At 31.5% G+C, this 118744-nt stretch overlaps 2 protein-coding genes across 4 annotated transcripts; both read left to right on the forward strand.

Annotated features, from left to right (window-relative positions):
- The first annotated feature begins 10250 nt into the window (after window positions 1-10250).
- On the forward strand, window positions 10251-46123 carry LOC131841033 (myosin-IIIb-like). 3 transcript variants are annotated; one of them, XM_059189294.1, is made up of 22 exons: window positions 10251-10293; window positions 30049-30248; window positions 31740-31895; window positions 32345-32626; window positions 33217-33519; window positions 33927-34208; window positions 34783-34971; window positions 35877-36079; window positions 36329-36509; window positions 37271-37421; window positions 38023-38233; window positions 38503-38798; window positions 38968-39257; window positions 39701-39975; window positions 40136-40301; window positions 40392-40602; window positions 40928-41068; window positions 42540-42706; window positions 43359-43537; window positions 44045-44131; window positions 45048-45149; window positions 45591-46123. In XM_059189294.1, exons 2-22 carry the CDS (start codon window positions 30084-30086, stop codon window positions 45946-45948), a joined length of 4395 nt encoding a protein of 1464 aa, XP_059045277.1. In that variant the 5' UTR covers window positions 10251-10293; window positions 30049-30083; the 3' UTR covers window positions 45949-46123. The 3 variants fall into 3 exon arrangements, with proteins under 3 accessions (XP_059045277.1, XP_059045349.1, XP_059045425.1); XM_059189366.1 differs by having other exon boundaries at window positions 42558-42706; XM_059189442.1 differs by lacking the exon at window positions 44045-44131.
- A 3145-nt stretch (window positions 46124-49268) lies between these two features.
- On the forward strand, window positions 49269-110330 carry LOC131841240 (alpha-catulin). Its single transcript, XM_059189555.1, is given in 16 exon segments — window positions 49269-49418; window positions 49420-49473; window positions 51758-51938; window positions 94674-94816; window positions 96375-96584; window positions 98898-99035; window positions 104879-104908; window positions 106107-106364; window positions 106683-106878; window positions 107045-107127; window positions 107435-107713; window positions 107849-108018; window positions 108092-108245; window positions 108322-108528; window positions 109059-109118; window positions 110178-110330. Coding segments are annotated over 16 exon segments (2466 nt in total).
- Window positions 110331-118744: the final 8414 nt, after the last annotated feature.

Consider the following 118744-nt stretch of genomic DNA (forward strand, 5'->3'; position numbering starts at 1 on the left):
TAGGTTGAAGGATGAGATACCTACAGCAATGAAATTACAGAGGCATAAAATTTTGTCCTCATGACTGGTCAACGCATGAGGGTATCCCAGAGTCACAAAGTGACATGATGTCTGTAGTGCTATTGATGTATAATGCCACTTACTATCAAGAAGATTGTTACGCGTGGATTCGCAATTTGAATGAATCCATCTACCATTAAAATATATAATACCAGTTGTTTCTGATAGTCCGATTTGGACGTAAATGTACCTTTTTATGTATCTATAAATAAGTCATTACTTTACTTTGTAAGCATATATAACCTACGCTAAATACTCTTCTTCTTCCCTTCTTCCCAAACCCAAGCCTCAATTGTGGTCCCTCTTATTGTTAAACATGAAAGCAAACATGTAAAGTGGATTCATTCACCGTAAAATCAAATATGTCTAAGAATGATTAATTGTAAAGTATTGCTAATTGAATTGTCTTGGTCCAGTGATTAGATGAATCAATGGTTCAGTGACAGGTTGTGTTCAACATTGAAATTATAGCTTGATTTTCTCTCATGCCTCATTAACCATAGTAAAGTGGTCCAGGGATCACACTGAGGTGTTGCTTAAGGCTTAGCATATAAAAAAATATTACAAGAACATGCAGAATGTTACCTATATATGTGTATATTAAATAAAATATAAATATAGCAAGTAAATTAATATGAGAGTAGTTACAAAATAGACTTAATACAAATATTACATAATATTAAAACCCATAAAATTATGTATCCTACTACTTTATAGGAAATCCCATTTTATAGTAATGTACTGTGGAACGAAAGAAAATGACCGGTTGTAACTATTTTGTAACTATCACAATGGTGTTTAAATTGTGTGTAAGTTAAAAACAGGTAAGTAATGCAAGGCCAAATTATTATGATACTTTAACTCAATTAGTATTTGGAGTTTATAAAATAAAATTACTGAATCAGTAATGACTGAAGTTTATTAGTGCAAAGTAACTAATATATTTCAGACAACATAGACGGAATTCAAGCATAAGGACCGTTTATTATGATCAATGCATACAATTAATGCTTATACCACCAGAAAAAATTATATTGAAGTAGTTGGGCAGCAAAATGAATATGTACGTAACAGTTTTTTTTATAGTTAGAGATGATGCTGTCTTCTGAGATGCTGAGCTGTGTGCCATTAACCTACCTGATAGAAAATTGTAACCTTGCCTGGTGATAAATTGCAGCGAGCAATATTATTGATGCGTGGTGCATTTTGGAGAACAAAGGTATTATGTCTGCGTAACCTGATTAGTGTATAACATGCACTGTAGTGTAAAAATAATTAAATGAAATGAAATGAAATGAAATGAAATGAAATGAAATATTTATTGCTTAAAATGTGGTACATGTGTGGTTTTTAAGATCTTTAGAACTAGTTTCACACATTTTGTCATTTCTGACATGCAACAGACAAAACAGATGTCAATTTTGGTTATTATTCGTTTAAGTACGTACATTATTTATAATATGAGTATGTCAACTTCGTATTAATGAAATATTTATAAATTATACATGTCAATGTTTTTAATTAAGTAAATACTCCTGAACACTGTAGTAAGATTTGCTGATTAGCCATCTATGTAGTTCTTTCTTGAATTTATTTCGACATAAATTTACAATTTCACTTGGCAATTTATTATATATTTTAATCGCCATGGCGTGACAGTTTGAACTGCATAATGACGTCTTTATAGATGGTAACATCAATTTGTCTAAGTGTCTTATAGTGTATTTACTAGGAATATCTTGTCTCCGTTTGAACAGTTCAGGATGCAGTCTTACAAATTGGCATATTTCATAGATATACATACAAGGCAAAGTCAATATGTTGAGTCTTTGAAACAATGGCTTACAACTTGTTCTAGGCGAAACGTCAAAAATAGCTCGTAGGCATTTTTTTTGACAGACAAAGGCTCTGTTTATTTCTACAGAGTTGCCCCACAAAATCAATCCATATCTTAGCCTGGAAGCAACATAGCCGTGATAAGCAAGTATAGCCGTTTTGCTACCAGCAACCTTTGTTAACCGCCATAAAGCGTAACTGAATCTGTTTATTTTATTACAGACTGTTTCGACATGTTCTTTCCACGTACAATTTTTGTCTAAAACAATTCCCAGGAAGGTTATTGATTTTGTTTCATTAATAATTTGACCATTATGAGTAATGACGAGATCATGAGTATTATTTGCATATTGATTATGAAATTGTATCATATGTGTTTTATTTACATTTACTTTTAAATTATTGTTTGTCAGCCAACTTATAATATCATTTATTGTATTATTTATGTCATTGTTATATAATGTCAGATTTTTCGCAGAGTCAGGAATTATTAAAGCAATGTCATCAGCATAGAGATTACACATATGTTTAGTTACATTTGGCAGATCATTTATATAAATCAGGAAAAGAAGTGGTCCCAATATACTACCTTGTGGTACTCCTACACTGTTTACTTTTATATTAGATTTATATGTCTTTTCCTCCTTATTTTGATTAATTGTCGTTATTTCTACATATTGGGTTCTGTTATTTAGGTAGTTTTGTAGCCATTTCTGGGCTAGACCTCTTAATCCATATTTTTCACATTTTTCTAGTAATATTTTATGCGATACGAAATCAAATGCACGGCTCATGTCAAAGAAAATGGCAGTAAGTGGCACTTTGCTGTCAATGTAATTCATCATTGTAGTAATTAATTTGTATGCAGCAAGCGTAGTGGATTTACCCTTCTGAAATCCATTTTGCTCATCTTTTAATATTTCATATTTTCCAAAAAATGACATTATTCTAGAGTACATTGCTTTTTCAAATACTTTTGAAAGTGTTGTTAATAGTGAAATAGGTCTGTAATTTTCCGCATGTAACTTATCACCCTTTTTGTGAATTGGTTTGACCACAGAGATTTTTAATGCTTGTGGAAATGCGCCCTGTATAAACGATTTATTTACTAAGTAGCACAGAATAGGTGCTAGTATTGATGATGTCAATTTTAATAATTTTATAGGAAAATTGTCATATCCCACTGATTTTGTATTCTTTAGCGAGTTGATGACTTTAATAGTTTCGTAACGGTCAATAGGTAGTAAGAAAATACTGTTATCATTAGATATAATGTTATACTTATTACTGGTCATATTTGAGATGTCATTAGTTAAATTTATAAAATAATCATTAAATGTATTCGCAATTTCACTAGGATTAGTTATTGTTTTATTATTATTTAAGATTTTATTGACACTGGATTTAAATGAAAGGAAGCGTTACTTTTGTGATGCATAGTATTTACAACATATATATATGTTTATTTTTTGTTATTCACCTACCATTTTCTATGTATGAATATCATTACATTGGCAGGGAAAACATTATTGATGACGGTTTCATGCAACACGCGTATTATCTACATGTATGAAGGCAACAACTCTTCATCTGCATGGCTATAATGTTCAGTTTCCTAGATCTACGTATACTTTGTATAGGAGTCGTGTGTCCTGTTCATATTATAAATAAATGTACGTCTTTATTTCTGAAATATCTATCTCAGTATCTATAATTTCTCACTTGTTACATCCTGTAATTATTTTATAAAAATCCCCTTATAAATCTACCAAAAATAATTTAATCCAAAGAACATATTGTTTGATGCAAACAAGCTGACGACCTTCCTGTTGGGTGGCATCGCACTAGAAGTAGGTAGTAATTAAGTAGTGTAGAAACATACGTTGGCATTCCGGAGTAAGAAATTATGACTAAGAAATTATATCAATATATCCGTAATTGCACCGTCATAGGTATCTCAATCTGCAATTTAGACACAGCACACATAGAAGTCACAAATTAGATCCTAACTTCAAACCTTAATTAATTTGTAAAAGCAAATTGTACAAATTAAAGAAGTTTGAAGTTATGATCTAATTTTAATTTAAAACCGACCGATATATTGTAATATGTAACAAATAAAAAAAAACTCTATTACGCAATACCACCTCGTCCGAAATCTAATAAAACTAGTATTTTTAGTTCTGGATGTTCACGAACTAATCTACCATTTGTTATCATTCGGTATTGTATGTAGTATTGGTATCAAACCATCATAACTCTTTGATCATTTACAATGTATACAATCAGATATATCGCTATTACATTCGTGCAGGCGCATAGTACAATCGTAGAGAAATTCGCTCACATCTTTTGTTCAACGCATTTGAAGTCGTGTATGATTAATGTTGGCGATTTGTTTAGTTACCGTAAATGGCTGTATAATACATAATGTGATGTGCTAATGATGCTTTACGGTCGAACAAGCTACATCAAGTGTACATAGGAAAATAAAAAGAAATGTGTCAATTTCTCTAGCGATATATTTGCGAAATTCGTTCTGGCAATGTGTAGTCGGTTATTATGCACTTTTTTGTTTTTAACAAACAAATTTGTAAACTTGTAGATAAGAATAGCACCATGTATTCTATAGTATGGCACATAATTTATTACTTATGTATTAATACTCTAAAGAAGCAAAGCAAGTCAAAGTCATAATCATTTATTTATACAAAACCTTCAACAACTTTTATGCTTTATATTTGGTCATACAATAGAAATTTTGTTACTAGTCATACAAGCCTCTCACTCCAACTTAACTCATACAGTTAGTGAACCCAGCATGGACTGTTGGGTTGTGGTTGGTGGTTAACCACATCACCAGTGTAATTAGGTAGTTTGAAAGCCTACATATAAAGTTATTTGTGTAATAGAAACGCTCTATTAGCGTACCATTAACTCTAGATTATTAAAAAAATATCAAGACAAAACATATGAACCCAGTTAATTTATTTTAGATTACAAATAAGATTTAATTAAAGTCTAAAATTATAAATGGTTACATAAAAATCTAATTCATTGTACGTTATTGAATTCTAATTACATATATAGGAAGGATTGATTCTATCCTGTAATAAGTAATTCACTCCGTTAAAGTATCTTTTAGCGAGTACAGTTTTCTTAGCAGTCTACCAAATAAATATTTATGTTATAATTGAGGTTTTTAACTACTCTGGTATAGTGTCTTATTTAATTTTGTCCCAATGTTTTGTATATTATTAAAGTCGAATTAATACAGTAAATGTATTCTTTCTTGATCTATTGATTTACAAGAAAATATTAATCCTTTTTTTTGTAAATACATACTTAATATACATAGAAAACACCTAGACTAATCGCTAGACCACTGAGGTCGTGATATGAGTACCAATTTATAGTGTAAATTATCTTTTTCATTTAAATATTCTGTTTCCTTTGATTTTATTCTTATTAGAGGGTCAACTCATTCAAGACACATTTATTCAAAGTACAATATATTCATCTATGTAATAAAACCAAATGGAATCCTATTTGCTGCTTGGAAGAATTTTATTTAGCACAAATATCCAAATAAATTCCAAACTTATACTTTTTGCGTCGGAGGTTAAAAAAAATGCAAAAAGAAATTTCATAAAACGTTTTTAATCAATACCTTCTGATATTGAACGGGAACTGAAATAATCCCAATAATGGCAAATAAGTCGAAAAAAGTATTGTAAGGAATCGGGTCGTTATTTGCGGATAAGGAGTTATTTGTGGCGGCTGAGTACCGATTTTATAAACGAGAAATTTCTATACCACGATTTCTAGCAAATTATAGCCTTATGGCTTCGTTTTACCTTAGCAGACATAGATTTTCTATAAAATATAGACAATAAACCGTAGGTTTAGCTTTCTAAACTATAGCACCTGTTTCGCGTTTGAATTATATTTATTATTAGTAGCTTGGTAGTAGTAATTTGTATGATTCTTTGATCTAGGTGCCTATCAATATCATATTATTATCTGTATCAACTAACAACTATATATGCAATGAGCAAATTGATATATTTCAGTATAGACAAATTAAATCATATTAATAATTTAGTTATGAAGCGGATTGCTTCATATTTAGTAAGTAATAAAAAATGAAATTACACACAAAATAAACATAAATAATATTTAAAAATATCTCCTTTTTGTGTTATAAATAAACGTTTAGACTAAGAACTAAAATGACTTGCTCTTTGCTAAAAAATAATATAATATCATATATACGTTGGACATACAGTCTAAGTAAACAGTGTGGACAGATCCAACAGATTTATTTGTATAGTTAGACGATAAGTAATATTTAATACGAAATCAAGTGTACAAATAATGAATTATATGTGGAAATTATTTTCAACCTACTTTGAATAGAAGTTTGTTGACAAAGAAATTGTATTATAGTATTTTTTGTGTCGACATTCGTCAATATCTGCTAATTCTAAATTGAAGTTATATACGTATTAGTTATTAATTGAAAAATATATATTAGTATTAATCCAATATTTATATTTCGTTATAATTAAAATGTTAACTAAACTGTTTGGACGTAACTTGAATGGAGTATTAAATAATTATGATATCGATTTGTGTTAGGTACCTATTGAGAATATTGAGAGTTTTAAATTTATTCACACCTACTGCTTAATTCTAATATGAACTTTGCGTTTAAAAACTATGAAACCGGCTGTTATGTTTAAAATCAATGTGAAGTTGCATTAGATTATAAAACTTAAAAAAGTGCTGGTGAAAGTTCTAACAATTTTGGACATACTTATCTAACACGCACGAAACACGCAAATAGCAAAACTTGTTTGTGAGAAAATCAACCAAGATCATCTTCTAAACAAGTAGGTAAATATATTTAGTTCTGCTGAATATTGCCCCACTCACATAGCTGTAATTACTACGTAGAAATATTTCCGTAAGAACCTTACGGGTCTTTCGTAGATTTAACGAAAATATTTAGTACCTACTTACACCATTACACGTAAACATGTTTTGTATGATTAAATACACAGACTTATGTATGTATATAAAACTATTCCAATTCAGATTAATTGAATATTGAAGCCTTGTAATCTTACCTATCATTTATTTATAGATACTATTGTATAATTATAATATTACCTTGACTGCTTATGCTACTATTGTATATTGACGTTGCAGTATTTCGTGAATGTTAGCCCTAGAGGTCAAATGGTATCTGTCCGCAATTTCAAGCTAAGATCAAGGTTACTGACCAGCGATATAATACAATTTGAAGTGGTCTATGTTTATACAAACTTGAAAGCAATTTATACGTTTTCAACTGATTACCTAGCCATGTTACTTAATAAAGTGTATCAAAATTTACTCACCTCAGTTCAATGGGAAATTATGTTATATTACAGATACCTATCTAAATGCTCCCTATACTTAACAATTTATATTTCTTTATGCCAAGTCTAAGTTAGGCAAGCTGGCATAGCTAAGTATAGATAAAATTAAATGTATAGACATGAGAATCTTACACGAAACTTTTGCCAGTTCCTAGTTTGGTAGACTTCATTCCAGATATCGTCATATTTCGTTGGTAAACACTTATATGCATATTATTGAAATCTTTCTCATACGGTACATCAAAGATGAGAGTCAAGACGATAGTTGCAATTATTAGAGCATGCGGCTGCGTGTATGCCAAATAAGTAATCGGTGTCATTTGAATCAGGGCGACAGTATTTTTAAGTATTTGTAGGAAAGTGATTCGTGACTTTCGTTTGTATGGTATGGCCACAGAATAATGAGTGGCGAAAATCTTTTATGCAATTTATAAACTTCCATCGTCTTCTAGATACTTCGTCCGCCTTTAACGTTTTTTATTATTACTGTTCCACTTCACTATGTTAATTGCCTTCAACAATATGCCTACATTTTTTTTATTTTTATAAAATTTTTTTGAAATCATTATAATTTAAGTATTTAGTTCATTTACGAATTTTCCGTAAGCCATGTATGAATAGTAGTAGCCTATTTAAGTTTTTTTCCATTGCTAATAAAATTAATAGCGTAAATATAATTCCAGGTATATAGACTCAAAAATCTACGACGAAATATTTATTATTTTCATTATTGTAGTGCTTTACCTTACTCTTAAATACCTTTTTATGCACACATATAATTTAGATTGCAGTTTACTCTAAGTAATCTCGTTGAATCAACAAAAAATGCTAATTCTGTGTATTGTGAATAAGCAACTCGAACCGATATGAAACACGTTTTTAAAATACTAATTGGCGTATCAAGTAGGAACATACATGTATATTTCTGTATAAGTATTTTTTTTAAATATACTTGTGTAGTAGTAATAGTATTTTATTTATCATTACAATGCCTTTTACATTGTTTTATAATCAAAACTTGTATACTCGAAAATGAAATAAGAAGAAAAGTGTTGTAGTGGCATACTCGTATCGTTGAATTACCTTCCACCAATGATACTCCGAACCGATACGATATTAAAATCTTCAAGTTAAGAGCTTAAACATTTTTAAATGGCTAGTAACGCACTTGCAATCACCTGGTATTGCTCATGGGCGGAGGTAATCCCTTAAAATCAAGTGAGCAGCAAGCTCGTTTGTCCTCTGTGCTATAAATAAAGAACGCTATGTAGGATGACTCTGTTCATTGTACAGAATAAGTAGATATAGTTATGGATATTTGCAGAAAGCTATACTAACTTAAAATAAGTCAGCACATTTATTTAATATTATAACAAACTATATAGATAGAGTATTTAAAAAATGTAATTTACAAACAATTTCATACAATAAACTCTCGCATTAGCAAATCAAATTCGCAGAAACTGCAATACGAATGATGTGCAATAAAAAACAAATATTACTAAATAACGAATATTTTATCGTTTCATTTAATTGCTTCAATGTTTGATAGTAGGTAGGTACTATTAAAACTATATATAATATACTAGTATACATTATATACTTGCATAATATTATGAGAACCATAACATTTTATTTTATAGTTACTGCGATTAAAATTAGTAACAGTTCCCCAGAAACGAATGATTACAAATATTGTAATAATATTATAGAAATCAAAAGTATCCATATTGGTAGAACAGACAGGCAAGTTTAAATTTTTATGTTATGTAAATTGTTATGTACCAATTCTCCCCTTGACACTATGAACTTCAAAACAGGTCATTTTGACTATTTGGTATAATTTTATTTCTCATAGAAATTACTCTCTAATGACTATTTGCTATAATTTTATTTCTCATAGAAATTACTCTCTAAGTACACTATTTTTTACTAATTACTTAAACAAACAAAGAGTAAAACGCAGCATGCTATTAGACTATTTCAGTACTGAAATAGAATGGATGTAGTCAAGCCTATATTTAACGTCTATATTTCATAAGCCTTCGTATATGAAATACGAAGGCATATTGTAATTGTTGATTTATTAGTTTTTAATAATGTGCAAGAATATGCAAAAGAAAGACATCCTAAAAAAATAATTATGTGGTCTAAATGTGTCTATATGTTTTAGTCCCGTCGAATGTTTTAAAACCCTTTTACACAAATAATACCTGAGTTTTCTATAGGGCGCCAAATATTTAAAATCTAAGAGTAATAACTAGTTTCTTCTTTATGAAGTCTATTCTAAATATGTATGTTTTATATTTAAGTATACCTTCAAAGTAGTAGCTTAAAGCTAGCTTAGCTATTACAGCATGATTTCTCTATGAACATTAAGAAAAATAAGAATGTATACATATAGAACCTACCTACGTGTACCTCTCTATCGGTACAGATTGCGTGATTCCAATTATATTCGCTTACTTTATTAGATATGTTATCGACGTGAATGAACCTTTCTTTTTTCGTACCTACCGAAATGTAATACAGTTTCTCAATAGAGTCACGCACTCGACATATCGATTATTAAAATGTTACAAATACCATTCTAATCACTGATGTGGTGATTACATATCGAGTCATCATATTGGTAAATTAATCTTATTTTTCTCATGTTTTAGCAATTGACTCATAATCCGTAAATAAACAAGGTGCGGAGTTTGGTTATCTTATCTAAGTTAGAGTACGACAGGTCTGGACTTGGTGGGTGGGGGCATGTCCCGTTAGCTGCGCAGCTCGCAGCCACAGCTGATTTCACATGTGTCTTGTTCACGACTCCGCGCGCTCGCTCCGAGCTATGTTGACGCGAAAATGCCGGTAACTTAACTCGAAAAAGTGCATGTGGTTTCTAAACTTCATTACGTACGTACTAATTTGTTAAAGAAGCTAAGTATTGGATACAGTTACATCCGACATCTAATATTAGTGGGTAAGTTTACAATATTTTTAATATTTAGCAATTGTATATCTTAGGATCTGCGCAGACGATGGATAATTTATGGCGTTAATTTTTCGATAAAATATACAGTACAATAAAGTACAATAATATGATTTCACACGACGTCGAAAGGTGAACCAAGTAAATACGACATACAATAATTTATCTTTCCTCATCTGTGCAGTTTCCAAATCTTGATATACGTAGTGACATAAAGTTTCTTAATACATAACAGAGAAAATGTAAATTATGTATAGATAACTTTATTTATTTCGTATTTACGTATTTGTTAATCTTACTAAACAATTTAAGGTGATTACTTACTTAAATAGAATTGTCCTGTACCTTTTAATAATTATCTTGTAACCGTTTATACTATAAAACGTACTTACTATGTAATGTTCTTGTATATATGTTATCTAAAAATCGGCTCTATAGATTTAGATGTAAATTTGTACTTTGATACCGTTTTGCTTTTTATAGATTGCATTTTGTGTATAGAACACATACCTGAATACTTTATTACCGTTTATTACGGCGCAGGCTTTAAAAGAATAATTTTGACATACCGTATGTAGTGAATATGTTAAATACTATTGAGCAGTGATCTAATTCTTAACCTTGACTTGTGCAATTAGACAGTAATAACATGTAACTTGTATGTACATGAAGCAAAGAGCACGTACGGGTAGGTATTCGTTGCATAAAGAGATAATTGCCGTTATTGGATCTGCATCGATGTGCATCCAGTCTGTACGAGCGGCACATTTGAAATACTATTGTAACTCATACCCATCGTTTATAATATTTAAAAAGTATTCCTACCGTTTTATAGAATTATGACACTTTTTACATTTAATAAAAATGTATAGTTTATGAATCATCTGTTATGAAACTTTCGCTAAAAGCACTTTAAAATCTTAATTCAGTGCATTTCAAAGATATTATGACAACGCTCGAAATACCTTTCACCCTGTCTTTTATTGCTGGTTTTCTTCTATTCCGAAACGAAACTTAGTGTATTATAGCAATGGTCTGTAATTCATGTGAGTAAATATTTATCATTGTAATTTGTGACTAGCCAATAAATAAAATTGTGTAAGCCTTTTCAGTAGGTCTAGGTTTCTGCCGTCTGCACTAAACTATAATTGTACCTCAACGGGTTTAGATATGTACATTAATGTACAATTACATTTTTGATCCCAACACTGTATCTTGCTGATAGAAATATTAGTTTTATTATCACTAACAATATTACTCTTAATCAAATTTGTATTTCTGTATAACATAATATAATATCTACCATTACATAAATAGAGCTTATTTATAGCTTAAATTACATTGCGATTAAATCATAGAACCTATTTATGACGATGTTTTAAATAACTAAATTCTAAATTTGGCATCAAAATTTGCTACTAACATTATTCGTATCTATAGATGCCTATATTATAAAACTGAAGAGTTAGTTTCGTTGTGTGGTTGAACGCGTTAACCTCAGGAATTTGGAGTAGTAGTAATCCGAATGGAACAATTCTTTTAGTGCTTGATAGCCCATTTATTAACGAAGGTTACATGCTACGACTAATAAGAGCGGAGCGTCAATAAAAATGTTACAAAAATGCGAAATTGTGATGCAGACGAAATTGTCAACTAGTTAAGGATATATCAATATGATTTAAACGCACAAATACCCGCACAATGTTGCGGTTTACAGAAATGTTAACAACAACATCCTGTAGCAAGATGTGTGTTCGTGCTCCAAGTACGGATCACTAAACTCGATCGTATCGATACAATCGAGTGCTCATCTCGTTTTTACGGTCACAACACGCACGTTACTATGTGGGAGCTTGTGTTTTATGCGATTGTTGTTCGATTTTCACATTATTTCCACACCCACGGTTTTGCTCGATTAATTGTCATATTTCACCCGGATGTGCCTACTTTGTTTGTGAATTGACTGTAATTATCTGCAACAATAGAAATGTTTTATTTATTAATACTATCTTAAATAATTAGGTGTGTTTTGAATCTAATATTTAAGTGTAATAAATAGCAGACCGAATCTTAATATCCGATTTAATAATAATCAGTACACATTTCATATGATTATTAATATTATCAACGTAAATATATTTTCAAGGTCTTTGACTCCAGTATGCCCTCTGGAAAATGGTTTAAAATATTGCAAGTCTACAATTATTTATAATTTGAATACTCCATGCATTCTATAAGATTTGTTATTGATATAACACAAACAATAATATTTAGAATAAAGTTAACAATGGACAACCCCGATGAAATTATTCCGATTGTATTTTTTTAATTTTATACATAGGTATCAGTATTACAAATTCTGGGTGAAGATAATATTAACCGAGCTAAGAGGACTATATTGAGTGGGTAACAATTGACGGACAAAATATTTTTTTACCCTAAGATACTTACGTTATTAAAAACCAATATGGCACTATTTATTCATTGAATAAACAGCTCAATGAGAACAAAAAAGATAATATGTTTGTATAGAGAGTGCGTGTAAAAATGACAACGCGACTTCGTCTAATTGAAATACCTAAATGTAACCGGAAGATTGTACGTACGTTGTCAAATTGCATCAATTACTTACAAAATACCAATTAAATGACTGTTTACTTTCATCAATAATTTATTTAAAATTCAAGTACACACAAGTATTGTATTTTTTTTCATTACAGTCTTAGCAAAGAGCATTAGAGACGGTACGTGAATGCAACTCTTCCGCATCTAATTGTCCAATGGCAACGTCAAACTGTTAGCAAATACATACTCATATTAATGTAACAAGGATGCCAATCGTACGAGAATAATAATTATACTAATAATATTTATAATTGTCTTGGTAGACAATTAACACAACGCCACCTAGTCCCAAAGGAAACAGAGCTTATATTCTGGGTACTAAATAACTGATATAAATATGTACTTAGATGTTTTTTGTAAATATATACATAGAAAACCCCTAGACTGACATAAATAATCATCTCATGAATACAAATGTTTGTATCGTGCGAGGAATAAACCCCGCGACCTTCGGAAGTAAAGAGGTGTGCTAAACCGCTAGACCACCGAGGCTTAAGTATTTGGCACGACGATATTTTAATTCTCGTACAAGTATGTACGAGATACTGACCTACGGAAATCGGTTAAAATGTAATGATGTACGACAACTTTACATTTTAACCGATTTCTGTAGGTTAGACAGACAATATACGAAATTTTTTACTTACCTATACGACTATAAATGTTTTGTATTTGGCAACCCTGTAAAAGTATATTTTCAATTGTTTCATATCTCGTCTAGCGTTGGTTTGAATTCATTCGGACATTGGTCGCGGGCGGAAAGTGTTCCGCCATCGATACTTCACGGCAGTTGTCAATCAGAGCGGATGACTATTACAGATGCGCTTACAAATGCACGATGTCGACCCCGTTTCTATCGAATCAATTTCACTGGCCCTACTGAATACTGGACCAATGCACCAATTGAAGAAACTTAGAAAGTCAGCATTTGTCTCTCTCCTATTCTTCTATTGGACTTATATTTATGAGCATTTCATTTACTTCCCTAATTGAAAAGTTTGCTCATACTTTGAAATTAGTAATTGTAACTAACTCCTTATTTTGATTTTCTGTTTTTTTATTTATGTATGTATATGTTGTATGCTTATTTAGGTTTCCTGATAGTTGAAAGTACCTAATAAGTTTAGAAAATTTTACACCGCTTAAATGTATCAAGAAATTACTTATTTATGTAAATTAACAATTATTTGATAGGTTTTTATTCCTAAAAATGAAGTAAACCTGAATTATATCCATATAAGTATATTTTACATAAAACCGATTAAAATTCTAGATCATTATAATCTCGTCAATTTCTAACTTATAAAATTGGTTAGTAATAAAACAAAATATTGAATAATAATGTATAATATTGTTTAAATAAGGTTAATTATTATATTCCTATCGTGACTGTGATACAAACGTAATGGTCTCGGCTTTCTTTTTATTTTTTCAACTAGTGCTCGTCATTACCTTACATACATCTGAGCACGTTTTAAGAGATTTGGCATACAACAATTAAAAACCGATTACTCTTTATAAGAATTTCTTTGCTGAAATACTAAGTGCTTTTAAAGAATTAATTATATCTCTATAAAGCTGCTTTCAACGTATGTAATATATACATATATAGTATACATCCAGTATTAATACGTAAGTGTATTTTTTACACCTTGTGATGGTTCTATTTCAAATATGATATTTATCTCATAAATTGCATGGAATTTTTTTATCTGCTTTCAATAATAAATATGGTGAAAATGCCTCAAGTGTAATTCAGTGTTTCTTGGATAACATCACAGAAACAATTGAACATACCAAGAACTCTTCCATAGATAAGTTACTTTGTATATATTGAATTAATTTAGTTAATCGATATAGATGGACACGGATTGCATAAGTTTTTCACGCTTCATGCTTTATATGCTAATTAACAGTAATTTAAAGATAATTTCTACTGCGCTGATCAATATCGATTGGATTATTAGCTTGTAACAATTTGTAAGACTTAGAATTATGGCGCTATTATAATACACTTATTACAGTATTATGCGAAATTTCCTTACTAATAAATAATATTCAATAGCTGTAGGTACTGCTGTATAATATTCAATCAAAATTAAATTTTAGGTAATATGTGGATATGTATTGAAATTTACCTTATGCTTTTAAATTAAATATAAGTATTAATATACTTATTGTCAATTTAAATCTATGGATTGTGACGAATTTATTGAAGTAACAAATTTAGAAGTAGAAAATAATATAAATTAGGTTGTTTTAGATAGGTAATATAATACAAGAGAGATACAAGAGAGTCAAGTTAAAAATATGAGAAAAATAAAAATGTAAACACCATGAAATAAGCGTATGGATTGATAGTCCACAGTGCTTCTATCTTGTTTGTGATTAGGCGACAGTTACCACTTTCCGTTCTTACCATTTGACCATCCGTTGAATATAGTATATTGTAGCGCTATAATTTTTATATCAACATTATTCTATAAAACAACTATTAATATAGATATCTATGATGAAATCTATATGACTAATATCATAGGTGCATATTTCCTTTCTAAAGTTATAAATAATATTATGTATTACTCATTTATCTTTGTCTATAGAAATATTAGTGTTTGTTGCAAGTTTGAGTTACCTATTTGAAACATTATGTAAAGCGTGTAGATAAATGATTAATTTTCATTGTATTTGTTTAAATATTTTGTGAAAGTAGAATGTTACTGTAGCTAATATATTATTTGATATTTCGGCATTAATATTTATGAGTATATTCAATATATAACTTTTTGTCAACGAGAGGCGTAGAAGGTGACGGCGGGGTAGGCACTCCCGTACGTATTGAGCCTACTCGATGAACTTATAAAAATACATTTCATAACCATAGGAGAATATACTAGATTTTTGGCCTTCCGTAGGTACAAGGGTATTTTTAGTATTCTTAAAAGCCTGTACGAGATTTTGATGGTCAAAGTTTAAGCTAAGTTTTTTTTTTTGGGTTGACAACCCTGCACAAATCCGAACTCGATATTTATCATAATTTCACTCAAGCGTCCCTTCAATTGATTATTCGATATGTCGATAGTCGATACTGAAGCAATAATATCAATGTACAAATTTCACGCTAAACTTATTAATTTAATACGGATAAATAAACTCCCAAGTGGACGAAGAAGGAGACTGTAATACAAGTCTCAGGAATTCTTTAAATATATAAGGTAAATAAATAATACATATTATTATTGCGGTAAAACAAGCCTAAATGCTGCAAAATAACAATGCAAGTGGTTTACAAAGCCTTTAGCAAATCTAAATGGTACTCTTATTATCACAATGTTCATGTAGGTTTCGCAACACTGAACGGTTGAGTGGTATACATGCACTGAATACATCGGTTAGAGAACAATAAGTATACCACAATCGGCTGCTGTGAATTGTCATTTGCGTCATTTTCCCCGTGAGATAGTATTGATGTGACCCATAAAGTTATAGAAAGTATTTGTCACCTAATATATTTTATTTTAGCAGTAAAATAATTAAATAAGGCAATTACTATTTTTGAAGAATTTATTTCATATATCCGCTTGTCCGTAAACATCTTATAAACTAAGTTAGTAAATTAAATTAAATTAAATAACTAATCTCTTAATTTAGGTATCTATGTTCACGTCCAATGCACTGCGTATTAGATAATAGATTCAATGCCTCTGGTTGAATTTAACTAAGTACCTATCGTACCTCGTCTTCAAGTTTTATTTTCGCTACAGAAGTATGTCCTCTTCAAAACGATTTTAAAGTACTAAAATTCACCTAAATATTTAAAATCATAATAGTAGAAAAAAAATAAACCTTACTCTGCTTACCTGTTCTTACTAATGAAATCATTTTGCGAAATTCAAGTACCTTTAAAGCTTATATGATTTAGTGAATACGTTGGTACTAACTACCCACTACCTTACCTATTTTTGTAAACATAAACTTACAATACACGCTAATGTCCTATATTTATAGCAGTAAAGTAGCAAAGATTGGACACTTTGTTACGTTTCCATGTCAAGGGTTTTTTTTTGATGATTATGGAATGATGCACCCTCCTGCGCTAACGGTTTACGCAGGCGTGGCACCAGTAGAGGATCATAAGATGGCCATGAGGTCAGATCAGTTGGTCCTGTTTGTGACTAATTCGCCAGGAATTCACCACGATTCTTACCAGGGACAACCGTACCGTGTGGTCACCCTGACTTGGTACATTGCTAGCGATGGAGTAATTATTTTACACTACTAGCAATCCTTTTTCCCGTCATGTCAAGGGTAAGAGAGCTGGTGCAGCCTTCAAAGTATTTTTGTGGACAAAATGAAGTTAGTTCTTATAATATATGCTGGCAGAGTACCAACGAAATCAGATTACTTATTATATTATAACGAAGTCTCGTGAAGGTCGACCTGATAAGGCCGATAGTCGTACTATTAACTATCACCGCACCCCTTTTCCAAGCTGTTGTCAATTTAATACATGTGGGTACCACGTGCAAGGTCTTGTTTATTTATATATATACTACTTTCCACCATTATATTTATTTATATGCCGTACTATTACTATAAATGTGAAAGTTTGTCTGTCTGTGTTTTTGGTTTGACGCGAACTTATATCACAAGGACTGATATATGACTTATAGGCTAAATGTATTAATATTTGTTTGAAATTATTTATATGAATAAGGACTGCGTTTGTATTGCAGTGAAGAGAAATACTGTCGTTGTATCTAGCACGCGCGCTGACTTAAAAAACCGGTCTGTAGATGTCACACTTTTAATCAATCAGTAATCGGACAAATGCGTTTGTGCACTAAATACAAATGTGAACAAACCTCTTCGTACATGATTATATTTATCGGCGATCACGGCCAGGGATTAGCCTTGCTCGTGACATTGGTGGCCAAGCTCAACTAGCAAGGTCCACGTGACAGATATAATTAGGAAACCATTTCAATGCAAAAAGTAATAAGTAATCTCTATACCTATGCATATTAGTTAATGTTCCTATTTCTGATATACAACCAGCTTCTTATTGGTACTAACATTAAGATATGTTGTCTCATGACCCGTCAAAAGTCACATAAACAGTGTTTGATAAAGCAGACAGGAAAAATTCTAGTATATTCTTCTATCTACCTGTTATTTTTAGGGACGATAATGGAATGGGACACTCACGTGTAGTAACGTTATATGCTGGCGGGACACCAGTGTAGGATGATAAGATGAGTATGAAGTCAGGTCAATGATGATCACGTTGGCTAAAAAATGGCAAATTCACCAGGAATTTAACATATTGGTTTCCAGGGGGAATCGCGTGGAGATCAACCTAACATGATACAATGCTAGCTAGCAATGCGGATATTAATCTATAGTACTAACAATTCCGCCACTATCTACCTGTTCGAATACTCATTTTGTTGCAACAGTATATAAAATGATTAAGTCATTTTATAATACTTAACAAATAACATGAAATATGACTGCTATTAACATATCACATACACAGATAACGGATTTACTTCTAATGCATAACAATAAAAACTGGACATAAAAAAACAAGAATAACAAATTTTGAAGGAGCAATAAAACTGAAAAGTTATTGACCATTATTTATCGTATATAGATCAGTTTATATCTACCCACTTCTGATCGTAGGCTTGCTTCTTGACGTGATTTCCTTAGGATCTCACGCAAATCGTATTCAATGGTATCCCAATGTCCGTCCGTCTGTCATAATCTGTCGATCAAGAGGTTAATAATAAATTGACTACATTGTCACTCAATATATGTATTATAAAGTCGTATATACTGCGCAAATTTTAGTACATGAAATACACATACACAATATACATACAAATATGTATAGTCAATAGGTACTACATAAATATCGTTTAATTATCTCTTAGATCACTAAATTTTGTTATAAACATAAGCATCAACCGCAGTAAGAGTAAATTAAAGTTAAACTTGCGCTTTTAAAATTAAACATATATCTATAGTTCGTAATTATAAATTATATTTTAATATTCAAATTGACATATAAAGAATTAATCCATAAATTTTAATTATGACAACGTAGGTATTGCCTGTACATACCAACCGATAGTTCTAAATATATATGCACTGATGCGTAAAGATGAAGGTATGATTTGTCAATCAGAACCGCTACTGTATATACTCTATAACTTTCTAAATGAGTTTAATGTCGTATATAAATATTTAATTATTTATTAACTAATTAACTATTTTTACTATCCAGGTGCTTAGATAGTCCGTTAAGTGAGATCACTATAATTATTGACATTACCTATGATATTGCATATTAAAACGTGCAAAACACTTAATTAATATTATACATAATAAATGTTTATGTTGTTGGTACTAAACAACTCTCAATGGCATCAAAACACACAATTGTATAGAAAATGACAGGGACGTCTAACAACTTTCACGACGTAGCTCGCGGGCATTGTGTCTTTTGTGTCTTATTAATTCAAAGAAATATTTATTTTACTAATAACATAATTAATACTGAGTGGTTTTGTAAAATTATCACTATTACAAATAAACTTGTCTTTGTACATTCCACGCAATGCACTTTTTATTTGTTACTTAGTGAAGTGCCACCTACCTGTTTAGATATACGTATATTGTGTTTTGATATTTTATTATTTTAATGGATGTTAATGAAAATTGCACCCGCCTCTAACGGATAAATATCTAATGAAGAAGAATGATGAAGATGAAGGATGAAGTCAAATCATTTAGTCCGTCGTACTTTTAAATAACCACGATGGTTACATAGCAATAGGCCACTAGTCCCTATTACTAACAATCTCTTTAAACCCCCCTTTAAATGAATCTTGCATTGTCAGAATATTTCTAGATCAGTTATATTCCTATAGTATTTCTAATAACAATACATACATATATCATATTATAATAGGGGAGTTCAAAATAAGTTCTACACGTGCGTCTGGAGGGGAATGCAATGTATTACGTCTCACATCCACGTCTTGGGAAGCCATATTACCCCTCGTGTTATTAGTTGGGGTAACCTGGTGGTCAATTCATACAACAGATAGTGAGACATCTTTTATAAATATTCCACTAACTTTACAATACATACTTTACATACATTTAATGTATTCTTTTTTTTATTTTTTAAGTTGAATACTTAATTCATTCATTAGCTTAAATTACGTACACGGTAAATAAGAGATTGTTGTTTGTGATGATAATATTATGACGACAATTTCACTTGTAATGTTTTTTATTTAATTTCCATCATGCTAAATGCAAACACAATGATTTCCAATTTTAAAAAACAACACAGTTCTGGCGTCTTTATTTTTAGAATACTCTTACACACACATTTATAATATAAAATTTGGTATAATTGTATTTTATTTTATTTGTAAATTTACATAATTTACAAAGTTGTTGCTGCATTTTTGTACTGCTAATTATATTAATGAAGCTTTGTCTCCTTTTTGAACTTCTTTAGTAATAATATTATATAGTTAAATTTGCCTGTCTTCATTTTCAATACAATTTATGTACTCCCAAGGGTATTGCCTCACTAGCGAAATTGCCAATGTTTAAGACGCAAATCGATTTGAAATGCTGTAGCTGAAATAGGCAAAATAAATCCTAAGTTGCGTAGCTGAGAGTAAATAATCAAGTGAACAAACATTGAGGTATACGCAATCGTGAATTGCATTGTACAATATTTGGTCCAAAATTATTTGAATATTCCACTTGTTTAAATTACCATGTAATAGGCGTAATTATAGGCAAACATACCCGCTCTATTCAAATGTATTGGAAATGAATAAATTAAAACTGTAATGTAACGCTGGAATTACGCGTCATTGAACAGGCATTGTGTGGCTAACATCTCTTTTAGATGGACAATTGCCTGATTAACAATTCACCAAACATTCTTTTTAAAAATAATATCTAATTTTGTTACTAAGAATAGTGATGCCTTTCAATTACTTTATATTAATGTTTTATAAGGACTAAGGTAAATAAACAAATTTAGCAAAAATTACATTATAATAAAATTTAAATAATTTTTTATTGTTGAAAACTATTATATTTTGTACTTGCCTACGCACTATACGTGATTAGTGTATAGGCAAGTACAAAATATATTATAAAAAATATATTACAAAAAAATATTTTATATATAAACAAATATAAAATATTCATAATACTATGTACTGTACTGTGTTACAATTATAACCATGTTGCTACTGCTGTGTAAATCATTATATGATATTTACAGATTTCTTTGATTATGGAGGGTTATAATGAGAAATTTCATGATCCTCTCTAACAAGATGTGTTAGTGAGATCGAATTGTGAAAACTAGGAATTCTTTAATGTCCCAAACGTACGAGTACGTACGTGCGTACGTACGCGTTAATGTTTCCTATTTTTTCTTTTCGTATAAATATTTGTCAGCAATGTTTCTGAATATTTATAACGGATTGTAATTTTGCTATATGAAGATATTCCTTAAAAGTAAGATAAATGTAAATAATTTCAAATATTTATCTACTCATGCTCACACATAGATTAATCAATAAATGGTATCAATTAATACTTTGGTATACAAATGTGGAATAATATCTGTACATAACCTAGATGTTAGTAGGTTAATACCCGTACACATTTCATCAAGTGAAATGTAAATAGAGCCACAAATGTGCATATTTACCATAGCTTGGAGGGAAAGTAGTAATATGATACCAAAATTAAGGACATTTGTTATAGAGTATTAATATTTTTGAAAGTATAAAAAGAAACAAAATACAGCTAATTTTATTCCTATTATGTAAACACCTTCAAATCTATATAAAACAAATATTACGTAAATTAAAATTGTTTATGAATATGTGGTATATAGTATATATAGTATGAATATGTAGTAATACATATATAGTAGATAATCTATGTTGAATTTAACATAATAACCTTTATTCTAATTCAAGCAATCCACAGGAAAGAAAGTAAAAGATTTTAATATATTAATAGTACATATCACAAATACTTGTCTCATTTCGTTATGTTTAAAACAAATTTCACAACAGAAACCGTAATACAAACTCCGTTACAAATTAACGATTCAAAACGTGTGCTTCGATATTAATATGCATAACCTAGCAATATTATCCACACGATAAGATTAGTGGCCGTTTTTACGTACAATCACAATTATTTGTGTTATTCAAATCGCCTACTGCTTTACCCGATTGGTGAAATAGGAAGGAAAAGGTCATTGCTTATTTATAGGCTTTTATCTGAGTCAATCGTGCAAACAGTCACGCAGACGAATTCATGAACAGAAACTAGTATCATCTAATATTATATAGAGGAAAGATTTGATTATACTTAATAGGTAAACACAAAAAATAGGTAACTAATTTTAAAAATCTTAATCGATTACATATTAGTTTAAAAATAGATATTGTAACGGGTCATTCTGTCTGTGAACAAAATAGGTTTAACATTGTTAAAAAAATGTATGGAATTAAAGTTACCGAGAAACTGAGAAAACTTATAGAATAGATTGTTGAATCTATACACCAATCATTGTTTGTTAGAGACTTTAGAATAGAAAGATTGACCTTCCCGAATTTACAAAGTGTTACATGAGTATATATTCTTAACACTAACTTATTCACGGCAGTGTTCGAACAATTAAAGTTACAGAAACAATGGCTTATAAGAGGAATAATTAATGTCACATACTTTTTTCGCGCCATGTTTACCTAAACATGAGCTAATAGTATTCACCTGAATACTATTAACTCAGACAAACATACTAAATGCCGGAAAACCGATTCTAATTGAAAAAGCATATTTTGTCTTTTTAAATCATTAACTTCATTATCCTTTTTATAATCCTTACCAAAATTCTCCTTATAGATAGTATACAAATTTTAATTATCATTTGATGTTTAATGCTAATAACTACACTTATTTACAGGTTAAAGATTTTTTTTATGTAATCGTTAAAAATCAAGAGCATACTAGAATCGTGATTATCTGAACAAATCGATTCATGCCCGCTCTACGATGCTACTTGTTGACATAATTGAATGCCATTATTAACCCTTGATTACCGCTAGAAAGTGTTACTTTCTATGGCCACAATAATAATCTAAACTTCACGTTTATTTTGCAGACACTACGCTCTTAGTCTTTAATCGTGCTCGTCACGCCTCGAAAAGAAACGATTTTTTTGTCATTTGCGATCATAAGTTCTCTAAATAATTACAAGAACGCGTAACAAATACTATTTTATTTGTCACAGTTAACTTGGTGGTACGTACCTATATAAAGTACAGTTTAGATAATTAACATTTTCAATGGTAATGGCAATTATGACGATTAAAGCAATATTATTATACAATTTTTTTGTGTAAACGCAACTTGGTATGGGCGTATGTGAAGTAATTTAAACTATGATCTCAATATGGTTGTAGCCTGAACTTTGTTGGATGAAATATAAATGGCTTGTGTGAAAAATAAGTAGATAAAAATACCTGAGAAATCGTCTAAAAAACATAACAAAACCAAAATCAAGACCTGGAATATGATATTAATTTGCAGTACCGATTTATAATTAGTATTATTCCTTATAATATTTTTACTGATAAAAAAAATATATAAACAGTAAGTTTCCCCCACTAATTTTCATCAGTTCACATCTTTATATAATATCGAAATGTAAACTAATTAGCTTATCTTTAGTTACAGCTTTAGATAATAAATGTGAAAGTTTTGAAAATGTTAGTCGAAGTACTTTATTTATGTTATGCTATATATTCGACAGGTGTTAGATATTTCTTTATTTAAGTTTTTATTCTTAATTTAATTAATTTCATAAGGATTAATATTGATTCTAACAAAGTGTAGTTGTTTAAAGCATTATATGTTTGTACTGTTCATCTATATTTTATTTTGTATAAACCAGCACTTGAGAGGCTTGAATCCCTATACGAGTATAACGTTAACACTATAAGATGGCAGAGTACTTGCGACCGTGGTTGCGTATTATTTAAGGCTTTAATGCTGTGAAAGGATTGCATTATGCACTGATAAGGTTTCCGCGTACTCAATATTAAGTCAACAAATCTGGTAATCTCTATTTTCATACTAGTTTTGATTTCTGGTCACTGGATAAATTATGTATTTCTTTAAGATACTATTGTACATTAAATATTAAAGAAGAAACAAGCGTTTAGGTTTTATTATTGTTTTCTCATTAATCATTATTAATATTTATTACATATTAATTTGTTAATATATATAATAACTTATAAAAATACAAGAATCTCTTGTTTATTCATTTCAATTATTGATAGATATAGGAATATGAAAATTATTAATTTAGAACAAGTGGCGCATTACGAAATTTTATTCTCTAACTTATGTACTAATAAGAGTTATTTTACGTCAATAAAAATCGTGTACCGATTGCTAGGAAAAATCGCATGACAATGGTTCTATTCTAATGTATAAATAAATATAAGGAAGAATAAGGTAGAAATTCAGACAATTTCAGCGATTAAAATAAATCAAACAGTATTGATAAATATACTGGATTAGTAAATTTTTTTTAAACTTATTATTATACAGTTTGTTGAAAGTGCGTAAAAGTCTGAACTAGAAGTATTATAAACTCTTTATTGCACCAATCGAATTAATACATAAGAGAATTAGACAGAAAAGAGATATGGAAGTACAAAAGGCGGTCTTATCGCTAGAAGCAATCTCTTCCAGACAACCTTTAGGTAGAGAAAATATAACAAAAGTGGTAGGTGGCGCATGAATAGAATGGAAGAATATATATATAAAGGTAATAATAGGGATAGGATAATAATACCAATAAATATTAGAAAAAAATAACACACATTATATATACTATATATAAAATATATACATACATAGATATTAAAATATAAATTTACAAAAATTACAAGCAATATATACATACATATATAAATATATAAATACAAGTACAAAACAACAAGTTGCAAAGAAACAAGACACATAGCAAGAAGGAATACACAAAGCCGTAAAGCATGGTGAGAAGGATTTACTATGTGAAGGAGTTTTAAGGAGGAGATTTGATGCACTACGCAAGCCATGGTTTTGTGCCTCTCCGAGAAATGAAAATCTTTCTTTAAGATAGTTAGGAGTAACAGGATTAAAAAGAATGGAGTAAAGAAGAGAGAGTATATGCCAGTACTCACTTTTAATCGGTACTATTAACTATAAGTACACCATATAACTATAACTTCTACTTTAAATTACTATATTCATGTTCCCAGTTCCCACACAAAGCCATAAAGATGTAACTAGATAAAATAAATTTGTGTTAATTTGGTTGAGGTCCATTAAAATTTGATGAAGATGACAAGCAATCATGTTTATATACATTGTTTTTACTTTCATGTTTTTGAGCACGTATACGTTCTGCAATTGTAAAAATAATATACACACATTGCTATTTTAAGTACTAAATTGTAGTTTTAATTAACGACAATGTTTTCAAGTATTATCCTAAATCTTATGCAATAATACGATGGGGGAAAGCTTTAAGTGATATTTGTTACATTTTCGGTATCAAACTGCTAGTTATTTCCACGAAGTAATAATAGAACTTACACTTCTATAAATTTTATATATTCTTACCGCTTTCACTACATCAATACTATGAGCGTAAAATTGATTACGTATATTATGAAAGAAACGTCGGGTCCACTAGCCAACAATGGCGGTGATATTTTAATATAACTTATGGTTACAAATTGTGAATACCACACTAGGTATTGGTTTATTCGTCATAAAGTGGTCACAATGAGTTATCATTGTGGTAACAGTGCTACCAATTTCATACTGTTTATGGTCATTATCTCAAAATTTTGAATTAACATGGCCTTGAGCATACCTGCCAATAATAGTATATATTATACCCACTTTTGGTCAAGAGATCAAATCTAAAGTGTTATCATAAAGACAAGGTAGGTAGGATACTACCGGAAATTACGAACGGTACAAACAATACTACCGCTTAAGAACCTGGGAACTTCGTGTCATTAGCATAAAATGATAGCCATGTGAAAATGTTACCTATATAAATGCTGATGGGGATCTCAGAGAGGCATTTTATTATGAATTCTTTTATATTAATTACGGTTGAAGTTACAATTAAAAGTCATGGTTTAGATCCCGCTAAGATTGAAATTATAATTGTTATTGTTAACATACAGGAAAGACGCCCGACGTCAAACAATGCATACAGTCTTCAACCGAGTACACGTAACGAAATTGGAGATAGTCATAAACTAGCATTTCCTATTTATTTATCAAGTACGTGTCAAAAATATTTTTTTGTATATGCAAAATTGATTTACATATACAAGAATGCAATTTGAACTAAATAATTAAACATGAATGCATCCAATCGGAACGAGTTTTGCTAATAATGTTAATATAAACATATGTATATGAGACCCACGGATGGGCAGTCCACTGAGGTTGTCAAGCTTTCGTGACAGAAACAAACAGTGAAAGTGTTCAGACGGGTCTTTCCGTCTGTCGATCACAGTGAGTAATTAACACCTTCTAACTACCTATGTGTATGAAAATAATTAAATAGGTACATTGTCACATTGTATGCGCTAATTACGCGTGACGTTTTTGATAGTTTAAGTTCAATGGCTCAATTGTTACGGCATTAGTTTATAGGTTTTGTTCATTGTTATAAAAAGGTGATTCTTTTGTAATTTGCCAGACGCTTAACAATCAATCCGTCAACAGAGAAAACATTTAGAGAGTATCAGTAACAACAATCTATACATGCATACGATATTACCTTAAAAGAGAAATCTCAGGTCGCGTCTCACGTCAATCTAGCCTTTGGTTAAAGAATTTAATTTTTGAATATTTTAAAAAATCTTAAATAATTTACTTTGTGACTCATGTAAAATAACAATTATTGTGATTAAAATTTGTCAATATACAACAATCTTTATGTATAGGCGTGAGTTTCTATTTGTATATAGTCTTAAAATTACATATAATTATTGACTTCATTATTTCCTTCCATTTCTATACAATTTACATACATAAATTATATTAATAAGATATACACTAGTTACATGTAAAAATATAAAGTAGACGTTCTTTATAAATGTTTTCTTCCTACAAGTCCATTGTAGAAAACATGAAACTACTAACAATATTATTTTTCTGCCTTTTAATCAGTACACAGCTTTACCTATCCTAATGCCATATCATGTAAAATTTAAAAAAACTCGGTGGAGATAATCGATGGCCCAGTGCTCTACTGTACAGTACAAATATTGGTAAATCACTGCGAGCAGTTACAACATGCCATATATAGTATAAGCAAGGCTGACACCAATTATGCAGCGCACTTGGGCAAAATAAGTCAATAATACGTACATCTACCTACAGAGTCGAAGTTACGCCACCATGTAACCAATATGTGACATTCTCAACAACGCGTACGTATTGATACCTATTATGCAATTATATCGAAATTAGTGAGAATCGAAAAATCAAATTTGTCAATAATAAATACATATGGGCTGCAGAAAAGTCTGAATAAGTGACTAGGTAGGTTTAGTAATAAACACCAAATTTATTAGTAGTTACGTACTGAAAACTAAATAAGACTGTCTATTTATTAATTAAAATTCTGTGGATGACGTCAGCCTTATTTTTTGGGTAAGTTATTTTATTATTTAACATAGTCAGACGAGTATACATGTATTTTAATAGAATTATATATGATGATGAATAGAATTCTAAAAACATATAAAAGGTTACAAATATTTCCATATATGTAAAGTTCAAATGGTTTACTACCACAAATATCTTCTAAAATACATATGGATGTTAACTTTTAGTTTTAATTGATTTTAATAATACAAATATTATATAACTATGTTATGATATTATCAAGTTTAGATAATTATACGAGTATTAGAGGATTAAAATGTTTGTTTGTATTGCAAATGAATTAAAAATTATGACTTTCCTTAATTCATTACTTTCTTTAATACTTAATCTGCCTAATATTTAACATGTTTTATACCTATTTATTTATTTCATTGGGTGTATCTTATACAATACAATATAAAAGTAAAAGTTTTAGATAATCTTTGACTAAACTGAATATTTAGCATATTATTTTTTATATCGGTGGTAGTATTTGTGAGTTAATACTGTATACATACATGCGATATGTTAGTAATTCGTAATATTTAACAATTACCAATTTATATTCATATTCGTTGAAATTGTAGCATAAGAGGCATGACATCTTAGTTTTCTGGAATGGCAAAGCATAATTGGTATCTCGGGTGCTATTCACATAGGAGAGGGTTGCAAATTACCATTACGTGTGCCTTCATGTTTTTCGCTATTTCAATTATATTAAAAAAATGTTCATGTTTAAAAATGTCGCTCTCACTGATTCACATTATTATAATAGCCTTTTCATTTACATGTCCTATAGGCATATAGACATCTACAATAACCATATGTTAATTATCAAACAATAATCAACCAAGAATATATAATTTAAGTAGGTACTTTATAAACTGTTGCATACTACATCAAAGTCATAATGTGACGGAAGCTATCCAAAAGTAATTTCAATATGGTCATCGTATCCTGATTAGTAGGTACAGTGTATAAACGCATGCGCATGCACTGCCATAAATGGGATTGGTTTTATTCTTTATTCAGCTGTTCCATACTGTACATAATGTTCATCGTTATTATGTCTATTTAATGCAAGAATTTACCCTATCTACGGCGGTCGGCGACCAACCAGGTTGATGTAGAGTTTTGTTTCAAGTCTTTCTGTTCCAATGGCATATTCTTGGCTTACTTCTCCTGGGACGTAGGATATCCTAGGGATGAAAATAGATTAGTAATATATTATATTCGTAGGAATTAAAGCATATTATTTATGTAATGAATAAGTAGTTATTCACTACATAAATAATATGTTTTAATCCAGCGTAAAGTAATAGTAAGTACCTACTAATCGATTTACTGTACATCCAATAGCAATACTAATTAATCATTAATGATATAACATTCTCTTCGCTACTAATAAATATTGATTAACATACTTTCGTAATTAAATCTTATATAAAACATTAATTAAGGTATATTAAAAATCAATTAGGTTAAAATCAAACATTTTTCGTATGTAATGTTCGTGTAATTATAATATTGATCATGATAATCTTGGATCAATTAATAAAATTACAGTAAACATTCGGCTGCAATCTTTCTAATATATGCAGATGATCGGATAATTCCAAATAGCTAACTTTCATCACATTTTATCGGACAGCCATGAACTCCATAGATCACTGTTAATTATGCACTCTACTCTCTAAGTTACTCTAAACCTTCATTCAACCTAACATTTAAGAACGAATATTACTTACTACACCATTGAATTATCACATGTATTATAATATATACATTATTGATAAACTTGAATAATAACCCAAAACGGAATATTGCTTTACATAATTTGGCATATATTATACATATTAAATAATTGTTATTCAAATAGTCACTCAAATAAATGTAATGGAATTTAAATTTATAAGAGTTAATATTTTTTTATAATTATTATAGTGTTCTATACAATACTACTATACTAATTTAGGTAGTCGATGTTATGGTCTTTTTATATCATAGATTGAGTCTAACTTTTAGTTGTGGGATTTAAAGGCAGACGGTCTATATTCCCATCCTACCCTCCTGTTAACTACATCTGATAAGTTGTTGTTCTCGAAGACTAATATGTTTTGACTTAATACCCACAATTTAAAAACTTTATTTCGAACCACAAAGCAATGAAGACAGATAAGGGTTTTCGACAGTTTTGGTTAATTTAGTACAAATAATAAAATTAACCACAATCCTTATCTGTCTATTAATTGTATAGAATGATAGAAGAGAAAATGCTGAAACTTAAATTCTGTTCTAAGTATATTTACTTCTGTATAGATGCGTAATTACATGTAGAGGAGTGAGCCGGAGCCATGCGCAGCGACATGGCATATCGTGGGCTCTCTCAACACGTGGAGTTGGACCGCGCTGCCGACCCCAAAGAGCGATTCACGCTGCAGGACCTCATAGGGGAAGGCACTTATGGTGAGGTCTACTGTGCCAAAGATAAGAAGTCTGGCAGAAGAGTTGCCATAAAGGTGTGTAAGAATGAGTAACTATTTCTTTTAATCTCACTAATATATACCTACACCTACTATACCTATACCTACTAAAGTCAAAGTATGTGAAAATTATGTACTACGTGCCGAAGTTTTGTTATGAGACTACAGCATGGGGTATATTGAGGTTTCTTAATGGTCGGTAATGCCCACGTGACACCCCTGATGTCTCAGGTGTTCATAGGTTACGGTAACCATTTATCATCAGATGGGCCATATGCTTAGTTGTATAAAAAACATGTAATATCAATATAAATGCATTGTTTAGTCGTGATTTTATTAAGGTAAATATATTTAAATTATTTAATTTCCATTATAAATACTTTACTTAGTGTCAAGGCTATACGTTATTATATAAGTGACTAATAGAACAAAATAAACAATGCCCATTGTTTTAGATATACATATTTATATAACGGAAATAATATAACACCTTTATAGAAATCATAGATTGTCAATATACTCAAAACTTTGTCCATGGATATTCGCGCATTTGCCTAGTAGATTCCCACAAAGTGCTACAAAAAATATTTTACTTAAAACTTTGTCATTTTAAAACGGATATTCAGACATTTGTCTAGTAAACTCACACAAGGTGCTACAAACAATATTTGTCAAAATACGCAATATCGTGAAATGAATTTCCCAAAAGCTTTCCAAAAAGAAATTATCAATAACTCGGTCAATATCATATATTCTCAAATGTATTTGTGTATGATGAATAAAGATCAGTCATAATAAAAAAATATTGTATTAAATAAAAAAAATACCACGTTTAAAACTTGAATCGCTCGAAACTCTGCTGCAACCATTTGAAATATTTCGACAGAAATATTATTTAACCACGCTGCAATCCTTACCTGGTGCTAGAGACAGTTAAAATATTTCGACTACTCTATAAATTCTTTATTTATTTCTATGAATAGAACTATTTTTTATCATTGAGTCAGGAAATAGAAAAAAATTAAGGATCATGTGAGGAAGGAAGGAAGTAGTAAGTAACCATCATTGAATGAAGTAATTTTAATACAAGGCACTTAGACAATAAGAAAACAAAACCATTGCATTGTCATAATACCTGCTGCGTTAATCAATATTACGTAGTGTATATACATACACTACGTGGTACATATGGATAGTACCTGTAATTTGAAAACTTTTTTAAATTTCACTTCAATACACTCACAGTAGCTGTATAGGTAACAATTTTATTATCATCTAGTATGAATACATAACATGTATTCATGAATAAAGAATAGGACCGGTGGACTTTTTATGGGCGGAATTGTTAGCATAAAGTCTGTAATTGAATGTGTAGATGCTATCTCAAAACTTGGTATTGATGTCAAGGCCGCATCTAACAATCAGCGAGCCTCTCGTTTTGCGCTGCTGAGTGTCAATGTTTTTAACGTAACTGTTACGTCAATTATAATAATTTATATCGTATAAATTACCATATTTATTTTACAGGTTTTAGAAAATATTACCGAAAATATCGAAGAAATAGAAGAAGAGTTTTTAGTTTTCAGAGATTTATCAGGTCATCCTAATATACCTGAGTTCTTTGGATTATTTCTAAAACGTGGCACATGTTCCGATGATGACCAAATATGGTTTGTCATGGAGGTTAGTAATCTATAAAAATCTTTAAGAATTAAAGCCTCAGCCTTCTTTAGGAAATTTTAATCAATATCTTTATCAATGTATCCGATATCTAACTTAATGTTTAAACCTTTCACAATAGAACAGTAGATTTGTTTCAACTTTCGAACTTGTTTAATATCATCGTTAACTATACATATTTCAATTAATATTGTCTTCCTTGTTATCTGTATTATAATTCTTACTTATTTCTTAATTTGCTACAACTGCATCCGTCCCTATAAACTTTCCTTGTAAAAAAAAAATCAGTAACAGAGCTGTCTTGTTGTATTTATATATGTGTTTAGTGTATTAATTGAATATACCTATCTTCTATCATCTATATCACAAATAAAACACGATCTACCTATCAATCTAACAATGAGTGTGGGTTACCGTATTATTATAAAAATATTCTGTTTTCAATGTTATAGCTTTGCACTGGTGGCTCAGTGACAGACTTGTGTGCGGGAATGCGAGCCCGCGGAAGTAATCTTACCGAGCCACAACTCGCCTACGTCTTGCGAGGAACCGTTCGAGCTCTAACACATCTTCATGCTCATCGATGCATGCATCGTGATGTCAAAGGTCACAACATACTCTTGACAGAAGATGGTGAAGTTAAATTAGTTGATTTTGGTGTCTCCTCACATCTGGCAGCGACTGCGGCTAGAAGAAATACCTCTGTTGGGACTCCATACTGGATGGCACCGGAAGTAAGTATTTAATCAAATAAATATAGTATAATCAAGCAATAAAGTCCAAACTGTGTCGGCCAAAGTCATAGGCAAAGTCAATGTGTTCCGTCTTATATGATTGAGTGCAACGATAGCTGCCTCATCCGTCATATTCCTGGTTCGGGTGTTGCTTGTGAGTTGATTTGGGTTTCGGCCACTGATTAAATTATCTTCTGTTCACAAAAATGTTATATACGCTGTTCACTATATTATACCTGAGTTTAAAACTGATTCTGTATTTTTTAAATTATGTACCTTCATGTATATTTGAAAAGAATAAGAACTAAGTTTTTTGTTAATTCTTCTTAGTAATCCAAAACACTCCGTACTAATGGTAGATTTTACATATCATAAGAGTACCCTAAACTTAAATTAATAATGACTTTTTATATTTAGAACAGAATAGAATAATATTTATTACAATTATTTGAAACACTATTCTAATGACATTAATGATAAAATAAATAATATGATTATTTACGTCATACTAATTGCATAATAACATTGATATTTCTAAACACTAATATTTATAATAAAGTACTGAATTTATAATATTTATTGTATTTTAGGTTATAGCATGTGAACAACAATTAGATCAGTCTTATGACTGTAGATGTGACGTATGGTCCGTTGGAATAACAGCAATTGAACTAGCAGAAGGGGAGCCACCTTTATCAGGATTGCATCCAATGAGAGCTTTATTTCAAATACCTAGAAATCCACCACCATCTTTATCCCACCCGGAAATATTCTCCACTCAACTCGGAGATTTCATTGGTGATTGTTTAATCAAAGATATGAACCAAAGGCCATTTGCCAGAGAACTTTTAGAACATCCTCTGTTATTGGCTGTTACCACCTTCGAAGACAAGGTAATTAAATACATTTTGTTTTTATTTTCAAACATCTTAATGTCGTCTTTTACAAGCCACAAAATTATCTGTACTCCTATTTGCTATATCTTTATGTAATTGTATTTGCATTAGTAGTGACCACAACTCCAATTAAAATCCAAATAAATATAAATTTGTACTATGTAGTATAAAAGTATCTACGCAAGTAACTCGTAATTAGTAAATTTGAAAATAATTAACGTATAATTGATACAAGCATTATAGATTTCGGTTTACATTGTAAAATAATCTTACAGTTTCATTTCTTTGCCTATATTTTAAATATGCAAATTAAGTTTTTTGTATAATCCTTGCAGATGATATGATAATACGAGTATATATGCATAATTGCATAGGTATTAATAGAACTTATTTTTTATAATTAGATACGTAAAGAACTCCAAGCTGAGATAAAAAGACAAAGAGCTGAAGGTCGCAGTGGTCGCGCTCCAGAAGCAACAACGAAGAGAGGCAAATTAAAGTCGCACCGAAAAGCCAAACCTGAGAAGATGTATACCGACGATTTAGCCACTTTAGAGGCCTTAACTGAAGACGCTATTGTGGAGCAATTGCAGAAAAGATACAATCAAAATCACATCTACACTTATATTGGAGACATATTGGTTGCAGTTAATCCATTTACGGATATAGGAATTTATACTACAAAGGTATATTGTTTCCTTTTCCGATTCCACGGATGCTATATTTTAATAACTGTTATAACTTTCCTTATAAAACTAGACAACAGTTTACATGAAATTTAATAGAATATTACTTACTTTTTTTATGTGTCTAAGACACATACTCACATTTAATAAAATCAATCCTTCAATTAACTTTTTTATTAGATGATGAATGATGATCAATTAATAGATGATATATATGTATAATATTAACAACCACAATAATATTTGTTAAAATTTCATGTTTTCTTCATTTATTCTTTGTTCTTATTTCTTGTATAGTTAATTATTATTCTTTTGTAGTTTCCATTCTAAGAACTAATAGTGTGCAAGTGCATTCACACACACAGTATGACATCTGCTTCTTTCCGTAACATACAGTACAATAATAATTTAAAATATATTATTAATGTGCAATCAATTATTGACATTGTAATAGTTAGTTGCAAAAAAAACACACACATAAAACTATGAAAACAGTGATTTACGTTAATAATATACTTCTAACTCTTATATTAGAATTAGCACGTAATAATTTCTTGATTATTATTATCTTTAGTCGCAACAACTATACCAAGGACGCTGTCGGTCAGATAATCCGCCGCATATTTACGCAGTAGCTGACGCAGCTCACCAAGCCCTGATGCATCAAAAACAACATCAGGCAATTGTTATATCTGGTGAAAGTGGCGCCGGGAAGACCGAATCGGCAAATTTATTGTTGAAGCAACTTGTATTTTTGTCTAAGGTACTTACACTTCTTATTTATAGAATGTAACCAATAATGTCTACTCTCGTTTTAAACTCATACTATTTCAATTTAATTATAGATTTTTTTTATGTAAGTCTAATATATATAATCAATGAAAAGTCTGATGACAGGAAAGTCAATTACGTATAATTGATTATGACATCGGCCAAGATCATTCGCTTATCATTAATTACTAGGTGAGACCACTTTTTATGGTAGGTATGACGTTTATTGCTACGTACTAAAATCTAGTGTTCTTAGCTACTTACGATGGCTTACATTGTGTCGCAAAGTAACTCTTTACTACTGACTAACTAAACGATGGGAGCATTTAGTTCTATTTATAATAGAAATATTTGACAATATTACATTTTGAATAGCAATCATATTGAGGACATACGAATATATTGTGTGGCTAGTTTAATTTTTCAACAATAAATACCAAGCATTATATTGAATGTTCTCAGAATAGACCGTAATATAATTTCTATACATATGCGTAATTATCCACATCATTTAACAATAGATCTGTTTTCTTTTCACTTGGTGTATAGTACTTTGTGTGTCTTATTTAATGACATAATAATGGCCTATTATCTTCCCAGTTCTGGTCGCAGATCTGCTTTAATAAGAGGGGGATTAAGCCTACTGTTACGACATGGAGATAAAGAGGGTTACTACTCCTCTTACTATATTATTAATCGGTTAACTTACAAAACTGTATTTCTTACAATATGTTTCAAATATTAGTAGAAACAGCTTCAATAGGCGAAACAAAAAATATGTTACATCAGCGTTACTGGTTGAATTACCACACATACCTATTTGAGACTTATTTATTTTAACACCTTTTGTTCAACTTTATATTACAGATAAATCATATTTTATCGCTTATGTTACAGACTCAAAATCGTTATTTGGAAGAAAAAATATTGCAAGTAAACCCAATAATGGAGTCGTTCGGAAACGCCCGCACGGGAATTAACGCAAACAGTTCCCGCTTCGGAAAATATTTGGATCTGTCTATGATGAGGGCGGGAAGGATATCCGGAGCACGCATATCTGTTTACCTTCTAGAACAATCCCGTGTGATTCATCAGGCACTGTATGTCGATTTTTTGTAATTATTCCTTAAACATTCAACAAATTATCCAGAATGTCCTAACCTAACATAATAGAATGTAAGAGACGTTAGACATACCGTTGAATTGAAATACATCAAACATTTTTACATCTATTATACATATAATTTAAAAAAAATTTAAACAGCTATAGTTGTAATATATTACATGTTTACGACAAATAAAGTGCCAATGTTTGAAAAGTCTTAAACATATTAAATGTTTCCATTCAGGGGAGAAAGTAACTTCCACGTGTTTTACTACCTATACGACGGGCTCGAGAGTGAAGGACGTTGGAGGAAATTTTATCTGGATGAGCAACTCAAGTCTCGACATCGATATCTGCAGCCACTTTCCTCAGTACATCGTGAACACAACGTGCATCGGTGGAGGCAACTTAACCAAGCTTTTAAGGTAAAGTGTATTGTATTGCAATATTCATATCTACCCTTCTCTATACTAATATTATAAATTCGAAGGTATGTATGTATGACAGAAATTCTGTCTATTGTTACTATTTTACAACTAAACAGACTTCAACGAAATTTAACATAAAGATCAATTGACTAAACATACGCCATCTTTTTTAACAAAAAAGCAGACGAAGTCGCGATTAACTGGTGTTATATAATTTCATGGTTGACTGAGTTACACCTTACCCGTTACATATTACTAGAAGTAAATTATACTTCTAGTAATTTGTAATGAGTTATGAGAGGGTCAAAAGTGGCTCCAAATGGTTCGTGTAAAACTATACACGGTGCTGCTCGCCAGTTCTCTTACTTGAACTCGGCTTTGACACGCTCCCGCGTGTCTAGATTGCCAAGACCTTCTAAAAACGTTAATTTTAAACTTGTTAATGATATTTACTATTGTAAGGAGTTAGCCAAACAAACTTTTGGTAACTAGCATCGAAATTTTGACAATTTATATATTTTGTATAAGTACCAAGTTCTAGAGTTGCTAAATAAATCAATTTCGTTGGTGTATTATTATATAGTCACTGTTTTTGTCCTCAACTGTTTTTACATAATTACGTGATTCTCGTGCAATTAATCAATCATTTAAAAATAAGATATTTTTACTGTTTAACTAACGCTGATATTCCAGACTGAGATGCAGTTACTGAGATGATTCAAATATATTCTTAATAAAAACTATAACTTCTGTTGCAGGTTGTTGGATTTCAAGAGGAGGAAGTACAAATCATATACAGAATGCTAACAGCTATTTTACACCTTGGTGACATAGAATTCGGCGAGGCAGCCGGTGAAGATAACACTGATAACAAAGCTACTATAATCGATACGGCACCATTACATAGAGGTAACTTAATGAATGTACCTTTAAAAGTTTGTTTTAGATTGATATTAATAAACGACAATCAAAAACAAACTTTTGTAGATCATACCAATGTCAATGATAATATTTCATTTACAATCATCAAATAAAATACTGCTTTAACAATTACGTTAGAACATTACAAACTAAGTGGCAGCGCAGAGAAAGTTTTATGACTATAAAGGGTGACGTAAGAGAGAGATAACTCGAAATAAATCCTTATAATAAGCTATCACGTCTAAACCAGCAGGATTATCCCAGGCTAAACTGAGCATGTATTAGTAGTCCTCTAACAAGGAGAGATCTTTATCCAGCAATTAGATGGTAATGCGTTCTTATTATTATAGTTATATTGGCACCTAAATGTGATGTTATATTTAGGTGTTTATTGTAACGCTTTTTATAGAAAGCTATATTGATAATACGTGATAATAAGTTTATTATCACGCATATTTACTTTACTTTATCAATTTTATTTTTAAATAGTCAGTTCTAGAAGCAAAATATAACATTCTGTGTAAATAAGCACAGTATAATAAATATTAATTCGCCTTATTGTCTTATTTTGAACATTTTTTATTTACAGCTTCATGCCTCTTAGGTGTAGAAACAGTAGACCTTCGTGAATGCCTCACCAGCAGTACTGTTGTAGCTCGTGGCGAAACCATTGCCCGACACAGTTCACCCACCGAAGCCGCAGTGGCTAGAGATGCAACCGCTAGAGGATTATATGCTAGAGCATTCGACAGGATAGTTGAGAGGATTAACGCACTGCTGTGCCAGAATAGACCTCAACAGTAAGAAATATTCATTAAACGAGCACTTCTAAGTATTTCCTATTCTTACATAAGTAGAAATTTAATGTCTTGATTTATATCAATGCTGTTATAGCATTACGATATTTTGAGAGCGTAAGGCTCCTAAGTTAGTGAATAGATATATAAATTAATTTGTTATTTTCATTCAAATTTTTTTTTATAGCAAAAAAAATTATTCTAATTAACAAATCGATCTGGTATTGACTCTAAAAACTGCTAATGACACAAATTTTGTATTTCTATTATAGCATCGACCATTTATCAATCGGGATCCTCGATATTTTCGGATTTGAAAATTTTACAAGAAATTCCTTTGAACAACTATGCATTAATATTGCCAACGAACAGATCCAGTATTATTTCAATCAGCATATATTTACCTGGGAACAGCAAGAGTATATGGCTGAAGGAGTACCAGTAGATCTTGTAGAGTTTTCTGATAACAGACCAGTTCTGGATATGTTGTTGTCAAGACCAATAGGTTTGTTGGCTTTACTAGATGAGGAAAGTCGATTTCCGCGTGCTACAGATCGAAGTCTTATAGGTAAGATTTATAATAATTTAGAATAATATCTAATTTATCTAATTTTTAATAATTTCTAATTTTTAAATGTCACTTTTCTACGATAAAGTCCGTATATAGGCATAACACATTAAGAGATTCAATTATTAACATATTTCTATCCTAATAATACCAAATTCTCATGTTTCAGAAAAGTTCCACAATAATGTAAAAAGCAAATATTATGTACGACCGAAATCTGACGCTGTTTGCTTTGCCGTCCACCATTTTGCTGGACGTGTTGTTTATCAAGCAGATGGTTTCTTAGAGAAGAATAGGAATTTCTTACCTCCCGAGGTGGTTCAACTAATGAGACAGAGTCAATATGACATTATAAGATTCCTGTTCCAGTGTCCCATTACTAAAACTGGAAATTTATATTCTCCTCTGCAAGGGGATATTGATACTAGGAGTTTAGAAAGTCCATCCGGCGAAATAAGAGTGAGTGATCTATATGTATTTTATTATCATTAAAGAATGTTGCACATTCCAATATTTCTAAGGTTAGGTAATTTGTGATTATCTTTTCTTTCCTTGTTGTTCAGAGTTCAAAGAGCTGTTCATGGACCATTACGCCATAAATCGTCTAAAACAGACGCATAGGCCATTATATATATTTCTTTCCTTAACATATTGTTCCACGTTCCACATCTACGTACATCAATAACAAAAGATACAACTCAACAAAGTTTGTCTTATGGTTATTAGACATCTGATATGAAAAGATATTTTTTTTTTATAAATATTATGTAGTATACATAGAAAATACTTAGACCGATACAAACAATCATACTCATGAATACAAATGTTTGTACAGTTCTAAATCGCTACATAGATATGATCACCGTGATCAATGATAATAAAACTTTGAATTTTGATCTTAGGACCGATTCAATAGCCGAGGTCTAGCATCACAGTCCCGAGCACAGCAGACTGTAGCAACGTACTTTAGATTCTCATTGATGGAACTACTTCAGAAGATGGTGAGCGGTACTCCACAGTTTGTGCGATGTCTCAAGCCAAACGACTCCCGATCACCGAAGCATTTCGATTCCACAAAAATATTAAAACAACTTAGATATACAGGTGTATTAGAAACAATTCGGATCAGGCAAAATGGATTTTCGCACCGGCTTACTTTTGATGAATTTTTGAAGAGGTATTTACATAATACTCATTACATTGTTTTATCATGTAAATGTAACATATTATTATACTTAATTCCTTATGATATTCAATTTATTATTCTTACTATATTTATCAATGAATTTTCATACAATGCAATAACACAAAAATTTTTTGAATTGTATTATTTACAGATACGGGTTTTTGGCATTTAGTTATGATGAAGAAATAAAAGCCAATCGCGATACATGCAGACTTTTGTTACTGAGATTAAAGATGGATGGATGGGCTTTGGGAAAATCTAAAGTATTTCTAAAGTACTACCATGTTGAAGTTCTTGCAAGAATTTATGAAGAACAGGTAATTTTATTATCATTGATTTATTAGAAAATGAAATATAAATGTATAATAATTAACTTTGTCAAATTAATTTTATAATATGTATTTTAGATAAGAAAAATAATATTGGTGCAAGCAAGTGCACGAGGTTGGCTTGCTCGTCGACAATACCAGCGATTGAAGGCGCAGATGGCCATCTCTGTTCTAACGTTGCAGCGACATGTTCGTGGCTGGCTTACCAGGAAACGGTTGCAGGAGCGGCAACGGCAACTTGCCAGAGAGTTTCAGAGGGAGCAAGATAGTCAGAGAAAACAAAAAGCTGGTATGTAATTGAAACCATTCTTCACAATTTTCAATATACAGATTTCTAAGAATGGTTCATAATGTGGTATCTGTTTTTTAATCTTCTTATTGTCCATAAACTTAGATATATTTCTTTATTTTTTTTAAAACAATAGTTTATTATCTTAATGAAAGTTTATATACTCATTAATAATAACGTTAAAGTAACTAAAATCGTTTAGTACCACTGATGTTTTATGAGTTGTAGCAGCTACCTAATAACGGCACCTTACTTTCAAGGTAGGTATGTATTTAATGTGTTCAATTATATGTTATTATGAGTAATTGTATATTTATTATTGCAGGAATGCTGAATAAGAATAAAGCGATGATGAAGGCGAAAGTACTGCTCCGTATGACGTCGGACGACAGTGATAGTAATGAAACAATCTCAGGAGACAAGGAGAATGTTGACACCAATCGAGCAGCAGTTGTCATACAAAGTCGTACGTATAATTTTAGACTAGATTTCAATAGAAAAACTAAATAAACCTAACTTAAAGATTTTTGCAATTACCACAAAATTGTATAAAATACCACCGGCCCTTATTATAAATAAATCAGAATTGTAATAAAGAAAAGCTTGCACAGTTTCAGACAAAATTTTATTTAAGTGGAAACTCAATCTATAGTCTTCGAGCCATAGCCTAAATTTGTTAATCATTTACTCTCGCCCGAAAACTTCTAAAATAGATAAGATACTTGTATAATGAAATTTTCCGAAATTTCCGCCTAGTGAAAATCAGCTGCAGATCTGAGGATAAAGAATAGGACCCTCACAAACATTAAAAAAGTTTTTTTTGGTAACGATAGATCTTTCATGCTACTTCTTCTATTGAAATATATTCCTATTTAGGAAATTAATTTTAACAGGTTGTCTACTGCTTCCTAGATGGTGTTACATAAAATGTAGGCAACGCATTAAAACCAAGAATAATTTAATAGCACCATTTAATTTTTCTATACCGCCATGTTTCAATTGGTCACATTGACCAGACGCAGACTCGTCGGCCACTGTAACATGTTTAACTTAAAGAATTTGCTACATTTATAACGTGATACGGCAAGTCATATCCGTCATGGATTAATGAGTCATGAGTCAGATAACATACAAACTTTCAATTATGTATTAGTAACTACTGAGGATTATGCTATAGCATATTATAATAGCATTAGAACCATGATTGAATTGATAATATCGCTTAACAATACAGTATATAGATTGCGTGATCACATACCTGACATTTCATGTCTGCATATGGAATTTATAAAGTTATAAATGAGTATTTATGGTTGACAGTTGCGTGTTGCATGATTGGGCGGAATATCAGACCATTGACAACTCACAACGCAGTAATTGGAAAATTAAGACATGAACAAACAGACAGGCTAATTATATTATCGTGACATTTAATTATTGTAACTGAAATATGGAACTAAAATAGACGTAGTAGATATTGCATACCTACGTTTTAGTCAAATATTTTTTTTTTATTTACGCAGTTATAATTTACACGCAAAGTTAAGAAACATTTTGACGTTAATTGTTATTACGAGTGATTACGGCGGTTAAAATTTAATTTTACAAATAAATAGTTTAATTTCATTGTAATACTACCGAAATATCGGGAAATAATAACAAATAAAACGTGCTAAGGTTCCGTTATTATCATAATTTTACGTTTTAGTTCTTACAAAAATAGTATAATAAATACCTTTGATTTTCGCATATTTTTATTAATAAAACTCTTACATAATCCTTTTTGGGAAAATAAAATATTGGTCACGCCAACACTGATGAAATAAACTCTGCTCTATTTAACTTGGGACGAGATGGCGGTGTGTGGATCGTCCAGGGTTATGATTATTATTATTATGAGTAAGGAAATTAGGCTAAATAGCGCTAATACAATTCAGATTTCCGTGGATACACAGCGCGGCGTCGCTGGGCGAAGGGTCGCGCGCCACCGCCCCCGCATGCTCCTGCACCTCCTGCGCCCGGCCCTGTGCCGCCCACTACGCTTCTAATGAATCAGTACTCCGTACAAGAACGTGCTGCACAACTACATAACTTTGCGGAACAGGTGAGGGAATGCTTCTGTTTAACATTAACTAGCCTCTCTTATTCCTGGTGTCAGCATGTTTTGTAAACTATGTTCTAGTTTGAAGAGGAAGATATGACAGTGAAAGTACAGGGTATGGAGAGATTAGCCATGAAAAAAAGTTAGTCTACGTCAAAATAAATAGGTATAAAAAATTCCAACTTTACCACGTCATATATTTAACGTATCCAGATTTTATTTTGAATTTGAATTGTGCACGTATTTTTATTGCTGGCATCTGATTTATATGATGATCTGGCCTACTTTATCACACATAAATCTGATGCCAAACAGTATATAGTTTTATATTATAGATTACAAATTCAATGTTAAATATCTAAAATTGAGTTAGATGCGATTCTCTTTTATAGGGTAAGTATTCTAGTAAGAAAAGAATTTAGTAGGCCTGTATACATACGAAAGAATTTGTGCTATAATAACCAGATAATATTTTTCTTTGTTTATGAAATTTTTACTCTAGTATCCTGTAGTAGACCACCAAACCTTTACTAAGAAATCATTTACAAAACGTAGCTCCATCTCTTCTTCTTTGAGTTGATAAGACGTATAGGTATGGTTATAATGTAAACAATAATATAATGTAAATAATAAATAGTAAATTTGTCTAAACCAGGTTCATAACAAGAACCAAGAACTTCATAAGAATCTACGACGCAACAAACCAGGGATACGTTTGCACGATGTCCAACGGCCCCCGGATGAATATCGACAACCGCCAGGGTTTACTCTCGTACCAGCAATCATACGTGGACAGCCATCGCAGGTGGAGCGAGATGCTAGCCGTCTTTCCAGGTAAACTGACAATAATGACAGTATTCATTCACTACTATTCACTGATTTTATACAATATAATTATTATATATTATTATATTGTCTACTAGCAGTGCCCGCCGTTTGACGCATGAAATTTATAGCCTATATGTTATTCTGATGTATAAGCTATATTTCTGTAGAGTTATGTCAAACTCCGTCCAGTAGTTTTTGCTTGAAACAGTAATATTATATTTATTAATAATAAGACATATTCATATTAAAATATAAACTTTATAACTTATGTAATAGATAATTCGTTTCGATATCCTTTGGTATTTATGTAATAATAATATTATGTGTATATGAATTATCTATAATAGATAGTATACGTTTATTTGCATTACACTTAAACATCTATGGTAATGTTTTAATAACTGCATACTTATAAGTATATGTAAAATTGTAATAGTCCTTGAGTTCTATCATGATAAATACCTACTTCTCTATCAACATTCACTCATGCTTCTAATGGATGCGGGGAAACAGTCCATCGCCAGAGTTTCTCGAGACCCCTTCAAGACCATGGGATGAGCCATTGCTGGGTAGGAAACAATATGAAGTTGGACGGCACAGGTTCGTTCCCGTTGCCACTATATCGCCTTGTGACGTTATTAAATGTTCATACACAGTTATTGTATAACCCAGTACATATATTTAAAAAATATATATTATAATTAAACAACAAAAATGCTCTTATTACATATGATATGATTGGACTTACTCACGTATGTATACATCAGTTAAAAATAGAAAAACGAATAAAGTTATAGTAGGAACATTAATATTAATTATCTATTTGTATATATATCAATGTTTAAATACATATTTTCAAGAATTTTTATATTTTTATGTAAGCTTTAAGCAGGAATGATGCTCATTAATTATTTGCACTTAGAAAACTTTCCTATGAGTATACAGATTTTTTGTTTTTTTTTTTTAATAATGTTAGCATGTTTTTTATCCTAATTTAAAGTGATTGTTCACGCTTTCATGAAAAATCTTTTTTTTTTGTATTGTTGCACATGTTCATTATTTATTGTCTTGTACGCATACTTTTTATGCCTGTCTTATTTTAAATCAACTCAATTTGAAAATAGTAAGGTTGTTTAATAAATATGCCACTAGTAAAAAATAACTTGATTCTATCGATGTTCATAAACATTATAAATCAATCAATCTGCGTAGAATTTATTCTAGCACACATTTAAACTTATGAATAAAAAAATTCTAGAACCTATTATATAGTATTCAATATTTTATCAATTAATATTGCATGTATTAATTGATAAAATTTCACAGTTATATATTAAGATAAACATAATAATAATGCCAATTTTTAATAGTTGTTTTGTTCTACCACTCAATTGGATTTCAGATTCAGTACAAAAAGAATAAGCATGACACTTGTCTATTGCTCTATTAAGCAATTGCTGTTGAACTTTACATTTTCAAAAAAATTGTGTCAATACATATTACTTCTTTTCATCAGGCATCAACAAAGCAGCAATGAACGTTGCGAACACAGGCATTTACAGAGCAGCCAAAACTGGAAGAACCTACCTTGTAGCAGGCAGTGTGGCGGTCTAGTCAGGTACGAACTAAAAAATAATATAACGCGCTCCTGGCAATAAATAATATTAATACTATTTCAATTTTATTCATGCGTTACCTTTGGAAAATAGATATAAATGGTATGAATGAATTATTTGCTTTAAAAAAATAATCTCATTAAGAGTAGAATAAATTTTACAATTTATTGTTATTGGCAATACCCTAGTAATGTCACTAAATCCAATAAAGGTCCGAAACATTTTCATGTCGTCTTAGTTATTTTTGTCCTATATTATTGCACGGCTCATTAATATAATAATTATTATATTGTCACTGCGCCTTATTCTGAGTTTCATCTTTTCAATATGTTATCTGTCAATCCGATATCCCATATCTGGGTATATCTTTCGAAATCGTCATCTAATTAAAAAAAATCAATTTTGGTATATGAATGTAATATCATATTGATTTATGTTTACAGCAACAAGATTAATGAATTAGTAAAGAATTCCAAAAAGGCGGAACCCGCCCCACGGCCTAAATACAACCCGACACACGACCCCGAGTCAGACCTGAGGAAGATACTGCGGAACTCGCCCGAGATGCTCGCCACTCCAGTGTTTAGCTCCGACGACGATTACACAGAAGGACCTTTCCGTTTCAAACAACTGTTGAGGCCTACACTGGGGCCCACAGAGAGTCTTCGCAAACGAAAAGTCCGTAACTCTTCCGGACAAAGTCCTTGGCTGTCTGACAGTTCGCAAGACAGCATTAGTTCTAAAGAAGCTTTATATAATAAACGTCGCCCACAGATCAGTATGGGTGTTTATTACAACTAAATATTATATAATATAAAAGTATATGTGATAAGATATAACATCATTTTATCATACATTTGTAATATTCTTGATCTCTCTGTTTCTTGGGCAAGACCATTATGTAAATAGGTCAAATAGCATACATGTCAAAATATTTCAAAACGGATGAATTATTAGTTTTTACCAACTGTATTGATCCATATTGGAGATCTTTGGGGGAGGCCTATGTCCAGCAGTGGACGTCTTCCGGGCTGCGATGATGATGATGATGATGATTGATCCATAGGCACTCTCTAACCTATGGAAAACAATATATACAGTTTCAGTCATAGTGATGGAAAATAGATTGTAATTATTACATTGTGTTTTGTTTTTTAATTTTGCAGTTAATAATTATCATGTAATCACAAGAAACTTATTTATCATTATCAAGTATTTGCCAAAGTATGCTTATTAATATTGCGTGCTAGTAGACACTTAATTATAAATTCGATTATTATTTGAACTATAAACTGTGTGATGAGTTTATATTTATGTAATTATATGTAATTATAAAATGTCTAATGATGTTAACAGATTTTATATACACGTATATTGAAATGTTATGTAGTGGTGTGTCAAAAAGTTATTTTTAATTTCAAATAATGTTTTCATATACGATTTAAAATAAAATTTATATAGTATACTTAGTTTAAAATTCAATGTTATACAATGTATTCAATGCAAACACCAAAGTATGTACATAGTAATTATAAATAGCTAACAGCTTAAGAAATATAAGATCAATTAAATATATCTATACTTTTTTATCTATATTATACCTTTGTGCCTATAGATCAGTAGAGGCAATAGTGTGTTTCAGTATTAATAAAATATAAAATTTTGATGTCATATACAGACAAATGTTTCTATAATATTAGATCTTACAGATATGTATTTTTTATTGATAATAGTAATGATATTGCCATCAATTTTAAAGTTTAGATCATTGACAACCGTTGTGATATTGTGCCAATGATTATTGATAAGATAATTAGCTATTTGTTTAATCATAGATAATAAATTTAATATGTGCAATTAAAACTGCGTTTCATTAGCATTATCCCACATACATGTAAAATCCATATAGTTTACATTTACGTTAATATAATTTTTTTACTTATATATTATCCAAGAGGAAAAGCGAGCATTGCCCAGTATATATAGCGGCGTTATATGTGCTATCCTGAATTATACCCAAATATGTGGTGTAGTTCAAATTTGGCCAACATCGGGACGACAGCAGGATCACACCCTGCTACGTTGAATTCAAATATACCTAATAAAATGTAAACGTTTCATGTATTACTGTCACCACCACATCGACAGTTGACGAATGTCTATGACTGGGGGAAAATCATCATGATTAATTCCTGCTGAATTTGTCACAATGGGCTAACTGCCTGAGCGCATGTTCATCTTATCGTCAATCACTGGTGCCCCGCCAGCGTAAACCGTTAACGCAGACGGAAGCACCATTCCATTATCATTCATAAAAAAATGTCTGTGACTAACAAATCTGGAACAATAGATACTACGTTATATTTATATTATTGTATGTATGAGTCTGCTCTGACCCATACAATCTGGATGCTATGCTGTTGTATAAGATGTTGATAAGTCCGGACTGCTTTCCAACTTGATTTATTTAGTACATGATGTTTGAGTGTGGACTGATGCTTGCTTGTAATGTACATATATTTTGTTCCATGATCTAAAAAATTCTGTGCTACCTTAAAGTTATACAATATTAAAATACGTAATTATTGAACCGAAATCAACTCTACGTCAATGATATTGAAATAATGTTGCCAGAAAATACTGAATTTGGAATTACAAAAATTTTTTTTTTTTTTATACCACTTAGGTGGCAAACAAGCATACGGCCCATCTGATGGTAAACGGCTACCGTAGCCTATGGACGCCTGAAACACCAGGGGTGTCACATGCGCGTTGCCGACCCTTAAGAAACCTTAATATACCCTTCTTGAAAACCCCCATGCTGTAGTCTCTCGAGAAAACTTCGGCAGGTAGTTCATTCCACAATCTAAGTGTAGGTCCTCTGAAACCGCACTGTACGAGACCACTTAGGTTCCAGCGTGTGGGGATGAATTCCCTGTCGATGGCGAGCGGTGCGATGGTAAAAGGTAGCCGTAGGCATCATGTCAAACAATTCATCAGAACACAGTCCATTGTATATTCGGTAGAACACACAAAGCGATGCGAAGTCTCGCCTCAAGCTAAGTGGTTCGATACCGTTAGAGAGATTGGGATTATGTATGTATAAGTAGATTTGAAGTTGTTAAGGAACCGTAAAACGCATGTTAATTTATTCAGAAATTGGTATGTTTTTTGTTATAAGTTTTCAAAATACATCTTAGGTACTCGAATAAAAATACTCTATAGCTTCCAATTTTTTTTTATTATACATACAATTGAACAAAATATAAACTTGCAGTTCTGAAGTGTGATAAACATCAACACCATAGTAGGTACTTAGTTTAAAAGCGTGTGTTTACGTTCGCTACGGGCGGCGGCGGGCCGGCGGCCGGCGAGGGGCTGCAGGCCACGTGACTAGAGCTGCCAATAGCGACGTCGCAACGGTGTGCGCGCGCACACGCGCAGTCGCGCCAGCGCCCGCGCCAGCCATGGCGGCCGCCGGCTTGCCTGATTTCGACTTTTCACAGATAAAAACGCGGTCCATCGAGAGAACCCTACTCCCCCTGATTAAGCAGGTACGCCAAAAATGCATGCCACCCTCCGCTCTCTCAGATTTTCATTTTCACGCCCTACTACTAGAAACGATGTTTGTGACGTACCACGTTTACGCGATTGCGTCGACGACCTTCTGACGTCGTTGGTCGGGATGTCCGATGATAATTCCGTTTTACGCGTACAGTCTAAAAATTACCACGTATTTTTAGATCAGCCGTAACGTCGACATGTCGCTATTCAAACTCGTCACTTCGGATGGTGACGTTTATATTCATAATTTGCCGCTTGCGTCGACTATCTGTTGCGCTTTCCTACGCGCCGACGCAGTAGCGAAATTTTAAGTGGCGGCTCTTTTTAATAGAGGGAAATTATTTGAATTATTTTACATAAATTGAAGTAAATTATACTACTCATATACTTGAAAAGTTTTTAGGATGTCATTAACAAAGTTAACATTACAATACACGGATATATTTGCGTCAAAGTCGGAGAAAAAGTTAGTTTTAGCCATAAGTAAATACAAGGGCGGGCGGCCACGTGGACTGAAAGCGGATGAATAGTTGCGGGGCGGGCGGAAGGCTCGATCGATGCGCGCTGGGCCCGTCAGTGCCGCGGCGGACGCGGGCGGAGCGGCGCGGTGCCGCAGCGAGACGCCCCCGCCACGGAGCACGTGTGCGCGCCCGCCGACAGCGCGCCGCCGAGCGCGCGCCCACCGCCCGCGCGCCACGCGCCCCTCTCTGCGACATGGACGCGCTCTCCGATGACGACGAATACACGCGCCGGGAGTCTCAGGTATGTTTACTATATGGAAACTGTCTGAAACACGACGCACCGGAGATGCGCGACCATGCTGCATTACCCAAATGATTTATAAAAAGATAAGTGGAGCGCAACAAGTAGTCAGGGGTGGCAAAGAAGATTGCGTGCAGGAGCGACCTTGATCGGAGCTCGCAGCCCGCGTAATGTTCTCGCCCGCTTCCCAGCCGTTGCCACCGCTACCGCAGCCACGGTTCAGAACGACTATTATATTAATAATTATTAATTTTATAAACAATACTTCTAAAAATATGTTTTGGCATAATAATAGTTTAGTTATAAGTATCAATCAAACACAGATTGAATAATATAATGAAGCGTATTAAAACTCTTTATACACTCGCTGTATTTACAATTCAATTAAAATTTATTGTTCTTTTTTTACAATTTCTTATACTTTGAAAAGTATAATAAATTGTGGAAAACAATACATAAAAGTACAAAAAATGTATTTAGACAAGCTTATAAACTTTCGGTTTCTATCTATTCAGGATAAATATTACAAAGTTCACCTTTCGCTTTTTTTCTTCGCCTATCGTAGAAATGAAAAACTGCGGGCACATATACCTATATAGGTATACCCTTTATACAAATACAAACATTATGAATTTATCTTTATTATTAACTTCGCTAATAACAATACTTGCCACTTGTATTTACAAAGGCCAGGAATTTTCTTTGAATTTAGGTACTGTATGAAATCTTTCTAGAGTAGACCAAAACGAATAACTGCATACAAACTTTAGTAGCTAAAAACATAATGGTGGCTTATAAATATTAATCAAGAAACATATAATTATATTGTAAATTTCGCTCTCCCATTGATAAAGTAAGGTGAGCGTATACTTTATTTATATCGTCGATATTATTTGTTTTCCTCCTATAAGTGTGTCACAAACAGGAATATGATAAACGTGTTTCTTCTATTCCTATCATAAACACAGTCCCATTACTAAGAAGAGCGATAAGTAAGATTTTTATGAAAACTTTCATTATATTAAAGGTAAAATCATTAGTTTCTATAATTAAATCTAAATCACTATATTGGTAATAAGACTTATATTATATTACTAATACTGTCTTATTACCAATATATCTGCGTGATGATGTACCTTAGTCTTTCTACATAGAAAATAAGTATGAATGACGAAAAATGTAATCCTTGCTCCGAATTATTTTTTAATTATCAACTACTTTTCAGTACTGCTGTGGCTCAGCTCAAAGATTAGACGTACCTCTTTTCTTCCTATCTTTCTTCAACTTGGTACATATATCTTACTAGAGGCCCGTACCGGCTTCGCACGGGTGGATATTTTTATGTTTTTATCTGATCTTCTAGCAAACCTCTATCTTGGCAAGTTTCGGTTTTGTAAGTTTCTATAACAATTCCATCAACTGTTTTTAAGTTCTGAAACGATGTTGGGCCTGTAACGACGTACGTGATGAAGTAGTATCCTGAGATAAAAACATTCTGACTGGGAAGGATGAATACTCTATACCTACTCTTCCCAATGCCGCATCTTTTTTTATGCCGGGGTGTCCAACTACGTCTTGTCCACGTTTCCTTCTAGAAAATGTATTGTTAGCATTGAGTAGTGTTTTAGCAAATCCGTCACTACATAGGTCAAAAAATGCAGTGACTGTCGTTTTTGGTAGATTTTTACTGTTTTGCATGAAGTCTACTCGTTGTCCGTTGCCTTAGTGTACCGCTAAGTGTAGTATGGTAGGATGTCTATAATGTATTTGAAAAATTCAAAAAGTAATCTGCAGGTATTGAAACAATATTGAATAGAAAATAATTTATTTGGATAAGGATTAATATATAGGTATGAATAACATGTAAAACGCGACAACGTTATTTGTTCTATTTCTATAACTTATTAAATTCGTAATATCTATTGAATGGAGTAGCCGATTTGAACAATTCAAAAATAATATAATATAAATCATATTGTTTTCAAAACTGTTTCAATTTATATATTTATTTAGATATGAATTTAAACAGAATAACATGGTGTAATTTTGGTCGGTATTTCTATCAATAATACGAGCTGAGTTTCTAGAGAAAATAATCAAATTACAAAAGCAGAAATATAATCATAGAGAATGGTAATTAATGAGTGGTACCACGGACGTCCTAGGATAATGTCTGTGGTGGTGTTCATTCGTATAAGAGACGGTTACCACTTACCATCAGTTAAGCCGCCACTTCCCTTGCCATTCCAGATATATACAAATGTATTTGTTTGTCGTTGATCAGATCAGCACCCTGGTGGCGACACGAGGCGAAGCGGCGGCGGGTGGAGCGGCAGTGCAACGTGTGGGTGCAGCCGTGTGCTGTGCCGTGGAAAGGTTCGTGGCCGTTGGTGAAACCATCGCAGACGACAACCCCGACGTGCGACACAGCATGGTCCTCGCGTGCAAGGAAGCACGATCTGCAGGTACACCTATCAGAAATATTTAATGATAATAATAAATAGTTACAATTTCTACAATTATAAATTACACTTACATCTCCGTGATTCTTTGCAGTGACGCATCAAACGACACCAGAAAAGATCCCGTATTTGATGCTAAACTGTTTTCTGATCTTTGTTATATTTTATTATGAATTACAGAACATAAATTATTGGAACGGTGTATTAACTTATATATAACTTACATATTTTTACTTTATTCTTACATATAATCTATATAAGAATGAATAGTGATATTTTTAAATATTATGTTATATTAGTTATAATTAGTGCTATACAATAGTATAATTATCTTCAAAATATTTCTGTAGAAATAAAATATAAATACGTATTTTTGAATACGTAGATACTTACTTCTAACAAAGAAACTGTTAAAGTCTCCATTAAAGAAATGAATTTAGCTGAAAAATTAATTAACGAGTTCGTAAACTTATCTCTCGTTGACAAAAGATTATCTACTCTTGATACTTTTGGCTATTTAAATTCTCAGTAGCACCTACATATTTGATGATTTCATTTACATAAAATTTAAGGCAAAGTTTTATCGCCGTAGTCTATTAATTCGAAATGTAAATGTTCTAAATTTGCATGGGAATTAGGGCGCTCTTCTTGGGGTTTCGTATAACTATTTCATAAAATAGTGGTAATAACGCTCAATAAAAAGTTCTGTGTTTATATTTGCAAATATCTTATATCATAAAGATGGCATTTGTATTTATTTATTAGTTCAAAATTTTACATAATTATATAATCACTTCATTTTAATAACAGCTGTTCGATGCAGTATAACCGCACGAACATCACAGTATTCTTCAATAAGGAAATAATCTTAATTCAAATAATAGACATATTTTTATTGATCTAATCATTCAGAAATATGGTTTCGATCAAAAAGATTGAAGAAACTTGCCTGATGCTATTTTAAACAAATGCTGTAAAACTTTACATGTGTGAATTCTAACTACTAAATGATAGGATAAAATTTAGTCAAAACAATAAATAATTTTCTGAGCATCATTAAGCCGTGTATTTAGTTCGGAAGTGTTTACTGACTGAGCTTTTAGAAATGAAGAATGCAATTTCATGTCAGAAAATAATCTAAATCCTGGTATAACCTATAACCTGGTTGGTAACTTATACAATTCAATTTAATGTTTAATAGTTTGAGAGTTGGAAAGCAATTTCGGCAGGCTGTTTCCTGTTACACACGTAGTCGTACATATGGAAATCATCGAAATTAAATCCGCCCACGTACCATTTAGAACGTTTTTAATCAACGTTCGCGTGACCTATAAATCTTTCGATATCTCTATTGTGCGTTGAGGTGTGCCGCGCTGCCGTCAGAACAACGGACACATTTCGACCCCAGTACTTTATTTAAAATTACGACGACTTTAAAGTTATAGGTAGACAGACCTCTGAATGTTATGATAGCTCGACAATATAAATACCCGAAAATTAAAAAACATAAAAAAATAAACGACAGAATAGACATTTTTAATTCTACTACTATTTATCTACATTAACAATAATTTACATATATAACATTTTTAAGGCTATTCTGATGATACTTACAGTAACAAAATCGTCAGAAATAGCAAAAAGGTAGTGTAAAAAGTTTATTATGTATAATTTACATAAGAACCGTGTATACGAGTATGTTTCTGATTAATAAAATGTTTTTGGTGAAATTTAATTTATACCAAAACTTATTCAAACAATAAGTAACATTATGGAATATCCTCAATTTATTCTTCATAGTTGATAATTTAAGATAAATTCCGTAAAGAAAATAAAGGAAATGAAACGAATAACTGTGCTCGTAACACTACAGGGCGAATTAAAATGAAGAAATAATATTACATGCTATACTCGCCCCTTAGTTTAATGTTCACTCCTATATGACTATTCAAATGAGACGGGACCCTCCCTGTCATCGTGGCTCCTACTAGGTCGCAATAATTATCAGACTGTGTAAATATCTCCAAATGCCACAATCTACTCGCTTGTTGTTCTTATATAGATAGATGTAGATCGCTGGAGGAACTCCAACACGCGTGGATTAATCAATCAATGTAATCTTCTTAAGGCCCTTACTCATAAACAAGATAATTACATTACATAAAATTCAGTTTCGTATTTTTCATTAAATAATAAATTAATGAATGAAAAAATAATGGAATGAATTGTATGTTCTTAACAAATTACCATTTTACCTTTTGTTACGTATAGATTATTGATCTACCGAAATCATCCATACTCATGTGCTAATTATGAATGTGAAAGTGTGCATGTCTTTTTGTCTGTCTATTTGTTATCTTTACATGACTAAGTGGCTTTTCCTAGGAACTTTCGTACGTATTTTGCCATTGCTGATATTATTCAGAAACTGCTTAAGTCAATTTTGTTTAAACGTAAAATATAATATGTTGACTAGTAGGTACAACATTGATAAAAGAACAGCGAGTGATATCATTAATACCGAGATTATTATATTCCTTTCAGTGTTAAGATAAGGGTTATTCCCACTGATATTAAACATGTCCAACATTCAATTTCTCCGCAACAATATAGCGTACGCAAACGGATTACAAGTTCTCAGAGTCTAATAAATTGCCGTTGGTAGAATAGAACAACACTAACTGGATCAGAACTTTTTGTAAGAAAAATTTTCAAACAGAATCTCGTTACTCTTTGTATCTTAAATATTAATTGCTTCTTTCATATGTTTACATTTGGAAGGTTACATGTTACGGCCTCGGTAATGTCGCAACGCACTCAGAAAATCGTGTGCCCTACATATTATCCTGAGAATGTCACAATCATTTCAGGTGGTATTAATATTCCCAGAGGAACACTGCGCCTTAATTTCGTTGTTAGCAAATACCAAACCCTTCAAGAGAAATATTTTAATTCTTATCGTCGGCGACATTACACGTCTGCGACATTAAGAGGCTTATGCTTATTAATAAATATACCGACGCTTTATGAACTTAATTATCACTTCGTTGTTAATACCTTGAAACAATAATTTGTTTTCTTTTATCTTTATTAGAGCTAACAAAATCAAGGCTGCCCTTTCCCGAAGCCCTCATAAATTTGTGTCAACAACCTGACCCGAATTTTAATGCTTGAACGCTATTAATGGATCCAGCATGCCAACAAACAATAGATCCAAACAATAGCTGCTGCCCGCCCTAGCTGGAATAAGGCTCATTTCATAAATTACAGTGATATTAACAATTATTCTTACATGGGTCTTTTGTAATCCACATTATAGATATATTATACCTTACTTATATATTGTAACATGTTATATACATTATGAAATTTACGTACGATTCCATGTATCAAAAACAATAAAGAACAGTGTCCATCTACACACTTTTAATTTTTTTGGTGGTGGAGTTTGTTTCAATATCAATTCACACAACTCCTTTTCGTCCCCACAATACCGTAAGAAGTGACTATAAGATAACAAAAAACACAATACATTTATGCAGGGGAGCACTCGAAATGAAACCTTATACCCAGCAACCAATCCATTGTAGTCACTAATAGGAGACTGATTGTTCCTCATATAAGGAGAATAAGATTAGTGTTTAGCAATGATGATAGAGATTTATATAATAAATGATTATATAAATTACTCCTAAAGATAGGTAAACTCAGTCGTACTGGAACAGTCGATTCAAAACGTCTTACGAATTTATTTTTCACTTTCTAACCAGTATCGAATATATAATTTCGATTCTGACTCCTACAACCCAATGTTTAAAACTAACAATTCAGATTTAAATTGTCTGAATACCGTAGGCACATTCCTAGTATACCTAACTATGATTACAACCAGCACAACTCTGCTATAAATCACTTTTCGTTTATTCCACTTTTATTTGGGTCATTTTTACGAGTAATAAATTAGTTTATACGACGCTAAAAGTCGATTCCGTGAGGGTCCTGATTTAGGACTCTTTGTCAACACAATCCTTGCGAATAGAGCACTCATAAAACGATTGTGGACGAAACATAAATATACATATATACCTGAAATAAATAGTTTGTTCATAAATCTTGTTTTACTAATACATTGTAATGTATTAGTATTTTTTTTTAATTCTATCCTAATTTTTTGGTTATAGCAGGCTGGATGGAGTAATCAGAAACTACTACTGTTAAGGGTTTAATTAATGATTCCTAAACTCGCAATTTTAATTTGTTTCAAATAAGAATCGATTGCAACTGTATTACGTAACCAAACCCTGGCTCACCTGTAACCAGATTAACTCGTATTGGAACAAATCTAATAAATTACAGGTGTCGATGCTACCCTTCGGCCGGATACCGCTCCCACACTTCTAAGCTAATAGATGCCAGTCCCATTCCCCAACGTCGCACGTTTACAGCTATTTGTTTACGACAGCTGTCCCTGCACAAAATTTGTTGTTCAATCTATTGAATGAATTGGAAATAACGTATTTTTTTTATAATTATTAGTTTTGGCTTCGGTAGAGATTTTTCCAATCTAATTCATTTGTGTGTATACGTGTAGGATATTTCGTTACATAGCATAAAGATTAACGTTGACAATATGTCGAGATTTATTTTTTTTTCTTATAAAATACATTTATGATATCAACAATACAGAATATTCAATCTTGATTGCTGAGTTTGTGATTTAGATTGTTAAGAGAATCATGATTGTTGACAGATTTAATTTATTCAATAAATCTGTGACATTTTATTCCAAGAAAATGTTGAGGGCGGATTTGTTTATAATACCAACACAATTTAGGAAAGCAAACAAGCGAAAAGTTTTCCGAAATCATAAGAATGTGTGGACAACTAAAATGTTTACAGTCTGTCCCCTCAATATGTAGTCAGAGGATCACAATATACTTGTATATTATTGCAGCATTATTTCTTAGACATATAAAGACAAACTAGTTAACTAATTAACTATTTTAAAGAGAGGGAGACTATGTATAAGTTACTTTAAGTGGTATGGGAATCATACCATGTACTATTTATGTTTAGATTATATATGATCTTGTTATATTTTCATTATTTATCCTATAGACTCTGTCAAATTTGATGCCGTGAACACATTTCACTGAGAACATTTGTAGCCAACGCAAAAGTAGTCGCATTTATTTATTATTATATTATATATATGTAGCCTTTACCTTAAAAATAATAATAGTTATAATAGTGTCGAATTAAGCAAAAAAATTGTCACACATTTTCAATCATACAAGAAGTAATACGGCCTACCAATCTTAACTGCAAACTCACTGCAGTACTCTTATTTCGTATGGGTACACCACGTTAAATGAAATGAATAAGTCTGTAAACAACAATTGATCTGGTATGTATTTATGAAATCAAACTAAAATATCTTAATTCTATGATATGTCAAATCTACTCTACTCACAGATCTGTAATAGTTATTAACATCTGCCAATTCTTTTGTGGACTCCCGCAATACAGGTTCGCCTAGCGCGGGGTCCAATGTGTAATCAACTGTACAATATTTGTATGTTTGAAAATAAATAAAAAAAAAAAAATAAGTACATTGAAATTGGTGAATATTCTTTATTTTAATAAAACGTTTTCAACGTAGATAAAAATAACACAGTTTTCTATTTGTATCAGATGGAATACTGTAGTATATTTTTACTTTCGTGGGACTCATCAGGAACTCGACTAACGCGTAAATTCAGCATGCCACTGGCCAAGTGTTACTATAAAGTCCTAGCTATATGGATATCCGATAGAAACACAATTTCGATAACGTCAATAGCAATTTTACCGTAACTGAACAATGTCCTCTCTGAAGCAATTCTGTTGTTAATTTATACTGAACTGGCTTTTGTGAAACCACAATGTAATATTGTATCGAGCTCTTGCACAGACATAATGTAAAATTTATTTCAGTAGTGATAAAAAATATGTTATAAATCACTTTAATAGATACATATGTATGTACTTACTATGAACTTGTAACATATATTTAACAAATAAAATTTTAAGATAATAAAAAGCTATTTTATAATTTATATCTATATATAATATTATAATTACCACACAATTTTTTTTAATAAATAATTTAGATGGGCGAAGGACTAGTGGAAGTAGGCAATGCACTATGCCGATCCCAAATAATCTCAAATAAATATACTAACAATATTTTAAAAATGCCATTATCCTTTTAAGTTTCGTCCGATTTGGAAAAACACACAATACTGAATACAATAGCCACAAAGAGGAATTTCATAAAAAAATACGAAGATTAGTAGAAAAATTGTTGGAAAAAACAATTTGTACAAGAGGCACAAGAATGTATTCCGACCATAATACCTTCGAGACGAAGCGCCGTTATACCTGAAGTAACAACTGAAGTTTTACCGTTCCGGCCGTGGTGCCGACACGCGACACTCGTAAAAGTATCCTACCGAAATTTCACTGTTTATACATTTATTCATGAACGCAACCGCTATCAAACATTTATTACGCATTAATAAAATTCAATTTCTTATCTTTTCATGTCTTAATAGCAAGACAAGACGCTTTAACCCACCCACCAACAAATATAGTTAGTTGTTTTATCGGTAAAATATTTTTAATGTCTCCCTTAAAATTTTATTGTTTTAGCCAACGTCAGCGATTAAGATACTATATTCCCAGAAGAATCGTAAAAGAAAGTTGTGAAAGCTTTATTGGATAACGGTTTACACATAGTTTTAACTTCGGCCAACTGACTTCACAGCGAAAACTTCTTTACCGCTTTCAAGTTTGCCCAGGGTGCACTTTTCTGCAGAAATGCCTACTTTTACGCCTCAAACTTCATGACGAATGTAGAATAAAGAAAAATATTAGATGCAACAACTTATTTAATTTTATTGTTATTAATGTGTTAATACTTATAACGAATCAAACATAAATATATTTGTGAAATTATAACTATATATAATTCATATAAGAGATAATTATTCATTGAATAAAATTATTATAAACGATAAAATTTCACAATTATATTTATTTTTGATTCATTATAAATATTAAAGAATTTTCCATTATGTTACGTGTTACATATGTGAAGAAATGAACTGTGCAATAAATAAATTATTCACATATCAACAAGCTATTACGTTTACTTGTTGGTTATTTATGTATTTCATTTTTGCGTAATTCTCATATGATTAATAAACAAACTCTAATCAGGAACAAATGATTGTTCAGGCAGTTTATCTAAACTTTTATCTAAAAGAAATAATAAAACATATATTGTTAAATACTCTATATACCGGAGACGAGCCAACATGGTCGAATATTGTCATCGCATATCGACTTAATCCCGATATAATTTTGTGGAAATACAGCCATATGTTGAAAATATATTGGTAAATAAAATAAAATAATAATTACTGCACATTCAAATTGCAAATTCCAGTAACCATCGAAACCGTCAAATGGCAGCCCTATAAAGAAAGTACATATCATAAATCGCTGTTTAATATTAGTCCAACCCATTTGCGTTTATGTATTTGATCTGCCATAGGGACGGCTCAAAAAACATTCTCATAAAAAATAATAGGACCATCACGGGATTTCAAATTCATGTGTTTTTATGGGAATTTAAATAAACTTTGGTAAATTTTGTACGATATGAAAAGGCATATATCTGTATGAAGTTAAAATATTACGTAATATTCGGATATATTTGAATACTATTCTCAAACAGCTTGTTAAGACCGAAATAATATATTTGTTATATAAATATAAATGTATGTAATAAAAGATAAACATGTAATGTAATTTTTGGAAGGCTAAAATATATTGATAATACTTTTTTAGTGTGTATAGATAGGTAGTGTGATCACATGATCATCACTTAACTGATGATAAGTATTGTATATATACTAGATATTACGTCATAATTACTGTAAATGAATGGAATTTTAATATACACAATTTAGATTTGTCATTTGTGTAAATTCTAGGAAAATTGGTTCAGTAGTTTTTAGATGCTAGTGAATTTCTCGTATGCTAACATCAATTTCTTTCTATATCTGTACAATAATATATGTATGATCGCCCAGTGACCTAGAGTAAACTCACGCTGTGAGTTGTGTCTATCGCTATATAAAGCAATTATCGCCCCCTAAACTCTCCTCGGTTATTGTCTACGTAAACATATTCCACGAGTTCTCCACTTCAAAGCTAAGTTTCTTGAAAGGCGAGTCTTTTTTCAAAACGTGTACGGAGTGGTTTGTGTGAATTGTTTTCTTCGATTTTTGTCACGTGTATTCGATAAACATTTTTATCTGAGGTTTAATAGAAATGTATAATATTAACTCTAAAGGGTCTATTTAAAAATAATCCTATATAAATAAAAAAAAAATCTTAACAAATAAAGAACCAAATTGATCGGACATTTACAAAAGTGGGTAAGTATTGTTATATACGAGTATACTCGTATTATTATATATTTTACGCAATACATCAATTGTGTGTCCATAATTTTATTTTTTCTTAGTAAATATTCTAAGTTATATTAAAGATTCATTTTATTTAGATGAGCTTTAACATGAGGTCCCGAGCGTTTCTATCAGAGACACACGCGTCGTTGACTCCGTAGCACTTTTATTCAATGAGTTCATACATAATTCGCTTCACACTTCGCAAACAAGTACTGAAGGCGCAGTTTAATAACACATAAAAATTTTCGGCACATCACATATCTAGGGACATTTCTAAACCGCCTGATCTAGATAGGATACAACATAAACTTTGAACTGCTTAAATAAATTATCGGTACTTACTCTCTTCAATCGACTATATACAGGAGAAAATCCTCATTTCGACGTTATTCCTTGTTAGTTTGTTTATTCCTTTTATTACTGGGAGAGATATGGATATACATACATTGATAATACACACATACAGGTAGTTTCAAAGATACACCTTGTAATATACTTTCATATAGAGGATACATATCTATAATATAAATTATTATGTATTAAAACTAAATCAAAATAAAAGAAATTTCTATGTTGTATAGTAACATTTTAGAGTCAAGACATTAGGTAATGAAATATTTTAAAGTCACACAGTTTTAGACGTTTCTCGTGGATCAAAGTGATAAGAGTCGGTTAATTATTTATATTGATATAGGTGTATTGTGTATCAATATTTAAAAAAAAATCAACGCATTGAAAAACATTTTACTCTAAAATATTAAAAATGATATTAGCTCTAAATAATAAAAACCAAAATGGGTACCTATAGACAGAATAACGACATTGAGAACACAATGTAATCCAAAATTATTATGATCACTTGAAGTAGGTATAAAGAGGTAAATATAATCGTAAGTAATGAAGAGTTTAATAGAGTAAACTGTGCATTTAAAACGCCGCGACGCTGTTGACGCATAAAGCGTAGAGCGCAATGAAAAGCATTTGTTTACACTGTGTTGAAAGCATCTAGTGAAGACGAACTGGTACTATTATTGGCATAAATCTGCCATAAACGTGACGTCACAGCGTCGAAGAGAACTCAGACACGCATCAGCATAATGCCGTGATAATGTCCTCTTGAGTGCGGCCTAGATACCGCACCCTGCGGATTATGGCCACCAGTTCCACGCCCAAATAAGCTCTTTATGTCTATTCGGATATCCCTTTTACGAAATACATTGCATTTCTCGAAGGTTCATAAGCACCTTCATAAACTTACACGACGACGACATAACTTAATTCAGTACCTACTGCTTCAGTAATAAGGTCGCATCACAACATCGCAAAGATACGATACCTCAAATTTTCATTTGAGTTTAGATTGGAAATAAAACATGTTCTGTAGATAATGAGGTCATCTACAAATAGCGCTGGTGTTAGTGCCTTTTTGAAACCTATTTCATTAGAAATATATACATATATGTTTTTTTCTTGTTTGTAGGTTTCTATTCGGAAGTTTCAAAAGCAAAGAACCATTGGTTTTCAGCAAACAACAATGTCATCAAAATTTATCAAAGTGAAATTGTCACTTTCTCCCTTGAGCTGTCAATTCCCGCAGGCATTTAATTTGAAATTTAATTTTAAGTTGCCACGTCGCTTGTTTCGTAAGAGATTCTTGTGCCTACTTGGCATTGTCATCGAGTACTGTTAATATTACATAACGCAAATTAGTGCAAAATTAACAATTTTAATTTAAATTGGTACGGTTGTCTTATCTATTCAAACATAATTTAGTATTTATATTTACACACGAAAATTATTTATTTCCCTACATTTTATTATACACATAAAATTGATTGCATAAAATTGACACCTTGCATGATAAAAAATTTTAAAACAGACAAAGTCTGACACAAAATATTCATTCCTTAATAAAATATATAGTGTATAGATGCATCTTTATATGATTAGTCTAAGTAGGAAAAATAAAAGTTATAAATACTATACTTATTCTTTGGTTATTTCAAAATTACAGAACAATTTAAAGATTTAGATCCCACATAATATACAAAATATTCACAAAACACGACAACAACTGGCAGTTTCACACAAAAGTATCCACTGTATAAAAACTGTTCTATAAATTTATTGCCACATTTGGCTCTAACTTACATGAATCTTATTTGTTTTTCAATGGCAACTAACAATTTCTGTGGCAGTGCCAACGACTTCCGGAGATTTTTGACGAATACTTTCGGTTCAGAAAGTAAATTATGGTACCTACAGATAGATATTAATTTCTATAAGTGTTAAATTTGTTCCATTAGATCGCTATCCTGCTGTCAAGGTTATGACCACGGGGAAAATCTGTCATAGAGACCCGGTCCTCTCAGGCTTTGGACGGACGGGTACTGTGAGAGTCCTATGTTGCGGGTGAGTGAAACTGTGTTGTTGGTCGAGACGATGTATATTACAGATGATAATAAACTGACAATATGTACATAGAAATAATGATCTTATATACTAAATAACAATAGGAAAATGTAAGGTGGGGTGACACAGTTTAGACACAGCAGTGCTTAGTAGACAATATTGAATTTGTCTTACTAGACATTATTAAATGCAATTATTGTTTTGATGTATCTAGGTGACTGTGTCCCATATCCTACTCACCAAAAACCCCACGATATTCTTCCTTGCTGCCAGAGTCGCGGCCCCACCCCCACCTGGTCCCATTGTCCCAGCCTGCGCCGCCCCCCTTCGCCAGACTATCGGCCGACATAGTAGCAATATCCCAAAGGAACTACTATCCCGCCCAGGGCGTACCAGAACCAAACCATTGCTTGGCCACCGTTCCCCGCAAACGCAATGGCAACGGAAATGGATGGCCCATACGAGGAGGTTATCCGATCGCGTCGCCCCAGGTCATGACCACGCCTAGTCTAACCTAGGCAAAAGGTTGAGAGAGGTAAATACTTTTATTTGCCTAAAATTATTCGTGTTAACACCCGGTTAACTATATTAATAAAGTTTATTACAATTGGCAAAAACTATTCGGCAGGCTACGTCATTTTTATCGGTTTTAAAGCCCAAGCGGTTGTGATTTCCAAAAAATATTTTTTCTTGGATACATGACGTTTTGTATCCTTAAAGTTAATAGTTCTCATATCGTTATTATGTCTTATATACTATGTTGTGTATATTTAATATTTCCCGGTAACATTTCAAGTTATCGCTTCATCACCAATACTACAAAACTATAACATTTTTTATAGTTTATAGTAATGGCTGTGTGACCTTGACACGCTCTTGGTTTATTTTGTCTATAATTACAGCAACCTAAAATTTGCGCAACCGAATACACGCATATTAAGTTTAACCCAATTTATGGAGCTCACGTTTTACCAAACCTATTATTCAAATTTTCCGTTCAAGCTATCGATCTAACATGCAGTTTAGGGTGAAAATTTTCAAAATTTATCTTGTGTCACGTAGTCATGCCGTTCATTGTTAGTCTTCGTGTTTAGTGACATTGTCACGTGCACTTGTTCATTCCAAGTCATATGTACCCGGTGTATCATGCGGGCTCAGATTCCAACTCATGATTCCCCAATTTACCTACATAATAAGATATTTTCCACATACGCAGCATTAAAAAATGTATTATATTCTATTTTTATTCTATTACATCTAGATTTATATTCAGCATATTATTATATGATTTATACCACTTTATATATATAGGTATATATGTACCACTTATATATACATACATATCTATATGTTCATTATATGTATATAACATCAGTATACGTAGTTTGGAAAAACAGGTAACAAAAGGGGGCACGACAGTCGTAAGCCTAAGCTTAGCGTCCTCAGGGGCTTCGCTCTACAAATTGAATGAACGCGAACATTTCTCCGTACCTATCGGTAGTCAATACAGTAATAAACATCTAACAGTTAAAAATAGAAAATATTGCTTATAGTTATACCACAGATAACATAATCTTACTTAATTATACCTAAGTCTCAGAAGCTTGTGCTTGTTATAAAGAAACAAATTTAGTAGATATAATATTGTGAGGTGGAATGAAAAGTGCGATGTTGACATGTTTATGACGCTCGATTGAAGTTACAAAAAAAAGATAATTTCGTCGTACTACTATCATAAATGTGTCGGAACATGTAACAGTAGTAAACATTGTAATTTATTATCCGTCGGCAGTTGTGTGTAAGGAGGTCTAAGAGAATTGATATCCAATAAATGTTGAATAATGTGACGTTGTGGCACCTATCATTTTGATACCAAGTATTAGTTTGGTCACGAAGATTCCATTAGAGCACATGTGATAGGTTCGTCATTTCACGGAAATGTCGAATGGCCTGCCGGAAATTTAACGGTGCCGTTCGCAATTTGTAGCTAAGCTTCAAAACTTTCAGGAAACACATCATAACTAGTCTTGTCCACTTGTTAGTTTATTTTATAAAATATAATAATGTTGTTTTAAAAGGCATTTCTAGTTGTAATGACGTAGACATGGTGTTATTTTATTGCGCCAGCTATAGCTTCAAAATTTAAACATATAATTAAAAAATGTTAGCTAAATATTTTTGAATTACATATGGATGCAATCAAAAGTGTATCTAATAAATAGGATTTGTAAAGGATGTTCTCACAGACTAGATACACATTCAATCCTGGATTCTGCACAAGTGGAGAACACTACGTACACATTTGAACGGGAACAGAACGGGACGCCCAGGAGTAAATATTTGTTCAAACTTTGAACACGTGCTCAGAACTTAAATAACCAAGTCACTGATAATGCTTATAGGAATTTGCTTATTTGGATGGCGTCGACTTTAGAATAGGACGCAACTTCATTATCTAAATATGCTCACCAAGACGAGAATAAATCGAGTGTGTTAATGACGTATCAACAAAATATATTTATGTTACTCTAGATTATGGGCTTAAAATATTATCTTCTAGCCTTATAGCTTTAGATAAAATAAATATATTTTTACTTATGAAATAAGGTAATTGCAATACGCTGAGCTGAGTATATACCTCGTACCTATACAAATGAAACACTAAAATGTAATTTTTATTTAAATTCCACATTTTCACCTAGGTCCATTAAAATCTATTAAATTACATTTTAACTGGCGCAAAAACTGTTGAGCCGCGTTTTGTAATTGCTTTAAAATTATTCAGCTGTTTGCGTTCCTTTTTTGGCAGAAATATAGCTACCTATGTGCATCTACATTATATATTCGTTACTATGAATGTTTTATGATTTTTTTATACACTTGTAAGTAAAGTAAAAATTTCTATTTTGAGTATATATAACTATGTAACTATATTTAATTTTGACTGACGGAGGTTTTCGAAGAGAAAATTAACTAATTTGATTTTTTATAACATATATTTATGTTACTCGATATTTTAACAAAATTGAATAGATAAACTGTTTTTTTGCAAAATATAGAAAATTACTGTCATTTTGTTCTTCTATATTTTTCCCACGTTTGCATGCAATCTGTTTTTTGTCATATATTTATATTTTGCGTTATATACTGGTTATACTTGTCTAACATTCATATAAATTATTCTTGAATAACAGTGATATACAATACTGAAGATGATAATGTACGCTAGTGTGAATGATCAAAGCAGACTTTGGAAATATTCATAAATAACAACATAACTTTCATAATAATAATATTTTTAGACAATAGTTGGCAATATACTTAAAAAATAAAATAGAAGAACGTATTACAGTGTCATAAATATTGAATATTATTTACGTCATATGCCGAAAAAACTGGGTACAAGATAAATCGGGGTAATATTTAATATTTGCCCTTCGTAACGTCCACACTACTAATACACGCACACTACCGCTGGTCTTAGAGTTCCATACTATACTAACACTAAAATAAACCTAACCATGCATTATGGAAAATTCCATATTATATTTTACACGTGACAGTGTTTATGTTTTATATATATATATTTTATATATCAATTATGTTTTATACTATTTTAACATTCTTGAAATCATATTTTTTACATATCCACGTCCACGTATTATATTATATAGTCATTGATATATATATGCAAGTAGTAGATACTGAATAATATTCTTAATTAGAAATAATAATGATAAAAAAGTTGACCTGCTGCGTGTCTGAGAATGAAAAATATTATGAAATATTCTATAAATAAACTTGGAACTTTATATCCATAGCACTATATAACAACATGTAGTTGTGTTTACAAGTTAAAGTTTAGGGATGTGCTTCCGACAAGTGTTTCTTATAGACTTATGTGCATCATCAACTCCCCAAACTTTATGATCCACCGAACACTGTTATCTATAGCCTATTGGGTTGTAAAATAAACTTGTAACAATTTTATAACCTTATTATTACTTTACATGATTATTTTTGTATTTCTTCACTGTATATTCCTAATGAAGTAAGCACGAATGTCTTATTACGAAGACCATTTTATATATAGGTTTTAAAAGGTTAATTATAAAAAATTAAATATGCTAAAACAAAAAGAATTTACTTACAAAATCAAACTATTTCGTAATCTGAATATATATATGTTGAAATTTATATGAAAGCTTGAAAAATTATTCTCAGTACTACAGTTTTTATGTTACATAAAATTATATTATTTCATTAATTCTGTCGCTACCTTACGACTAATCTTGTTATAAAAAGTAAATCGATGACACATAAATAACTAATTATGTTCCTAGCTTCGTCAATTTCGTAACTTGTTACTGTATATTATAATAATAGGTATGCTAGTAGCAGAGGCACTTGACTTCTCAAAGACATTAACTACCTACACGGTCTATCTGATCATGATAGGTCAGTCTATATCGTATCAGGCGCTTCGTTTAGTTTTAAATATTCATTATATGATAAAAGAACATATCTATATAATTTGAGTATTATATTAAATGAAATAATTATTATGTAAGTACGAAAAATTGAGAGTTTCATTATAAATCTAATACGTTCGATAAGAATAGAATACTCCTTCGATTGATCCGTATCTATCTCAAGAAGCGCAAGGGTTAACTTTTTATATTTAAAATCTGTGATATATTTGCGAAATCACGAATCTGGATTGTGTCTATAATGCTGCCATAAAATAATACTTCTTTATGAAGAAAATATTAAATACCTATTACAAATGTCATATTTTATTGTAGTTCACACACATACCCTATGTATGTGAACTCTAAAGTCTAACCACTCATCTTGTATACTTTACAATCCTTTGCAAAATAATCGGTATACATGACATCGTGGTTATGCCAGTATGAAGCGTATTAATAATAATAATAATCATTTATTCAGCATAAAAAAGCGTATTATATGTACGTACATGCCTACGTAGCCACTTCGAAAGACATAGGTCTTATACCGCTTCACTTAGATATAGCTATCTAATTACATATTAGCACACATATACAATAGAATGACACAAAATTCTATAACCGTAATTCTTTTGTTCCTACAATAAAAACAATACTTTACTTTTATTTTTGGTAAAAATAGTTGCCTTAAAAAAACAATGGCAAGTCACATCTATTGTAGATTGTGGCATTTCTACCAAGGTTCACTGAATCGACGGCAAATAGCATTAATCAGTGTCCAACAGTCTAACAAATCAAACGAGCTACAAACAAAAGAGTGCTGTTCCGCAGTCACACGTCATGCTAATAGGCTGCCTGTAACGTGACACTATATATAATAATTTTATGCAATTTTATATTACTACCATATCTTTTTTTAATACTACCATAACAGTTATAGTTTATACAGTGACACCAAAATTAAATATTTTCATACAATTATAGATTTTTCTCAGCAGGCAGAGTTAGTGTGCAGGCATAGTTAATAATAATGATTATTATTGCAACATCACTTATTTGATACCTAAATTATTATTTAAACTAACGACCTGACCTCGCACGGATGCATTATAAATCTTTGAATTTCTCGGCTTGTATATAATAATATATGCATGTATTCTACATATCAATATTACACTTGAATCGCTGTATATATTGCTGAAAAGTGTATTAAAACCCATTGCGTAACATGAAAAACATAAGCGAAGGCGGGGTACTTTGTTTTACAGCGACTTTGTTTTATACTATGTAATAATAAATTAATTAAAAATTATCTACTACCTTGGTGTTCTATACGGTTTTTTGTAAAACACTAAGCTACATTCCGTAATGGTTACTTTTACACTTACGTTTTTTCGACATACCTATAAGTTATAAAGAATAGAAACTCAGAATCGAAAAGTCTAATATTATAAAAATATGTTTTGTTAACTTAAATATGTATTTACAACATATTTCGAATGGTTTTCTAAAAGAATATGCGCTATTGTGATTTAGTAAATCGCTTATGTTATTGGATAACATGATGTCTGTACTGGAGATTATAGATGAATCAACTTGTTAAATTTCTTTCTAAAAAATTTAGGGTTTGTATCCAACTGATCCTGTTTCCTTTTTTAATTTGATAGGTACATGATCTTGTCACATTCTGCTTAGTAGAACAACAGATAATATAATATTACATGTAGATTAGACAGTAGGTTGACTTATTATAAGTGTCATGTAGTATTATAGACACTTATTACATGAATGCAGATATTTTACTTTAATTTGAGTCGATATTTATTCCTACAAAAGGTACACCTGTTCCATCATATCTCAACAAATACCAGTCAACTTTCAATATGTTGTCGAGAAGGTATGTCATTCGTATGCGTCACGAAGCCTCGCAAGGACAAAATGGAATAAACATTGATTTGAAACAACTTACAATTTGCTGGAAGTGAAACGTCAGTAATTTCCCGAGAGGCGCCGCCGGGCCCACCGCCGGCGGCGCCCGTCCGTCCGATTTATTGCGCCGATTTTACTTCTATACTATTTTCAGATGCATTTAATGACCAGATTGATGCTTCATTATACTGTGTATTGTTAACGGATAGTCTGATCCATTAATAAATCAATCAATCCTCTTGCACTACTGTCTATGTCAGCAAGTTAATCGATAATTTATTGAATTTGTGACTATTTTATCATATTTACTGAAATACATGTTAGCATCCTAAAACAAATTATCCTTTTCTATCACCATGCATATAGGATGTTTAACCCTATATACCTATATGTGCATATGTATAGCAATTTTCATCAAGTGAAGTGACCATACTTAACACGGTTATTCTTGGCTAAAGTTAAACTGATTAAGTTTTACCTTCCTGAAACGTCACTCTCTACTGGGACAGCTTACATTTACAGCGTCTTGTATACGGAAGAAAACGTTTTCACAGTAACTTTGGGACTGTTAAGGCAAACTATGATAATAAAGGTGAACTGGAGCGAACATTGCGATAGCGCTCAGTAAACATCATGCATTATTTACATTTACGTAGTACGAGCGGTGTAAATAAATGGACACTTGTTATGAAATTATATTCTTATTTCGTAATTATATTCTTTGTTTTGCACTCACAAATATTTAAACAATTTGTAATTGTGAAATATGTAATATAAACTTTTATTGAAGTATATTATAGTACAATTAAAAAAAACAATAAAATTATGTTACGAGATGAGTATAAACCTTGGCTACTTATTTATATGTAGGTACTTAGATTGTGCACTGGAAATATGTATTCTACATCGACCATGACCGCTTTACACTCAAATAAATAGCCAAAAAGAGGAATGTATAATAGCTCTACCACAATCTCCAGACTTCCCTACGAAATGTAGGTAAGATTGTCTGTTGGCAAAATGCCACAATAATACGCAAACGGTGACAGTACACAGTATTATTTCCACTCATTTCTAGTTGTCCTTATAGGCCATGAAATAGAACTTAAATTTGCTTAATGCCTGTAGTTTGGACCATTATGTGGAAAGCTAACCCTGATCTGATGTTTTCATTCACTACGGTTATGTAACAGTGAGTGACACTTATAAATTGGGCTATTTGTTACATCACTCACGTAATACCACTTAATACCTATATTCTTTTAATGTAACTTATATTTTATCGTCAAATACCTACTATTGCTGTAACTTCATTGTTTGTATTGTTTAGAAATATTTATATATATATTTAACAGTCTAATTATTTATTAGATTAGCGTATATGTAGATTATTTTTATTTATTTCTTTTCAAAGAAAGTATAATTGGATAAAAATAATACATAGATTAATTTAGGTGGTCGGATAATACGTGAAGGTTTATTATAAATGAAAGACTCAAGAAAATGAAATTTTCAAATGGGCTTACTTTTCATTTTAAGAGAGGGATCAGGATAAAATTTAAATGGAATGGAGAAGCTTATTTAGGAACCTACTGTGAAACTCTTGGGCTTTTATTACTTTTGTAAACTGTGGATATTTTAAGACCGCTTGCCTTAAAATTGCCAATCTAGGAAAACATTCTACATTAATTATTAATCTCCTGTTATTCCATATAATATTTCATGGAAAAATAATTCATTAAGCAGCGTATATATGTAGATCTCCAACTATATCGGTAACAAAGAATGTTATTTAATACTTAACTAACGATTAATCTACACTGCAGCATAATATGAATAGTAACAACACTAATATAATAAACGAATCTAGACTGAATGATTCAGTAACGAAATTGAACGTTTCGATAGATTTGATTACCTGAACGGACATAAAGTATCTATATTTTATCTCAAAACAAGCGGATGAAGAAGCGGCTAACATTCAGTTCTGAAAAACTTTCGAGTGGAACAAAAAGAATTTTAGCATATTTTAACTGATGCCATTGCATTGTTGAATAATGCAAATAACGGAAGTAATTTAAAGTCGGAAAAGTATAAACGTTAAGAGGAGTTTCGAATATTAAATCCGCCATTTATGGATATAAAATCCGTAAAAATGAGTCAGTAAATATACATTATCCAGGACCAAACCATTAAAACGGATACAAAATGCTGCTCTAGCGACACTTACAATTATAAACTTTTTTACAAAATACACGGAGAACATTATATATAACTTTTGTGAGAGTTTACTCTACGGTTTATTTATATATATGTATAAGGCTTATACTTACTTGTAATCTTGTAGATACAACAATGCGTAGAGCAACGATTTTCTACAAAGTATACTCACTATATTATACCATCTCAATAAATCTGAAGGTTTAAATAATTAATCTAGGCATTGAATCTGAAAATTATAGATCATTTGCTATTTGTATGTATCTATACAATACATCTCATCATTATCGCATATATTTTTAAATGAGTTAACATATAGATATTTCACAAATGAGGGTTTCAGCAATAAACAAGTCCTGACCGAAATGAATAAAATACAAAATTAATCAGACAGAACTCCACAACAACCTGTTCAACTAATTGAGCTTATTTAGCATCGCCCTAGTGGCTGACCGAGTTACTTCTCTGTTAAATTTTACGAGGTCATCCATTGAGCGAAGACCCTTTGAAATTCCAAAACAGTAGACTACGCGATAACACTTTATTATACGCAAGTAACCAACTTTGGATACTAATTACCTAGCTGTGAAGTTTTTTCTCATTAATTATAATAAAGTTTATAATATCAAATGGTATTTACTTCATTATGAAAATGAGAACTGATTAATATCCTAAACGTATGTCGACATTATTTTTTTCAAACATTAGGTCAGAATATCGATATTACAAAATTTTATACTGTAGGAAAATTTGTTAAAATTGGTGACTTGAAGAAAAGCTTGAAATTATTATAATTTAAATAGTATTAAGTACCTAACATAAAAGAATATTAAAAGTATTCAAATTTTCAAACAGTATATTATTGTAAGATTTAACTAGACATTTATAAAAATATGACAAAACGTGCAAACAAAACTGATATAATATCATCATAGCTATTATAATACAAAAGCAAAATGCACTGATATATAAATTTTCATGTTTTGTAGCAGCGTTGCCGCGGGGCGTCATTACCGTACCGACTTGGTGGATATACTCGTAGCTCGTTACGTATAGCCTTAAGCTAACGAGCTAAGCTTAAAGTCACAGATGCGCTTAAACAATGCATTAACTCACAGGATAATTATAAGGGTATTCTCATGATTCAAGAAATGAATCCATTCATTGAGTACGCAGAACTTTCATGAATATGTATTCTATTTCACGAACCATGTATTCTAGTTCATAATTATTGTTTTAAGCATTAAAGGGTGAGGTACCCATTCACTCATACAATTGTCGTACAGAGGCTCATACATTTTGATCAGATTTGAAATCACGACCTTCGATCTCTGAGCCGCTCTCTACTACGCTTTCTGCAAATCTATTAATACATATAAATAAAATTGAAGTGCCTGTTTGTAATATCGAAATAACCATTTTTTTGTATATGCATAATAATAATAATAATAATCTCTCCCTGTTTGTTCTTTTCACGACATTAAGTGATACATTTCCACGTATTTATAAATGAATACAATTAATATACATAAGTAACAACTTATATTTACTGACATAAAATTACAATTATTTAAAATATTATAAAAACTGTACAGATATAAAAGATATTGTTATATTTAAATGTATTAAATTACTGTATGCCAGGGGCATCATTTGCACAAATTATTAACAAAATTAAATCTACTAAAATGAATAAAATGACCACAGTTGTGTTATTTTTAGGTAATAGTATTAAATTAAATAGACAGGATATAATTAAAGGTATTCAATATTTGTTACAATTGAATGTATATAAGATTGTATTGTGCGCTCTTCCTTATACAAGTAGCCATTATCATAAAAAAATTAACAATAAGGTACATTACCTTAATAATTTATTACATACATTGACATGTCGTCATAGTGACGTTTTTACATTTTTTGACACTAATAGTTTTATTAGTGATTTTTATTTGACAAAAGATACAATGTATCTTTCTAAATCTTCTAAGAATAAAATAGCCACTTTAGTGGCTTATAATATTGACTTCATGAACAGTTTACATGGTAAACTTCAATATAAAAATTGTGACATAACAAATGATTCTATTAATTTTTGTTTAAATAGTGATTTAAGTAATTTGACTGCAGATTTAAACTGCTAACAAAGACAAAGGGAAAGCAATTAGAATTGGTAATTGTTCATCAGAACATACAAAGTTTTCCCGGCAGTGAATTAATTATACAATTATTTTTGGAAAAATACAATATTGACATTATCTGTTTCACTGAACATTGGCTTAAAGAAAGCAATATGATGTTCAGTTTAAATAATTATAATGTTGTCAGCTGCTTCAATAGAAAGTCAGTTAACAGAGGTGGGTCTATGATAATTGCAAGAAATAATATTAAAGTAAAGGAACGTGCTGACATTGTTAGACTTTCTATTGAGTGTTGTACAGAAATCTCATGTATAGAACTAGATAATTATATACTTATATGTGTTTATAGGCCTCCTAATAGTGATTATAATGTATTTGAAGAGGTGATGGAGGATATATTAAAAAAAGTATTTAATAGCAGTAAAAAAATCATTGTGTGTGGTGATTTTAACGTTGATATTCTTTGTGATACACCCACATGTACAAAAATTATTAGTTTATTTCAGTCTTTTAATTTGAGTAATGTCTTTCAGGAACCCACTCGTGTAACCGCTACGACTGCTACTTGTCTTGACAATGTTTTTTGTAACTGTGAGTATATTGAAAAATTAATAATAAATAAACTTCCTTCGGATCACTGTGGTCAAGTTGTTAAGTTTAGTAATCAGACTAAAAAAAATACCAATAATAAAAGATCAAAAAGACAAATAAATGCTTACAATATTAATAAATACAAAAGCACGGTTAAATATAAGTTAGACTTAGAGTTACAATCTGTCAGTCTTAATAATCCTGATATTCTTTACACCAAGTTAATTAGTCTTTTGTCAAAAGAATACCAGAATATTTTCAAGAAAAGAGAATATTGTGTTAAATCTAAATTTACAGAATGGGCAACAGTAGGAATACTTAAAAGTAGAAACATTTTATTTGATTTATATGATCAAAAAAAATATAGATTTGATGACAAATTTACAACTTATGTGAGAAATTACTCTAAAATTTTCAAACAAGTTTGTATTGCAGCTAAATCTAATTTTATAAATAAACAAATTAATCAGTCCTCTGACAAAATTAAGACCATCTGGGGAATTATAAACAAAGAAACTGGACGGTCTGAAAAAGCCTGCAATCAATTCTCATTAAATTATGACAATAAGTTAATAACAGCAACAAAAGATATAGTTCATATTTTTCAAGATTTTTTTGCTAATATTCCGATTGATATTACATCTTCTCTAGACTCATCTCCAATTCGAGCAAAAACATTACTGGAGGCTAATGTTAGCCCTTGCTCTTTAACATTTAAATTTTCACATGTCAGCCCTTTTCATGTCATAAAAATATTCAAACAGTTAAATTTAAAAAATACGGAAGATCTCTGGGACATGTCAGTTAAAGTAGTTAGTACATTCATAGATATTGTTGCTCCTTATCTAGCTACTATTTTCAATAAATGTGTTGATAATGGCGTGTTTCCTCAATTAATGAAATTTAGCAAATTAATTCCACTCTTTAAATCTGGAGATAGATTTGAGCTAGGCAACTATAGACCAATTTCTATTTTGCCAGTTCTAAGTAAAGTATTTGAAAAGATTATGTTTAACCAAATGTTAAAATACTTCAGGGATAACGGACTGCTTCACAGTCAGCAATATGGTTTCACTGCCGGCAAGTCTACTACTGATGCAGGCGTAGCGCTTATTACACATATATTCGAATCATGGGAAAACTCACAGGATGCTCTCGGCGTTTTTTGTGACTTGTCGAAGGCGTTTGATTGCGTAGATCATGAAACACTTTTGTACAAGCTCAAACATTATGGTATTAGAGATAATGACCTAAGTCTAATGAAAACTTATCTAGAGGATAGGGTGCAAACTGTAGATATTGATGGTGTAAAGTCTAAGGGAACTAATATAAAAATGGGCGTTCCTCAAGGTTCAATATTAGGCCCGTTTCTCTTTTTAATTTATATAAATGACCTTCCCTACATGGTAGAGAAAGTTGCAGATATAGTGTTATTTGCGGATGATACTTCGTTAGTGTTTAAAATTGGTCGCCAATGTAATCAATTAGACGATGTAAATTATGCTATCTCTGCTATACTAAATTGGTTCACATGTAATAATCTATTATTGAACTCCAACAAAACTAAGTGCATTAAATTCACGCTGCCTAATGTAAAACAAGTAAATACGCAGCTATTGCTTAATGATGAAATAGTAAATTTTGTTAATGATACAGTTTTTTTAGGAATAACAGTGGACTCGAAGTTACAATGGGGGCCCCATATTTCAAAATTAGCCAGTAGACTTAGTTCTGCTGCTTATGCAATTAGAAGGATAAGGCAATTAACAGACGTGGCGACGGCAAAACTTGTATATTTTAGTTATTTCCATAGCATTATGTCATATGGCATACTGCTATGGGGTAAAGCTGCCGATATAAATACTATATTTATTTTACAAAAGAGAGCCATACGTTCTATTTATGGTATGGGTTCTAGAGAGTCATTACGTCAATGCTTTAAACAATCAAATATCCTCACCGTTGCCTCACAGTACATTTATGAAAATATTATGTATACAAGGAAAAACTTAGATAGTTTCAAGAAACTTAAAGACTGTACAAGTAGAAACTTACGCAATAAAAATAAGCTAATTTTACCTAAATGCCGTCTACACAAAGTTAGTAATTCATTTTATGGTAATTGCGTAAGATTCTATAATAAACTGCCAGAGTCTACGCTAAATCTTACAGAGAGGCAATTCAAATCTTATATTAAACAAATGTTATGTAAAAAAGCCTATTATAAGATAGATGAATTTATAGATGATAGCAATATATAGCAAGAATAAGTTTATTTGCGGACAACGTTATAATTTTAATTTTCATACTGCTTTCTTGATATATGATAGCGTAGCGGCTTTTGTATTGATTGCCGCATGCATCCTTATGTAAAGTGCGAATACTGTAACTACCATATAGTAATTTTTATAGCTGTGACGTGGTCGTGTGGAATGAGTAGTCATGCTCACTAAAATGTCCAGACATGTGGCGGCGTGGTGGGCCGGGTCAATGGGCTCCCTAAAATATGGTCGAGCGCAGTGATGGCTGGCTCATCCGTCATACTCGTGAACGAGTGCTGCTTGTAGGGACTGGTCTGCTCTTATCACTACGACTGATTTAATCTTATTGCATATTTATATTTGACCCAAAAATTAGTGCTTGTTGGTAGTTTGTATTCACACGTTTCGACTTGTAAATGTAAACTTACAAGGATTATTTAAAAGAGCAACACACAAGTTTCTTGCTCGTTCTTCTTGTGATGAGACAGCTTTCCGAACGAGTGGTAGATAAAAAACAAATTGTTATGACTATTCAAAAGTGCTTAAATTAAGTTTATTTGAATAAATGATTTTCTATTCTATTCTATTCTATTCTATTCTTAAACTTAAACATAAGAGATAAAACATTAAAGTTAATGGCGTCTCGTCTACAAAAAAAATAAATTGTCCTTTTTTGCTCTACACAGCATACAAGGAAAATAGTCCGTAAAAGATTATTTTGAGAACAAAAAGTGTCGTAAAAATTCTCACGAAATAAAATTGTCCTCTGCGGCTCCCTCAAGTGGTCACTTCTTTTGTTTGTGTCTGTATTCATTTGACTACACTTAAGCTGTTTCATAGTAGCTAAGTATGTATATATATGTATAACATTGAATGTGCTAAGTATCTTAATAGAGCATTTTGTATTTGAACGGCTTCAATAACTCGTTACGAAACAACTGAAAACTTGTACTATAAAGTATAGGTGAGTACCTTTTACTCGTGCACACCGCGCACTCTACCACCCACCGTCGAACAAAGCAGAGAATGACATAAAAGGTACTGTACAGATGCGAAGCGTTTTCTACTTTTTCATACGTCCGGCGAAAATAATATTCCCTGGCTCTCGGATACATTTTAAAAACAATGACTATTTAAATCTACCTAAATAACTGATACAAATGACTATCTAAATAACTGATTTCATTTTTAAATTTGTTCCTCAAAGAATTGCTTAACTATAATACATTTTACCAATCAATATGACGTTATCTCCACCTGCCTTTACTCAATAGTTGCTGCCTCTACTAAGTAGTTCGAGTAATAGAATCCCTAAAACTTTTTATCACCTCATCTTTTCCTCCTCCATTCCTCAACTTTTTATCAATTTTTCAGATAGGTACTCAATATGCTATTGTCAACCGACATAAAAAAGTTTAACAAAATGTTTAAAAAGTTTAACAAAGTTGTCAACAAGTGTGTACACTGTGTATGTTACACAATATATTAACTACATATACCTCTATTACTACATCTAATAGAGGTTCGCAAATAAGAAATATTAAATACAAGGTTTACATGACATCTAAACAGTTCTAATTGCCGTATATATCGTACGTCAGTTGATATTGATAATCTTTTCGCAATACTAATATACAAAAATATATTGTTTTATTTAAATGTAACAACTAAAGCGAAGGCTCTAATTTGAAATTAAGTGAAAGAATAACATTTCTTTCCTAAGTCTCATTGGTGACAAATTAAAAAACTCAGGCATTCTGAGTACAAAAGCTGCATAATTAAAAAAGGGTCGAGGGTCGCATTAATCTTAGCCCGGGAACGGAATGAGGTCGTCATTAAACGAGAGTTGTGCGCGATTACATCATCCATCACTATCCATAATCAGCTGGTAATGGCAGTTGTCACTGCTAATCAAACCTTTATGCCTCTATTGACTTACAAAACGCTAATGTTGCTTATATATACATTATTTATTTATTTCATTATTCTTGTTAACAATACTAAAAAATCAATACAAGTTATATTTGTGATAAGGCGTATGTAATTAATTAATATATATCCGTATTATTATAAATAACATAATATAATATTAAACACACGATGCGAAGTTTAAATATAAATTTTATAGATCAATAATAGACAAACTAAATGTAATGCAACTGGTAGTAGAATAAACATTAAAACAACCGTAATAATATCAGACATAGAAACAAAAATAAACTTATATATAAAATAGCATACAAAATTTATCCAAATTCTAATAACACTTTTATAAACATACTTTAGTCTTATATACGTATAGCTTTTAACAAAAAAGAGTAGTGATATATCAAACCTAATTTCCAACTAACTTGAACATAATATACTTTATTACTTCATTCATTCATAATTTAAGAGCTACGCTCTTGTCACTTTCCGCGATCTTCCGTCATGCTCTTTAATTCTTAATACGACATGACTCTCATTTTGTATTTTATTCTATTAATTATAAAGTCATGCTAAGTATATGCTGTTTAAAGTAATGAGCACTTGAAACAGCATAAGAAATTTTTAAATGGTAACAATAAAAAATCTATTACTAGACATAATGCAGATCTTGTATATAACTAGAATTTATCAGGATACTAGAATATTTGTCTCTCATTAGTAAGGCATATGTTGGTCTAAAAATATAATATAATAATATATAATAGTATAATACATATATATTATGCACGTAGTATTGAAATACTTAAAACAGCAGTTACTTAATATCGACATAAAACATGTTTTTAAATTATAATAATTTAAAAATACTTCTTTAATTACATTTCTTTGTAATTTTTGCACAGTTACACAGTAAATACGGGCATGAACCCGTGCAGAAAGTGATACGCGTCGTGAGATTACGTATTTAATGGAATAATACAAGTCTCAGATTCGTTCCTACAATAATATTTATATTTCTGACGAAGGTTTCACATAATATTTAATTTAATGGATTCTCTTCAAGAGAAGGTTTTCTAGAATATATCTTTATTTATGTATTTTAATATTTTGTATTGGTAATAATATTTTGTACTGTGGACTATACTGCACTTATTAGATTCTATAGTCAAATATCTAAAACTGATTTAGAATTCCATCATTTATATTCATGTTACTTTACTATTACCGTCTATTACAGCTTTCTCTACTTAGTACCTACTTAATCTTTGAATATTTTTTGTGTCTACTTATAAGACAATAAGTATTACAAAATATAGGTAAGATATTAATTCAATTTACAATAGGACACTGCTAACAACTATCATGTTCCTTAAACGCAACTGCGTGACCCAACTGAAGTAATATTTACTTTAATATCAGAACACGCCTACCCTAAACATGAACAGTGAAGAACCACTTGGATTTGTATTAAGTGAGCCTAAGCCGACACTTGACTAGAGTCGCAAATACGCTCAGATTAATCACAAGGATGTTCGTAAGGCGTACCTGGCGTCCTGGCGAGCCGGGTTAAGGCGCCTCGGAGCACGGCCTTGTCCTACTATGGCGGTCGTCTATTTTTAGCTCAGCCTCCACCCCCCTGTATGATGCCTCCGCCCCGATCCCGTCAATGGTGCTATTTAGAGGAAGATCGCCTCTTTACTACAAGCATTGCATTTATAATTGATAATAACATGTAACTTACTACAAACGGTGTAATAACTACCCATAAGTTTTTTCATCATCCAAGCCATTAATATACGAGTATAGCTATCAAAAACTAAAAACAATCAGCTCATTATTTACCTTTATTGTAACTTTATCTTATTGTAAATATTTGTGACGAATAAAATAAACGACTATTAGAATGAATATGTAGGTTGTTTGTTTAATCCCTAAATCCTTATTTTAAAAAAGTGCTTTTTATAAATATTGTTATATTTTTGACTTATCGCCATGTGGATACTACAAACAAGCACTGCTGTATGAAGTCATTTTAAGTACGCTTAAACATTTCTTAATAATATTTAGTTTAAAAAATATCGAGACTATGTTTTGACTTTGAAAGCGCTTAATTTTTGTTTCAAATTGATAATATTAAATAATTTCAAAGCATTCGTTTCCTTTCAAAGAAATAAAGAATACCTATCGTGGGATTCAGGGTCAATTATGCATACATTTATAATAGGTACCGAAGGGCAAAGGGTAAGTATGTACTGTACGAAATGAAAGAGTTTATATTATACAGACATTCCCACTTCAATCTTGCCCTATAACCATTTTTTTATAGAAATACCAGTTGTGTTTCTATCATAACATATCTAAATATTATATATTTCTCACTATATAACTCATATGGTAATGAGCAACATCCTTCATAATATTACAGATTCACACAAATGAGTTCAAGATTTCAATATGATTGATAATGAAAGCACCTCTGGTTATGTCTGTTTTTATAACATAAATTATAAATGCAGATCCTGAATGTTTTTACTGTTCTTGTTTAGAAAAGTCATCTAAAAATGCAACTTTTTTTTTCAATTTGCAGTCTAAACTATATTTACACATAGGTCACTTCTATTTTCTTTTTCTGTAATTGTTTATGTTTAAGTTTTTATATATCGAAATCTAAATTGTTTCATATCCTGATTTTAATTATTTTTCACAAAGTTGTTTGTTATTTTATTCATGAAAATTATATACTGTTCTTGTTTAGAAAAGTCATCTAAAAATGCAAAAGTGCATCTAAAAATAAAAGTGTAAAATGTTATAAATACTTAGAATCAATTATATTGTGTATACCCGATTTAAAATATTATAAATAAATAGTAGTATCCTATCGCAACTGTTTAATAGTGTTACGTATTAATTTATCATTCATATATTCGTAATGTTAATTAAATGTATCCTGAAGCCTCCAACTGTTGCCTCATAAATTCATCAAGACTCTGAACGTGGTGGTATACTGCTACGGTTATTTAGTGACTATGACATCATAAGTTATCAAGATATCATGACTTATGAACCTTCTATACTGTTATTTTGTTCTATTTTGTTCTTTCTACTATATATAATTGGTTTGTATTTATTAGTTGTAATTTTGTTTTAATTATTATCATTAATATTTTAAATAGTGCCCTCTCTCTCTCCCTCTTTTATATATATATATTTGGTGCCACTGAAAACCAGCTGTATGTTCACCTAGGACATATATTAAAGCTGAGTGGAGCCATTTCAGTGCATTTTTGGATGTAAAAAATTATTATTTTATATTTATTTTTAATTATCTACACGGTAAATGAAGTTTAATTATATGTACATTTTATTTGCTCTTTTTTTTCGTTGATTGTTTATATTGTGTCTTTTACATTGCACTGAATAAAATATTTTTCTTTCTTTCTTTCTATAACCCTCGTATAGCCATATAATTATAAATTACAAATATTATTACATCTTGTCTTAACAAAATACAAAAAATGCATTGAAATTTCATTTAAAAACAGTAACATAGTACCTATATGTGAATATAATGTTCGTGGTGCGTAAGCCTTCAAAAATTATACTATTTCTAGTATTTTAAAACACACACCAATATTTATATAGATCTTATGATTTGTTTATTTAATACTTTCTCAGTACCTATCTTCATAATCGTTCATCATTTTCATTGATCTAATACACATGTCCTAACTTTCACTGAGACCACTAATACAAATCACTAACCAAACCTAAACAAGACTAAATAATTACTCATTTTAAATCAAATTCGATTAAAATATTTACATATTTGATCGTTAGAAATTAAGTGATAATATCTACTTACGACCAGCCATGCTGGGTAGGAGCCTGTCTTCACAACAAGTGAATATTCGCCTATTATCGCAATACGGACCTAATGGAATAGTAAGCCCCTACCTATTAAGGTTTTATATTGAGATTTCCTTGTCTTGTCTTGATGTTCTTTATTCCCTTTGACCACCCGTAGAAGATTCTATGCTGAAAATATATTGTGACATAATACACTTATGTCTTTTTATATTACCAACGCACGTAAATATATATAGGTTATTTTTATACTCCCTGAATAAAAAAATGTAATGTAATGCAATACTCTTAAATACCTCATGTCTGCTATTAAGCCACATTTGAACTGAATGTGCCCAAGGATATATGTACGCGTCTCTGTTCAGATTTATGTGCCAGTATTTGATTTACGTTTATTCAAGCTCAAAAATTATATCGGAGGAAAATTATTATATTGTTTCGAGATACATTTTATATATTCTATAGGACAATAATTAAATGTATTTGTTAACAATTAAGGAATATGACTAATATTCTCTACATAACAAGCCAATTCAGAAGTGTCATTCTCACATCTCTCACATCTTATCACTGATAGCAATGAGAGCTATTAACAAAGATAAAAATGTACCTTTCATATAAAGCGCGATAACTCTTAGAAAATAAAAAAAAATGTTTTACTACTTAAAAATTAGCAGAGCACTACGTTGTCTAATATTGATTAGGTGTATAGTTATGCTTCCTACGCTGTTCTTCATCCCTTTGAAGATCCTTACAAATTCGTATTGAATAACTTTACTAGAAATTTCTTCTCTTTTCGTTATTTCTTGGTTTGAGAGTCATACGTAGTTGAAACTACTGGGTAACGCATAGGCGTCTTGTTTTTTATTGGCGATAAGCTATAGAGCTGTAGCCAATAAAAAACAAGAATTGAAGCTGAGATAAAGTAAATTAAACCTATCAGTAAAACGTTCCGCGGTATACATATTATCAAAATAGAACGTAATTCAATAACTTAAAATATAAAAATATACTATATGGATATTACTTATTACAGACCTTAGTGAAAGTCGCAGGATGCTTTACAATATCAGGTCTCCGGTTCAATTGTTCTTCTCGGCTGGGTAATTTATGAAACGACCCTTTTTGAACAGACTTATGTCAGGGTGCTCCAGATTGTGTCCCTAGATATATTATTATTTGCTTTCTCATACTATCTCTCGCTGGTAATATTAAAAAGTAAACCACAGACAAATGAATTCAATACTGCTGATGCGCCAATGAGATTTCTTATTGGCCCTACAAAGCTGCTACGTAATAATGATCGCTATCAAGTTGCAAACTATTGGGATTTTAGTCACGAATTTTTTTCACATTCACTAACTTGTATAAATGAATATATTCGAAAGGTAATTCGTGGAAAGGAATTACGTTTCAAATATATCCATATTATCCATATAGCCCGAAAATATATAAAGATTGTGATTATCTATCATCACAAAAACCCACGTAGTTCCAGTGCGTGGCCGAGGACTCATCTCATCAGAGGTATTAACCTACTACTATTAACTTGCTAGTCAAGCAATATGGTATAGAGCGTATTTCGAGTATTTTATTATTATTATATATATTTTTGTATACGCATGGTATGATACCTTTCATATACGAGTATTAGTAGTCCTTTTATAACTTTTTTGACAACTCTTACGACGTACGGTAATGAAGTGCTGATCATTTATATTCCTACCTATACTTGAACTGCAACATAGAGTATATGTTAATATAATGGATTAACACTTACGAATTCAGCACTAATTCAGTGATAGTCATAAACTATTTTGCGCGCGATAAATATAAACTATCTATGAATAAACAAAATGTTTAATTATATTTATCGGATATATTTCTTAATTGATAACTTTTTTTGAATAGATAATTTTAAAAAAGCATTGGCTGTCTGTTAATTGTGTCCCGTTTTGAGTAGAAGAATAAATGGTCACATTAAACATACTATACTACTATAGATACTAATCTGTATCTAATAACTATATGTGAAAACATATGTGGTATATGTTAATATAATGGATTAACACTTACGAATTCAGCACTAATTCAGTGACACCCACCGCAGTAAAATATTCAATTTATTGACAAAGATGTCGTAACGAAACCTTTTCGGATTTTATTCTCCTATAGCCATTACTGCGACTTTGTCCATTTGAAATTTGTAAGACTATTCTATGAAATAATGGTTTCGATGGGTTCCATTGCGTTGTGTTTTGTTCTTCATGTCAGTCATATATTGAAGTTTGCCTAAAAATTACTAATTCAACAAGGTGCTGATCTATACCTACTATACATTAGAACTTATCTATTCGAAATCGCTATCTTAATATATCTATTAAAAAATTAAAGTGAATTGAAAACAACTTTTAGATATTTCACGAGTTTGTATCTCGTAAAAGAGTGCCGTGAACGATTGATGACAATCGATGATTTTTGTTTTATACGAACGTCTGGCACATTTAGACACTTAACGATCTTTTCAACTACATCGTTGAAGATTGATGGAAAATGGCAACTGATATTTTTTCGTTAAATCTTTTGATAAATCTAGATGAATAATATTTAAATATACTAATGGGTTTTAGTTTCTTAATTTTATTTTTTAGAATAAATGTCCATTTTTTATAAAATTTTGTCGCAATATGATACCTTAATGTACGAACAATCATGCAGATGGACTGTGTAAACATAAAAAAGCCTTGTTATAACTATAGAAAGAAATAGATATAGAAAGAAAGCCTATTACAGGATAGACGAATTCATAGATGACCACATATCAAGTAAATAATTAGTTTATTAGCATACAACGTTATAATTTATTTTTCTCATTGCTTTCTTGATTTAATTATTTTAGAAATATGAAAGCGTAGCGGTTTGTGTATTGATTGCCGCATGCATTCTTATGTAAAATGTGAATATTATAACTATCAGATGGCAATTGTAAGTAGCTATGGCGTGGTCTAGTGTTTTGAGTAGTCATACTCACTAAAATGTCCAGACTTGTGGCAGCGTGGTGGGCCGGGTCATTGAGCTCCCTAAAATATGGTCGAGCGCAGTGATGGCTGGCTCATCCGTCATACTCGTGAACGGGTGCTGCTTGTAGGGACTGGTCTGCTCTAATCACTATCACTGATATCCTCTTATTAATTGTTTAACCAGTTGGTTATATATTCAATATTTTTTCTATTTGAGTACTTAATTGAATTAGTGGTAATTGGTGCTTCGTATTCACACACTTAAACTTAAGAATGTAAAGTAATAATAAAATTATTTAAAAGAGCAACACGCAAATTTCTTGCTCCTTTTTCTTGTGATGAGACAGATTTTCGAATGAGCGGTAGATTAAAAAAATGTAATGACTATTCAAAAGTGCTTCAATTTAAGTTTATTTGAATAAATAATTTTCTATTCTATTCTATTCTTTCTATATCATTTGCATAACGATCTACCAACAGTATTAAAGTTTCGTAACGAGATAAATCAAGACAATTTAAGCTTTTATACAACAAAGTGAAATCAATTTCCATATTGTTCTTTTCATAAACGGTAATTAACCAATTGCTGTATTTATTACTCAATTTATACTCAACGCAAAAGATGTTATCAGAAAAAAACTGAAATTACATAATAAAAACACTTATAAAACAACTCTATATACGGAACATTACATTTCTTTAGACCACTGAAAAAAAACGTACAATATTAAACAAGTAATAAAGAAAAATTCATTATGTAGATAAAACAATTTCTCGCTTTACCATTATTATGCCTACCACTATTATATTCACACATTTAATAGTGTACCCATATCCGCCTACACCGACATATTGGCCGAAGTACTTACGAACATCGCTGTACTGCGAGTACCGTATGACTTCCGCGAATTTATAGCGCTGCGAAAGTGATGCACGAGTTTCGGCTCTCATAAAAGCATCTCATCTCAGGTTAGAGCTATACAGAATAGATTGTTAAGGATATTGATGTGTTATCGGAAAGCGTAGTAAAACCACTTGCCGGCGGTTGGCTGATATTTCGTTCCCTGACTGGAATATAAATCTCCCTTCTACGATATGAGACAAGGGGTAACTACTTACTCATAACTTATTGACGTTTGGTGACAAAATGATTTGACATGGGTTAACCTTACAATTCACAGCTTTTAACATTTAAAATATCTTCTCTATTCTCGTTTCGTTATCTAACAAACATTTATAACGATTTGTATGAAATTTGTACAGACTCGTATTTTTATGAGTTTTGTTTCCCAAATTTTCATCTTCACATATGTATGTGTCACATTGAAGAAAAGTGCGATTTCGTATAAAGTAAGATGTCGAGAAAAGATTGGTCGACTAGGTACCATTATTATAATTGATGCCATTGTTTCGACTCCGTGTAGGGTTGCCAAGCATAAAACTTTTTCTCTCATTCAAAATAGGTCAATTATCTCGTACATTGGCTCAATTTGGCTCTTCAAACTTTTATATACCGTTTTTTTTGTTACACCAAATAAATTAAGTGTTAAACATCAGCATTTAATAGAATAATATATTTTTGTGGCTACAATGAAATATTCACTAGAATTTCCTAAGTTAAAATCATGTATAACTTATTCAAGGATTAAAATGTTCCCTTACCTGGTACGAAACCAGGGACGGGGACTTCTTCATCTTTGTACAAATTCACTTTATCAAGCAGTTAATCATTTTATTTTAGATATGTTTTCGGTAAACGGTTTTCGCTTGACTCCATTCAGAAGTTTTATAAATAAGGAATAGACACATTTCTAAAAAGTAAAAAATTCTAAATTTTGTCTCGCAGTTACTGGCGTTGCATTATAATATTTATTTTTGTAATTAATTATTTTATATTGCTATTCCAATATTACTTTGTACTTATCCCACTAATACTTAGTACATGTATAAGTTACACTGCGAAGAAGCAACAGTTAATTGAGCCGAAAAACTTTACTTTTGGACGTACCTATTAGTGACTCGAGTGATTATTAATTTAAGTTGAACATACCTTGCCATATCTGGTACACATATAAAATTATATTTGTCTTAAAATATACTATACTAAAATATTTTGTTATTAACATAAATATATGTATCTATATACATAGTATATAAATCAAATAACTGTTCTAAAAATAATATGTATTCTAATACTACCGTCTATGTTTAAATTAGGGGATATAGAAATGTAATTCACCCATCCACGTACAGATAAGGTGGAAATAATGTTCGAGGCGTGCTAGAAATTTGATCCACCAAAACCTCGCAGTAGTACGCAGGTGGAGTTTGTAACGTAAAACTTCTCTCAAACATAATAGGGATCACAGTTACGTACCGAGGGTAGCGTTGTCGAAACAATATTACATCAAATGGTACACATCGTTTACGCGAGCATATATCGAGTATCGACTTCAGGGAAAATCGAAACTTTGTAATCGCGTTGTAAAATTATTAAGCGAGTTGTTTAATTTTCGCCGTGACGTTTTGTTACGATCATACAATAAACATACTCGTATATACGTACAATAATCGGTTTGTTGGCCTTTGTGTACACAGCAACATAAGCTATTTATGGTATGTTGTTTAAAATTATATATACGAGTATGTCGTGGACGGATCGTAGAATTGATCCTGTCTTAAAGTCGGCCAATTTATGAAATGATATCATATCACATTCAACAGATATTATTTTCAGTAGATATTAAAATTTCAATATCTCATTTATCTGGTGATATTAATTATAGAAATTTTTAACTTTTATTAATACTTAACTATTGCATGTTCTATATTGTTCACCGTCGACATAACATTTCGCAAAGAAAATATGAACATATTTTAACCAGAGCCAGACTGTTAAAAGCCGTCTGCGTGGGAACCTATATCACACTTATTTCAGCCGCAAAGCACCTTGCTTTGTAAGCTATGTTCCGGTTGTAGGGTGAAATTAGTAAGTAAAATTACAGGACACACAAAACATAGGTATTACCTGACCTGTAGTACTGCTCATGTACATACGCAACGGTACTGTTTTCCATTTTAATGACATAAAAGAAAACTTGTTTCTATATTCAATGTTATATGTTCATTGATTGAATATTCCACCATTTCACAGTTCCCCAAATGTTTGACTCCATTATGAATTATCAATTCCGCCATCTGGCAGCTACATGCATTAGCATCGCTAGGCATGGTGTACAATTGAACATATGTATATAAAAGATATCATTAGAGGCATTAGTCGACTGTTACCATCATGAACATAATATTCAATAAGTCCGCTAGGCATGGTGTACAATTGTTAACATGATGTATATAAAAGTATTTATCATTAGAGGCATTAGTCTTTGTTCATAAATTCACATTATTAAAAGTTTACCTTTATAATGACGTAATAGATAATAACTAAGGCCTGAATCAGCTACCAAATATAAGGAGCCTATATAAAGATGAAATGTATCGTAAAATATAAGAAGAATTTGTATTGAATGTCGGCACTTAACCCAGTGTGTAGGCAGTAACTAACGATACATTAAGTCTCTGAAAAGACGGTTACGACGGTAACGGTTTACGATGAAATTTATGTTTATGGCATTCTTCAACTCGGCCTAAACACATTACCGTACAAACTGAAGTTACGTGTAATTCTTGTACGTGTTGAGATTTTCTTATTATTCATTTAATTTTTTAATGAACCCAAATCTGAGATTATTTTGATCTACTACATTTCTATTCTAATCCAACGTAAACATAGTATGAAGTATATAAACCAGCATTGTAACATCTTCCAAATTAATAGTTCTCAATTTTTTTATAATACTATTTATTAGAATGTACACTAACCTACCTAACCATCATTGGATCACAAATGATTAAATTAGACTGATCAAAATTGAAACATTCAACCTCGTTATAGTTTTTACCTATTACATATTTATGTATGTAATAAAAAAAAAACTTATTTTTTACTGACGCTAAATCCGTCGTCTATCTTGCGACAGAAGACAAAGTAACGTATGAATATTTATCAGACTCTACATATGCGCGACTTGGTCGCCGTCTTCTTCATGAAAATAATGCAAATAAAGCTGTACTATATCATGCTCATTAAATTTCCAGTCACGAACTAGTAATGCGTTTGGGCGGATAAACTTGAACGGCGTCCGTGCATCTCAACGAGTATTCCTATTAATTCCACTAATAGCCCCATTTACGAACCCTACCTTTTGACTTAACATCTGAGACCACTTACTTGAAATGACGACATTATTTTTTCTAATTAATATATTGTTTCGTACAATTGTATTGGTATAGTACAGTGTAGCAGTTTATAACTGTAATTTCTCGCGACCCGTGTAACAGAGAACTGGATATGCAACATTGTTTATATTGAAAGTTTTGCATTTAAATATATTAGTCTATTTTTTATATTACTTATTATACTGATCCTGGTGATAAAATCTATTATTAAAATTCATTAATATTTGTTGTCTTGATAAAGTAGTGATTCATTTTCATATTTATTTGGTTTAGAAGCCTAAAAATGATGAACCTAATTTTCAAAATTGCATTGAATATACTAGTCTGACCGTGATACCACCTAATCAAGTATTTATTAATTTTCTGTATACAGTTGTACACGCAATTACCTACCTCACACCATGTTTGGAACAGTTGCGTGCCAATGTGGTTTGCGGTGACACGCGAAAAATCTCGCAGCGACCTATGTGGCTTTCAGCTTATATTTTAATTGACGAATTTAAAAATGTTTATACACATGTTAGCATTTATATTCATATTTATGGACACTTCTAAATACTTTCACAATTCTTAATTTTTAAATCTTACCTTCCTAGTATTGCTGTATAGTGTATAATTATTTAATTTCAACTCCATCATCATCGTCAAGACAAAACTTTGCACTACTGCTAGCCATTCATCTTTTTTTTATATATAAAAAAGATGCATTTAGCCTACCTTTGCCTCGTTGGCCAAGCGATGGTGGCATACTCAAGAAAAATAAGCTGTCTAATCTCATAGCATAGGTTAATTTGAGGGATATGTTAAATATTTCGACATGTTGATCATAATACGGTAATCATATCAACCTATTAATTATAATTTTAGCGACCCAACTTACTACTTATACACCACTTAACTCGTAATCAAAGTTTTGCCTATAGGTACGAAGTTAGCTGCTATTAAATGTAAAGCAAAACAATAACAGGCCCAAAGGGAGTATATGAACTAAAGCTGTACTAAAACTTAATTATGTTAAAATATGTACTTTAAGGTCGTTAAATCATTTAGAATCATACTCAACTTGACATATATAATAAGAATGATACTGGAAGCCAGATACCACAGAATTTGAATGTTTTACCTTATTTAAATATCTAATGAACTAAGCTCTAAGAGATCTATTTGCTCATTTGTATTTTATTGACGAACTAAGTAGAATAGTTGGGATTGAAATATCTGCTCAAATGGAAGTATTTAGCATTTAGTTGTCTCTGAAGAGAATACTGATAAATAGATGAGGCATGCACCGTAAGTAGGTACAGTCGACTTCGCAATGATAATGGGTTACAAAACTAATCTATTTTGGAAATTAAATTTCATTTTATGCTATAAATATTGTATTGACAGAAAAGTTTATTTATTAAATTCACCATTCACAATAAAACACAACTTTGGTTAGTAAAAAGAATATATAAAATATAGGAGTATACTGAAAGCTTAGTAAATTATATTTTTATGTATTTAATTAAGTTAACACTGATGGTATAGTTTATTATAGATCGTAGCCCAATCTAAGAAGCTCTAAATAAAAATTATGGTTATTGAATATGTTATTAGATACAAACAGATAACATTTCTCATTGACTTCCTTCCAAAGTGAAATGATAAAATCCTAGGTATTCGAGAATTTATAAAAATGTGTTTTAATCTACATAGGCTACTAATCTAATCTTTTTAACTCTTTATAGAATAAAAGATTTAGTTTGTGCATTATCAGCTTGATTTTTATATTACAAACTCAATTTTACATATATAGAAAAAAAATCTAAATACGCCGTTATTATTATGCTATACTGCTGACATTATTAACTCACAAAACTCACTTAATTACTAATCAATAGTGTTTAAATAATCCTTATATGACAATAATTATTATTAGTAGTTCATTTAATTCTGGAAACTTTAAAATTTTACTCTAATAAACTTGGAACTTTCGAGATACGTCAAATACAACGAGAACGTCGCAATTGCTGGAAATCTTAATTATAACTGCTGGACGTCATGCCAAGTTCAGTCCTCTCCTCTTAATCGCGTTGGTACCAACCTTAGACGAAGTTCAAGAATTAAGTACTACTATATCTTTTCATATATATTAATTATTCTGGTATTTCTGGTATTTATATATCTCGGTTAATATATGTACATATATTAGTACTCATTTATTTCTTAACTAGTGCATTAGATGCCATCTGTGAGGAGAATAAAACAATAAAATATAATAAACATTTTTAAATAGTTATCAATAGCGTTTTTAAATTTAAAAAGTAAAAATGGCCAAATTACTTTTCGAGCATACTGTTTTAGGATTTCTTTAGCTTATTTGATGAACTATATGAAACATTAAACCGATAAAAAACGTCCTAATTAATCCAGACATTTTTACGGAAAACCTTAACACACAAACATAAAATTTTCTCCTCGTCGTAATTTTGTTTGCTTTCAATTTTTATTGTATTATAATGTAAAACAAACAAAGATATTACATAATAATCTCATTATAACACCACTACTGGAGATGGGCCTCTTTATCCTGAAGGATTTAGCATAATAATTGTCCTACTGGTTGGCGGCCACACGAAGCCATACTTGCTATATTCCTTTTGTGTTAACCCACGACACTCTGGTATTAAAAAAATTAGTTCAAAGTTGATGAGCTCTCAAACTACAGTATGTATAATTGTATACATTTTTAACCCATATTTGTTCACAGTATCTACGTAGTGCGCCTAAAATACGTCTTATTTCTAATAGGTATAGATACGAGTAGGTAATGTTATGTATAAAGAAACACTTTTATATGGATTTCAGCTCTGTGATCACAACCATATCTTACCTCTTTATTTATAATATTAAAATTAGAAATATATCGTACAACAGCTCAGTTATGTAAATGTACTTTTAACTCATTACAATTATATTTTTTTTTGTTTAAAAGCTAAAGTGAGCATGATGGTTCGTAGTTACAAAGTATTAGTATTTTTTGTAAAGATGATTAAAAATTATTAAGAACTTAATGAAATTTAGAAAGGTACCTGTATGTTGCATGAATAAAACAATAATTTACCGTTTTAAATTTGTATAATAAAGCAAACCGATTTGTTAGGCACGTATCTAACTAATTGGTGGCTTAAAGTGTCGGGGAAATATAAACGACTGGGTAACACAAGCGTGGCCCACGCCGCGCCACATTTTGAGCTCGTTTATTAATCTCATTTAGCCGCCCCAATCATCTGTGATCGGTTTTAAGAGATTTGCAAATGGTTCCACTTCTATATCCAGTTTTTCAACGATGTCTGACATTAATATATGGATATCGATTTCCAATATTTGAACAGCTATATCTATACATATAATAAAAATGTAACTGATCACTGTCCGTATGTGACAGATATTTGAGAAAAAGTGTACAGTAGTACAACCCAAAAGAATATTGTCAGGATTTTTGGGTTTACCAATTTGGCTATTGTTTTCCCTAATGTATTGTGGTTAGCTTTACTTAAAATTGCATGTTTGTTTTATACCAATCCAACATGCAATTTGTTGCATGAACAATGCAACAGATTATAATAAAACATGCAGTACAAATAACAGCAAAAATAAAAATGTTATGTAGTAACGAAGTCGCGAGCTCAGATATTTTCAAATATTTTTGTTGAAGGCAATTTATATTGTGGCAAACATTTAATACGATATACTGCAGTTTTTATACAGCTATTCTTGTTGTTTGAATTTTGAGTACAATATAATAACAATATTACCACCTGTATTACTGAATTTTAGAACACACCATACTTTTCAGAATTCCTGATCAGGAGTACCTGTAATCTCTAGATATAATATCAACACAATGGACAATATGCAAACATTGTCTTATATCATGTCTTATATCATCACATAACTTCTATTCAAGGACCTAATAACCAATATTATAAAAGCAGAGTACAATCTCGTAAATTTGATTATATTCAAAGGGTAATCTCCAGAATTAAAGAAATGGTGAAAGAATATCCAAATGCAGCCGCATTTGGATATTCTTTCACCATTTCATATATACATATTTCATGCAAACATAGGCTATGCATTAAGTATGTATTTACATTGTTCAAATGTTCAAACCGAGTAAAGTCGGGACGAGCTGAATAAAGACGAATACTAAAGAGCTATAGACCGAGAGTTCTGCATCAAAATGAAGCTCTATTGAAAAATGTTAAAGCGCAATGAATGTTTCAAAAGGCAATGTCTTTTTCATAAGGTTTTGCCTTGAGAATGTTCAAGTATGAATAGGTACACCAAAAAGAAATAATGTTTTATAAGTTAGCTACACTTATGTTTTTTTTTTATATATGAGATAATAAAAAATATTAGACTCATCCAGTTAATGTCGAAATCGAAATTAAATACAATCAATGAAAAATATAAGATAGATAGATAGATAGAATATACTTTATTTGCAACGTACAGTAAAGAAGAAGCACAAACAATATAACAAAAGACACATGTATCGTTACAATAAGGCGGCCTTATTGCTAAAAGCAAGAATAAGGCTAATAAGAATTATATTTACTTCTTAATTGTTGTTAAGATATAATCTGATATTACGAGAGACAGATAAGAGAATATTATACATAATATGAAACCATTATGTACCTAGTATTCAAAAATAAATCTCGATCACGAGTAATAATATATTGATAAATGCTACTATGTCGCATGTTAGCTTTGTTGCCAAGATACGCAATAAATTATCTGAAAGTTCATAATTGAAAATGTTACTCATGTAAAATTGGTCAAGTAGATATTTATTAGGTTCTCTAAAATTTCAATAACGTTCATTGCTTTTAGATATAATATGGCATCACATGACCAAACGTGTTTAAATTAAGATCGTGTGATACTTTGTTTCTAATTTTAATATCACAATCCATTCCAAACAATCTTAAAATTGGGGTTTAGTTAATTATATTTTCTACGAAAATCATTAATTTGACCATTTATTATTGCTTTTAGTAACTTTATAATATGTATATTTATCGTAGGTCGCGCCATCGAACGAGTGTGCACGGGCGCGGACGGAGCTGGCATGGTATCGGCGGCGCGTGCGCTCCTCGCCGCTGTCACCAGAGTCCTACTCCTGGCCGATATGGTCGTCGTACGGCAACTACTGCTTGCCAAAGACAAGGTATTTCAAACGGAAGTCAAGTTGGATCAATTGTGGACTGAAAAATCAATTCTTCTGAATTACCAAAGAGAAGGAAATCTATGGAGTGTGAATAAGTGGAGATCTTAATAAATCCCGCCCTAGCGCGGATGTAGATCGTACAAATAGATGCGATGCATAAGAATTATTTTTACCTTCAACAAAAGAGCCATGTAATACATTTATCCTTGCCATGTATATCTTTCAAACTGCTGAATTAATAGAGGAGGGTCTCAATTTAATCGTATTTACCTTACGTAATATCTTTGCTACAACGGAGCGAATTTCAATATTTGCAGCTATAATCGATAGAGATTTCCTGAAATTGGTACTTGTCGATTTTTGTGATCTATGGGACACACAGTTACGTAGATACTTTAATGTAACACTTGCAATTAATTAAGGCTAGTAAGACAAACTAAATATTATCTACGAAGCACTGCACAAACTGTGTCACCCCACCTTATATTTTAGTATTGTTATTTCGTATATAAGATGGATATTTTAATCATGTGTAATATACAACGTCTACGCCGACAACATCCCGCAACGTTAGTAACTGATTATACCTCAATACAACACATCGCATCACACATAGTCCAAACTTCATAATATAGTGGTGTATCCCATTTATCATATATGGAATGTTAAGGAAAAAACAACGGAAACCATTTGAATATTACCCTACTCACATACACAAAAACATGATTTATTTATGTACGAAAACCGTACCGCATATATTTGGTGAAAATACATTTACGTTGCTACAAAACGTTACCTTTACAATAATAGATACACATGTAAACAGTTACCTAGCAAAAACTGAGGAGTTACTCGAGTCAAAGGGCTCTTGGGCACAAGCCTATCATAAATCATACTAATCAATACACAGGGCCTTGCTGAGCCGAAACAAGCAACCATCTGTAGTGGCGTTAAGGATTAATTGCTTTTGAAACTCCTTAATTATAAAGGAAATTCTCGGGTACTTGGGTCCTATCTAAGTTATTCGTTACATTATTCACTTACTAATAATAATTGACGGTATAAAACGTTTTCTAATGCCTTTTACAATTTAGCTTCTCTGTATGAGTTTCCATTCCTTAACTAAGGAATAAAAGGAAATAGAAATATATCTAGAAATATAACTCTTTAACGAATTTTAAACTAGTTATACGAATCGTTGGCAAGTTTTTGTACCTTTATTCCTATCTTATCTGAAAGGTAGTTAAATACTTCGTTTCAAATATCTATATCTAGCTATTTAAAAAGATAATTAGGCAATAATATGTACTTAATAGAAAATAAGTAAATAGAATTTTAGAAATTAAAACTATCCGTTATTCTTGTTAATTTAAAAACATTTAACTATATGTTCATGATAAAAGTAATATTAAATCCTATCATCTGATAAGTTTATGAAATGTTCATATATTTTTCAAAGTCAGTATAACTTATTTACGAAATATAATGCTACCTTACTAAATTGTGTAATATAATATCGGTATAGTGGATTGAAACATTGCCTTGTTACATGGAGCAGGTGGCTCGATCGCTGGATCGCCTGGAGTCCGTGTCAAACTTCGCGGAGTTCGTGCGGGCGTTCACAGAGTTTGGCGGAGGGATGGTGGAGCTAGCGAGACTGACTGCCGAGCGCCGCGCCGACCTACGTGACGAACGACGAAGAGCCCAAGTTGCCGCGGCACGGAATGTTCTGGAAAGATCTACACTTATGTTACTTACTTCATCTAAGGTATTTGAGATAGCGTTATTTGGTTTATTATATTCATGTAATTCATATCATATCTGAGAAAACTGTTAATGTTGCACACATTGCGGTGCGCTAGTGCAGAATCTACTATTACTATTGTTTCTTTTCATAATAGCTACAGGTATTATTGTAAGTTCTTGTACTTTTAACATTAGAATACTGTACTGAGAAACCAAATAGTAAACCTCATTTAAAGCTTCCAATAAACCTAGAAAAAATAAATATTGCAGTCCCTTTAGTAAATTACTTTTATATGAAGAGTCGAATTCCCCTGAAATATGTACAACGGCTTCGGTGGTTTAGGGGTGTACCATACCGCCTTACTGCTGATGGAGACCATAGGAAATATTCGATTCCTTGGAGAAATATTTGCATGCTGTTTGTAAACACTCAGTTCAATACTAAGTGTTTTCTAAGTAGAATATATATGTGTTTACAAAAAAATGTAATGAAATATGTCGATCAGTTGTCTAGTACCACAGATAATATAATATTACATACCAGTACCCAGAACACAAGCTCTGCTTAGCTTAGAATTAGATGGTGCTGTGTAAATTGTCCTGGATTATTATAATTATAATATTATTACTTAGAACTGCACAACTCCCAATCGTGTTCAATTTAATACCGCCTTGACCTACTCAAGGTATTGTATTAACAGCAATGGATCGCAATAAATTTCCAATCCCATGTCCGCTGAGACCGGCGGTGGTCCGCGTAAATTAGACCTGTCGCTCGGCCGCAGTACAGCCTATCAATTATGTACCATACCAATTCGCGACCGCACTCCCTTGTTTGTGACAACAATGTTTACGGACCGTCGTCCATTCCTCATTAATGGAATCTGCATTAGACAACACCAATCTGCACCGAAATTATTAAGGTAATTTATTCTTATCTTTCGTTTTATCATCTACTTATTTTATATTATAATACATTTGACGTTGATACTTTCTAATGATTAGAAAAAATGTGTTATTATTTAAGATGTTCCATATCATTACTAAATATTAGATTTAGTTACTGTTGCATATATAGATAAATGCTCATTTTGACTTCAATACATAGGGTTACTAGTGTCACCACTGTTTATCAGATGTATCACCATTACAATGTTTCTATTACAATTAAATTAGAATTGGTTGACAACGAAATTCTACATGCATTTTATCATTCATATATTTAGTGTTCTCTATTCAAAACACTACAGAACTTAAACCTTCTCCAATGCAAAGAATGTTTTGTTTGGCAATTTGACAAACCTGGTTATCAGTACCAGGTTTTCCTATATATGGGCAATATGTGACTATATTACAGCCTTATTTTAGCACTAAGTGACCAAAGTCTTTATTTGAGGTGTATTTTCTATGAAATTTATGTAAATGAAATTAATTACACAAAATTCTACTAATCACATAATTTGTACATGTGAAGATATTTCTAAAATATAGAAGAATAGTTTCAATAATAACCTACCACCTACATTCATTACGCTTTACAAATGATAGAATGTCTTTGGGGACTGAACAATCATCTGCGGTATGGCAAAGCCGCAATTTGTCAGCGCTTCCGAGCGCTTGCGGCTGGGAGAGTGCCTCTATTCTAACCCCTCTTTTATACTCTGCATACATTATTTATTTTTCTATTCTAAGAATGAATCATGCCTTCTTTATGTAGGAACTACTTAAAAAGTGGATGATAAATTCTTGGATGTCATACTAAAATTTATGAGCACGTGTTGTATCTTGCGTAGATGCTTTTATGCAATCACTTTTTACATTAATGGACTCATATATATTATTATAGTAATTCACTTAAAGAAAGACGTGAAATATAATTCAGTCTACCTGTGTTATAAATACAAACTTTACTGCAAACGACTCTATGTCAGAATTGCAATTTCGTACGACAATTGAAATACCCAACTTTGCAAATCTAGTTAAATACTGTAACTTAATTATTTTAAGTTCCATTCAGTAATCACCTTCTCTATGTTTTGAGAAACTCATTTTGCAGAAATTAGAACTGTATATAAGTACCAACTTGCGTAGTTTACAACATCAGCTTCATCAATTTTCCTATACGACATTAAGGTATGTAATCTAAAAAATAGAATGTATATATTTTCCTAGTACGTCTGTCTGTGTCACTTTGTTACTGGTTACTGTAGTGACAGTGGTTATAATAATTAATAATTATTACTATAAGTGAAACCTACTGGGTTTCACTCATAGAAATAATTATTATAAATACAGATATTCAGAAAGATATTAAAGTTTATTTTCTATAACGCAGACATGTATGCGGCATCCAGGCAGCGCATCAGCAAGAGAAAACCGTGATACTGTGTTCTGTCAAATGCGGCGAGCTATGGATCTAATACACTACGTAGTCCGTGACGGTCTTCCAGGGCACGAGGAACACTCTCATGAGGTTTGACACATCACACTTGTTTGACACATTCCAAAGTTCTTTCTTTTCTTATTTATGTATCCCAGATATTGTGGGAGTTAACTTCTCTCAATTTCCTTTGCTACTTTAAAGTAATATCTACAATTACAATCAGATTTTATCCGATTGAGGTAAGCTATCAACATTGCCTTCACTACTAATTTTTTCTGACATGAACATATGTTATAAAGTAAAATGTATAAGGTTCCATAACGAACGGCAACTCGAATGTAAAACCCCTACATTACCCCCTATACAAATAACCTACCATCAGATGAGCCACTACCACTGTAGTGTAGAAAATATTATTTTATAATGGACTACCCACCTCGGCTTCGCATTATATCTTCATATAGAAATTCTCGAAAAATTTGTGAACACGGTAAAAAAATCTTTTGCATTGTTCAAAAAACTAAATGAAGAAAGCTGAAAACAGCGGCTTTGCTTAACGCTATTTTATAATGTATGAATTCACTAAAGTATTTACTGAAATTTTCGTAGCAACTATAAATAATTGGTATTTGGGGTATATATATACATATATATACCAATATATACCTTTGTGAGTACATATATATTAAAACCGCACCTTTAAATATACCAATAAGTAACAAACCGTACTAAATATTAAATGCTAATTATTAAACTATTGAGTATATTTTTAGGTAATTATATACTTATATATGTTACATAATATAAAACATACTATATACATAGTTTCGCAGTAGACTGTAACTAACTCCACTATCTACGATCAGACGTCAGAAACAAGTTATAGAGCTCCAAATGAAATTGACCTATGAAGTACTTACATGAAAGTTGTAGTAACTATATGTTCGAAACATGCAGGACTTCAATAATATTTTTAGGATAACATTTCGTTATTAATATTTAGCGAATATTCTTTTAAAATAAGTAACTATTTACAATTATATTAAAACAACCAAGACATAGATACATACAACACAGCAACTAATGAACAGAAATAACAAATCTCAAAATTGCTAAAAAGCCAATAATTACTTTATCAATATCCATCGAGATGAAAAGTAATAAGCTAGCTAATTAGTAAACTCTCCGGTTACTTAATACTTCGTAATAAACTGTGTTGTAGAACTGAATCTACATAACATAGTTTTCGTTTTCTAAAACTTTAGGAACGTTTTGTTGTAATAAGAACACACAATTGTGGTGGAACACAATTACGTTTTGATATTTATTTCTTGAATACTTACAGTATTGTTTTTTTTATGTTTTCATATAATTACCAAATCTGATAATATCACCACTGAATTTATAAAATAAGAGTCATAACATATTAATCCTCTAGAATGGCAACGCATGAGTGGTATTAGGTTATTTCACATAATGCGAGTAACGTGATATAGAATAGAATAGAATATAGTTCTATTCACTCCTCTTGACACAACAATAATGACAAAAAAATACAAACAACAATTTACTCACATCACAAATCACTCATATTAGTAATAACATGATAATTATATATATACATACTCAATATCCGTAGTACGGTTCATGTACAAAAGTAACTGTATAAGCCTCAACCGTTACTTTTGTACATGAACTTGTCATTTGTCAAGTGGACCATTAATTTGCTTGCCATTCCAATACATAATAAAAACTGCTTTCAGTACTTATTATGTATTGGAATGGCAAGATTATATATAGAATAGAATAGAATAGAATAGAATAGAAAATCATTTATTCAAATAAACTTACATTGAAGCACTTTTGAATAGTCATAACATTTTTTTTTTTTTAATCTACCGCTCATTCGGAATGCTGTTTCATCACAAGAAGAACAAGCAAGAAACTTGTGTGTTGCTCTTTTAAATAATTTATTCTTACTTACAATTTAAGTTTAAGTGTGTGAATACAAACCACCGATTAGCACTAATTCAATTAAATACTCAAAAAGAAAAAAATATTGAATACATAACCAACTGGTTAAACAATTAATATGAGGAAATCAGTCATAGTGATTAGAGCAGACCAGTCCCTACAAGCAGCACCCGTTCACGAGTATGACGGATGAGCCAGCCATCACTGCGCTCGACCATATTTTAGGGAGCCCAATGACCCGGCCCACCACGCCGCCACAAGTCTGGACATTTTAGTGAGCATGACTATACCAGACCACGTCATAGCTACTCACAATTGCCATCTGATGTTTATAGTATTCACATTTCACATAAGAATGCATGCGGCAATTAATACAAAACCCGCTACGCTTTCATATTTCTAAAATAATTGAATCAAGAAAGCAATGAGATAAACAAATTATAACGTTGTATGCTAATAAACTAATTATTTACTTGATATGTTGTCTTCTATGAATTCGTCTATCCTGTAATAGGCTTTCTTACATAAAAATTGTTTAATATAAGATTTGAATTGCCTCTCTGTCAGATTTAGTGCAGATTCTGGCAGTTTATTATAAAATCTTACGCAATTACCATAGAATGAATTACTGACTTTGTGCAGGCGGCATTTAGGTATAATTAGCTTATTTTTATTGCGTAAGTTTCTATTTGTACAGTCTTTAAGTTTTCTAAAACTGTCTAAATTCTTCCGTGTATACATGATATTCTCATAAATGTATTGTGAAGTAACGGTGAGGATATTTGAATCTTTAAAACACTGACGTAATGACTCTCTTGAACCCATACCATAAATAGAACGTATGGCTCTCTTTTGTAAAATAAATATAGTATTTATATCGGCTGCTTTACCCCATAGTAGTATACCATATGACATAATGCTATGGAAATAACTAAAGTATACAAGATTAGCCGTCGCCACGTCTGTTAATTGCCTAATTCTTCTAATTGCATATGCAGCTGAACTGAGTCTATTGGCCAATTTTGAAATATGGGGCCCCCAAATTTCGAGTCCACTGTTATACCTAAAAAAACTGTATCATTAACAAAATTTACTATTTCGTCATTAAGCAATAACTGTGTATTTATTGGTCTTACATTAGGAAGTGTAAATTTTATACACTTTGTTTTGCTGGAATTTAATAATAGGTTATTACATGTAAACCAATTTAATATAGCAGACATAGCACAATTTACATTGTCTAATTGATTAGTTTGACGTCCAATTTTAAACACTAACGAAGTATCATCCGCAAACAGCACTATATCTGCAATTTTCTCTACCATAAAGGGAAGGTCATTTATGTAAATTAAAAAGAGAAAGGGGCCTAAGATTGACCCTTGTGGAACGCCCATCCCAATATTAGCTCCCTTAGATTTTATACCGTCAATATCTACAGTTTGGACCCTATCCTCTAAATAAGTTCTCATTAATTTTAGATCATTATCTTTTATACCATAATGTTCGAGCTTGTACAAAAGTGTTTTATGATCCACGCAATCAAATGCCTTTGATAGGTCACAAAAAACTCCGAGTGCATCCTGTGACTTCTCCCATGATTGGAAAATATGTGTTCTCAGCGCGACACCTGCGTCAGTGGTAGACTTGCCGGCGGTGAAACCATATTGTTGACTGTGAAGCAGTCGGTTATCCCTGAAGTGTTGTAACATTTGATTTAACATTATCTTTTCAAACACCTTACTTAGAACTGGCAAAATAGATATAGGTCTATAGTTCCCTGGCTCAAATTTATCTCCTGATTTAAATAGTGGGATTAATTTGCTAAATTTCATTAATTGTGGAAAAGTCCCATTATCAATATAATAGATTCCTATGCTAACATAATCTAGAGCTTTCATGACATAACAGGTCAATTAATTATATCTCCCATTTTAAAATAAATTCTCCATAAAGAGCATTAGGTATATAAAATATCGTGCACAAGAAACTGTCATGGCGGCAACGACCTTCTGAGAGCACTGGATCTGCTATCGAGGTGGATGGAGTAGCAAAGAGGGCGACTGTCGATATCAAATATAAAGTATGAGTTTTATGAAAAAAAAAACCTTGTCCGGTTCTTCATCTGACTTGGGATGTAGCTCCACTACATTTCAAGTCAAATGAAGAACCGTTTATATATAGACTTTATAATATGAAATATAATGCGACATGCGAATACTTTTTCTAGGCTCGGAAATTTCATTAATATATTTTGGTTTTTGAATTTGCCAGCCCTATGCCATGCAAATGGAACATTCCGGCAAACAATGCCATTATTACCATGTTATCATGCAAGCATGCCTTGCGCCCTAGTTTATAGAGAAGATAAACGATGACCTAAGTATAGATAATTTGGGATTCATTATTCCGTTATGGCCTTTCTTATCACGAAATTTAATCCAGTTAAAACGCTAGACCTAAATAATAGCACTTATCCGTTAGATTACTAGATATCCCTAGGATATCGTAAAACGCGACTAAGGAAACAAAGATCCTGATCCTGTATTTGTACTATTATACCTACGTGCGTAGGTATATTAGTACAAATACAGGAAAACTTAAAATAAAACCCTAGATATGTGAGTGGTACACACCAATGACAGTATAATTAAGAACAACTTAACCAATTAAATACAAGTAGAGTTACTAGAATCATCTGTGGAAGAACTTGGTGATCATAGTCCTATTACAAAACAATATTTAACATTGCCTTACAATTTGTAAGCAGTATAATATTATATTCTGAGTCCGAAAAGAGCAGCAGATTAGGCAACTAACCATTAACATTTTTAATACCGTGCAATAATAGATTTTTTAACACTTAAATTACATCTGGACAAAAATATTGTACGAAGACACATTATATAAGAAATAGTAATACAGTAGTTGTTACATTATAAGCAATCAATCAACATGCTTAAAAGGAATATGAAGTATATTTTGCACGTTAAAATAATTTTGGCACTGGAGTCTCTAAGCACATTATGTCGATTAAAGATAAATTATACAATAATATCAATGTAGACACTTGTAAAGTATCTTCTAATTGCATGTTGATTGTGCATGACGATCCTAAAATATATTAGGTTATAAGTTTGAATAAAAGGATATTACATAGATATAACAATATCTATTGTTATTTTTATAATGCTAGAAGAAACTTAGAACTCCTGAGAGACACACTGATATTTCTAAAAATCGTAGAGCCAAATGATAGTTCCCGAAATTACGTATTGTATTAAAAACCAATATGAGCATTGACATTATTTGTCATTTGTGCCTAATTTTTTTATGAAAACGTAAATATTTATTCAGAATTTGTATCATATATATTAAACAGATTAAACTTAATTAATGAGCTATTAGAATAAATATGTACAACCATAATTAATTTCTTTAATCAATTCCCTACATTTTATCCCATCTGGTACTGATGTACTGTTCTGCAATGCAGTGAAAAGTCATTGCTCTGACTTCAAATAGTAATTGCAAAGCATAATGATGGGCAAATTTCATAATCTCATTTACGTACCTGTAATGTAGTATCTGGGTGACCAAGCTGAACTCTTCGTCTATGAGGTGGTGACATATATTTATAGGTAGGTACGTAATATTTGTATAAAATATTGGTTAGAAAAATAATTTCTTTTTATATCAGTTTTTTCACGTAATACACTTATCGATAAACTTGAAGATTTATTTAATTACAATTGCAATTTATTGAAAGCAACATGTCATTTTCCGGTCTCCGTCTTTGTCAGTCTCCACCCTTCAGGCCAAGTTGATTTTTCAAAATGTTCTATCTATTATTTAGTTTTAATACTATATATTTTTACAATTTCTATGTGCTATGACTTAAAGAATATTTTTCTTTCAATTTCTTTATAGATAAACCACAATATTACTTTCTTTTCTTGTAGTTGCAACCTTACTCGGATAGTCATGAACAGGTACAAAGTTATGATGGTAGCAGTGAATTAAATTTTTTATGTATAAAGCTATTTTCTATTGTATCTTCTAGTTCGTATAAATTATTATGCTTTAAATTTAGAATTAGACTTAAATATGTTTTATGCTTCCTCATACTTATTTTCTTGTTAAATTTTAAACTATATATTTTAAATAATATTAGGCTGTAATCCCACGCCTCGGTTCGAATTTCTGGCGGACCGGCTGCGACGTAAGACAGGCTGTTCCAAAGTTTTACGCCTTATTGGGTGATGGTGGTCGCATTATACTTCTACAACATAGATATATACATTAACGCAAAACCAATGGGTAATGTACTGGGCATTGCCTGCTGTCTAAGTCATAAAAAGCCCACCATTCAACAAAACTCAACCAAATTCAAACAACCGACCGGACTGTGGGAACTGAGTTGTCGCCAACAGTTCCCAACACACTAGTATCTAGTTATAACTGATGTGATTTTTTTTCTGTAAAAATATTTTTCTGCAGTAAGCATTTGGAACTGTCTTCTTACTTATTAAACTATTCTAAACAGTTAAAATTAATTAAACATAATACATATTTAATTAATTTTAACTGTGAGTATGTAACAAGCAAAATGTTGTGTGAGGGGGCGGGCACACAATTATATTTACTTACTTACAGCACATTTTGTATAATTTAGTTTATTAGGCTGAAATGGAGGAATTACATAGGTACGTTTTCTGAATTCACAAAATGCAAATAAATCACGCTAAATTGCTTAGGTTAGTAGCTAATTACGCTTTGTGCAGAAAAAAGAAAATATCCGCATTTGCATTTTACTTGTGTACAAAATCACAGAATAAGCTTACTATTCTAAATAGTGAAATGGCCCCGTGCAGTGGTGAGTAAATATTACAAATCCTATAAAAACGCTAACTAGCCAAAAGAAAGTGAAATATAATTACTACTAATTTAATACAATATAGGGAGATTTTGTATGCTTTTTGAGCATAACATTTTAGATGCGGCTTTTAGGTAGTTCACGCTCACTTGGATTTTTTTATTATATTATTCAGCACTTTATACCATTTATTTTTATATTGTCATATTAGGATATCATCTAATAAATATTTTAAATTTCTTAGTAAATGAAGAGTATTGTGATGGTAATTTTTTAAGCTATTATTATTTATTATTATTCGTGGGTATAAGCAGGCTGCGCAATGGGAAGCGGGAACAGCACTAGGTGCACTACGGGGATTGACGGCGCAAGTGAGAGCGGCGAGAGCACGTGGAGGTGCCGATGCAGCTCGGAGACGAGCTCTCGCAGGCACGTTACGAGCACTCGTCGAGAGAACACACGACTTCACAGATTCCGCCTACACATCTCACGAACATAGGCAGAGAATACTCGCGCTCGCCGAACGGATAGCGTACGAGTTGGAAAGACTGGTTGCCGTGGCTGTATCCGTAGTAAGAATCGAATAAATAAAAAAACTGTATATTTATAGAAAGATGTTTCCTTAATAACTTATTCTCTCCTTTATATCTAGCTAAAATTATATCTGTTTACCAATAACCGAATGGTACCTACTTAGCTAATAAATATGATTATTTATTCCGCCCACATTTAAAATTCATGACATAGGTTAATTTATTTCCCTTCCGCATTAAATTTGTATGTTTCACCAAATGAAACCAGTAGTCATATATATAGTCCATATCTTTTCAATTTGAACTGTCAAAAATAATTAATGGTAGAAAAGCTAACCAGTTTACATTTAACATCAGGAAGAGCAGGGCACAAGTGGTGCTGGAGCCGCTATGGAAAGCGCTTGCGCAGGTGCCACGAGCGCGGCGTCAGAATTGGAGCGTGCGTTAGTAGTGGCAGCAAGAGACCAAGCGCGTGATCTCGCACCACTAGCTGACGAAGCTCGAAGACTCGCCTCCGACCTCGCGCACATAGGTAACCTACGACGGAAAATAGGTACAGTGGTGCTTTTATAAGGGGCGTATACTCTTCTGTGTCATGGTCGGATTAATAACAGTTCCTATCCACGTCACACGAGTGATCGCTCTATATGAATCACCATACGTAGTGAAACCAAATTATATCAAAAGATATTAAATTGAATACGCTGATTGGATTCCAGCTAGTTCCTGTGGTGAGAGAGAATCAGAGAGACTGCACAATATTGCCAGCCGGCTTCACGAACAATTAGATCACATAATAGAGGTTAGTTTCCAAGGTGTATAGTTTACAATCTGTGTCACCAATATTGTTTGTTTAATCTTAACACGAATTAATTCATTAATATTACCGTAACTCGATTATAGACGTGATTTCGCAATACAAACACTCTGAGTGAGTTTGCAGTTTACAATCTAATTATTGACCGATTTTAAGCGAACGTGGTCTGCATGCATTGTTCAACTTTTGATTCTATTTTTAATTTCTATCGTTTATCGTGTCGATATATTTCCATACAATGACTTAATCTGCATTCTGAAGATTATTCTGAAATTTACTTTTCTTCTATTAGGTATGCAAATTACTTAGACATATAGCGATGTCCGAGACACTCCAAGTTAGTGCAAAATTCGCGGAGATAAACCTGAGGATATACGGCCCCCAAGTGGTTACGGCAGCAAGAACATTAGCAGCGCATCCGGGAAGCGCAGCGGCGCGAGAAAATCTCGACGTGTTCGTGGATATGTGGGCCTGGTTGCTGGCAGATGCAGCTCGCCTTGCTAGAGAATTGCTTGACCTCACGGATGACAGACCGGACAAGCAACAGTATAGCAGTTTACCCAGACCCGGTGTAAGTCATACGTTACAGAAACAATAATACTAACTTTCTCACTGATAATATTTCTCATCAAGAGTTCAAATGGAAAATTGTCAATAGATAATGCAATGTCGATTGATAATTTATATACCTTCATTTTACTTGCAGAAACATGGTACCACAAGTAAACCCTTAAAAGCAGTACGACTGGATTCCGATGAACAAGCAAAGATAGCTAAATCGGGCTTAGAAATGAAAATGATGTCCTCTGAGATGGACGCCGAAACTGAAAAATGGCAGGGTGCAGCTGCAGACGAAAACAACGATATTGTGAAGAGGTATTGTATAACAAATGGTTACGTAAAAATAGTCTATTTAAATGCATATTTTGTAACGTTATATTTATTACAGGGCAAAAAATATGTCTTCCATGGCTTTCGCTATGTATCAATTTACTAAAGGCGAAGGCCGTCTTAATACCACGCAAGACCTTTTCACACAAGCTGAATATTTTGCTGAAGAAGCAAATAGGCTTTATAAAATTGTGCGACAATTTTCTTATCAGGTAACAATAAAACAATACAATTTTGAATATACCGCTATTAGGTTAAAATTTTACACAGTATGTTATACTTCTAAAGGTGCCAGCGGGAACGACAAAAAAAGAGTTATTAGAGCATCTAGATAAGGTGCCGACGTATGTGCAGCAATTACAGTTCACCGTCAAGGAGCCGACCGTCGGTCGCGCTGCCACTTTCAGCAAAGTCGATAATGTCATACAAGAAACCAAGCATCTTATGAACGTCATCAGCAAAGTTGTAACCACATGTTTCGACTGCGCAAATAAGGTATTCACTCCATTTTCAACTAAAACTGAATTCAATGTTTTATTATATTTACGACCTTTTCAAGCAACACGTCGCACATTTTAAGAGTACCTATCTATAGTAATTTTTATTAGGAAATTTTAAGATGTTAGTGCATTGGAACATAATGTTCCTTAGGTACCTTTGCCGTGGGAGGCCAGTGTGGGAGTGGTTAAAAGGCACCAGAGTGTTGCACCTGTTAAGTACTCTACAGATTTTATTTAATTCGTGACTGTTAGACTTTCGGGAAACGGGTGAACCAGTGTGATCACAGTTTCAAGATTTACTCTTGGTTTTGAATATTTACATATTCACAACTCGTACTGATAAGTAACCTAAAATTTGGAAGACATAGAAAACAAGAGTAAATCTTTTTAGTTTCCTAGATACTAGTTTGAATAGTATTAGAAAAATTAAATTACAAACGCTCCTATTTTTTATTTACAGTATATTTTATTTGTATGTTATTTTCTTCTTTTTTTGGCCATGCACCGATGGTTCTTCTACTTCAGGGTCTTATACCGCTGGAGAAAGCGATAAACAAATCCTCAGCGAATACAAGGGACGACTCGGTCTGTCTCCATGTCTCACTATCACAACCAATGTTCATTACATCTGTGTGTACCTGTGTAGTATACCCAAGCATGTTATGTGTAATCATGCTCATTATAAAAGATATATGCAAAACCACTCCTTTGTTTTCGCTAAAATAATAATAAAAATAAGATTACATATTACTTAACTTTTAAACTTATTAAAGAGCTAGAATCTATAAACATTGCTAAACAAATTATTGGCGTTAAAAATTATTATTATATGTAATTTTCCTCCCACTACAGTTTTTCTGGACTATTACCGACAAGACTAAATTATTATTTTTTATTTCTTTTGGTATGATTTCTTTTTTTACGTTTTCTTTTAATTTCGTATTTTCAGTATTCCCTGTGTATGCCCGAGAGAGTCCCTATGCATTGGAAGCCAAATTTGCGAAAAGCATCCACATTTAAGAGTGAAAATAGTGTATTGAATGGTTGAAGTAGGTATTTTGTGGATTCGGAATTGTGATTTTATCTAACGACTTCAGTTTGTACACATTGTTATTGAAAGACTGAAATGTATACTAATATTATTATGACTTATTGAAATTTAGTGTAGAAATTGTTTGGTGGTGTATCCTATAGCTAATTTTGAATGTTGTTGATGTGTTGTTGCAATGATAATTTTTATATAGTTTAGTATATGTGTGGTATATTAACATTGTACTTAAAGTTTATAAATATAATTATAAACTCTAAGGTAATTTATCATATAAAGAGCTAGAATAATAATATAACTGTTGTAACATAATTAAATAAAAGACACAACAATTGTGCTAAACAGCCGCTTCATAAACACACAATTGGTTCACGTGCATGGTGTTTCGCGTTGTCTCACTGGGTATTTTTCTTCAACTCGCATAGATTTTATTTTCGGATTCGGTTACGGCAAGATTTCTCATACGTTACAACGCCCGAGTCGATAAAAATGTTATGTAAGAAATCGCGCGTTTCCTAATCCGAGGATAGAAGAGTGGGTTCGACGATCGTATCGGTATCAAAATACCATACTAACTGTGCTGTGGTGTGATGCAGTACAAGCTGGACTTCACGGGGCTGTCGGCGGGAGCGGGCGGGGGCGCTGGCGGCGCGGGCGGCGGGCGGGGCGCGGCGCGCGACGAGGACGGCGGCGGCGGCGTCGGCGGCGACGCTAAGCCGGGTGGCAGCTCCTCCGACACGGCCATGTGACAGTACGGCATGGGCCGGCGCGGCAAGGGCGACGCGCGCCGGACCAGGGTCAGCTTCCTCTTGTTTTAAAGGATTAAACGTCCCTTGAAACGACTCGTCGCCGAGCAGCGGTAGGCCGAGTCCGCCTGTCCGACGCGTAACTCTCCGGCAAATTTCTATTACGGTAGGTTGTACGTACGTGGTGCAGGCAGCCGTAAAGTTTTATTGATGGCTAGCCAGATTTAATATATTATTGATTGTTATAAGAATTGCGGTAGGCAATGTCGTAATCGCGACTGTTTACATAATAAAGAACTCTATTTTTTAAATAAAAGATTTTCACGCTAGTTTAGACAAATATAACAACGAAATGCTTGCATGAGTTACGCGTCTAGGGTGAGAAGCTCGTCCCGAGAATCACAGACGTCTCTGTTTCGTCATGAACTGTGATTGAGCGAGACGATAAAGTTTGTGATCCTCGAATCCGGCTGTGATAGCTGTAGATTCATTTAATAGATTGTAAACAATATTTATAACTATTCAGTGGATCACAGCAATAGATAATAATTTTAAGATGGATAGTACGATATACAAACGAAGTTCCGGTTTCTGGTAGAACACTTGCGACACACAAAAAACATCAGAATTATTATGAATATTCTCTGATTTCTCAGTGCTTAAAATAGAGATAAACGTGCGCAGCACTTAGTTGAATTTGAACAATATTTTATGAATAATAATTAAGTAAAGGAATTGTTACTATTTACGCCTTTGATGTAACACCACGTGTCAATCTCAATCGATTTCGTGTACATGCCATTATAATAATTAGAGTAGAAGAGCATACAAGCTACTGTTACAACTATAAAATTTGCTTCAATAATTACTAAAAAAATTGTGATCAATAATTAAGAAGAGTGAATACGTACAATAAAATACTTGTTACACTATCATAATATTACACATTGTTACATAATATATACGTAAACAATTACACAGAGAAGCCTATTTTTTTAAGTTTCCCCTCTTAAACCTATTATGTAAGCAACCCTATCTTTACTTCATAATATCTATGTACTTATAATATAATAATCTGTATCTACTATCTACCCTGTCGTATGATTTATCTTGTATTGTAAGCTATTTGTTCTCTATAAATGCACATAACTGCACAATCCGTGATCCTGTTTGCACATTGTTTTACGTTTTGCACGAATTGGCTTCCTCCATTATTTTGGCATCGATGGCAACCTTTTATTTACAAACATGCTACGTTAACACATTATATTTCATTGAAACACAGAGTTACTTGCATTCAATGTTATCGCATATTAGCCGTTTTTCTTTTAACGAGTTCGTGTAAATAATGATAGAATACGGCTATATGGTATATGTTGGAGCGTCTGGCGAGGCGGTTACAATTGCATGATTGTGAAACGGATCAAATAGATGTGTGTTGCATGTGTGTACGTGATTATCGTCATTAATGTCGTACTTCATCTTTCCAAAGGGAGGATGTTTAATATTAAGATGAGGGAATTTGACTCTGGTGGCTGTAGACACAGCCTCCACGTCGCCCGTGAAATGAATAGTGTTATACAGACTCGCATTATAAAACAATTAGATGCGGATGCAGACGACCGGCAGACTAACAGTACCGATTATTGCATGCTTTGCATAGGACCGTATCTATCGTATACCGGGTCGACATTAAAACAAGTAAGTTTTGGAAGGACAATCGGAAAGAACGTTAGTCCCCGAGTACGCATGTACCTAAAGTTGTCCGGCCCGCCCTAGTTACGGTCCTGCTCGTGACTTGTTGGCTGCTGCTACTCTTGTGAGCTAATCATATCGCGCGGCATGCCGCCTACCATACATATCTGCAATATCGCTAACATTAAATAATTCACTATAGCAATAATTAACATATCAAATAGGTAGATTTAGAAATTGTTGTATAATTTATAACACATTTTATTATTAATGTTATGTAGGTAACATTACTATTATTGTTATATTATACGAGTATAGATTGGATCAGTTGTTAAAGTTACAAATGTCTAATGTTTCCTCTCGTGGGTGCTGCGTAGATTTCTAAACGGTCATTCGTAAATAAATGTATGTGGTAGCCGCAATTAAATGTGGTTTAAATGATTTAGTTAACGTAGTCGAAGTTGTAGAAAAAGTTTGCTAAGTTAGTAAGTCACTGTACTATTTACTGTAAACAAAGCTCTCTTATTTGTCTATGAACTATCAAGTAGCGTCTTACAATGCTTCTATATCACTGCTAACATCAAGTGTCGATCGAGCACGCCGCGTTTGTCGGTCGGCCGTCTGCGCTCTCTCACCTCTATTCGTCTATATAACACTATTAATTTTCATAGGTACTTTACTAGCTTTTATTCTTCTAACTAATTCTATGAACAATGTTGGCTTTCGTTTTATAGTTTTAAGAATGTTAAATCTTATTATAATGACTTACTCTTATTTATTGCCTTCATAATTAATTGTACTATAATATATTTAGATGTCTATGTCGATAAGTCGGTTTCAATTCTATTATGATGTTATATACTTATTAGGATAAATACTTAATTATTTTAACTAATGTAAAGAGCTTCATAAAGCTTTACAATGAAGAGTTGTGAATCGAACTTGTGGCCACGTATAACATAGATTCAAATATTAGAGTAAAGCTGCTTTGACTGTTAAATACCAATTAAGTTTAATAAGGTATTTAATTATTAAGACATCAGTAAAATTGTAATCTTATATAGGTTTACAATAATCATCCATATATGAAATAATTATTCTTCATAATCATTTTTAAAACTTGGATAAATAATTTACTAGAGAGCCTTACTATTTTCGACAGACTACATGATTCAGTACCTACTAATATATTTCGATAATAGTTTCTAATTCTTAGAAATCCGACTTGATAACGGCCGGGTCTGTACTATGATAAATTTCATCTTTTAGAATGTAATCTTTAAAATTAATAACAATTTTATCTTTACACGAATCTTATTCATTATGATTGCTAAAAATACAGGGTTCATAGAGGAAATCACAAGCCTAAATTTAGTGATAATATAAATTTGTGAAACTAAACAAATTTTCCCAACTGTCTATATTGTTTATCATCAAGAATAACAGTCTCATTAGTTTTCTACATTTTTACCAGTCTGCATTGGCAAAAGTAATAAGAACAGCAAAATTAAACAGAGTAGTAACAAAATCAAATCGAAATTACGAATATTATATGTAAAATAGTATTTTGGAAAAAATGATCTTTACAAATTATTAACTATGCATTCAGAAATCGAGTTGTATCTCTTATATTAATTTATAATGCAATGCAAATATCTCTTTGACATCATTTCAAAAATACGTTCATGTAGGTATTCGATTCGATTTAAATTCGTTTCAATTACATAAGTGAGCCTACTGTTTCATGAATGACGTCTTATTACTGGATTTAAACTTGTTTGATACATCGCTTTATTCATAAAAACATTAAATGTGAAATAAATAAGTCTGGTTATTATACTTTCTTGTCTTTTCTTTCAAATTATGTTCTTAATTTAAAAGAAATAGACAATAAAGTTTAATAGATTTTGACATGGTTCAATAAATTTTTGTTATTACGAATAAGGAAGATGGGCGCTCTTTGTAATTAATCCTATATTTTTGGCAACTTTACGTCATTATAATAAAAACTAAATTCTTATAATTATTGTCTTTAGATCTCGAAATTAGTGCTACATTGTAACAGCTACATAATGATGACGGCATTTGATAAGCCATAAAATGCACCTACCCTCTAACCAAAGTGGTTGGTATAAAATATTAACATTATTGGTTTATACTGTTTCTTCCAACGATCTTGCCGATTAATTTGATTAGAAAAAGAACTGTGCCAAACTAAGTTCCAGATGTAAGAAGTTCATTAATGTAATTTAATTCTAAGTAGTTGTACTTATTAATCGTGATTTAAAATCAATTTGTTCATTGTAACGTAAGTAATTAATGAAATCTCACCTCATAATAAAAACTATATTATTATAGTCATAATATGAAAAGAAACACGAAAGAAACGATAGATGTTGTAATGTTCATAATAAATAGGTACATAGGTACGTATTTATTTAGTCATTAATACAATAGCTGTGCCATTGTGCCTCCCTCGTGTAATGTTTATTGGAATGTATCGCGTGTTAAGAGGAGACCTTCCTGCTAAGAATCGCAAAATCACGAATCAAGATAAAGTGTATGCGCACAACACAATGAGACAACCCTATTGAACGGGTCGGATCATCTGTCGGACATCGATGTTTAGTCCAAATATATATCTAGATATAAATAAACCAGTAACATGTACTAAATCTAAAATTGATTTAATACCAGATGAGCTAAAAAAAGTTCACATACGCAAACTGATATGAAATCAAATAACCAGAGCCAAATATCCAAACAAAGAAAAACACCGATGTTTGTCGAAATCGATATTTATCATATATCGATTACGTACATGCCTAAGTCAACATCAATATTTTTCTAATATCGCAGTTTGTGCGTACCTACCTAGTACAATTTTGTGAATTTTCACTATTATCTACCAACTTACATTAGACAGTATTTGGAATATAGTCAAGTTACATACCAGACAAGACAATAATGAGTGATAAATCGTTATATGTACCTAATTAATATTTAAAATAATAAAATTTTATTAATTTTTTAATAGCCATATCAAACAAATATGAATTAATATTATAGGTAGATATATAAAGAATAATTTCTTTCACACGGTATTCTGGATTCTAGCAGACTAAAATACTCAAATGTAAGGCAATGGAAATAATACAAACATAAATAATGAAAACTCATAAAATTTCATAAGGTGATTAGGATGTTGCGATTTTTAGCAAGGACAGTCTATAAATCAGGTCAGTAGACAGTCAGTATATACTCGTAAGCAATGCAGCCTAAGCGGTTATTCATCCTAGTGATGGAGTCTCGGACACATAGGACTTCCATCGCGTTAATCATAACTTATTGGTTAGTGTATAGTGATTAGAGATACAGTGATTTGTGATATTACAAGATACTTATTGACATTTAGTACAACGTCCTTTATAATTTCAACGTTTTAATGGTAGTTTAAATTTAGAGGGACACTACAAGAACACCAATAATAGTAACCATTAATAATAATATTAAAGTTAGTTATATTATAGAAGCAAACGCATGGTACGAGTTCTGAAATGTATGAAGGGAACGTTGCGTGGTGGATCCCGAAGTCTTGATATTGCTTCAATGACATTATAAGATCTAGAATAAAAACAAAAAACATAGTCCTGTACATTCAATAAAAAACCAATACTGAGTAAAATATTAAATACTCTACGACGTTAGATAGATTCTATTATATTGTAGTTATTGGAGAAAACAAAAATTAATATATTTTTGTCCTTGTTGCCGTAATTACTATAAATCTGTATAATCTCGTGAAACTACAATATTACAATTATTTACTCATTACTGTGTACGCCGCTGATACTAAGTTTGCTTACATTTTAAAGAACTGTAACAAACGTTAGTAGTTATTGTCTATTTTATTATATTAAGTTACATAGAGAGTAGAATAAATTGACCTTGGGACAAACTTTTCAACAAATACAATATGTTATGTTGTTTTATAAATATATACCTAATATATTTATAAAACAACATAACATACATAGGTATAATAAATTTGTATTAAAACAAATATGTATATCAAATATAAATGCCAAGTTTGAAAACTTAAACTATTATTATTTCATTTTTTACTATAGTTAGCAAGTAAATTATCTGTATATATGATTTTTTATTAGTAGTATATCTACTATAAACAAAAAACTTAGTTTGTTACTTTTTTTAAAGCCGACCGTTTAAAAATTACTAAGGAGAGTTTAAAGGCAGATAGCAAATTGTCTAGAACTAGGTTCCTCTCTGTACATCTGATTTGGTTATTATATAAATGTTATTATAATTTGATAGCTATTCAACTGGACAGATTTCTCAAACTTCATGAAACTTTATTACTCTTGATATATACTGTTTTAAGTTTGACGCGGTCATTATTTATATTATAATTAGTAAATCACAGGATCTTACCATCTTTTATTTTTGTTGAGTTCCCGATATTTCGGCAGTTTCAACGGCCATGATCACGGGTAAACTGAAGAGCAGCGGATAGAAGGTAAATAAATCTTTTATGGGCAGACATATTCGTCTACCTTCACACGTCTTCGTTTGTTGCTACTATTGGAACTCCCTCGATATTCATCTCGGCAAACTATACTCACAGTATCTTCACGTCTTAATACACTTTGTGATCGCGTTTTATGTTTAATTAAACCAATCACTGGATTCCAAGCATTAAAGAGCCTATAACCATCTTCCCGGTGATTTATTTACCTTCTACCCGCTGCTCTTCAGTTTACCCGTGATCATGGCCGTTGAAACACTTTCGAAATATCGGGAACTCGACAAAAATAAAACGTGATTTACTAATTACACTTATACTCTTGATATGTATCTATGTAAGATGGAAAAGACTCGAGTATTGTAACGTAATGAAAAATCTTTCAAGTGTCTTCTAATAGACAAATTAAAAACGCCTAAACATACAGCCTATAATAATATATTACGATACACTTTAGAACAAGGGCCTATATTAATTTATCTTAGTTACGTTATGTCCTAAAAACAGAAAATATGCATAAGGACACATTGGAGGCTCAAATTTCCTACTATGCTTCAGTTCTATTTATCGTACCTCCAATACAAAGAAAAATAAACTTGAAGCTTCGCTACCAACTACCACCTTGTTACTTAATATATTTATATATTCTATAATATGAAGCCAAATGAACCTGTATGTCTATGGGAGACAGTTTTCCATAATCCGTATTGGGTAGATACGTATAGCTACTAACTGCAATATAACATTAGGCCTATAATTGTTATTCATGAATAAATAGGTACAAAATGTTGAGTTTTAAGTTTTCAAACACATAAGGCTAGTATGAATATCATATCTTCTAAAATAGGTCCCCACGTGCCGGATGAAATGTGATTCTCAAATCAAAGTAGGTAGATACGTTTAGATTGATGAGAAGTACATTATTAGTATAATTAATAAAAGAGAAATGTTATATATCTAAGGTGGAAAGTACCCACTTAAATTATAATGATTATATTTTTATTGTTCTCATTATGTAATATATAGATTGATTATAACCCTGAAGGAACAAAACCCCGATAAATAGATTATTGTAAATAAAATTAATTTTGATAGAATATTCAATGGAAAGAGATCATAGTTTATCGCGTATTGTCTAATATTTGAAATCAATTTAATATTATATTATATATTTTATGTGTATATAGAAGTAAAGATTGTATCGTCGAGAAACTGTTGTGATTGTTATATTTAAAGTTGCATTTTCATTGAAATAATTATGTAGAAGTATATTTTCCATAGTGCTGCCAAAGATGTTAATATTAATGCCTAGATGTAGTCACGTTGTTAAAATAACAGTATATTTTGAGGTCGTTCGTGGGTTTATGGATTGTATTTTGATGTGGCCGACGGATGTATAACACTGTGTATGTGATCTAATAAATCACCAAATATAAAAATTCATACAGAAATTATAGCCGACTTTTATTTTTACTTTCCAGTTCTTTAGCGATAAATTGTACGTATTAACACCTCACTCTTCCGTTTCACCCAGGCGCAAAGCAGCTTGTTATTAAGCGGTATTTCCGTTAATGAGATATTTCAGTAAAATTATAGGATATGGGGTCATAACTGCTATTCAATTAAAAATCTGCAAACTACCGACTTTTGATGTAAACTGGAAGGAAATAAAAACCACATAGTTTTGTAATTGTATTTCGATTAAAACTCGTTATGATTCAAGATCTATCATTAAAAAATGATAATAATAGTAATTATTCAATAATATTAATAACCCCTGGAGAATTCACACAGTGCCATCTAGTCTCTATCTAAGCAGAGCATGTGTTACTGTTACCAAACAACTGGTACAAATACTTATATATTTTTTTGTGTAAATGTATACATATTATATTATAGAAAGAAAACACCAATACAAACAATTATACTCATGAATACGAATGACCCGAACCCGGAACCATAGATATTATGGCGAGGTGCTACCGCTAGTGCACTGAAGACGAGACCGCCATTTCAAAATTGTAATCTACATACAATTTTGAAATGGCGGTCTTTAATTACATTTATATTAGCATATTAATAAATAAATTAATAAAATAGAAGTAAGTGTAAAATATACTCATAAAAAATTTTATTCACCTCTTATGAGGAATTTTTATTAACTTTCATGTTATCTTAA

The sequence above is a fragment of the Achroia grisella genome, unplaced genomic scaffold (genome assembly GCF_030625045.1).
Source record: "Achroia grisella isolate CSIRO2021 unplaced genomic scaffold, CSIRO_AGI_Agris_v1 utg1023, whole genome shotgun sequence".
In the NCBI taxonomy this organism is placed as follows: domain Eukaryota; kingdom Metazoa; phylum Arthropoda; class Insecta; order Lepidoptera; family Pyralidae; genus Achroia; species Achroia grisella.

Excerpts from the sequence above, each read along its gene's own strand:
- LOC131841033 (XM_059189294.1), top strand. The coding sequence starts at position 30,084 with ATGCGCAGCGACATGGCATATCGTGGGCTCTCTCAACACGTGGAGTTG. Across the intron at positions 33,520-33,926 it reads TTACCACCTTCGAAGACAAG|ATACGTAAAGAACTCCAAGC; the intron begins GTAATTAAATAC and ends TTTTATAATTAG. Across the intron at positions 38,234-38,502 it reads TGCCAGAATAGACCTCAACA|CATCGACCATTTATCAATCG; the intron begins GTAAGAAATATT and ends TTTCTATTATAG.